Source organism: Meleagris gallopavo, chromosome 2 (genome assembly GCF_905368555.1).
Source record: "Meleagris gallopavo chromosome 2, MGAL_WU_HG_1.1, whole genome shotgun sequence".
NCBI lineage: Eukaryota > Metazoa > Chordata > Aves > Galliformes > Phasianidae > Meleagris > Meleagris gallopavo.
Genome location: NC_139405.1, coordinates 86,645,665 through 86,765,526, shown reverse-complemented (window position 1 = coordinate 86,765,526; position 119,862 = coordinate 86,645,665). Strand labels below are relative to the sequence as shown.

Here is a 119,862-nt window from a genome sequence, read left to right as displayed (position 1 = left end):
TATGAATGCAAAAATTTTACCTGGGATCATGGGAATTTTGGACATGTTTACGGGAGAGAAGGCCATGGCATGGTCCTCCAATTCAAGAAGTTCTTCAAGCAGCAAATGGTTATCATCTAAGTATTCCAGGAAGAACCACCCTACACTGGCTGTAGTCTTACACTTGTCCACGGTACCTAGTATACTAGGAGGACATGGCTAGGTGAGCCTTCCATCTGAACTCTTACAGCATTATCAATGTTGTAGTCTGTACTATGTACTCATACTTCTGTTTGATCTGGGTTTTTAGGTTCATGACTTCACTCACATGTTTTGTTGCTGAACTGTCAAGTTGCCTGAGAATTGTTCAGGAATTGAAGAAAATTACCCATTTATGTAAACATGTTTCTCTTAGCTTATCCCTTGCAGAAGTGTATTTAAACTGGAAAAGTGAAACCATGTTTTAGCTCTCATTTATCTACAGAGAGGCAAACTCATCCGACTTATCACTGATTATAAAATTCATGGTTGGTTTATCATTTATTAAGTAGCCAAGTCAGTTTCTGACACTTGTATTGCAAGGGGTTGTGGTTTTTTTAGATATGTATCTTAGCGAAATTTCTGGTCTGTATATACTTATTGATTGTTCCTCTGGTCTGCTGTCCAACGTGGTCCACAGTAATTCTTTCCCTTTAGTAGACCATGATTCAGTCCCACATCTGAGATGATAATAACCAAAATCACTTCTGAAGTGCACTGAAAAGCGCTTATAGAAGATGGTCAAATGTGGCAACAGTTAAACAAAACTGAATGTTTGAAAAGGCATTTCAGAAGAGATTACAGGAAACAGTGAAAGCCATGCTCTGTCTGTTCCTCCTGAAATCAAGCGCTAGCTGAACACAGGACGAGTGCCAAATAAACGCCTAAGAACTACCTCTCACCTAGAGGCAGTCCAGCTCAACTGCTACTACAAGAAGACAAATGAGAAGGTGTAACAAACGCAGCAAGGAAAGCTCTGGGCGTAGGGAGAGGCTTGGGCTGCTCCCGCCCGAAGGAGGTGGGAAGAAGAAGGCACGAAGTCTGCCCAGGCGGGCTGTCAACTCTGCCTCCCCCGCCGCTGCCGGCCCCGGCCCCGCTTCCCCTCGTCCCGCCCCGCGCCTTCCTCGGGGGCAGGGCAGGGCCGGACGGGCGCTGTCCCCGTGCCGGGTGCTGAAGGGGCGGCGCCGCACGGCACCTGCCGCTGTTCGGCGCGGAGCTGCACCGCCGGCGGCCGGCCATGTCCGCGCTGCTCTGCTTCGGTAAGTGCGCGGGCGGCGGGGGGATGCGGCGCCGCCAGGAGGCCCCTTCCACTGGCGAGACGCTAGGGTGAGCAGACACCTGGAGAGGGCTCGTACCGGTGTATGATATCCAGGCCCTGTGGCTTGGACTTCTTCAACGTGGTCTGCTAAAGAGTCAGAGGTAAGGCAGAGGAGCACCGCCAGCACTGATGAGAAGTTGAGGCTGGTGAGGACATCTGCAAACGGGATGTTTTTTGTAAATAAACAGGCGCTAATAGGATAGTGTTCAGTGCTGGCAGTGCTATGTGGGTAATTATTGACATTTCCTCTTGAGTGTGAATGGATAAAAATAGGACAATCAACAAAGCTGGTAGAAAAAGAATTGGTAGAAATGAGTATGAGACAAGTTTTCTTTTTATTTCTTCTGTCCTCTTTTTCCCACTCTGTACATTTTGTATACATGCTGCTCCTCTCATTATTGTCTCACTACTCTAAACTTCTAGTCCACTGTTAAAAACATTCTATAGGGAGTTCTGCCCAGGATTTTTTTAGAATAAAGCTGCCTTTTTCACATTTGTAATCCCTGATAACAACTTCTGTTTGTTTTTCTCCTTTGGAGCTTGCCATCTTTCTACTTTTGCTGCTAGATAAGAAGGCACAGCTCAAGAAACTTGAGTTGCTTGTTCATTATTATCTAGCAGAGAATCATTCTTTAGTTTTGAAAGAAAGACTGTAATACCCCTGTGCCTTAGCTCCTAATCTGGACAATGAAGGTTCCTTCCTCTTTAGACATCAAGTTCTTAATAAAAAGAAAAAGAAAAAAAAAAAAAAGAAAAAAGAAACAAAAACAACCCAAAGCAAAGCAAAACAAACAAACAAACAAAAAACCAAAAAACAAACAAACAAAAAACCCCACATCCTTACACTTGTACAAAAAGAGATAACTGTAGAAGTCTAAATTTAAGTGCCTTTGTGTCAAACTATATAACTCTAAAAGTTTTAGCTCAAAATATCATTTAGATGCCCTGAACTTTCCTAATAGCAAACCAGTTTTGAGTAGTCCAAACACTAAATAAATAAAGAGAGTGATTAAAATAATAGCTATCAGTTCATGCAATTGTGCTTAAACTGGAGTGTATTGAATTCTAAAATCATAGACCAGTCTGCTTTGTGTCAACTTGACACTGTATGCCCTCTGTGTGTTGCTGAAGACATAGAAGATTGCAGTGTATCATTAGATCTGGAGAAGCCCTTATTTTTAAGACTGAATTAGCCTCAGTCACAAATTAGGCTACAGATTATTTTGCAAAAGCATCTCTTCCATTTTGCAGACACAGTTTCCAGTTGGGTTCAAAATACATGCACTCTGAAATAAGCCTAACAAAGGAGCTGCTAATGAGCTGTTTAATGAATCCCCAGTTTAACCATTCATTTTTAGCTACAGGTATTGAAAAGCTTTCTTAACAGGAGTACTCTTAACAGTCTTTGGTACTGCAGATCCTAGCCGAAGATGTATATTTCCCATTGTATCAGTACCTAAAGCATATTTAAATGATCACCCAGCAAAGCATCCTTTCTTAAAATGTTCCTGCTACATAATTTTTCACTGCCTTAGGTATACAAGTCATTTTCGCCTGTACAGCATTACACCATATAGCTACATTTTCTGTCTGAAATCTAAGTAAACAGTGAGTAACTTCACATTTAGAAATAATTATTTGTAAACAATCCCAGGAATTGCATTTTTTGATAATGAGCCAAAACTTATTCCTTTGGGTGAGCCAGTTTGCCATTTTTCAGTGTTGACTGCAGAAGTTGCTTCTATCAGTCTTCTAGGCTGATTAAGAGAAGCAGCCTACATGAGTGTTCCAGGCTTAAAATGATTGATCTCACAACCAGCTCAGCATAGATCTGAGAAATGGGAGGATTATAGACAAGTGGAAAAGGATAAGCACCAACTTCACTCTCTTATAATGACCACATGTGGCCTCTTCTGTGTCTCTGCAGCACACTAAATGCTATTGCACCTGTTAGATATAAAGTATTAAATGTTACAGCATCCTTATCAGAGTGTCTCCACGAAGTGATCCCTATCATTATATCAAGCTAAACATCATTTACAGAAGGGATGGCATCACCTCTAAATAGTAGGAGCTCTTTGAGATTATTAAGAGCTATATTTGGTTTTTTGTTTCTCAAACGCATCATTTGAAACACTTAATTTATCTGAATAATGTCCTGACAAGCACAAAGAGAATAGATAATCTCTCCTACAGTTCATATTTAAGGATTAAAAGAGAGATGGAAACTCCTCAAATTCCACATGAATTTGACTGAATATCATAAAAAATGACATTGCCCAGAGAGTTGTAGCATTCTTCAATAACCAAAGAAAACTCTCAACAAATGTTCGACAGCTAGTCTGATAAAACCTTAAATAAGTGTATGAAACTTAATTTTACATCAAATATACATGGTTACAAATTAGAGATTGTGTTACCATGGAAATGTTGATGAAAGAACTAACCCCCAACTGGTTTGCCTTCTTGTAGCAAAGCAATCTTATTTTCTACAGATAAGTCAGAGATGGTGCTGACTTAAAATTCTTTACCTTGAAAATTTTCTATCAGTCTTTCCTAAGTTTTAGAACTTTCTAATGCAATGAACACTGCCTTTAGGTTCAGTGCACTCAGGGAAATAGATAAAGAGATAAATGTGGGGATAGCTTTCAAGATGATGATTTGCAAAATAAAATCAAAGAGATTGAATAAAAATCTATTATCTAACACTTGTAGAGCTGTCAGATCTCTTTTGTATCTTCTATTCATAGGAATTCCTGTGTACCCTGCAGTTTCATTAAATTGCAATCAAATAAAGTGATACATCCTCTGAATGTCATATTCAGTCTTCCTTTCTGCACTTTATTGTGGCTCTCAGAACTCCAGTTACTTCTATATATCTGTACACAGATGTCATATGTAGCTATGGCTAATGTCACAATACTGGGATAAAAGCAATATGAAATGAGACACACTGCAACTTCGAAAATTTTGGAGTTTTCAGCTGTAAAACTGAGGAAAACCTTTGTTCTAATAAAAAGTAAATTACTGGATCATTTTAATCTATAAATAAAATACAGTAAATTGTATTGTTATAATCTAAGTGCTAGTGAGAAAAGACAATACTTGTTGTGTTAAGTAGTTGTTATATTCTGTTTTACAGTGCTGCTCATGTACTTCACAAGTCTAACTACTGCCCAGACTACTGATTGCCCACGCTTCAGTAAACAATGTATGAATGGTGCAAATGGGTGTGAGAGTGTCTGGACTATTGTTGAAGATGTCTGCAATATTTCAGGTAATTCCTTATGGTATATACTTTGTCATTTTGAAGGGCTGAGTTGTTGCACTTCCGTAGTGTGCCGTAATATTGCTGTGGTAGAAGACTGAAATCAGTGAGATTCCAAAGAGCAAATGGTAGCAGCAGACAGTTGATATCTGAAATCCTTGACTGTAGCTGATACTATCTATTGCTACTAACAGTGATGATGTCCCTTAAATAAGGTAGTAAATGTAATTTCCAGAATATAAGCAGTGTCAGAGTCCAAGCCAACTCAGCAAATCTGAATTCAGGGGAAATTACTCTCCTGTGGGATTATGATAAACGTTTTCCAGCATGTAACTAGAATAAGATTTCAGCTTTTCTCTCTGTAATTCAGAGTTGATTTCATACCATAACCATAACCAAAGCAATGGAATAGTCTGTTAGAGTAATTTTTAATATTGTATTATAGTAAGAAGCAAATTAAATAAAGCATTCCTCAAAGAAAGTTGTTATATGGGAAGGTATATTGTCTATTTTCAGTGAATAGTACCTATATGTCTGAGTGATTCACTTCCAGGGAGTGATAGTACACTAAATTGCAGGTTATGAATGTGACTAATCCTCCTTGAACTGTTAAACAGATTCCTACATAAAAGAAAGCAGAAAATCAGTCTCTCTCTCTCTTTACTGCAATTCCAGTGTTAGGTGCATCATTTCCATCATTTCCTAGTGAAATATGATTGCATTCTAAGTGGGAGAAGACCAGGTATATGTCTGATCTAAAACTCATCTTAATCTCAGTTGTAGAAAATGTTGCTTTCTCCATAGACCTATTATCTTCTTGAACAAACCATGTAAAAGTCCTTAGGTATCAGTCACCACCTCTTCCTTTTTTGTAATCTAAATTTTTATGTAAAGGTTTAAAGAGCTCACCATTAACTATTCACTTACGAGATGATGTGAATACAGAAGGGAGAAAAAAGAGTGGCAAAACAGCACAGCAGTGTCATTAAGATGAGCTAGTAATGTTTCTTCTGTGTACTGGTAAACGTCAAGAGCCTTGATCCACCAAAAGCTACATCTGTACACAAAAATAAAATGGCCCAGGGACTGTTTTCTGGCCCTGGATTCAACTGTTATGGGACAGCATGGACCCATACAGCTAAATTTAGTGCTGACTGTAAAAAAATGCCTCTCATGAGTGATTCTAGATCATAGAATCATAGAACCACCAAGGTTGGAAAAGACCTCCAAGATTATCTAGCCCAATCATTCCCTTACCACCAATATTTCCTGACTAAACCACATCCCTTAGTTTCATGGATTCATAGAATGAATCAGAGAATCATAGAATGGCCTGGGTTGAAAAGGACCATAATGGTCATCTAGTTTCAACCCCCTACTGTGTGCAGGGTTGCCAATCACTGTATTAGGCTGCCCAGAGCCACATCCAGCCTGGCCTTGAATGCCTCCAGGGATGGGGTGTCCACAACCTCCTTGGGCAACCTGTTCCAGTGCATCACCACTCTCCATGTCAAAAACTTCCTCCTAAAGGAGCACCTCCAGGGATAGTAACTTAGCCACTCCCTGGGCAGCCCATTCCAGTGAGAAGAAAGTTTTCTTAACATCCAACCTGAATCTCCCCTGGCACAACATGAAGCCATTCCCTCTCGTCCTATCGCTGTTCATGTGGGAGAAGAGGCTGACCCCCACCTTGCCACAACCTCCTTTCAGATAGTTGTAAAGAGCTGTAAGGTCTCCCCTGTGCCAGTTCTTTCAGCTCCCTGTAAGACTTATGTTCAAGACCTCACAGCTTCGTTGCCCTTATGCTATGCTGTTCATGCTATCTTCACCATGTAGCTGACTCAATCCATAACAGGTACCATACTAAAATGCAGCAGTCTAGACACAGACACTTGCCATTAGCCTAGTCCGTGCCTTGGTCTTATTCATAAATTCAGCCAAAAGGATTTAGATATTTAACTGCCATTTCTAGTAACTTAATTCTATAAGGTAGGTTCTCGATTTCTGGGAATCACCGAAGTTCTTATATGGACACAGCTTGAACAAAATCAGCCACCTCCTGATGCCGTGATCTGTTCAGAGCTTCAACTGAAGCAGAGTTCATGAAGTGAATGTCCCTCTGTTTGTTGTGACTTCAGAGTCCAGCCTCATGTTTGGACTGTGTGGCACACCAGGCAGAAGAAGACACTGACTTCACACCTGTAGTGTGAGCCACTTGAATGCTCCTGCTGTCTGATTTGTTGCAGAGATTTGCACCCAGGTGTCCCATGTCACAGGCAGTATTTAATATAATTAGAACAGCAGATCATCTGTGAATTCCTTCTTAGTGTGTCCTGTTCCAGATACACATCTGCCTTGTACAGAATGACCAAGTACTTTTAAGAACAGACAGAGTAAATGAAAAATACATGATATCCTAATGGCTACAACAGTCCCCAGAGGAACTGGGTTTCAGCTCGTGCTCTGTTGAGTTTTTAAATATTTTATGAGCAGTTTCAAAAATTGGTATTTGAAGAAAAGTATTGGAATATGCTGTACTTTCAGGATCAAGAGCTAAAGATGAACTGTCTAGACCCAAACGTCTTCCACAAATTAAAGACAAATTTGCATCTTTCATGTCATTCACAAAGGCATTAGCGCCCAAGCTACTTGACATAAAGGTCAGGATTTGCACTGTAGCTTTCATCACAGCCAGGTGAGCTGAACCAGCATGATTAGTTCTCTGGAATCCCCTTTAGATTTGTAGCATGTTCCCATGTTATGCTATTTCCCTCACTTATTCTCCTGTGTATTTATTCACTGACATTAATGGCATATTACTGTGCCAGAGAACCCTTCTGAAAATAAACTTTTCCTGTGATGGCTTGTTTGGTTTTGCATTTGTAGATTTCCTTATGATAATAGCTTTTGGCAAGAACTCTTTGGTGTTACAGAACACTCAAATTATGTCTAGGACAAATTATTCTAAATGTGTTTAGTATGAGCCATGACCTCAGAGGGTGTGAACCCAAAGTCAGACACTGATGGTACCTCTAAGAGAACCCACTGGAACAGCAACAGAAAACTTAAACAACAGCATTATTAATGAGAACATTATACTACCTGTCAAGAGTACTCCATCTGTGCAAGAGAAAAAACAGGTGAGCTGTGTGAGTGGAAAGAGTCCCTTCAATGTTGAGCACAAACATGTTAGTTGGAGACAATAGGCAATGGGGTAAATATTGCTTTTACTAGGTTCTTTATGAAAACCTAACTAGAAATGATAATCATGGTCCTGTTCTGTGTTACAAGTTCAGTAATTCAGTCACTCAGGAGATAACCTCCAAGTTAAATGCATGCATTATTATGACCTTCATTTATTGCTCTCCAGAGCAGGACTGGGGACACTCAACCTAAGTCCTTTCTCAGTCACACTGTCCATCACTGCTTCTCTACTACAAAAGCTTTTTCAGAATCTCAGCTTATAGACTTTTGAGACAAACCCCTCTTCTAATTTCTTTTCTATGTCCTGACATTGTGAAAAAAGGGATCAAAACATCTATGAGATGGAAAAGACTAAAATATTCGTTTTTCATTCTGAAAATTTAGAATCCAAAATTTTTGTTTTGAAAATATCAAAAACATTTCAGCATTGCAGAATGAAGATTTTTCAGGTTGGTTTTTGTTGTGATTTTTTTTCTTCTTTTTATTTCACTGAAAATAATAATAAAAAAAAATTCTGAGCATACTTTTTTAATGAGTTTACTTTTCTTAGAATAACAGAATCACAGGCTGGAAAGGTTCTCTGCAGATCTAGAGGAAGACTTTTGGTCAAGTAGTGTTGGTTATAAGATGTCTTCCAGGAGTGTGTCCAGTTGGATTTTTAGTATCTCCAAATATGGACTTCCACAATCTTCCTGGGCAACCTCTTCTTCTGTTGACCATCCCCACAGTAAAAAAAAGTTTTGTCCTGATAGTTAAGTGGAATTTCTTGCATTTCTGTTTGTGCCTTTTGTTCTGTCACTGGATTGGGCCTGTCTGATTCATCTTCCTCTCATCAGGTATTTATATGCATGAATATGTGTGTAATCAGTACACCCCTGAGCTTTGCATCCTTCCAGCTAAACAATCCCATCTCTCTCAGACTCTCTTCGTGAGGCTCCATTCCCTTTGCAATTCGTGGCACTTTGCAGGACACACTTGAGTATGCCCATGTCCCTCCTATATTCAGGAGACCAGTATGGGGGACACGGTACTTCAGATGTGGTTCACCAGTGCTAGAGGGGAAAAACCCCATGCTTTCCTTCTGATGCAATTACCACTGAGATGACTGAAGAGCTGACTGTGTAAGAAGAGAGATTATCACCCTGGAACTGTAAGCTTCTTTTCTGTCACACTTCTATCTGTGCTCACATGTACGTAAATTATGTACATATAAATCAATCAGATAATGAAGAATGATTGCCAAGCATTAGGTCAGAGAATATATATTTTTTTGTAAATGCCTTGGTAGCATTTGTATAAGCTAAAATTTATTACCTAGAACTAATGAATGATAAAGCGAAATAATTGAAAACCAGCAATAAAATATTTTCTGCTGTTCATCACAGCTGAATCAACAGAGTGTACAAACAGACCAGTGCTGATAATAGGTTATTTCTACACAGCTTTCAAGAGGCCAGGCAAGGGGTAAATCTGATATGCTTCCTGATTCTGTTGCTGCTCTTTGTAAGTTCATAGCCCCATAACCTACATCCTAGCCCCTGCTGCTGTAATTCAGCAGTGTGTTTGTAGGGCACAATGATGGAAGTGTGGCTGGTGCCATCAACTTGTATGAGCCAAGTGAGGCTGGGAAGCCTGCATGAAATATACTGGGATTTGAGTTTCTTTTCTTCTTATCCCTTCCCAACTCCATCTTGGAAGTGTCTGTAAGCCCATCAGGAAAACAGTCAAAATTAACCACATCTTACACAAGCTAATCGTTGCTGTTCTTTATTTACAACTGAAATTTGTCGTCCATGAATTTACTGAGACAAGAGATGAAGCAGAAGTAGAGGATGGGAACTGTAATCTGTGACAGACTACAACATCCCCCTGGAGCAGTGCAGTTTGGGGATCTTCATGGATCCCCAAACCCTCCTTAGTCAGTGATGGTAAATGGAGAAAGTACAGTGCAGGCACCATTTGAAAAAGGATTCAGGAGTGGTAAGATGGGGATGTACACTATTGGTGAAGTTAATTCTCATTCCTTCGGGCACTCCTTCCTCTTGCAGGCCTTCATCTCAGCTGCTTTCTGCTGCCATTCATGTCAGCAACCCGTAAATGACATTAAAGCTGTAATCACATTACAGTTGTCAGCAGCCATGGTGACAGAAGGCACCGCTCACCTGAAAAGCAGCAAGGCAGCAAGGCAGGCACCAGTGCTAATAACAGGGCACAGACAGGAGCCGTAAGCAGTTTGTAGGTTAAAACGGATCTTCATGCTGCCCCATGACCAGTCTGAATCTTGTGAGCCCCATATATGTATGTCTTACCCTACATATGGCACAATAACTCATATTCATGAAGCAAAGAGAGGGGAATCTGCTGGTCTAGGGAGCTGCATGCCTGCTTTCACAAGGCAGAACATGGCTTTCACATTATAAAGCTTTTTAAAAATGGTGATAAATTTTTTCCTGTATAACTTTCTTAACCAACTTGAAACTTTCTTAACCAACTTGAAACTTTCTCAAGCAATAATGAACGCACTTGTAAAACAATTTAGACCATAAAGCAGAGGGCTAACTGATTTATTTTATCTCATGTTGCTGAGTGGCCTCAGCTTCCATCTATGTTCCTCCTCTACTCCCCTCCCCTGCAGGTATTTCCATCACCAACTTCCAGCACAGTGATGTGTGCTGGCTTACCTCACTGTGAACACGGTCCCTTAAATGAACTCCTCTTTAAGCCAAAAGTGCACTAATTCTGTTCAATTCCCGTCAAAAGTAATCATTTTAACATTTTATGTAACTTGAAAGAGCGAGCAGGAACAGACATTCTGGCAGCAGGTCAAGCCGAATACAAGAAGGAAATATTGTGCCTACATCTTTATTACATCGTTCTGAATATTATTTAAAATTTGTAAATTATGTCAGGTTTTCAAGGAAAATGAGGTTCGAGCCATCTTCCTGTGGCAAAACATATTATTTTTGTGCTTCAATTGAATTGTTTTATGTAACCATATCCCTTAAGCGTTCATAAGCATTAACAGCATTATAATTTTAACTGTGAGTTCCAGGTAATAGATGCGAGGCAGAAGATGCTATTGGCTGTAATAGAATCATCCAGGCTCTGGCTGACAAATATCCAGAATTTAAGAACTGTGTCTGCACTACAGATGGTCCCTGCAGCATCACAACTATACTCGGGAATCGATGCAGTGGTGACAAAGGTAGTAGTTAAATGGGAAGTTTTAATTGTGAAGGAGAAAATTAAAATATAACTCTGTGACGCCCATTTTAACTAGATTCAAGTTTATTTGTGCATTTCTCAAACCTTATAATTTACCCCCCTCAATTTAGTTACGTTTTGTCTTTTCTGTGATATTAACACTCCAGCATGCACATGAAAGCAATGCTCTAAAATAAATAAAATTAATAGAAGGCATGTGAGGAACTCAAATGGTCTTGCAAACCCATCCTCCATGCAATGGGAAGCAAGAGTGAAAACACTGGGTGTGCTGAGGTCTTCTCATTGCCTTGGATCTGTGTTACTCACGTCAAGCCCTTGTGAATGGGAGTGAGAGAGAGTGGCTTGCCCCAGTGTGCTGGTGAGTCACTTTGCATCTTCATTGCATTTACTTGGTATGACACTGTGACTGCCTTCACAATTAGCTGTACAATAAAGCTGTACTTAATACATAGAAAGCTTCCTCTTTAGAATTCCATTGTAAACAAGGGTCCCAGCTCCTTCTAATTTATTTTACACTGTTCTGAGAACTAGAAAATATGTTTCTACAACAGCGAAATACTTGGTGCATGTCAGACTGGCAGCTCCTCACCCAATTTAATGATAGTAAATCTGACACGAGAGCAGTAAAATCAGCTGGAGAACAAGAGTCTGGAAAGTAAGCCCTGAGGTTGATTCCCTGCTCTGATTCATCTGATCCATCACTCCCTGCTGACATCAATGAGTGTTTATCACACACACTAGTAGGATATATATCTTTATTCCAGAGGAAATAATAACATCCTGACCTGAAACATGAAGAGTGGGTAGCTAAAACCTGCTGTTCATGTCATTGGACCACTTGATTTTGCTTTTAGCAAAAGAATTATCTTTTTTTTTTTTCAGAGAGAGGGAGGGGGAGAGGGACTCTCCTCTCCTCTCCTCTCCTCTCCTCTCCTCTCCTCTCCTCTCCTCTCCTCTCCTCTCCTCTCCTCTCCTCTCCTCTCCTCTCCTCTCCTCTCCTCTCCTCTCCTCTCCTCTCCTCTCCTCTCCTCTCCTCTCCTCTCCTCTCCTCATTAAAATGATAATCCACCATATGCCCAATCTGTAGATGGCTAAAATTATTTGACATTAATCCCTTTATATTGTAATTGCAGTGAGTGGCATTTGGCAACTGAATTGCAGAACTAGACTATACATTATACAGATACCAGCAATGAAAAAGATATACTATTCTGCAAGAATCTGAAATTATTATGTATATATATACAGTTGAATCTAGTCATGTCACAACTAGGACCATTTCATCCACTTTTCTGAAATTTGTTGCGAGCTGATGTTGCAACTTCTATTCAATGTCTTTTTTTTTCCTGTTTGCACAGAGAGCATGGAAATTTCATCAAGATCAAATGCTGAGTTGAGTTTTAGGCAGCACAGAAAGCCCCAAAGCCAAAGACACCCTGATGAATCAGAGAAGGATTGCACCACTGCTAAAAGATTCTGTCAAGAGGATCTGTACTGCTCTTCAGTGTATAGGAGCTTCCAGCAAGCGTGCCGGGCAGAGGCAGCAAAATGTAGAATGGGCAGCCAGGAATGTTTGTCAGCATGGAAAGAACTGAGGAAAACAGTGATGGGAGAGTGCAAGTGCTCAGAGCCACTACAAAGGAGATGCCTTAGAATATGGAAGGGAATATTTAGCAACCCTTGTTTGCAATACTTTCAAGGGAACCAAGATTCAGTAGCTAGTGAAAATGGCGATGAACATGATGATGATGGTGATGATCATGATAAAAATCAGGACACTGACACAGGTTGGTGCTATTCCAGAAGTCAGAACCCTTTCATACATGCGTGCATCTGTGGAAAAAACAAATTCTTAAACCATTGCAGTTTACCATTGGAAACAGGATAGTTTTGAGAGGCTTATTTAGATGCAAATGAATAATCTAAAAGCAAAACAAAAGCTTGAGTGAAAACACTATTTTTCTTCAATTGGTTAATTTGGTCACTCCTGACCCTAATCAGTCTCTTTTAGCACTAGACTATAGCCAAAAAAAAAAAAAGAGAAGTTTCATTTTACATTTTTCAAAAGTTTCCTTTTGCGTTTTTCAAAAGTAAAAATAAGAATTTTCTGCCTCCATTGACTTCATACTACAACAAGCCTTCTGAGTTTTAAAAATTGTGTATACAAATGAATATGTTAAAGCCACAGGCCTTATTTGTTCACAATAACCCTGATTTTATTCTGAGCTGAGCATCTCTACAAACTCTTTCTTTTCACAGGATGTATAATTATGTATCAACAGCTATTGTGAAAATGTGCTTTCACCCCAAAGTCTATAAATACATGTAACAGGGCTGCTAGAGTTTGTTAAAAGCTGACAATTCCTGACTGATCACTGAGTCGATCTATTTTATTCTTGTTTATTTTTACCAGTACTATTTCAGCAAAACAGACAATGCTTTAAACTAAAAACTAAGCATGATTTATCACCTCTGCTCATATGTATATCCATGTCTTTCTGTTTTAGACAATATTAGTATGGAAACAAAGCTACAATGGAGTTTATCATCTCTCTCCAAGCAAGGTATGAATTTATTTCTGGATCCTAGTAACTCATTTTACCTCTGTTCTCAAATAATGTGCATTGTATCTCCAGATTAAAATGAATAGTTTTCATTCAGATTACTGAAGAGCAAGGAGTCAGTAGAACCCTGAATATTTTATTTAAACAACTGGATAGATGAGAATCCAAAAATGATAGGTAACAGTCCTATTTCTGTTATATTTATCGAGGCAAAACTTATCCCATAACCCTTTTGGAGTTAGAAATAGATATATAGTTTTGGAAGGCTTATAGCATAGCCTACAATTACCTGAACTAGATTTAAAAATGTCATACTGGAGATGTCAGCATTTTTAAGCATCCATTAGTCAGCAGTTCCTGGAAGTTATTGAATACTTCAAAGAAATTTCTGTCTTGCCATTTCTCATTTCTTCTTCCTCACTTATCTGGTAGGGCAAGAAGTTTCAAGGGGGTTGCATGTGAGAGGCAAGCAGTGCAAGAGTAGAATATGAGGACAACAAAATGAGCTTAGAAGAGACAGTGTTGGAAGAGCTGGCTCAGAGCTTTGGGAAGACTGACTTGTTTTTAATGGGAATAATGCAGGCAGGTTGACTACCAATCATCACTTGAGTAAGATTTTCTTGTAGTTTCATTTTAAAAATCGTTATTCTTTTTAGCATACACAGCAAACAGATCCTGTTTGGATGTGAACATGGACTGTGTTGAAGATGAAGTATGTAACAAACAGTTGTCCCTGTACCTTAAGGTCTGTTCAGTAAATAAGAAGTGCAACATGGAAGAATGCCAAGTGGCCATGAGGTTCTTCTATCACAACATGCCTTTTGAAGTTGCCCAAATGATGACATTTTGTGATTGCGTCCAGCCTGATGAATCCTGCCACAGTGCCAAAGAACTTCTTCATGGCAAGCCCTGTGCAATTACTTCAGCTCCACTCCCATCATGTCTAAGTGTAATTCACATGTGTGAGGAAGATGAATTCTGCAGGTAACTAGAAGAATGATTACTTTTCCTAATCTCGCCTAGTTGTGTGCCTGTGAATTATTTGATCAAATAATTTTTGTATTTCTCATCTATAGCAAAATGATTTTTGGCATTGTATCTATTCTATATCATCTCTTGTGTTTGGCATTTCAAAAAGTCATACTTTATGGATACAAGCAGCAAAGAATTACTGCCTTTAATCTTTGATCTTTACATCTTAGTTATCAGTTTTAGAACACATTTTTCACACACCACCTTCCCACCAGGTGCTTTTCACATCTTTCACTTACTCTTGCATGATAACTATAGGCATCTAGAGACCCTTTTCACACAAACTCAGATAGAAATAGAAGGGATCTTTAAATCATCATGTGTAAGAACTGCACTGAATATTTAAAATACTTAGAGGAATCAGATGTGAGCAGAGAACATTTTACTAGGCTACATATAGCACATTAATAGGTTTGATTAGGATAATTTACCCAATTACCTAGTCAAAAAAGTTAGGTTATCTATCCCTTGGCACAGACAGCAATTCTTTGAAGTCTAGTCTGAGAAGAGTCTACAAAGCAGCAGGTGCCATTTGGACATCTATCAGAGATGTCTGCATTGAAACTGATAATTCAATAAGTAATCCCACAAGCAAACCACAAACATTCATTTTCAGACAGGTTTTGGATCATCAGTGGCCTTTTCTTCTGCCTGTTTCATGACTCTTAACACCATTTTGGCTGGACAAACTATTCTGTATGTAATTTTCATTACCACTTCCTTCAGATAATACCTGCCAGTCTGCTCCTTTGCCCCCTAGCAGTTTACACAAATTATGCAGCAGACTGGGAGAAGTTTGTTTGGTTAAAGTAATTGCCTCTTCCACCTTAGCATCTACCCTTCAGATCCAACTGCTGTGTGACTAACTTGGCCCTTTGTAAAACTTTCATATTATTCTTTTATTCTCAGATAAACATGAAAAAAAGCTGCCCTGAAACAAAGCACAGACAACCAAAGTTATGAAGAGAAACAGTTTTCAGATTTTGTTTTATTTTAGAAAATATGCAACAGGATTAGCCCATACTCTTTCTTCTATGTAATTGACACCATTTGGGGATGGACAATTGGCTCACATTGGTTTTCAGTGTAGTCACTGGTTCTCTTGTGGATTACACCTCAATTTCACCTCAAAGCTCTGCATAATTTTACTCTCAGTAAACAATGCAGGAGACCAAGAGACACTTTCAGTTCAGTGCAGGCTACTCAGATTGACGTCAGTGGGAAATGCCCTTTTTTATGTCAGGAAGAACTGGGCTACAAATGTAAGTCTGTGCATGTGCATGTGTACACATGCAATACCATAATGGAGACTTGCTGAATTACCCATTATTTTGGGAGCATTAATGTTTCCTGGCACTGACAATAAGTGGACATAATTAGCAAAATTAGTCTGTGAATTATGGCTAGCCGTATCTATAAATCTGAAGATGAACAAAAATAATTCCATTAGCACAGAGGTGGCATCTGCTTTGAAACCTTTGCTGGTGTAATAAAAATATTTACAATAAGGTGCAAGCACATTTTTCTACGTGACTTGCTTGTAACAATTACACAATAGCAGTAGTAAATTAACAGCCTAATGTTATGATTAATGAAAGAATATTTTAAGATACTACAGTACACTACATAACAACATTTTACCTTTCTTGTCTGCTAAGATTCAATGTAAGTGATAAACTGGTTTCCAGCCAATATCTACAGATTACTTAATTAATCTTTAGTAAGTCTTCTCTTTGGTCATACCAAAAGCACTAAATATTAATTTTATTCTACTCTAAGAGCAAATAAGCTAAAATAATTTAAATCCATAGAGTTGGGAAACAATTCTTCACGTAACCTCTCTTCACTGTCAATTAATTTTTAAGGTCAAGTATCTGCAATGAAATTCTTTCTCCATATCCTTGGTCATTTTGTATTTTGTTAGCATTCTATCTGGGTTGGCTTTTAGCACTGTATGCAGATTATTTTATTTCAATTAAATTCAATATTCATTTTTCTTATCGTGCTGCCCAACAAGTTCATCCCCTAGAAAGGTGCCTCTTCTGTTTTCATGGTGGTGACTGGTCTTATTCCTCCACCTGAGGATTTGGGACTGCTGGCATTCATAGTGATTTCTGCTGGACCCTTGGAAAGACTACACAGATGCTGATTTGGGGTACAGCTGATTGTTTCAAAAAACTTTTTGATTAATGGTGTTATTTCAAGTTACAATTTTGCAGTTTCACTGAGATGAACAAGGTGCAAATCAGAGCAGAATTTATGCCAGCTATCACTGAATATTTTGATTTTTAAAGCTTACATGGCACTTCAAGAATACACTCTTTTTATGATCATCTTTTTTTGTGAAATCATAGTTTCAAAACCATCATTGTACACTTATATTTTTCTGTCAGGAAAAAATACAAAGCTTTTTGGGACAAATGTTGGAGACACGTGACCAAAGAATGCTATGACGATGAAGCTTGTCTTGAAACTTTAATTAAAGACGACATGCCCTGTTCTGCAAACGCTGATTGCAAAGCAGCCTACATCAACAACTGGGGCACAATGCTACGTGTGGAGTGCACCTGTCAGAATTCACCACCGGCAGAACAGTCGCTGTGCAAGCTCTTCCATCACATGCTTCACAGCACGTCCTGCTTCAGTCAGTTACGTGAGTAACAGATGATACTTTAAAGAATAATTAATTTAAAATCTTAAATTAAAATGCTAACCTGCAGCAAATCTTAACCATATCTCTTCTATAATACCATGGATTTCATCAAGGTTTATATCTGTAGGTTTTTAAGCCAAATTGAAACACAGATTATATGTCCAAGTTGTTTTCTCTGGTTGTGGGCAATATTTTATACTAGCAATACATTGGCTACAAGTCTCACTATATTAATTTTCTGGCTGAAATAATGATAAATGAGCGATTTTGGGGGTGCGAAATATTATGCAGATTAGAAAAGTTTCAGAGTCTTTCTGTCATTGACTTAATGTTGTACTTTGGCACAGCATTAGAACAATCAATATGGTACATACTGGTACATAGAACACAATATACATTATATTTTTATGTTTTTCTTTCTTTCCTTTTCTCCTTGGAGTCTAAATATTAGCCTAGCTAAAACTTTAAGTTGGCTAACACAATTTAGGAAATGATTTAGTAAATGTTGACCTTACAAATGATTGGTATCTAGACACAGTTTAACTGTGTTGTGAAGCTTCATAAAAAGAATTAATGATCTGCTACCTTCACGTTGTTACTTAACAGTAATGAGAAAGAATAGAAAACTAAACTGACAGTTCTCTAGCTTTAACTTCTGAGCACAGATCTTGTTTGTGTTAGAAACTGGGACACAAAAGGCAATGCAATAAATTCTGCCTTTTTCAGGAGAGGAATTCATTTGTTTTTCTTTCTATACAGTGGCACAGAATGATGCAAGCCAGTATGTGCTAAATATAAAACTCCTTGCTAAGACCTTCTTTAGGACTCAGTCATTAGTGCAACGAATGGCAACATGAAAGAGAATATCAGTGTATTCATATGGGTCAGGAAAGTGCTTTTGAAGCAAATCCTCTGTTTGTTTGTCTTCACTTACTGTGCTGTGGGTTAGGTCCCAGAATGGCTCAGGAGAAGATGAACTGGATTCCTACAGCCTAAAACTGAAGCTGAATGTTCACCTATTACATCAGCTCCTGGCCATGCCATCTGTGGACCAGACCTATGACCTGACTACCCTCTCCACAAATACACATAATGTGTCACTTATATCTATTACACAAACTTGCTAATGCATCTATATGTAATTACATATTCACGTGGTAGCCTAGGAGAAGGAATTACTTCCAAAGATTTCAGAGAAAAGGAATGCTTATGTCATAGTTCCACCAAGTGACTTTTAAAAACAAATTAGCTGCATACATGCATTCCATTGAATGATTTAGCTAATTTTTGACTTCTAGCCATCCCCCAAAACTGCTACTGATAACAGTATAATTTTTTCCTGTCCTTCAAAATACACCTGAAAACTAAAGTAACTGAGGAAACACTGTGCTTAAGCTTAGACAATCAGGACAATCAGACAATTCAGCCTGAGAAAAGTTTAAAATTGCAGCACCAGCTCCTCTGACAAAGTAATACTGTAACACTGTTGTATTTGAGACTGTGTTGGCAGTGAGTTTCCTCAAGAACATTATTTACTTGTTTGTTTGCTCCATGACTGCATCTAATGATCCAAACTAACTCTCTTAGTTTCTCTTTACATAGCAAGAAAAAAGATGATTAACATATTAGAATAATCAAATAATTGCTCATCAGGTTTTGCCATTCACTGAAGCAGTCTCAGGATAAAAGTATTTTTGTGATGGGAATTTCCCTAACCTAATTGGGATTAAAGAACAGAAACTTGCTTGTTCCTGGGGTGCAATGAAGTTCCTGCTAGTCAGTCGAAAACTGGGGATCCAAAGCCCTTGGCTAAGTAAAGGATTGGTACTACTGCTGCCTTTCTAAGTTCTGAGGCTCTTATCAAAACACAATAATATTTGTTTACATTATTATTTAAAAATAATAATTCAAGTTGATACATGTTTTCATTCTTTAGGTCAAATTTCAGTTAGGAAAGGGTTTCATTGGCTGAATACAGAAATACCAGGAGAAAAGCTTTCCAGAACACAACTGCATTCGTCTTCAATTAATGGTAAGTTTGAGCAAATCACTTCACGATTTTAATAGAAGCACTATTGAAATTTCCCTTATGTTACAGAGAAGACTAAAGATTAACTCCCTTGGGTGGTTTCAGGAAAGTGAACTTTACCTGTTCTACTCTCATTCAACATTATGTGGAAAAATCTTTCTACTTGCTTTCCTTATCTTATACAACCACAAAGTAAAGATAATAAGGCTGCACCAATTACTCTGATAAGTGGTTTTGAAATAGATAGATCATAATCACTATATTATAACTGTGCACAATTAAGCTATTAAGCCCACCATAGCCTGACTCTCTATACAGTCATTACAAATCAGGAGAATCATAGAATCACAGAATATCCTAAGTTGGAAAGGACTCATAAGGATCATCAAGTCCAACTCATAAAGAATCAATAGTAGTCATAATATGTAAAATAAATGATTAGCTTTGATGCCACACCTGCTTCCCTCCTAACTTTCTTGACTTTTTGTGCCATACTAGTTACAGTGAAATTAGGAAGAAGCAGTAGTTGATCTGAGAAGGGTGCTGCGTTACACTCCATCAGCTATTATTTTCTCATGCAACAGCAGGGCCTGCAATTGTGATCGTGATATGTCATGGGTTGAAAAGCAGTCCGATCTGCTTTTCTTTCTATGCATTTACAGTAAACAATTAAGTGACATAAAAGATACTGATTTAATAATTTTTTTCATAGCTGAAATAATATTAATTTTATATTTCCTTTTCAGGGATCCAATTACAGAGTAAGAATACTAAAAAGCTCAATGCACAAATACTGTCTCTAATGAGAAACATTTGCTCTACCTTGCATAGGGCAGATTGCAGTACTCTACGTATTACTCCAAATTAGTTCCTTTTTTACAAGAAATGTTCACACTGAACACCTTTAACAATGAAAAAATAATTCATGCTCCACGTAGAGTACAAAATAAAGGATATTCCATCATGTCCACCCTTCAGCTTTTGCTGAAGTGTCCAACCTGGGAATTATAAATATAAACTGTTAGTAACAGTATTCTTGAGTCCAATGTCATGAATAATTGAGCATTCCACTGTCGTTTTAGCATAAAAACTCCTTGCTGTATCCTGGAAGCGTTGGCTTCTTTTTGCCAACTACAGGGGGAGCCTGAATCTCTGGCTGGCTGGAACTAGACTTCAGTGGTTAAATAATGAATGTTGTAATGGAAGAAATCCTGCTATAAGTGAGAAAAAGTAAAATGTGAGCTATTTCACCCCAGTGACCAGTTCTAACTGCAGACCCCTTCATTGGGTAGAATGCAATATGTATTTCCCTCAAAGAATTAGATAAATGTTTGCAAAAAGCAGGCTGCGCCCAGTTAATTCTGGTCCCACTGAAATCTGAACACTTTCCAAAAACCCATCCTTGAACTCTAACAGGATTTTGGATGGCCTTAGAAAAATAAAAAGAATGCTGACCAGCCTGAAAGATAAAATAAAATATTTCTCCTATTGGAGCTGTCATGTGCACTAGCTGGGAACTCTCTAAGCTATATATGTCTCATAGGAAGCCAGGTCAAGGAGAAGAATCTGATTTCAGGATATCTACCTGATGATAAAAACCATATTGCAAATTATTCCATAAATCCCACTGCCAAAAATCTATCCCTGCACCCTGGATGTATACACTAGTAAATGTGTATTACTTTGGCTGCAAAGGGAGTTATCATCTTTACAAAGTATTTATCTTTATTGAAATCAAATCCCAAGAAGAATCCCATGGTGTAGATGCAAAATGGTTAAGTTGTCAAATATGTTCTTTTGAGTGTCTGAAGATATTTAAGAATATTTGCTGAACTCAAATGCTGGAGATAACACTTGCCTATGTGTTGTCCATACCTCAAAATCTCAGAAGAGTTCTTAACTTGCATAAAATACAAAGATCTTTCACAAATTCAAATTAATGTCTGTTTGCAGATGAGCAAGCCAAGAAAGAAACTCAGTCTTTCTTTAACTGTCCCTTAATTCTTTATCTCAAAAAAGTTACTGCTCAAAAAACAGTTCAAAAAAACCTTTCCTGTTTTACACAGTAGTACTGTCCATCCTTGGATAATTGGATAATTTTTAATAAGAGGAGTGCTTCATAATAAATAATAAATATAGGTATATATACCAACATATGTACAAATGAATATGTCCCTCTTCGTTGGGAATTATGCAGATTTGGGTACAAGCAAAGATGCTTTGCTGTGAATGCAGTAGTCAGATATCTTGGGTCCAAAGTAGTTCAAATACACAACTCCATAATCAAGAGCTAACTTCTTGCTGTGGACAAATTGACCCTTGGTGACCGTACAAATGCACTGCAATAAAATTCTACTTATTCCATCTCTTACTGAGAAAAGGAGAATAGTATGTATAAAACGCTGCTGCGGAGAAGCTGCTACATAATGTAATGGTAACATTTTACAGCCTGGCATGGCGTGTATCAATGACCTTAGCCTCCTAAATTAGGATGTGATGTTTGAAAATGGGATTAGATATCTAAAGTACTTTGGCAACCATTGGCCCAGGTGGCATAAGAGTGATGATAGAGGTCACCCTTGCTACTGTGAAAGGGCTCTGTTGAGCTCAGTGAGATCTGCCACACAAGAAATTGGCTTGTGTCAGGAATACTGAACCACAAGATATCTCGAAAAGAAGGTGTAAAAGATGAAGTCCTCTGACTTTTGCCCTTTGGTTTGCCATGAAAAAACAGGACTGTTTAAAATTCTTAACAGGATTTTCACTTAGTCATATATCCAGGAGGATATATGACAACCTGTGGGTTGATTGGTCCCAGTTAAAACAGTGTGATGTAGGCAGAGGCCTGATCATTTTCAAAGTTAATGAGACTTTTCCTGCAAGCTTAAATGGGACCAGAATCTTATGTCATAGTACAAAAAGCAAGTGACAAACTAAACAAAAGCTCTCCAAACATCAAAAAATGCTGTTACTAACCATGTAGTTACCCACTTTCAGTCTGGTTTTGACTTCATCCTATGCAAATCAACTCCATGATTTTGCAGATTCAAATAATTTAAAAGATTGCTTCCTACACCTTAATTTGAAAAATGAATCATGCATGAAGATAAGTATTCACTTTCATCAGTGCAGAGCTTTGGAGCTCGAGCATTTTTTTAATGGAAGAAAAAGTTATGAATACACAACTCTTCTCTGGTTCTTGTGAGATACCGTAAAATTGGGCATGACCCAAGACTCTTGGAACTAATCTTATTTTCCTCCTAAATTGTAGAGTTATCAGATATTTTCTACCAAGTAGTTTTGCTGTGCTGAGAATCTAGTTAAACATGTAATTGGCAGGATTTATCTATAATTATACTGGATGCTCTGAGAACTGAGATTAGTTCCTCTCCAGCAACTTTAATTTGTAAGGTATGAAACACTGTCAATCTCATTGTTTTATAAATGTAGAAGAAAGCCTGCAATGTCTGCAGTTAGACAAGAAACCTTAGAGCACCAGCCGGAGTTAATTTATCTAGTGAATATTCACAGTTCTCTCACTACATGTACATGTAGATTTACACAGGAGACTGATCCCACTAATTGTTTCAGCTGATGAGCTCATAGCTGTCCTATTGCAAACTTTGTCACTGCAGTGTCTGTATTTCTATATAGGAAGTTCCTACTAGCACTACAGCTGTAGCGTTCCTGAGGATGTAGCCCATGCAAGGAAGGGCAAGATATTTGTCCCAAAGCCGTGACAGACTTGTCATAGACTTGTCCTTAAGCTGCTCTACCAAATTCTCATGAGCATGAGACAGCTTCATAAGGTGGTACAGTTCAGTACCTCACACCACAGCAATGGGAACATCTCTCCTTTTGTGCCCTTTCAGTCTTCACAAGGCACACAGATACTTGCATCCCTTTCTCCATCCAGCCAGATAATTCAGACAAGATCTCTTCTTCTGCACCTTAGTCAGCTGAAGAGAAGCATTAAAGCAGACAGCTATCTATTAGAATCCAATCATGATCTGATCTATGTACACTGCATTTTTTATTTGCTATCCTGAGTAGGAAAATATTTGAACTTTTAATCATGTTTTTAATCATTGTGATGTCTGCTATCCAGTGAAATGTGATCAGGAGCACAGCATGAGAGCTAAGACCCATAACTATAAATGGGCTTAATTTCAGTCAGTGTTTTTGATGTTTGTTTAGGTACTGATTTTAAGCCTTAAATCATTGCTAAGATATTCAGACGAGAAAAATGGAATCACACAGAACATCATGTCATAAAGGAATTTACATGTGTATTCTGGTAGTTTTCATGGATGGGATTTGGGATGAACAGAGCCAAAATTTCCTATCTATATTTTCTAACTCCCCTAGCAGTATTTCACATTTTGAGAACTGGATGGAGACAGATTAATAGTGAAAATTAACATAAAACATTCCTTGCATTTTTAGACAAGCAGGATGCCTATCAAGAAACAGACACCCTACAACATTTTTAAGGGAAGATAAATAGGCACATTCAAGTATTTAGAAAACAATATATAAAATAAAAATATAAAATGAAGAATTATCACTTCAGCCACAAAACTATGCCCTCTCCCAGCTTTACAAATTCCCACGCTTCTCAGAAGGCAGAAGAAAATAAATGGCTTTTAGCATGATCTCATCATGAACATCTTGCAACAGGCAAGTAGAAGGGTCTCATTTTTATTCCTGTGGCTCTTGATTTGGGTCCTTTTGTTGTTGAACCTCTGCGCATCTTGATGGCACGTTCTGGCACGTTGTGTTTCCTTCTGAGCCATATATTTTCCCTTTGGAATATTTGATCAAAAGTGATACATTCACTCCACCAGGAAAAACAAGTTTCTCCTCTTTTGGAAAAGAACAGTTGAAACAATTCCCAGTTTTTCAACAGTCAGAATTTTTAGCACATAAGCTGCCTAAGTGACTTCTTGGTGAGAAGTCTAAGAGAAAGAGGAAACTCCATGGGCATGGTGCCCAGAAACACAATGTTAGATCCCATTTTACTTTAATTCGATTCTAGACTGAGTATTGCTTCACACTGCAATTATGGTAATATGTGAAAAAGAAAAAGAGGCCAGGCAGATATTTAAGAGCCAGATCTCCTCCAACACACCGAATAAAACTGACATCTTAAAATCAACAGGGAAAATACTCCAAAACACAAATCAGAGTAACAAGCTGTTGCAGTTTCCCCGGGGTAGAGTAAAAGGTAGTGCTACACACGTGAAGTGCTATTGGAGCTGGTGTTTACTACAAGTCTGAAAATGATTTTGCACCAGCTGGTGAAGCAGGAGTAACTCCCACCATTGGCATACCATCTCCTTTTAATTACTGGCATCAGAACTGATTGCTAATTTAGCGTGCAAATGTATATGTTCCAATTCAGATCACAAACCTGATTCTTGTCACTGAAGAATGTTTCTTGTCTGCTTTCTGGTTTTGGCTTATAGGTGAAACAGTCTACATTATTGCCTATTCCTCCTGCATAGTTCTCATCCTAGGAATAGTCCTGTTGACTCTCCTAAAGATCAGGTAATTTGATAGGAGTATTAATCTTTGGTTCTAGGAAATTGGAAAAGCAGAAAATAAAATGTTTTGATTTAGCTAAGAGTTGGCACTGTGACTGTCTTTAAAAACAGTCCAGCATATCCCAGCGATGGAAAGAACTGACATTGCGGGTGTCAGTGGGAAGATGTGAAATATGATGCATATCTACAATGCCCTCCATTCATACAGAGATCTCAGGCTTTAGGAGGTTTCATTTCCTGTCCCATGGCAGGGGAAGGTGAAATCTGAATTCAAAAATTCTGCAAGGCTACCTTCCTAGCCCCGCAGAAGGCAGAGGAAGTGCAGAAAGGAAATGAGAATATTCAGCATTATAACATATTTAGAAACAGAACTGTGAATGCTGCTATTGTAGTTAATATTCTTGCCAAATACCATTTTTGCTGATAGGATTCTGTAAACATTCCCACACACAGTATGAAATGCTGCCCATATGCCAGTGCTTGGTAAGAAAACAGAAATGTGCATTCACTTAATCAAATGAACATGGCCTTTTCTTAAATGATACATTTTCTTGGACCAAATTAAATGGCCAGATTTCAAGAATTACACTGTCAGATGATAGGTAACAGAACATGATGTAGCAGGAGCTATATATAGTGGGGGGGATACTGAGTCGAATTTCATTATTAAATTCAGAGGCAGATCAAAGAGGAATCGTGCAGAAAAATGCAAAAGGCAATTCAAGGATATATGGGCACAGAGGCCTTTAGGTTTGCAGTTACAGGAATATCAGCATATAAATAAAACTCAGATTTAAAGAATACAGGGGATGGAAGAAAGAACAGCACATTAATAATGGTGAAGGGAATTACTTTATACCACAAAGTTCATCATGAAAAGAGGGGAATTTTGCCACTGATTTCAATTAAGCCAAAGTTCAAACCAAAAGCCGTATAGTTTATAGTTAAATACATGCACATTCTTTGTTTTCAGAGCCTGCAGAACAAAACACCAGTCAAGAAGTCCATCGCCAGAGCATTCTTCTGAAACATTTATGGTCCATTATAAAAGTCACAGATGAATTACTTTGTTGCTTATGCTTTTTAAGGCTACTCTTGAAAGCCAGCCTGTTGTACATATGCGGTAATAAAATATATAATAGAAAACTTACTATAAATTACGGAATTTTGTAGTTGTGCATACAGAAGATTTTTCTATTTATTAACACATTAAAACTTTCACAAGCTTAAAAAAAAAACAAACATATTTTTGCGTAGATTCATAGATACGTCCTGAGCTATGCATTTGCTATATCCTCAGACTCATGTGACTGATATTAATGCTGTATCAGCACAAGTCTGGCTTTACAATGTGTCTTGTGGGGCAAACTATGAGAGCCACTCTACAGATGTGAATTTATCAGACAGAAAGGAAAAAAATCCACTCGGAAATATTTCAGAGCAGTTAGAAAGCATATATGTGGGGATTTAGTACTCCAGGTTCCCTCCATGTACCCAATGGGCTATCCATGAGGCAGCACACATGGGAAGGTGGCCTGCAGTTTGATTGTGAACCACTCAGTGGGGTAGAGGAAGATCAGGATTACAACCTCTGTCAGTGTGAAGAGGAATTAAGCTGGGTGCCTGGGTGGATGTTTTGACCAGTATGTTGTTGTTGAAACTGGTTATTCCTTTCCTTCCAAGACGCTTCAAAAAGACATGAAAGAACTTTGCCAGTCTGAAAACAACAATTTTAGAAAACATTCTATGGTCTGAATTCCCAGTGGCAAAAACCATTTGATGGGGGATGAAGTGAAATGCCTGTTTCTTGAGAGATCAGATACAACCTCTCCATCCCTGTTTCATATTCATTGTCTCTAGGCTACACTCAAAGTGCCTAATTCTCCCTGTGCACTGTACTGGGAGTCATGGTCCCTAACACACCATTCTGGATCCCACTTTGTGGTGATGAGTTCTGGATTTCTCCTTGTAGCTGAATTATTTACTGGATTAAGCTTCTGTTTATTAGAAATTGGTTGTCTTTGTTGTGTTTTTCTAACAATCAGGTTCTGATCAGCACAAAGTAACAGACTGGCATTTCTTGTTTTGCTATCTCCACAAGCAGCATATGTCTTGCCTTTTCATGATAACATCCAACAAATTTTCTAAATAGCTTATACTAAGATGTTAGGAACTCTTCATATGTGTGCTTAGACACACAAACTCTCACACACAGGAGTATGTAAAATGCATTTGAAACTGGAATAAGCATACCGGTTATTCTGAAAGACTGCAAGATCTTGAGTGGATACTGTATATGTACTGTATATGTGGAATTTTATGAGCTCTTTTCATTAGAACTAACTTTAATGCTTAAAAGAAAATAAATCTCCTCCATTACAATATGTAACATGCACCTGTATCACGATTCCTTTGATTTATATTTCATAGTGGCACTATATTCTGTCAGTTGTATGTAAGCATTAACTATTAAATAAAGGAATCTCTGCTGTGATAATCTGTATTCAGGTATCATGATTAGACTCTAACTATGCCTTGAACAAAGAAGTACCATGCAGCACAGCACCAACTACACAAATACAGTTCAATCAGCATTTTTTGAAGAGCAGTATCCCCAGTTTTACCACTTTTGTCCCAAATACGATTAGGAAACACCCAACAATATCACATGCCCTGTAGATTAGCTTCATGACAGAATCACAGGGGCTAGAAGGGGTCTCTGGAGAACACCTAGGCCAAACCCCTACTAAAGCAGGTTCCCTGCAAGAGGTTGCACAGGAAAGCATGGGGGTGGGTCTTGATGAAGTATTATTTTTTCTAACAGCCTAATCATTAAAAATTTTTTATCTGAACTGAGACATCTGTACTAAATGCCGAGGAAAATAAAGCCCACATTTCTGTCTCTTTGATGACTCGGTATTCCCAGGTCATTTTGGGTAAGGACATGATTTACCTCCCTTCCATTGGAGCTGGGACATTGCACAGTAAAGAAATGAAGAACCAGGTTAGAGAGAAACCGTACATTTTAGTCTTATTCTCATTTGAAACAGGGAATACTGGATCCCAGTTTTTGTTTTCAACACCATTTATGCAGTTTATCTGAAGATTGCTTCAAATTAAATGTAAAGAGTCTTTGAAACATACACAGGACTTGGTTCCTTGTGCAGTGCCGAAGATATAAAGCTTAAAATTCAAAGTCCACATTTCTCTTGCCTTGCCAGAGTGAGTCCTGAATTCTTCAAAAGATTTTCTTCAGCTATTCCAATTGCTTATGAGATGAGAGAATTTGCTTTTTAGAGGGATAGCCATCTCAAACTGATGTGGGAATCATAGCATACTAACACGGATGAAAGCAGATACAAGCAGAACCATCACCATCCCCAGCGCGGTGCCTTAAAAGAGTGAACACCTTTCTGTTCTTTAAAAAAATTACCATGGGAGTCTTTTACTGTTGGATTCAAACTGGTGAAGACAAATGTCTGCGGCTCAGGTTGAGGCAGCTCAGTGCCATGGGTTAGGATATTTACTGCAATTTTTTTCCAAGAATATTCCCCAGTCAACATGCTGTCATTTCAGACTAGATGCTGAAGCTGTTCCTCATCTCCCATTAGCTCTACAGAGGGTCTCTGATACCATTTACGGGGCAGAGATTTCTACTTTGTGGGGAACATCTAAAGCTGGATGAAGCCTCATTGAGTTTTTCAAGTTGTACCTCCATTACTGCCTGTAGCTTTTAATGTTTAGTTAATGGAGGGAAAAAATGTTTTCCTAGTTACTTAGAAGAGATTTGTCAGCTATAAAAGCACATGGGAAGAACTGATAAAAAGGTAATTCCAAGAAAATGTACTTCAAACAGATTATGAGGCAACAAAGTCAACACAGGAGGACATGTCAGAGGGACAGCTTATTTTGCTAATGCCATACATGTGAGCTGCTTAATCAGAGCTGCTGAATCTGGCGTAATAGATGAGTGTATCAGTTTCAGTAAACACTGAGAGAGCTTTTGTTTCATCTTTAACATCACTCATTGCAAAATCACAAATGGATACAACCAGGAGGGTACATGCCAATTCCTTAACAAACGCATCACTATTTTTACATCAGCTTCGAGGGACTAAGTTGACTTTGGCTTTATTCCTTCTGCCTGTGGTGATGCTGTAGCACTGAATACCAACACAGTGTTAGAGAAGAACCTTAGAGAAAAATAATGTTCAAAAACGTGTCTTAGTAGAAAAAGATTTATCAGCAAGAACTGAAAGGAAGTGTGTCTTTCGTTCAGTTCTCAAGACAGATTTTTACATTTATCCACTTCTGCATAATATCTTGGATCTAGAGAAAGTAACAGTTATCCTGATAATATTATATAAACAGGACAACCTTTTATTTTTAAAAAAGAACTTATGGCAGTCAGAGAAATCATATAAAATTCAGTGTCACGGAATTCTAATTTTCAGATATTTAGCATCGTATCTAAGCAATATTTCTACCACTTAAAAGTAACTCTGTGAAAAAATAGTCATGTAATCTCATTCCTTCACACTAAACCCTTGGATGAAGATTATTTCATTTCAACAGTGCTGATCCCAAAAAGCAAATTTTACCTCACAGACTTTCAGTCTTCATTCTGTGACTCCTTATTACAATAGTAAAAGTTTTATGAACTCAAATGATGCTATTAAGAAGGGAAAATTAGCCGAAGCTTCTCTGGACTTATTCACAAGACCAGAATATTCACTTCTTTGTCCCATAAACTCTGGCTACACATGAAAATAAAAGTTTAAAGTGCTGGTCCAGAGCCAAGTTGCCCAAATACATAAAAGCTGCAACTAAACTACAAAGCAAGCTGCTGCTGGAAGACATTAGCACTGCCCATGTAAGGGATCCATGACACTGCTGCCCAGTGAAGAACTATGCCCATTACTGGTGGAACTAATCAACTTCTCCAGAAACACGTACAAGCCATGCCTTTAGAAAAGAGTATCTTAACCTTTCAAGAGCCAGTATTTCACTTTCTAGCTACTGCCAACAACATGGAAAGAAGGAAAACTACTGTGGAAGTATTAAAGAAAGTTCAGCAATGCAACATCGGTTATCTGTCAAACCTTCACAGGCTCAGAGCAGGCCACTGACCAAAGATTGCCCTGGATATTCCAGTTACATACTCCATGGCCCTAACACAAGTAAAATGACCTCCATGTTGTTCCAGAAGATCTCTGCAGTGATTTCGATCCAGTGGCCCACAGAAGAAGACAGTTTTCAAAGAACAGAAATAAATATATTGGAACATCTAATTTGGCTCTGGTAAAACTCACAGAGAGCAGTCAGTGTTAAGGAGAAGTTTCTCTCCTCTGCAGGATGCCAAGAGTTTACACTCTCCCCTTTTCAGCATTTATATAGGAGCATCACCAAAACAGACGGAGAGGCAGCATGTCCCCACATTCTAACTGTGTGATCATGATATTCAGCACTTTGTTGCTTTTTCTTTATAGCTTTCAACAGATACACAATTTTTATAATGACATAATAATTGGGTCACAAATAAGGAACAGGGCTACACAACAAGGAAACAGAACACCTGCATTCAAGCCTTCCACAAGCAAAGAGTTACTTCAAGGTGAAGTGAACTCAATGGGAGACACTGATAGGGACTAGAAGAGCAGCCACCACTGGTGGTCAATCACTCTGATGGCTACAACAACAGCTGGAAAGCAGTAGCATCATCACAATGCATGCTGCTTTTGCTGTATTTTTGAAGGGATGCAGTCTTGACTGCTTTACTATGCTGTGCTGAAGTCAGTGTTATCTATGTGAGTAACAGCCAGATTAGCCCTTGATCTTAAGGTTGATATATGTCTATTTTCTGAAGCCAAAGAGTAGGCATTAAAATGCTCTCACAGTCAAAGGGATGCCAGCCCAGGAAAGCAAGCAGCAGAACATTATGTGCCCAACAAACTTTAGCAGCATGAACATGAGATGTCTAACAAATCTCAGGGATTTTGTTGGGATTGTTCACCTGGATCCAGGCTTAAATTCATCCCAGGTGGCACTTCTGGCAAATAAGCATTCATTATTTTTTAATCTGGCTCTGTGTTTCTTTCTCCTTTAAAACGATCCTGACAAACAATCTATATGTCTGTGACCTCCACCCTGGATTACTATAACTCACTATGTGGTTGAAGATGAACGTGTGGGTAAAGTACGGGCTCCAGATGTGACTGCTCATCTTTTCCAGAGCTCACATCATTAAAGAGCAAAAGATCTGCATTTAAGACTCTTCATAAGCTCCCAAGTTGTTTCTAAAGCAAAACCCATAAAGAACTAAGGCTTTTTATGTTATTCTATGATTCTATGACTTCAGATTTTTCATCCCCACAATGTAATAGGTACCCTGTTTCAGTGCACAGAGGGAGAGTTCAGAGTCCTAGAACTCTACACCAAGCAGGCTGGTTGCTGAAAAGCCTACAGTGCGCTACACAGTAAGACATACCTGCAAACCTCCAAGGTTTAAACATCTCTTAGAGCCCAAGTCAGGAATTCTTCCAGGGAGTTATGATATAGATATCTAGAACTTTCAGAGAACTGAGCTCTTCTAAGCTATACTCTATATTCTATATGCATATTTTATTTGACACAGAAGCTGTGATAGCAGTGCAACCAACCACTTTTATTTAAGAAATTCATAGTTGGTCAGTTACTAAACAAGCGGACAATCATCTTTCTGGTCTCAGGAACCCTGAATTCCTTCCTGGACAGTGACACAAATTCAGACTGGCTAGGAAGTATGTTTTCAGTTCCATATGTATCCCAGTGGTTAGATTCACTGGTTAGGGCATCCCCAAAGAAAGTGTATTTGAATCTCCTCAGGCTGATCTTCACCTCTCATCAGTGGTTTAGTCTGAATTTCAGGCCAATTTTTTAAAGGGGTTTGCTTTTTTTCCCAAGAGTGACTTCACTTTTACTCTTTGAGAAGCTCAGTCTTGCTCACGGGATCGTGGATGGAAGAACACTCACTTGTCTGCATCAGAACTGGGCACTTTAGCCTAAAATGAGCTTATACTGTGTACACATAGAAATAAAGGGGAAACTTTACTGATAAAAATATTGTTAAATATTAATTATCACATCATCTTCAGAGACAAATGGCAACTGAATTAGGGTACCTTCAAGATGTCTATGACAGCACCTCATTTCGGCTAACCTGCTAACTCTTGCCTAAGCTGTATCACAGATTCCTCACTTGGATCTAACCATTACAGAATTTTAAAATCTGTGGGTGGTTCAAGAAGTAGTTTTATTAAAGTTCATGTTTTGTGCAATGAGCCATAATGGTTGCTAGGTCATAAAGACCCCACTGAAACACAGGAAAATGAGGACAGAACATTTGTTGAGGTGATTCAGCTATGCATCCAGAGCAGATCAAGCAAATCACGGAATCCATGTCTTTAAAGGTACTTGCAAGTCTTTCTACGGGATGCCACAAGGAGGGGTGCAGTTCAGTATTCTGGATTGATACGTAAGATTATATTCTGCCCCACCTACAAAGATTTCTACTGGTTTATTTTTTGATTCTTACCACGGGAAGAGTGAAAAAACACAGCTTAGATTGGTTCTGACTATCACTACAGCATAAACCAGATAAAAGGATTATATTAAATTTATATCTTCGAGCTACATGGCATGCCAAGTTTGATTTTGTTAAGCTGTGACAATTTTAAAATCTAGCAGTGGCTAAAATATATCAAAAAAGGTTCACTTGAGAATTTCAAAGACAAATTAAGATTCAGCCTTAACCTAGCAGATTTGAGCTCCACACAAAAATGATTCAGCCTTTTCCTTCTTAACATGTTATCTTTCAGATTCTTTCATCTTACCTTTTTCCAAGCTTCCACATTTTGTGGGAAAACGGAGAATATGAAAAAAAAATCATAGTCCAGAGTTTCATCAGATTATTTTCCAGAAAAAAAAAAAATCAAAGCTAAGTGCACAGAGAATTCTGAAAAGAATCTACACAAAATCAGTAACAGTACTGATGTTTCAAGTTGAAAAATGACAATATTTTCATGGAGCATTTGAACAGTTTATAGGTATAAGGCTTTTCTTTGCATTTGTCAGTTATAGATCTAAAAATGACAAAGCAGTTCACTAGCATCTTGCTGAACTAAGACATGTAACAGTAAAGTATCACCATCACAAGAGCACAGAGAAATATTACAGATGCTTCTCATTGTGTAAGCAAGTCCAACTTGGTAGTACTATCCTCAAAAATTGAAGGAAAATGTCAATTCATAGAATACAGAAGAAAACGTCTAATTGTTCAGTGAGACCATGGACAAAATTTTTGCCTGTTCTATATTACTACTACCCTGAATGACAGTTGAAAACCTTGCCAGTTTTTAATTGCTTCATATAATTAGGTTTTAATACAGTTGACAAAAAAAAAAAAAAGCAACTACAACAAATTTAACATATGTAGTAAATAAGAAAATTTGCATTAGATTTGGAGGATCTGGAAGGCTGCCATTAACCATAATGTTTTGGAACAAGATAAAGTCATCCATATATTTAACAGATGTTAAACAAAACACAATAACAAAAGTGCTATTGCTAAAAATTTCTTACAGTGATTTCAGATCTGGATCTGTGTTCATAACAGAACTGAGTTGACAAACGAAAAATATAGATTCAGATAAAAAGAACACATAAGAGAATGGCCACACACAATGCAGGATCTCATAAACTACTGCAAATATTTGTATTGCTCTAGAAGTCATCTTGATTAAAAGTTAACTATGTATTCACTGTTTCCAACCAGTTCAACCAAAAAAAACTGAAAAAACAAAATTCAACTTAAAGCATGGTAAAATGGCCTGCTGTTTATACAGTTTTCTCACCTGTATAAGTACCAAGCATAGCGTTTTTTTATGACAGTCATTTATTTCATACTTATAAATAAGACAATTTTCAACAAGACACTACAGTACGGAAACTCTCTCCATAACAGAAAGTTATATCTGGGTTCTATTTTAGTTCTTTGCTGAAATGGTTTTCTTATATTTGGTTTCTTGATATATGCGTCCTTGGTCAAGGCAGATGACAAATGTAATTAATCTGCAAAGAAAATCCGTTTATTTGATAGTTCCAGTATTGAAGGAAGCTTGTGCAACCTTTGAGTTTGTTTTCTTGTTCAAAGCTGTACAGATGAAGTTTCCAGCTTCCATCACGGTATAAAGATTGACTCCCTGAAAAACAGAGGTAAAAATCATTTAAATGCACACACATTGAAAATGCTTAAATGTTATCTTAATTTGCTCCAAGGTCTAATTTTTGGAAAGGGTCTGACTCATATCATAAGTCATTAATGGAGCTCAGTAAAGTCATGGTGACCTCCATAACAGTAACAGCTTCCTGTTGGTGGGAAGTTCTACCACCATCAGGGTGATCTAACAATAGTGAACCAAATACTATATTAATAAATTTTGAACTCTAAAGAATCTGGAATAAAGAATCAGAATAATAACTGGAAGTTGGAAGAAAAATATATTGTCTAAATATGTGCTGCAATTACTTATCAAGCATTAAAAAACTTGATGCTTGTAAGTATTCCATCTGCATTTCAGGAAAATGGTGGAAATCCACTGGCAACTAACATCAGTGAGAAACAGGATTCTGCATTCTCTTGAACAAATAAAACCTTCTTGAAAAAGTTCCCCTCAGTGCAAAATTACAGTTTACACTGGTAACCCAACTGAGCAAAAATGCAGCTGCTAGATCAGTCCTAGCTAAAATGGTCTCTTGAGCGACTCATGTACACTTGAAGTTTTAGAGTTAGATCATGTAAGTAATTCAAGCTCTTGCACTGAAGATTGGGAATTAGAAACCAGTAAAGACAATAGAAGGGATGCAAAACAAGACATTCAACTGCCAATACACTGAGTAGCTACACAGAACTGGGAGTAGTGCGTCAGTCAGCACTAAAGAGTGCAAGACTTATTACACCAGAAAGACATTCTCATAGTACTGCACTGAAGTTCATAAAACATCATTTAGTTGCTTAGAATTTTTAAAAGATCGAGAGCTTATTTCCATGTTCTACACTAAACTTAGTCTTTTATGTTCTTGGAGTTGGCTATAAACGTTAGTGAGTACAGAAAATAATTCACAAAAATGAAATCAAAACATTTTTAATTTGGGAAAAAAAAAAAAAAAAAAAAGATTAGTTTCCAATAGTAATGAGCACCGTCTCAAGCTTATTGCTAATTTTTGAAGAGTTATAACAAGGGCAATTTCAGCTCATTCTGTTTTTATTTCATTGGTCATTACTCAGCTTTAGTTTGTAGGATACTATTGTATGTAACAGTCTCAAAATTCTTAATAGCATCTGTGCTTTTTATTAGGAAGAAGCAAGGTACATTCCACCATAGACATACTTGGTGGTTAGGTTATGTAAGATGCCAAAATAAGAAACCAAAACTATACAAAAATCACATTTTCAGCACTGTAACACTGTATAACATGATACATGTTGATAAGGAGTATATTTACATTTCATATTCATTAAGTGGAACACAAGCATATCTGCCTTTTAAACTGTCAGTCTTACACGGCATGAACCCAAGTGGATTACAATGAAGGCACAAATTCCAGCATCTAAAAGCATAGCTCACAGATGGGTACAGGAAAAGAGCAGTGACAGATATTTGTAAGGTTGTTGAGTCAAAATAATGTCTTCAGATAGATGCTCATACATGTACTCAGGTCTACTTGGTAACCATTTCCTATATTCAGAATTATTCCTTGCTACCATGAAACATAGAAACAAGTTTCTCCAAAAGCATCAATGAGCATGAATAAGTTACTTCCATCAGAAAAGCATTTGCCAAAAAGCACAATTCTTTAACTATTGCTGAGTTCAATTAACTGGTTCTCATTCAGCACTCACAAATATCAAATCTATTATCTGTACGAACTTCGGTTTCATTGTCAGGATGTGAGGGTAACAGTATTTTGTCACTTTTGAGAAAAGCTTATTGTTTGCTAACCAAACTTCAAAGACACTGTAAGTACAAGTACTGTTTACTATAATTACACAGGAACCACATAGAAATTGTCTGTATAAAATATACAGGATCCCTATAAAGTTTAGAATCATAGAATATCCCAAGTTGGAAGGGATCCATTAGGATCACTGGATCCAACTCCTGGCTCCACAAAAGGACCACCCAAAAATCAGGCCATACATCTGAGAGCGCTGTTCAAATGCTCCTTGAACTCCGTCAAGTTTGGTGCCAAGACCACTACCCTGAGGAGGTTTTTCCAGTGCTTGATCATCCCCCAGTGAAGAACCTTTTCCTGATATCCAGTCTGAACCTCCCCTGATGCAGTTCCAAGCCTTTCCCTTGGGTTCTATCGCTGGTCAACAGACAGTAGATCAGAACCTGCCCATCTGCTCCCCTTCATGAGGAAGTTTCATGAGCATGAATGATCTATGACATTATTTTCTGTCCATTTACTATGGTACAACCAATCAGTTGTAGATAGACTATGCTGTAAATTTCACACTTATCCTTCTAGACATTCATTTCATGCATCATTTCTTGGTTAGGCAATGTGAAGAACAGTATATAGCAAATATTAATTATTATTCTGATGTATCTAGTCAATCTGAACACAGTAACATGCAATTAAATAGTGCCCATCCTTTGGCTGACACTTTACATGACTTTAGTCAACAAAACTAGTGCTTTAGTGCATCACTGAAAGGAACAAGAGAAGGAGCTCTTTGCAAATGGACAGCATTAGTAATTATAGTTTCATTTTTATGCCATCATACAAAAATGGACATATTAATAGATTTTTTTCAATGATTATTTTACAGAAATATCCATGGTACAAAAACCAAGCAAGACTGCAAAGAACAAAGCTCATATACTAAAATAAGAATTTTGAAACTCTGTATACATACACAGATTTGTCTCTCATCCAGTAAACCACTCTCTTTTTAATGGGCCAGAAAAGAGTCAAGAAGCAAAGCCTTGTGCTTTGCTATTTCATAATTTATTTATTTTTTTTTTAAAAGAGCACTAAATGTTTGAGGATGAGATATTTATCTTCATGGGATTTGGCATTAGCTTTTAGAATAAGCTAGATTCCAAATCATTCATAGACTAGTAAATCTTATCAACCAGACTGGAACAAGGTACATTTCTTTCAAATAGGGTATTTTTACTCAATTGATTCCTTTAGCTGGGAATCAGTCAGAAAAGTCAGTGGATATTTTCCCCAAAGAACATTCTGAAAGACTGTTTAAACAGTACACAGCAATGTAAACTAAAATGCATGGTTTCCCCTCATTCTAAATAACTGTTATTTTTAAAGAATGTGCATTTTCTTCATGAAAAAATCATCACAAATCACCTATGAATCAAAACTGAGTCCACTTGTACAACAGACATTTGAGATTACAACTTTTCTGAACAGGTATTTGACATCTAACCAGAACTCCCTAAAAAGCACACAGAAGTAGATGATCATTACAGTGAACTCTGTAAGGCACAGAAAATGATTTTACAGTGCTAAGGGAATGTTCATTTCAGAAGGAAGTACTGTGATCCTATTATGTCAAGCAACTCTGTTAGAAAGAACGCCATACTGAACTTCAACAGACAAATAATTCCTCATAACTTAGATCTTTGTATGGCAGACATTAGACTTCAAGCTCTTCTTAAAGTGGTTTAAATGCAAGCCACAGACATTACAGTTTTGTCAGCTCCTCCTATGTCTAAGTTCAAGGTAAAATCACTGCATAACTTAAATTAGCAAAAATTCATTATCATATAACCATAGAATCACTCAGATTGGAAAAGACTTTAAAGATCATCGAGTCCAACCACGACCTAACCAAACTACCCTAATTGAGGCAATAGAATGACTCTAAGCATTTGCTACTGTGCTCCTCATATCTCCAAGGTAAGGAAATAGGGGTTATTCAAACCCCTGCCAAATACAGTTCTGATCTAGATTGCTCACGAACATCATTCATGTTTTGACAAGCCATGTTGAAACACTGACTTGGCAAAAACTACCATTTGCTTCCAATATTTTACTGCATAGCATCATTGTTCAGTATGCCTTAAAGTCTTAAATACAAAGTAAAGATAACTTACTGTATTGATCCCCAGACCATTAAGCATGTATATCACATCCTCTGTGGCCACATTTCCAGTAGCACCTTTTGCATAGGGACAGCCACCCAAACCTGCAACAGACGAATCCACTACAGCAACTCCCATCTAGAAAATAACAAACACAAAAATGCATCAATATCAACAAGTTATAATTGTTCATAAACAGCAGACTATACACATTATTTACCATAGATAAAATACACATCTCCACAAATGGAGGCATTCCTCAGAGGAAATTTCTTATAACAGCCTTAGTCCTGACATCTTTATAAGGTAAAACTCTCCAAACACAGGATGTGGAACAGAGAACTTATGTGTGATTTTGGCAGATAAACTGATTACTGTTTTAGAGCCAACCATAGTTCTCTGGTATCTTTCTCCTTGTATCTCCACATTATTTTTAAGCCTGTATCTGGTCTGTAAAGCTTTCTAATAACTAAACATAATCAATACATCATTCAAATATGTAATTTTAAGCACATGTACAAATCTTTGCAAGTTGGAAATTTTAATACTAGCATCTGATTTATGTGTCATTCAATGATTTTGGTACATAAATACTCTAAAATGTGTTTTGCCCTTCCACGAGGAATGTCAGTAATAGCATTTTTTTCCTTTAAATTTCTTCTGGTTTCTCTTATTGGAGGCAACGAAATCACCGTGTTAACAACTCTGAATATTTTCTTAGTTTTTGGTTTAAATGAAGACTACGAGATATTTGCAACCAAGTTGAATGCTTCAATGTCAGGAAGAATTACTTTGGGGACACCTTTTAAAAGAGTTTGAGTTCAAAACAACTGGGAAGAGAAAAAAGGCAGTAAAGAGCAGTATCCTGGTGACTCTGACTCTTTCTTTACAATCTTCAGAAGCCTAGAAGAAAACAGTCCCAAGCCCAATAAATTTCACACCCTAGCACAGCATTCCAAAATCTGATTGTTAAGTGTTAAGTTGCTTGGGTATCATGGAAGCTCTCCATAGGTACAGGTTCTGATCTTTACTTTGAGTACTTTTTAAGGAAACACATGTAGCACAATGTTAAACTTACAAATTCAAATTAAGACTTAAAAAATAGTCAACTGTCTTTAATTCATAATTCTCTGATTTGGGCAAGAGTTTGGATTAAGGTTATTTTAGGATGGTTTTTCCAACCTACTGATCTCTTTCTCTCTCCTGATCCTCACTCAGGATAGTCACAATAAAAAAACACTAAAAACAATTTTCCCTAACAGAAAATACTGCATTTCCTAAGGGATAAAGCCTTTCCTGGGAAATTGGTCAAGCAGGGCAAGGAACTCGAGGCTGTCAGTGCCAGCGCTTTGTTCAATTTCTTCTGTCAGTGACCAGATTTTAGAATAAAGCTGAAATGAGGAAGCATTTTTCTTCTATTACACTAGGCATGTGATCCTAGCCACTGGGCCTACCTTGCAAGAGAAAGCTCTTTATCTTTCCCCTTGGATCAGGTACCTTGGGAAGTATTCAAGCTCTAGAGATAATCAAGAGGTAGGCAATGGTATCAGACAGAAAGGTCATCAGGTCTTTAGAGACACTAGCATTTCTCTCTACCCTAAGCACACTACAGTGTTCCCTCCTGCTAGGGCTAACCACCTAAAATTTAGGCAGACATGCACCAAAAGTCTAGACAGACTGGGTGAGGGTGCACCCAGAAAGAAGACAGGAATTCTTGAGCACAGACAAGCTTTCACCCCAACCTTGATGTTGAGTCCTGAGAGATTCAGAGGTTAAATCATTTCTGTTGTTTACATGTACAAGTCATTAAGACCAGCTTAGGAGTCTGACTGCAGTACAAGCTGACTTTTGTTGCTCGCATTCATACTTAACCATCCCCATAGGCTAAACTGGGAGCCTGAGTTTCTCCTTCACAGCCACAGATACAACTAGCTGGCAGGGCAGGCTAAAGATGAGTTCTGGATGTTGCAATTGCAAGTCTCCTTTCCGAATATACCCATCAGCTTCACCTTACATGTGGGAGGTATTTTAGTTCTTAAATAAACTTCCCTAAGGTTTTGTTGTACTTGCTTCTAAGTTCTAACCGTGCTTTCCATAGTTCTGTCACTGGCCTTTGAATTTGGCTCTTTGAAGCTGTGGCAGTTCTGGAGAGTAAAAATAAAAGAAGAATCCAATGAAGTGTTGTGCTATGTCTCATTGTAAATGGGGAAACACTATCTCGAGCTAGATAGTTGCTAAAAGCCTGTAATAAAGACCTCAAACGAGACAAGGCACATAACCATGACAGGCAAGGCAGTAAATACTGTTTCATATTTCTCACACAATGAGACTTTCTGAGAAGGGATATTGTACTTAAAAGTATACTAATCTGTGAATTATGGAGTGAATCACCCAAGTACACGTTTCACATTTCAGTCACTTGTCACACACTTTGTTTGTGTAACCTACTGGTCAAAAAAACGTGTTATACAACACATCTGTGTCCAATACACAGAAGGTATGCATTTGTGATAGCTTTCAACTGGAAATTCTGTTTCTTTTGCACTAGTTGCTAAGATTCATACATTCATTCTGGATGTCATTGCTTCGAGCTCCAAAGTGGCAACTGATGGGCTTGCAAGCATCCCCGCAGAATCACAGAATGAGGTTGGAAAGGATCTAGAAGATCATCTAGTCCAACTGTAAAACACACCTAAGGTCTGTTACTGGAAAGCTTTAGGGCACAGTGAAGGTTTAGGGAAGAAAAAAGGGAGATTACAATATAGATATGCTGTTTCAATGCAAACATGCATCCTCCAACCATTCTTGCTCTCTCAGTCTGATTTTGAGATTCCCATCAGAAAGAAATATTTCCATCAGAAATGTCTGTTTGAGCAGTGAAAAGCCAGAAGAACATGTCCTTTATGGAGTTTCCCCAGCTGTCAGGTTAAGTCTTAACTGCTAGAGAATTCTTCTTGATGCACTTTTTTTTTTTGTTAAACTTTCACGAGGTGATAAAGTTATAGGTAAATTATGTGCTGAGGGACATCACAGCTGTTAAAAGAAGATCAGGAAACTCAGGACTAGCTTTAGTATCATATAAACAGTCATCATCTAATTCCAGTGAATTAACTCATGAAATACTTTCCATTGAGCAAACGTGGGAAAAATATCAACTAAATTGGTTTTGGTGACAAAGTAGCATCTGAATACAGATCTGCTTGTACAGATAGCTACAATGCCACTGTAATATTGCATTTGCAGTGCAAGGTCCATATCACTAGAGTATATGTTTACTATTCTTTGTTGGAAGGGTTTGTGAATATATGGAGGGGTACAGGATATCACAGCAACATAAACAAAACACACATCTTTGTTTAAGTAGATCTAGGATTCTCAGGCAGCCTCACTGGGTCAATTCAAACTACTTAAACCATAAACTGGAGTGAGCTCCATCTTGCCTACGTAGGCATGAGCTTTCTGTTGGCTAAGTAGTGGTAGCAACAACTTCCAGATGACAGATGATTACTGGGAGACAGTCTCACTTAAACGGCCAACTATTTTGCCTAAACAGAGAAAGAAGGAAGTATAGTCACAGTTTTAAATAGTTAACAGTCCCAAAACAACAGCTTTCATGCTAGTTTGGGACACTCTGAGAAGCAGGATATAAACTTGTCTCTGTCTATCTGCATTAGGATGGATGTGCCATTTAAACATTCAGCAAGTTGTAGAGAAGATCTTAACGATGTATATAATACAGCAGATCAGACTAAATTCAAATCTGATGACTTCAAGTCATTTCTCTTAATATGCAGTGAGTGGGTCTCGGCCTTTAGAATTCTGTTCTTTAAAGTCCTCTTTACAACAGTTCAGACTGTCTACTGCACCATACTGCTATTTAAGCATCAGGCTCAGCAGCATCCATCTGCTTTTGCATGTGGTACTTCTTTCAGTGATAAGCATCTACAATGTGTTTTCTGATCCATGTGTAGAATCGCTGCAGTTCATCTCCAGTATGGCCCCATTCAAAAAGTACTTAAATAACACATACTCCAAGATCCATTCTAACAGTGCTAAAAACAGATGTTGGAAAACATCCTTCAGCAGCACTACTAACTAATTTGGAAGTTAATATTACAGCATAGCCTGTCCAAGCTCAGAGTCTGAAATAGCACCTAATAAATAACTTCTCTGCAAGTTTGAGCAGCTATGAAGCTATTTTGCTTTTGCAGCCCTTAAAAGCAGAAGGGGCTCTAAAAGGAAAGCAAAAAAACTGATATGAAGTGTACATCCTTCATCACATGTACAATATTTGACAGGGTTTTAAAGGAGATAATGAGTTTCAAGCCTTTCAGCAATCTAAGCTTGCAAAACATTCACTGTCAATATGAGATCTTTAAAAATCCCACAGTCTCATTGTCACTTCCTGACAGGTACTGAGCTGTGCTGAGATTCATGAGACATTGCCCTGCAGCTATTTCATAGAATACATCCAAAAGGAGCACTCACTGAGCTGTTTACATAAGGATGTACGTGGGTGAACAATGGCTTGCCTTCCAGGACCACTCAAATGTTCCAATCTTTCTGAAGACTTGTAGAGTTTTGATCATCACTAAATTCCTGATAGCAGTTCCTGAAGACCTTCTAAACTTCAGCTTTGGCTAGTATCAGTTTACTCTCCAGACAAAAAGAAAGCTCTTTCCTTCTGTCCCGTGTTAACTTCCTAGTTCCCCAAAGAGAGAGCAGGGAATTCAATACATCACCTTTGTCAAATAGCCAATTTTAACAGGAAACCAATATTGCCAGTGGACAATAAATGCTTCGAGTTTCTCAGTTTGTTTTACTGACTCTCCATAAATTCTTGTTGTGACAGTCAGCCTTCTTCATTACTCATCTTTAAACCTGACTTCACTTGACAGAAATGTGTGTTTGTCCCTTTCTTAAAAATGGCAAGATCAGCATCAGTAACTTGAGGGGTGCATAAACTGCAATTCAGAAGCAATAATCCAGGTCTGTCATAAAAAAAAAAAAAATATTAAACTATGAGATTTTGAAACCATAATATATACTCATTTTTTCTGGCTTTTAATTTTCTTTCTTTTCTTTCTTTTTTTTTTTTTTAATCAATTGCATTTATCAAATATTCAAGTACTTAAAAGATATAGCTATTCTGAGAACGCCTTGTAGGAATGTCCACAGAAACTTTTCTATGAGTTATATTCTCAAAATAACTAAAAATCAAGATTTGTCATCCCCCTTTACTTTAGTAAGACAACATAAGTAAATATTTTTTAGTATATGAACAATCAGAAGCATGTATTTCTACACATAAAGCAATACGATGTAATGGCACCTCTCCCCGTGGAAAGCTAACTTCTTTTCCCTTCTGCTTCTCTTTTACTCCTCTCTCGCTAAAAATTAAGGCATCACAAAAGAAAACACTTTTGAGAATAAACTGCATCACTACTGCCCACAGGGTGTCACTGTTACATTAAAATCTACTATTTCACATTTCATTCTTTAGAAAAATTAGTATGCTCAGGCAAAAAAATATATCCTTTTCTCCTGAAACGTACCGAGATGCAAGCAATTTGTGGGCAGACGTGCTGCATAAAATAGGTTAAAACAGCATTCCTTTAACATATTGCACACATCTTTTCATATTGCTACTGACACATTTATTATAAGCAAAGCTGGCAATGACATCTAGAGTTAAAGTTCCCTAACACTTTCCATCATAAGGCCCTACTTTCAGTTGTTTATTACTTTGTCAGCCTTTAACTGCTGGATCTTATATTTTCCATGCCTTGTCTCTGCCTCAGGCTGTATTGTTTTGGAAAGTTTTAGTGAAAAATGGAGTTGGCTGCTTCCGAGAACCAGTTTTGGGGAAGAAAAATGCTTTGTTATGCTAATATTCAATAATTCTAACACGAGCTTCTTGGAGACATTCTTGTAGCTTTACACTCTCAAATGTGGAACAGGAGTAACACTGACTTTAAGCTCTCACACAGCCTGGGCTGAGGAAAGCTTCACCTCCCTGTCAGGAACCTGAGCAGCCTGGTATCTAAAATGCAGGACAGTCAAGGCATCAACAACCGACCATGTTCTCTCTCAACAAAGAATGAACTAGGGAGCAATTTCTCTCTGAAACTACAAAAAGCCGTGCCTCTGCCCTACGCTGCATCACCTCTATGGGAAATATCTCACCAACTGCCTTCAGCACGCTGTGCTGTGGATCCAGCTCTTCAGTGAAGCCTCCTGGATGTTTCGGAGGAATCAAAGCCACTAAATTAAGAGAGAATGGCTTTTGTCAGGAATTTTGAGATTCTGAAACGTTCAGAACATCCTACTCAAAATCCGAAAATTCAGAAACCACTATTATTGATTTCACTAGTATTGCTTTTGCAGGCACATTTTGCTCTCTTTACAGTATATGCACTCCCCTTTATTTACAGGACATTATAGCTTGCTTATTCAAGGCTGTACATTAGAGCTGCTCCCCTACTAAGGATCACTGACCCTGCAGGAGGGAAAAGGAGACACATTTCCAGACCCATGAAGATCTGATGATCATAAGGGCACTGAATGGCTTTCCATTCTTCCTTCCCAAGCAACCCAGGGCATTGCTAGATTTTCCAGCTTGCTTGCTGGAGATTTGAAGCAGAAATTCCTGCCCTCAGCTAAAGCTCTGGTGGTTTCACACTGTCTGTTACATCTTCTGAATTAATCTGACTTAAAAATTTGGGATAGATTCAAGTTTTTACAGTCAGGAGGCAACATAAAATAATAATTTCAGGATCAGAAAGAAAAGAGAATAAGAGAAGAAAAGCTATGGGCAACAGTGGAGTGGGTAGGATGAAACGTTATGGACACAGATAAAATAACACCTATGCCACACCTATTTAGCCACAAGGTCACATTGTAAATTAATAAAAATAAAGGTCTGAGAATCAAAAGGGAAGACAAAAAGATTACTTAAATTGATGGAAAAGTTTCTGAGGATTGTTCTGAGGGAGAAAGAATGAGCTGAGACTAAAGAGAGCTTGTTTGGAACAGATGACACTGAAGGTCTGATGAAGAAACAAAACGCACTCATTTTGCCAGGGATGTCTCACAGAGGATAAGATGAGCAGAGATGTGCCCACTGAAATAAAATGGCTGAATTATCATAATGCCTGAATTATAGAGCATCAGCTTAGAGTACACCGAAGATTGGAGCCACGGAAGAAAATGAATGGCTGAGATATTGGCTGCAGGGAATGCACTTTACTGTAAGTTACAATACTGAAAATGGTAAGTGCTACTACGGTGGACAGAAGAAAGGCACTGTTCTAGTATTTTAAGTGGATGTGGAAAAAATGGAATATATGAATTCAGTGAAAATAGCAAATCTGACCCAAGCATCATAGTGCCTGAAAAGGCTGCTTATTCCTAAATTCAGGGATCATATAATCTAGTTCATCTATTTTAGCTGCCCTTTTTTAAGATATTTGTACTTCAGATTGAAAAATTTATAATTTCTATCTCCTCATTCACTCCTGATTAGTGTCAGCGAGCTCCTACCCCTTTCAGCTCCTGGAATACCAGCTTCTGCTGATCTACTCTGTGGCTTGAGCTGGGTGGCCAAAAACTTCCGGGAGATCTAAATTTCCCTCACTTTGTATACACAACACTTCCTGCAGGATGCACTAAGTGGCAGAGGATGCTAGCTTGTACCTATGTGAGAAAAAAAAAATAGGTGGGCTGCTGAAAACATAGATATAAATGCAATAAAACTCATTTGTAGCAATGACGGTGTTTATATAAAAGCTGGAAAAGCAGAATAGAGCTACTTCTATACAGCAGTATGTAAGCAACAGGGTATCTTAAGGAATGGTAACAGCATTTACAATCTCATCTGACTTTAATTCAGCCAGAGCCCTCACACAGCAGCACCTGACTCCCCTAGAGCCAGGAACATCACCCACCCACAGAAACCACTTTGTTTTGACTTTCATTCCCTGTATTATCTCTGAAATCCCACCCACCTCCCACCCCGCCAGCAAAAAGGGGAACCTCCCCAAAATCCCTGGGGCTAGTATCTCCAGATGTGTTGTGGAGATCCTATCAGCTCCCTAAGGGCTGATCACCCATACAGTATGTGTGGTCTTCATGGTCTGAAACCCGCTGCTGCCTCACTGGCATGGAAACTGGGGAAGCTCAACAGACAAAACCCATCTAAACAGACTACTTGCCGAAGCTCAAGTTTTCAGCTATTTCAGAAACACCAGGATGGTGGTGGGTGTGTCCACGTGCCTTGAGAAGCCTAGGACATCTGTAACATCATCTTCCCCCAAAAAACTTTTCAATCAGATTTTACTGCACTCCCCTTGGGCAACAGCAACATTTAAAGTCCTGACAGTAAAGCCAGCTTCTTAGAAGAACCTAGTTTATAAGCATAGAACTCTTGTGAACACAGTCTTCCAAAAGTAGATTGGACTAATTCTTACTTTATTAAAATTATTCTTCACTGAGAGCTTGCTTGAGAAGGGACATGAACTTCCGGCCTATATCACTACTATTACGATTGTTAAAATAATTCTACCCTGCAGTTGGAACTCATAGATTTGATGCCTCTGGCAGATCTCAGTAACAGTCACTGAAATACCATCATTCCCAAATAAGCAGGCAAAAAGAAAAAGGCCTGTTTTTATCAGGGAATAAAAGTCAGTTTTCATATTTTTAATTGTTATTACTGTTCGTTAAAAAAAAAAAAAAAAAAAGAAGGGGGGGGAAGGGGATGAGAGGAGGAAGGCAACAGTTTTCTTACTTTACAAGGCTATTTATTTTGTAAAAGAAGATACCTAAGTGAAATCACAGACATTTGCAGCGCAGAACACGTGTTACAATAATATAATTTGCTACTTTGGACAAGAAAATCACTTGAATTTTCATCAAATGAATGTTTTATTTCTATTCATTGTTTTAGTTGTTCAGACTAATTCAAAATGTATAAAAAATGTGCAGAAATTCTAGTTTTGTCCTCCCATGTTTTCCTTTTTTCAATATATGTTTCATATTTATAACACCTAGTATAAGCTCACTGCAGTCACTTCTTTATGTGATAGATAATTGCTCATCTCATTTCTGATAATGTATTTCATGACAGTAATGAAGGATTGTGAATGCTACCTCAAGTAAAATGAATGTATATCTCCATCATTCAACCTTATTCCATATCAAAGGTCAGGCCAAAAAGGATTTGTAGAGTCAATGCTATTAAATAAAATGTGCAGCTTTTTATTCAGGCAAACTACTATTTTGAATCTCTCGTATTTCTATTTTCATAATCCCCTGAGTGAAAAAAATACTTTATTCTATTTTAGTATGTAGGATGTAAGGAAATTTGGAGATTCTACTCCTCATTATTCATTGACTAAATATATTCACCATGAAGAAGAGCAAATTGCCAAAGACGTATAGTAAACTACCCTTAGAAAAAAACTCCTGGCATTTATTACATCATCTGGATTACACAGGTGCATATCCATCTTCTCCCATATTTGGAAAAGAAGAAATACATTCTCCATTTTAATACTTTTAACTTATTTACAGCTAGACCTGGAGACTTAATATTTATCATCACAAAGTATAAAGCCAAATGTCCTTTTTCTTCAGGAGCACCAAAGATTAACAGATTAGAATGTTTTCCACATGTCCATTTTACTGTCAAGAGAATATTAAAGAAGTTTTCCAGCTTCCGCAGCTCAGCCAGATGTCAATGGATCCCACAGTGAAGCAAAATTGGCTGAGTAGCCTTCTCATGACCCCAGCATTGTTTTATCAAGGATCACTTTAAAAGTATAAAGGGCCATTTCTTGCTGAGTTCTGTAATGTTTTTCAGCCCTTTTCCCCTGCAATTACACAAAAGTGCTGACTTTGTTGAACTACTGATATGCAGTAGTATTTCTTATGACTTCTCTCACACTGTGCTGTAATTGCTGTTTGTGTTGGCACAAGAAAAGTACCATGTCTTGTTTCCACTGTACATTTCCGGACTTTGGTTTCAGTAACATCAGTGTGGGATATTGTACTGGGCATATGTTTTGTTGTGTAAACATTAACTGGTAATTTACCCTGTCAATCTCCACAGTATGGCCTCTAATTACCAGGGTTGAGAGGCTTCAGATGGACATTCTGTAGAATATTTACAATAGCTACACTGCTGCTTTTTTTTTTTTTCCTCACTGGTATCTGTGTTTTGAAAACCACTGCAAGGAAGAAAAAGGACCACCACCAAAAAAAAAAACCCCACCACCAAAAAAAAAAATCCAATAACAAAAACAAATGTATTTGTTTTTTCTATCGCTCCTAGGAAGACTAGGATCCCACTTAGGCAAGCACAACTTACAGCAAAATTTCAATGCAAGTTATGGTATAATAAATTAATAAATATTCCTGTTTTTTTTTATTATTATTATTGTTGGTTTTTTTTTGCAAAAGATATAGAAAGGAATAAACAGATTGTTTCCATCAGTAAATTTGAGTTTTCTATTCATTCTCACTAAATAACTCCTGAACTTGCAAATAGCTATCCACAGGCTTAATTTTATTCAAGACTCAGACAAATGTATTTAACAAATGGACCATTAAGGTCTTGTTGGAAAACATGGCTTCTACTGTAAAGATACAGAACCAAGGAGCAATCTCCTTTTAGGAACTGCAGAATATATGTTTTACTCATTCATCTATGTAATTTCAAGGAAGTAGAACTATCCATTTTGTTATAAAATGTAATGTCCTGAGCAGGAATCCAGGATGGGATTAAACAGTCAATAGCTACTGTAAAGAGACCAGAGAAAATGTAATCAAATAGGGCATCTTTTTAGACATTATATGAAAGAATTAATCTTTATTTTAAATAAAGTATTTTGCATGATTTTCATCACAATGCAGTAAACTTTAGAAGAGAGTGTGACAGTTCCCCAGTTTCTACTATTCTGCTATAAGTGCATCAGTTCTGTAATATTCATCACATTGCATTATAATGCCTTATCATACTACAATACTTCCAAGAAAATCTTGCTTTCTAATACAATGACTAGTTAAATGGTAGCACGAAGCTGCATTAAAGAAGATTACAAACTGTAATCTACTTTACACTATTTCTCCTTACGCTTAAAATTTAAAGAATTTTAAAATTCTTAAAAAAAAAAAATTTCCAAATTGCTCATCCAAAACAACTTTAACATTAAAGCCTGAACACTGGCTTTGTTTGGAAAAAAAAAAAATTCAACTTAGCATCTTCTCTTTTGTTATAAATGCACGTTATATTGCCTCGTTAAGACTACTTCTACTCTGCTCATACAGTGTATTCTTAAGTGGACAAGATCCATCAAAATAAAAATTCTTACATATTGGTACAACTCCTAATGTGAGCAACATTTAACTATAAAGAACACAGATCAGAGAAAAATACTTCTATAATTGTTTACTTTCTGCATTTGAAAGGACTTCATGTTAAGCAAATCATATAATTTGCCTCTGACAATTTGCACTGAGCAACAAAGGAGAAATGAATTAAATAAACAGGAAAATATGCAAGCTGGTAAAAATTATGGAACATATCACCCATTTGTCTTTACAATGATCAAAAAGGCTTTGTTTTCGAAACCCTGGCTGTTTCAATTTGTACTGTAATATTTCAAGTGAAAAAATAGATAAATGAGAAATGAGTTGCTTCAGAAGAGCGGTTCAGCATTGCTTCTGGACAGCACAGAAGGGAAAGATGATTGTCATACTTTAAGTACTGCATCAGCTTTGGTTTCTGTCTTGACCAAAGAGTTATCTTTGGCTCGTTGCAGTTACGCAAGATGACCATTTGTTCTCATACAGCTACAAAGATCTATTGAACACACTCTCTTACAGAGAATTTGAAACTTCACGATGTCTGATACCAGCATCCCTAGACTTTCTGCATTTTAATTTACTTAAACCTCCTTCACTATCTGTTCGATCATAACAAAATTGGTTCTGAGAAGCCATAAATATGCAAAAATGGCCAGAGGTTTAGTTACACCCCCTCAGCACAGCTGTCTGTAGAGCTGCCCAAAAAGGAAGTAAGCATCATACTGTAAACACTGCACTTCCCTGCTGGAGACACTGAGATTTGGGACCAGTTGCAGTTGTTTGCCATGGCAGGAACAGCCATGGGAAATGAGTCTTACTCTATCATCCTCACAAACAATGTAAGTTAATGAAAAGAAATACCATTTTCAAGTGAGAAGCACTGTAGCAATTCTGTCCTTATTTTACACTTACTTAAAAAAAACAAAACAAACAAACAAAAAAAAACAAAAAACACCACAACCATCTACTTCAGGAGAAAAAGGGAGGGAGAATAATTTTGACAGGTGGAAAAATACAAAAGCTTAAAAACCATTTATCTTCTGGCAGATTTATACAGAATCACAACCTGATTGAAGGTTGTGCAAGATGATTTTAGGGAGAATTTCTAAAAACAAGTGAAGCAGCTCTTATAATTTGTATTTTTTTTATTTTTTTTTTTTAAATATCATGGCAAAACATTTTTACAAGCACTTAAATGTATCCTAACCAAACTTCTGATTTTCTTTTCAGAATTGCTTTAAAATTGTGTTGAAATACTATACGGTGTTACTGCCATTGTACCACATCGCTTTTCAGTGTACAGCATGTAAGCTCAAAACAAATACCACAGTCCATCCAGAAGGAGACTATCTTAAAACATAAAGGTCAGTGCACAACTACTACCATACTCAGATGTTCTAGATCAGAAAGAAGCTAAAGTACATATCCTAGCATCATAAGTACGTCTTAGTCATGGGAGGAAGTAGGTTGTCTATTAACATAAATTGTTAATCAAGAATATGTTTCAGACTACTTTTTTAAGTACAGACATTAATTTGGCGGTGTACTTCAATTAGAAATTTAATTTAAATTGCCATATTAGAAATATCAGCTACAAAAATCGGCCAGCATCTTCCCTACTCAGATCCAGTGGTACTCTACTTCACTACTTACAACTTCGCCAATTTGTGCTAATCAAGCTGAAATCCTGTGGGAAGGATGTCTGCCCTGAACTACACTGCTTTGGAAAAACCCAGCCAAAATAGATAAGCTATTCAAAACAATGATGTTAGCCTCCTGAAGAGCAATTGCTCAGTGCCTTGAATAAAGGACATGTAACTTGGGGACTCCCACCTTCACCACAAACACACGTACAGTGTACAGGTTTGTGATAAAGATTCTTGTCTGTAGGTAGTGAAAACCCTCAGGGATTCCAGCAGCACAGAGAGCACAGGCAGGGCTGACCAGAACTTCAAAACCTCAGTAGTAGGGACAGCCCAGTGGCTTTTACCACTAGTAACAACGACAAAAACTCTCTTTCCTGCATTTAATGTAATGTTGCTTGTGCTCTCTGATTGCTACATACGTGAACAGTAAACCGTGTCAGGGAAGACTTCTAAGTAGCAGAAATAATTTGAACACTGTGCATAATTCTTGCTGTAAGCCTTGGTCATGTAGGATTCCAACAAACCATTTCTGGCACATTTTAGGAACTAGCACTATTTAGAGATCGCTCTTAGTTGGCAGTTTTGAGGTGACTGCATTGTTTTGGAATGTTTGGGCAACAATTTAATGGATGCAACTTTTCACATCAACCAGCCTTGATGCCAAAGAAGCCTAGGGACAGGTAATTTATGAGCACAAACATAGCCAGTTTTGACATTTGACTGGACCTAGGCAGCAAGAAAGGTGACTGATTCAAATGGAGTTATGACAAAAATGAATACAGTATGGGAAATAGTATGAAATACGGGAAAAAACTATACAACTAGAATTGTATGATGAGACTGGGAATGCACAAAGTAGCAATGTAGCAATTCTACAAGCGCTACACCTACTAAGACACAGACTGATGCCTAAAGTTTATGTGACAGCTGATGAAACATAAATTGATAAAGAAATGCATACTGTGGGAAGTTTGCTCAATGGGGAGGATGGAACTTGTCAGACAAGATGGAGCAGATCTAGGATGAGTCAGCTGGGTAAAATACTTGTGCGTGGAATCCCATTTTATGTGTTGTAGAAGGTGTGTAATAGGTAAGTAAGACATTATATAACCAAAAGAGAGATAATAGCTGTGCAGAATGAGAGTGCCTGAATGAGGCACACATAAAAAAAAACCTTCAAATCAACGAGCAAGCAGATGCTGGAACAGGTTGCCCAGAAATGTGGTTGATGCCCTATCCCAGGCGTTTAATGCCAGGGTGGATGAGGCCCTGGGAAATCTGATCTAGTACTTCATCTAGTGGTTAGCAACCCTGCTGTGGCAGTGGGTTTGGAACTTGATGATCCTTGAGGTCCCTTCCAATTCAAATCATTCTATGACTCTACAAAAAGTCTAGATTATCTGGACTGGAAAATGCAGATTTTCAGACATTGCATCAAAAGCTGTTTTAAAGTAGTTCAGTTTTGGATTGTTATGGGCATTCATCTCACAGCCAGCCATGTAAGTCTCATGCAAAACAAAAAAAAAAGGGGGTGAGGAAAAAAAAAAAAAAAGGAAGTGCTACCTTTCTATGCATGCAATCCAGTTAAGGCACAACAGAAAAAATGCATGGGGAAATTGACATTGTGTGCCCTCACTAAATTTTTTAATGCATGCTCCAGATTAGTGACTTCAGTTTTCTAGTGCTATATTTTCACAACTCCTAAAAGCACTAAATATTTACTTTAAATTGGGCTTAGCATTTTGAAAACTATTTTATACTGATTTGTTCTATAAACACCTGAAAACCTTTTCTGAAAAGCCTTCTTACATTTCCAGCATTTGGAAGTAATTTGTTTCTGTTCCAAAAAAATGAATGTCTGTCTCTAACAGAAAGAGTTGGATTACTGCCCAGTCCACTTCAGAATTGGATGATGCTGACTCCTAGCCATTTAAATAGTCAAGTTAAACAAGACACAGTTGGGATGATAGAAGGAGGTCTATAAGACGACTATTTCTCTGGTCACGTGGACTTACAGCCAGAAAACAATGACTAGGAAAATAGTGAAAGAGAGGAGAAAATTAATGTTAAGTGCCAGGGAAAATATTATGATTAGATGATGTAGGAACACGGTATCTGCTCATATCATTTTCCCTTCTTGTCAGTGAGTTGCCAGCAGTATATTTACCCAGCCAAGCTCTGAGGGAGACATAGAATGGTAAAGAAAAAAGAAAGAAAGAAAGAAAGAAAGAAAGAAAGAAAAGGAATTACAAAGGAGAACAAAGAGATAGACAATAACATCCTGTACAGAGCACTGTCCTCAGAAGGGCTTTTAATCTATGGGTTAAGTACCTACATCATGTACTGTACTACCTTGTGAGAGCCTTGTTTGCAAGCACAATTTTCCAAACCTGTTATCAATAGGTAAAATGTGAAATAAGACAGAATTGTCTATTTATACTCTACAGACTCTAATTACTTTCCATTTTACAAAGTTCCAGATATGACAAGTAAAGAATGATGCAATAGAACAGCATCTGATGAAGATCTAAGAATCATTTATAATAAGCTATCTGAATCTGTTTATTTTTACATTCAAAAGAAGTGCTTTGACAACAGGAGAAAGATGTCCAGTTATGGAAGCAATGCTAGATTTCAGGTATTGGTCAATCAAAACAGAATTGTCTTAACGGCTCTGAATTTAATGAATCAGAAAGTTATCAACAAAGCTGAAACTGGAACTTATCACTGTCACCGAAGAATGAAATGTGCATCACTTACAGCATGGAAAACTCAGAAGTGGAGATTAGGAAAACTACATTAAAACAGCATTCTAAGAATAAAGTCTATGTAGGCAAGCACAGAAAAAAAAGTGGAAAGACAACAAAACTTCTGGGCCAAACTCATTCCTTCTACAAATCCACAGCTTCAGTGCTATTTGTAAATAAATTTATCTTTGCCTTTAAGATAAAAAAAAAAATTGCTAAAACCACTTTAGATTTTATTCTTCTCATACTACAGTGATTTCTCAATTCATATTCCACATCTTAGAGCGACAAATCCATATGAACTTGCAGAGACATACAGAAACATACATGAATTTGCATGAGAAATTCAGTTTAAACACAGTTTCAAAATGTTTTAAAAGTTAGTTAAGACTTGATTTCAAGCCAAAGGGAAGTAATACATACTGTTCCAAGTCAGTACTATTGAGAGAATTTGGAAATGAGAATAATCTATTTTTGATGAAGGATCTCTTTGTCTGATTAGTATCCCAAAACAGAGAGAGTTGAGGTTTGCTGGTTCAGTAACTAGGGTTGAAAGCTTCTGAAATTCAATCATCATACTAAAAGCAGCTAGAATGAGGATTTCTATTATTGATAATCATTTACAATATACTAAGAAACCATAAATGCTACCTTTTTAAAGTAAATGTATATTTCTTCATCTTGCAACTTTGGCTGCTATTTTGGTAAATAACATCTTATTCCCATATTTTTCTGAAGCACAGGGAGAAAGGTCAGAAACATCCAGCCCTTCAAAAAAACCCATACTATGCACATCCTGCTAAAGGCAGCAGAAAGTAACAAAAACAGGACTGCTTCTTTGTTTGTACTGATCTGAGTAAAGAGCAGGAGTGGTACTGTCTGCTTATTCTCTTACTTTATTTCATTGAAATTACAGGCTATAATATCAGTATATTTATGAAGAAATAAGCATTCATACTGAAAATCGAAGAGATTTCCCAGTATTTTCTCTGTTCTTTCTCTTTTTTGGGGGCTTATGTTTTCATTTTCTTCCATATGTAGGTCTGATATACTCATTTCTGCAGTATGTTTTTTCTCTTGCAAAAGTAACTAGCTGACTACTCATAGTAGTGATATTATTTGCTATAACGCAAGTGTTTTGCTACTTTCCCCAAGCGTGTACTTTCTTAAGTTTTCTTAACAGAAACACTGCAATCTGGTATCTCTTCACAGTTCACCTGGCAATTTCCTTTCATTTATTTGTTTCCAAAGACAGTTTTCCTCACTTCTTTTTTGTTAGTTTTCATTCTTGAGCAATTTTGCTCACTCTTTCCCTTCTTAATCTCATATCTCTTCAGATTAAATGTAAACTTTTTAATTACTAGCTATACTTATGTATCATGCTGTTTCTGATAGGAAAAAATGAAAAAAGGAAAATAAAAACACAAATGACATTTTCTAAATAATTTTGTGTTATTGTTAATAGCTTTATTAGGATACTGGCAAATAGTTCAAAAGTATCATTTGCACTTCAAACCCAAAAGATATCTATTAAGCACCTAGGACTAAGTAGCTCCCAAAGAAATCCAAAAGTAGAAAGCTCCAGGAAGACTTTTTCTTTTTGAGAGGCTCACTGTAATTAAAAACATTTTATCTTACCAAATAATTATATTCATTCCTATTCTCCTCCTTTTGATCCTAAACTTCTTTCTTCTTAGAGTACTAGACAGATTTATACATAAAGTTTGTGCTAGCCACAACAGAAGTCTAAAACTTCTAAATTTAAGTCTGAAGATTTTAATTTCTGTATCTAAGACCAATTGCTTTTAAGAACTTTATGGTACAAAGAATTACTTATTTAATCAGTCCAGTACTGCCACATCTCTGCTAATGGGTACTTTCCAGCTTGAAGAAATTCTGTTTTGTAACTCCGTTTATTTCATGCAATTTAGCCAACTTCCCACTTATTACACCTCCACGCCTTATTATTAACTTCCAGTACAGAACACTGTGAATTGTTTTCTGACAAATCAAGGCATATGATGGCCACTGTATATCCTTTGTCTTCTTTGGCAGCACTTGCCTCAAAGAATTCCAGCAAAATACTGAAGCGTGACCAGCCCTTCCTGAATCCCATTCTCAGTCAAGCTGTGCTTTTTCTAATGTTTCCCTACCTGAACCTTGAAATTACTTTCTGGAGCTCTCTGTTAAGTCTTCAGCAGAATTCTAGCATATCTTTATTCTGCTGTTTACAAATGAATCAAGTAAACTTCTGAAGTCTGCTGAAACTTCAGCAATTCTATGCATTTCTCAAATTAAAAATGCAAACAATATCAATACTTCTCAAAATCTCAAAACATGCAAGTGTTTCACATGGTAAGCCTTTCTCGCTCCACATTGGACTGGATAAATTCTTCAGAGTACCAGTCTGTGCAGAAGAAAGGTAATGGCATGTTACAAAACACAGATGATCAAAATACATACAGGCGCATTCAAATCATTTGCACACTCGTACACCTCAGCTTTTCAAATCTCAAAATTATATTCTATTTGAAAGAAGTTTCTAAGCCACAATTTAAGTAATTACTTTGAAATCTGGATTTCATAAAAATAATTTTACTTTTCTGATGATCCTCCTTCTAGTATGTCACACACACACACACACACACACACACACACACACACACACACACACAAAGAGAAAGAAACCTTATTTTCATTTCACAAATGAAAAATCGAAGAGAACTGATGTACACAGTGACACATCAACCCAGGAAAAGACAAGCCAAGATTTTATGTTTCCTGCCTTCTGTACCTCATTCACTCCATATAATACCTCCCTATTGGCTTAAAGAATTGTCTTTAGTATAATGTTGAAACATTAACTACACTATTAAAAATGAGTTTAGATGTAAATCATTCCATTGCAAGGCAATGGGCATCCCAGTACACAGCAAAACAAAATCCCAGTGGTATTTAATGTATTGCTCAATCAAGAACTTCAGCAGTCCACTACATAAAAGTTTATCACCTCCATTACTATTTACTGCTCAAAAATGAATATATTTTGACTTGTTTATCAGTAGGCAAATAAGGCCAGACTATCCTCCAAGGCTAGTAAATTCATATTCACTGCTCCATGACAAATTCCGAGTTCAAGTCTAACACAATGATTACATGCAAGGATCAATATATTTTCAATGTTGGTTTACCTGTCTTTATCCTTCAACAGAAGTTTATTCTCCTACAATATAGATCTGAATGACTGTGCATTGCGAGGAATTTAAAAAATAGCATTTCATAAAAAAAAAAAAGAAAAAAGGCTTATTTTTTTCTTTCTATATACCATCTTGAATGTCCAATATAGGGTTACTTAATAAATAAGACAATATGTGAGACATGTAGGTATATCACGCATTTATAGTGCTACCACAACAGTGGCCTACGGTCATCAGGAAAAAGTACAATTATCAATGACAAACATGAGGCCTAGGAATCAAGGGTTAAAAAAAAAAAAAAAAAAAAAAAAAAGAAAGAAATTTTATACTTTTATTCAAGGCTTGTGCACACACAACACTTTGTTTTAGTGAAGGAATTTAGATACTGGTAAAACCCCAACTGAAGGAAGATAAAAAGCAAACCCAAACTTTAATAATCTAAAACGAAGACTGTATATAACAGCACATAAATAAATGTGCATGCCTGAAAGAATGATGCTTTGAGTTAATCCTGATTTCTTCGCTCTCTTTTACAGACTTTGTTTTGCTTTATTGCTATTTCATCCTTAGAAAAGTGGGGAATTAAGAGTCTTTTGGTTTTATTGTTGATGTTTTACTTGGTTCACATCCTTACCAGTCTCTGCTAACACAGCATTTTGCAATAGAGCCCATCTAGTTTTAAAATCACTGTTAATTTTGTGACTCTGCCCAAGCAGCCATCCAAAAGATCAGAACCCAGCGATGTCTCTTCGTTATAATGAAGAAAATTTTTTTTACATAAATCCAGACACACAGTTCCTTTTAACTTTGTGTCTTTTCGGAAATGAATTACAAAGAAGAAACCTGGACACAAAGCTCAGGAAAACTAAACCACAGGAAAATATGCTTGTAAGTTTTTACAAAATACGGTTCCATAAAATTGTACTTCAAACATCTATCCTGCTGCTTCTTGTAAAAATCAAGAACACTGAGACTACATATGTACATGCTTTTATGTATAAATCATGAAATCATTCATATACTATGAAAAAGTAAAAGTATAACAAACTTCCAACAGAAGCCCTAAACAACTGGACAGCTATATGTGACAAATATACAAATATATTTGCCTTCTTGTCACCCAGCCTTCCTCCACCACTACTGATACCTTCATGCTAATTTACCATTATTTCCTCTCTATTACTTCTCCATTTTATTCAGCTACTCTAATTTGTACAGCTTCCAGCTGCACATAACAGCCACTTACTAGGGCACATTAGCATGAGTGCTGCTGCATTCTTCACTATCCATCTGTTACAATCAGAAGGGTCAAAACAGTGGAAGGGCAATACAGGAGCATAATAGCAAAGGGACTGATGTGAGTAGAATAGCATTACAAAAGAAAAGTGCTCACCCATCTCCAAAGATATAGGCTTGCAGGGGAAACTCGACAAGGAAGGGATCTCCAAGCAGAGATCCTTCCTCAGTGCCAGTCAGCCCTTAAATGAGGCCTGAGAGGTGCAGCCAGGCTCCAATCCTTCTGGTAACACAAGTGAATTGCCTTCACCTGTGCTCCCAGGGCTGACCTGATCCTTTCCCATGTGCTCAATCAGTGGTTTAGGCCGTGACTCAAGAGTTACCATACACCATCTAATAAAATTATTCAGTAAATAAATTGGGAAAAAAAATGCAAGAATTGACTGCAGGATACAAATGCTAAGCAAATTTTCTAGTAAAGAAATATTCTTACAGATGCTGTACTTAATTGGAAATTCATCATTATGAATATATTCTTTACGTCAGTTAGTTCCAGAAATACTAGACTAAAAACTTAACATGAATTTTAAGTGTGGCTAAAGTTGGTCTGGCACTTAAAAGAGATATTTTAGTTCAAAATCTTGATATTCCTCTGCCATATACATCAATACCTCAAGCTGGGTTTTTTGCATCCTCTTAAATACAGTGAAATTCTCAGTGCAATACTGCTAGGGTTTTGCGTGCAACCAAACACAAGAAAATGTTTTCTTAATAGCAATATCTTGCCTCTTTGATAAACAAGGCCACCAGCCAAGCTCCAAGATGTCAGGAAGCACGCTAACTCGTGCTGTATCTCCCAGCTCATCACTAGTTGCCACTCAACTCTATCCTGAAAGCAGAAGATAGTGGTTACTGGTCTCCCCTCTAAATACTTAACAATCTCAAGTAGCAGCCAAGGACAGTCTGCTCCTTAAAGGATGGCAAACCAGGATCCAAGAGTCACAGCTAGGCAGCAGAATCAATCTCACCAAAAAGGAATCAGAAGTTGAGTCATCAGTTCACAGAATCACAGAATTGTAGGGGTTGGAAGGGACCTCTAGAGATCATCGAGACCAACCCCCCTGCCAAAGCAGGTTCCCTACACCAGGTCGCACAGGTAGGCGTCCAGGCGAGACTTGAATATCTCCAGAGAAGGAGACTCCACAACCTCCCTGGGCAGCCTGTTCCAGTGCTCCGTCATCCTCACCGTGAAGAAGTTCTTACGCACATTCGTGCAAAACTTCCTATGCTGCAGCTTATGTCCGTTTCCCCTCGTCCTGTCTCCACGTACCACTGAAAAGAGACTGGCCTCACTGCTATGGCCGCCACACCTCAGATATTTATAAACCTGGATCAGGTCCCCTCTCAGTCGTCTTTTCTCAAGGCTAAACAGACCCAGTTCACTTAGCCTTTCTTCATAGGGGAGATGTTCCAGGCCCCTCACCATCTTTGTGGCCCTCCGCTGGACTCTTTCCAAGAGATCCCTGTCTTTTTTGTACTGGGGAGCCCAGAACTGGACACAGTACTCCAGATGAGGCCTTACCAGGGCAGAGTAGAGGGGGAGGATCACCTCCCTCGACCTGCTGGACACGCTCTTCTTAATGCACCCCAGAATGCCATTGGCCTTTTTGGCCACGAGGGCACACTGCTGGCTCATGGCCAACCTGTCGTCCACCAGGACGCCCAGGTCCCTCTCTGCAGAGCTCCTCTCCAGCAGCTCATCCCCCAGCCTGTATTGGTGCATGCAATTATTCCTCCCTAGGTGTAAGACCCTACACTTGCTTCATGGCCAAGTAATCAGGTTCGGTAACAGTCCAGCGATCACACAGTAATTCACTGATGAGCCAGATCCAAAGTTAAGTCAGTGTGTGAGGATGAGTCTGAGAATCAAGATAAAAGAATGGTTGCAAGCACAGCTGCAACTCTGCTGCAGGGGATCTCAGGAGGGGGCCAAGCACAAGATTTCAGGTTTAAAGTCACCCTCAGGTGAAAGAGGGGGAGCCCCAGTAGAAGCATCTTAGGAGCAATTTCTTGGAAAGACATCTTAATGGTGTGCTGACTTTAACAAGCAGCTAAACGAACCGTCAGTCAGCTCTTGCTAAAGGCAAGCTAATCAGTCAGGAAAAGCAAATCTTGTGTCTGAAAACAACAACAACAACAAACGAGTCAGGCACTTATATCTAGGAGACGGTTTGGGGTGCAAAATTCATCTCACCTAAGGTTTCAGATGTAAGCTCATAAGAATTATGGAAAAGAGGAATTTTAAACATAATCCCTTTTTCAGTTGCCTAACTAAGGCTCTCCCATTTCAGGCTGCTGGCTGTTCTGAACTCTGCTCCTGTAACATAATGATCCTTGTGAATTAATACACCATGACCTTCACCATCTTTGTTCATATTCGTCTCCTGGTTCTGGCACTTAAAACTTAGCCATATCAACACTGCCTGCCTTTGTGTGAATGTAGCCCTTATTCCATATGTAAGCTTGAGCACAAAAATGGTTAATCTCTTCAGCATGTAAAAAGGAGTCTACAATCTACTTAAGTTATGAAGGGAAGAGTTCAGTAGCCAACCACACCACTTTGCTGGTTCTGTTGACATTCTTTAAGAAATTTGTTTTTAAAATTCAAGGACATTAAAGATATTATTGAGATACTACTTTTTTTTTTTTTTTCCCCCATCTCTATAAGGGGACATATAATTTCTGTAATGAGAAACACCCTATTCACAAATCTGAAATTTTCAATTTGAGTCTTAAAAGCCTAATTATAGACTTGCTAGATTGTGTTTCTGGTACTAAAGTGTGCATTTCATTTCAAAGTTCCTATTTGCTTGAAAAAGAAAGGACTAATGAAAAATAATAAACTTGACTAATTGTCAAACTCATTCATTTTGAATTCTAGTAAGGTAGAAATATTACACACAGTGATAAAAATCTTTGCTCCTTATAAGTCATTAGAATTTCACACTCGCTTTTCCAGAATTAGGACTTGATCCCAGTAGTGTAGGGATCAGTTCATATCAATGAATTAAGATAGCAATTTGAATTTGATAAAATTTTGTGAGATTACCAGGCAGTTTTTTAATTCACTGAGGTACCACTGCAGGGCAAAACTCCCATTTACCTGTTAGCATATTCTTTTCTCATGTTAAGGTATGTGCTATGAAAACAGTCAAAGCTATTTCTGGCAACTACACAAACTATTAAAAGAAAACAGTTTTGTACTATTTCCATTAAAAAATTTCTCCTTTCTTACTCATTCCATAAATGCTACAGGAGTCAAATATCAAGGTAACTCAAATCTCCTGAGATAAATGGTCTACCTTTTTGGGGCCTCTCCAGCACAGAAGTTTCCTGACCATTCTTTTTAGTCTTCCTTGGAGGTCTGTAACAATTTTCAGTAGATGTTTTACTACTTCTTTTAGCCCCATTTTGTATTTGTCGCATTAACTAACCCACATATGCAATTTTACTCAACATACCACAACTTCTAATTAAATCATCACATCATTTCTTGTCCTCCAAACTTGCCCCCTCATTTAATTCTGTATTCTTGTATTTTAATATTAAGCCAGCTAACTAAGAGCCAGTCATTTCTGTTTAATGTTTTGTTCTGAAACATCCCTTCATGTTTTTCACATTTTACATAGATTCTTTTCATAAAAGTGAATCTCCTTTCTTTTCTTTAATGCAATGCTTTCAACCTATATTATTCATTTCAACTTAAAAAATTACTTGTCCACTAAAAGTTGGCTAATCTCTCTTCCATCTTTCACTACCTATCCTTTTGCTAAAACAACACACATAAAACTGAATACTAGAATTACAAGGCTACTTCCCTGCTAATTTCTTATACAGATACGGTCTGTCAGTTCTAGATGACTTTGGACCAGCCCCAAACAAAAGAAAATATTCTGGGTAGTATAATCTTGCATGGAACAATGTGATCTGTATAAAAAAATCACTTACTGAATCACCAGCACCTCTTTCCACTCCTATGAGATCTCCCATTGAAGTAATGCCTGAATTAGTGTAGAGTGATTTGTGGCTTTCCAGCTGTCAGTCATTAATTCTTAGGGAACAATATACAATGCAATAGTACTCAGTTGGAGGTTGTAGTCTGCACTGGTTTAGGAATAGTGTAATTTACCTACTGAATATTCTTGAAAACTGTTTTCAAGCAATAATTGCAGCCCATTATTTCTATAACCCCTCAATCATGTTTCACTCCTGATGAAATATTGTGTCGGTCACAAAAACTCATAAAGCAGGCAGGGTAAGGAATTCCATCTATGGAGAATCTGGTCTATGAAACAAATTACTGAGTTGAAGACAACAGTTTTGCTCCAATACTTTAACTTGCCCATTCATGTTTCTTTGGCAGAGAGGAAAACAGAGACAAACCCAGCAGCAGGGACTACAAAGTGACTTGGAATTCTAATCCACCTTTGTCATTTACAATCCAACTGACCGGTAACAGTTGCTCTATTTTAGAAATAATATTGAATAGCTATAATTCACTGCTAGCTGCCCCATCTCTTCAAACAAAGCCATTACTTAGAGCCAGCACTAGAGGCAGGATGTATTGTGACATTCCAGACCCATTTGAGTATCCAAGAGTCTGGGGACTTACCTTTAGGCCAAGCCAAGGAGCTGCTTGAATAAATCCAGTCAGGGAGACTGTGTAATGCCTGCTTCATCAAGAAATTTTGGCAAAATCTATGACAAGCTCAGTTCAGCCAAAAACACAGTACCTTTAGGCATGCACTGTAGCAGAACTTGAGCACATAAGGAAGTTTGCTGCTGGAAGCTCAGGCACCCCTGGCTTCTCAGGAATCAGAGAAGGCTGTCTAGGGATTTTTTTTTCAGGTCTATTGCTTTCTTGAATTTACATGTTAAGTAGCCTGAACTGCACGTTAGCAACCTAAGATGTTTTTTCCCTTTTAACTCTTCCAGAGTTAAGATGTAAATAAAAAGATAGCAGCATGATGTAAACACAAAATGAGTATCACAGCAAATACCAGGGTTAACAAAGCGTAACCACAGCTCGGTGTTTAGTAGGCACCATGACAGCAATTATTTTAAGGAAGGACTTGAAAACAATCCTTTAAGCATTTTTATGGCAAACTCCTCCCATACTCAGGGGTTTTCATGCCTTTAGCTATTACATCTGCAACTTAAGCTAACGGTGAAATTGGCAATTTATTTATCCCATAGCACATACACACACATTTGCAACAGTAAAAGTGAGTAAGGGTCTATAATGAATACTATAATAATAATAATATACTATAAGTTAGAACCCTTTTTAATCAGATTTTGTCATCCAGCATTTACTCAAATACCTGCAGAGATTCTCATGCTGACTGAAACACTTCTGTGCTCTTTCTTGTTGCTTTTATCACTAACACTGTTAATAAGATGCTGTTATTTTCTAAACAAAATAATAAGAGTAGTGCCAAAACAAGAAGACAGGACAAAGAAAAGTTGATCTTAAAGGTAACATCAAGAATTGCAAGGAAGCAGAAAGTGACATTAAGTATAAAATAGAACAATAATGGCTCTCCTAAGGAATGCATGTACTTGTGAAAGGTATTTTTCATTAAGATGCTATCCTTACAAAAATTCCATTAGAATTTGTAGTCTATTTTTTGTACTGTGTTATATTATTAAAAACAAAACAAAACATTTTTATGGAAACTAGGTATTTCTGAAAACTTACCTATGAATTTGAAATGAGATTAAACAACATGCAAAGTTGCTTGAAAGATGAAATTCATAAACATGAAAGCATACTAAAAGTGTGTTAATAGTGGAAAAATTATCTATACCATTCTGTGTACGATTGTCAATAACTGAGGCTTATCAATCTGAAATCAAGATGTACTAAAGAATTATTCTGTTTTATATTTAGACGTATCTGTAAAACAGAGATTTTAGTTTGATGAACAATGAATGTATAGATGTTCCTAAGAAAAGTGGAATCTGAGACATCAGAATGAAAAGTATTTTATCTCTCTCATTCATGCAACATAAATGGAATTTATTTATCATCAATGTTTCTTAGTGTTTTTGTATGGAACTGAAGATAATTAGTAGATCAGAATTCAGAACTTTCTATTTCATGCAAGGTTGCAGAATATGTTTTTACATTTTCTTGCATCTACAATAGTACTAATTTTTTTACAATTGTGGTTTTTTGTTTGTTTGCTTTTCAAAAACAACAGCATTAATTTTCTTTTTATACAGCCCAGGACATGGCTGGCTTTCTGCGCTGTGAGGGCAGCCCAGACATGACATGCTGGACATGAGCTAGCAATGTGCCCTCACTGCCCAGGAAGCCAACCATATCCTAGGCTGCATCAAAAGAAGCATGGCCAGCAATACAAGGGAGGTGATCCTGCCCATCTACTCTGCACTGGTGAGGCCTCACCTGGAGTATTGCACACAGATGTGGAGTCCTCAGTATAGTAGAGGCATGGGCCTGTTGGAGTGCATCCAGAGGATGGCCACAGAAATAATTCAAGGAACAGAACGCCCCTCCTACAAGGACAGGCTGAGACAGCTGGGGCTGTTCAGCCTGGAGAAGAGATGGCTCCAGGGAGACCTGATAGCGCCCTTTCAAAATCTAAAGGGGAGCTAAAAAAAGGAGACATACTCTTTAGCAGGGTCTGTAGTGATAGGACATAAGCAAATGGTTTCAAACCAAGTAAGGGACAAATTTAGGTTGCATGTAAGGAAAAAGTCTTTAACAGCGAGGGTCACTGTTAAAGTCACTGGCATACATTGCACAGGGGCCCTGCCCCTGGAGACATTCAAGGCCAGGCAAGACCAGGCTATGATAAACGTGATCTAGCTGTGGATGTCCCTGTTTGTTACAGGGGAGCTGGATAACATGATCTTTAAAGATCCCTTCCAACTCCAAGGATTCTATGATTCTATAATACCTGTAGACAGTTTGAAAAGTGAGCAATAGTTGCTGAAAGTTTGAGTGGCTCTTTCCTCTCCTTTAAAGGTGAGATTTTTTAAACACAATTTTACTTGAATTAAGCTATTATTTCTAACATGACTTTAAAATAAGAACCCATATTACCTGTATGGCTGTGAGGATATTGGCTAGCGCCTGCCCATACGTATCATGGCAGTGAACAGCAAGGGCACTCAGAGGGATTTCCTTCATAACAGCTTCCAACATTCTTTTCATACTTCCAGGAGTCCCCACACCAATTGTGTCCCCCAAAGAGATTTCGTAACAGCCCATACTGTACAGACGTTTAGACACCTGATCAGAAACAGAAACAAGAAGAGATCAAGACAAAAGAGTGAAAATAAGGTCCAGAATATACATTAAAAAGAGTACATTTCTCTACAGGTTTCAGTTTTAGTCACAATAAGTGGGCATATATATCAGAAATCCTCTATTCATTCTTCAAAATTGCACCCCAAGAAGAACATCCCATAGACCCTCTCCTTTTGAAGTTTATAGGTCTGTTTCTATATATGCAAAAACCAACCAAGCAATCCCTCAACAACTGCTGACTCTCCCACATAATCCAAATAAGACAGACATTATATTGTGAACTAAGATTCTGTCAAGCCCTTTCCCAGCATTTTCCTCTCTCTGGGCACTTCCCAGCTGTTTTGTAATTCAGATTACAAATTGTGCAGGGTAAAGACCTGCCTTTTTGTTTGCTTACTACACAGAATCAAGCATGTGGCTTAGTTAAGACAATAAATTAGAAGCTTGATTTGGCTTTATTTTGGTACTGAAAACATCAATGAAAACTGAAGTTTTAAGATGCTTACTTTTCATGAAGCCATTCATTAAAATACAAATAAAAGCAAAACTGTAACTCAATTAACATTCAAATTTTTAAATCCTTTTTTTTTTTCCTCTTAATAACAAACAAAATCCCATACTTGTTGCTGTTCTTACAGAAATAGTGCCCCAAATGTTTCAGAATTACGTCTTTGCTGAGTTCACTGTGTGAGTTTGAGATCAGTATGCACGAGAAACATACACAAGGAAGCAACAATTATGTTTGCACTGAATATACTACTTTAGAAATTGAATGTAGGAACTTCCTATTTTAACTTAATCAAATCTATTTGGAAAAGGCTTCAAGTGATTTACAAGTGCTGAGTATGTTTGTCTCCTTTAGCATTTCCCACTGTGCATCAGTGATCCCAAAAGGCCGCTCCATAGTGAGGAATCCTAATCTGGACATCAACTGTTTAGAAATGAAAAAACATGACATTTCTCCAAGACGACTTTGGTTGCACTGCTCTTAGCTGTTAAAACAATTCCAAGACTTCATCAGCAGGATTGCTGTGAATATGTCTGAGGAAGCTGACAAAGTGCTGCACTAGCAGTCCCAGAAGAACTGGATCAATATCGTTGTTCACTTAATTCAAAGAACAGCTGAAAAAGAAGTTCAAATGGTTTGAGTTGTCTTGCTTAAAGCCTGTAAGTGCTATGAGCATTGCAAATGCAGTAAAACTCCTGCTTTGCAGTCAAAGAGTCCTTTGGTCTTATCAATATATATTCCATACATACTTAAGAAAGGGAGGGACATTCGCCAGATTGCAAAAATGAATTCTAACTGCAGCATTTTTATATCATCAACACATTGCATGTAAACTGGATCCATTTAAACTGGACTGCTGTTGTACACAAAGTGGAAGTTGGTGACCCAACACTGCAACCCCAGAGGCATGTGAATAATTCTACTGCTGCAAAGAAAATCTAGAACTATACTCTTAAATTTAATACAAAAGGTCATAGTCTAGTTACTAACGCTTTTAAGTGAGTAACAACATAAAAACACTCTGCAGTCCTTGTGATGCAAGAGAAACTTTGCAATAATATAAAATAATGTTAAAACAAAATTAAGTACATTTTCTGTAGTCTGATCAGTGAATGGAAATTACTCCATAGTTAATAACAATTTGAATAAATACTATTAAAAATAAATATTTATATGGAAAACAGTTAAACAGAGACTCTATTCCAAGAAGAAGCAGACTGATAAAAAACAGTTATCTAGTTTTGTTTTAATACATTAAAAATGCTTTGTTTTTTTTTTCACTTTCAAATAAAGAACTATATGCATGAACCAGATGTATTCTATATGCATCTGAAGCTTGGAGTCACTAGGTAATTGTAAAATAGTTATGACCTAATAAGCCTGAAATGCATGTAGGTTGATTATCCGCCTCTCTCTCCTAATTGCTTTTGCTTCAGTAAAAGCTTCTGTTTAAAAAAAATTCTGTTCTCTCTCATACAGTATCAAAATAGCATAAACCTTTCAATCATAGCTGTTGATTACAATGCACAATCAGATGCTCCCATCCCAAAAAAGATGATGACCCAAGAGGCAGATCTATGACAGGTTGAGCAACAGGGCCAGTAATTTTGATCATTTTGGTTCAGCAAAGGATGAGTGCAGATGTTCACATAAAATCCATTAACAGCTAATCAGATATTTCTATAAAAACATGAATGCTTGCTGAATCAAGGCCTGAATTAGTAACTTTAATGAGGAAGCTTTCATTCTTAAACTCATACACAATGGTGTAGAGGTACACAAAAAGACATGTACTAAGATTTGGATATAAAATAGCTGTGTATGTAAATATACACGTTTGGAACATAAGATAGCACTCCCACTGTAAATCTGAAAAGGGGCTTTTCTGCACAAGGAGAGTACCTCGTTTAAGAAAACAAGCAACACATGGAAAGAAGCCTGTTGGGGAACATGATATTGCAGTAAACAATTTACCAACAGCACAGCTGAATCTGTCATCACTGCTCTAAGTAAAGCTGTGTCACTTCTAATTTTCACTTCATATTAAAACCAATTAATTTAGAAATACTGAGTACCTTCCAATTTAGCTATTTTTTCAAAGAGTTCAAGTATTATGTGGCTGCTGTGGGAGCAGAATTATCACAAGTTCCATCTGGAATGTACACCAGAAGAAGATGCATGAGAATTAGACCTGAAAGCCACACAAGGAGAACACAATAAATCAGACAAATGTTGACTAGATACTAGTGCTACCAAAAAAAGTGGTTTGCAGATTTTGCTAAATCATCAAAAATAAGTGATTAAGTGTAACAGAGAAGACAAGTCTTTCTCCAGGAGGAAAGTTGTGTTCTGCCTTGTGCTGCTTAAATTCATCTCACCCTCGGTGCACTCTTCATCTTCCTGCAAAATATAACACTTGTGTGCTACTCCCCAGTTTTTTCAGTCTGCTAGCTCTGCTAGCAAAGAAAAGGAAGGACTTCATTGTCCTTTATCCAAAATAGAAAAAATCGGTGGAGAGAGGTGTACTTTATCACAGGAGCGTGAGTTAAGTTGTAGGAAATCATGTTGGGGATGAGTTCTTGTGTCAACCATGTGATTTGTATGGCACATGCCAAAACACAAAGTTTTACCTGTGACTCTGCTGGCTGACTGTAAGAGCATACTCACGCATAGAGTGGATCATCTCATACTACTTGGTCCACTGACACACATGCTTGGATCTATTTCTTTAAGCATTTCCTTCCTTTCTTGTTGAAGAAAATAGTACATTATACATTTTCTCATGACTGAAAACAATCAAAACACACAATTTTCCTTAGATTTGACCACAGATGGTAGAAAAAAATAGTGACGCTGTGCACCCACTTTTAGTATTAGCTATGTTTTGTGTTTGTTTCTCCTGTTATTCATTAAAGATCTTTTTTAGGATTAATTAGATAACATGACCTATAGACATTTTCAAATGTATATTAATTTCATTAAAAAGAAAACTCATAATTTCACTCTTACTTCTGCCACTTTAGCTGGTGTGATGTCTCCTTCATATGGGCATCCCAATGCACAAGAAACATACCTACAGTGAAAAGAACAACACACAAAGATGCTTCTATTCTATATATGCATTTTTGTAACCGTCCATGCTACATTAAAAAAAAAAAAAAGCTTAAATATAATTTCGAACAATTAAGCTAGTCAATGTAGAGTAAAGTTCTCAATGAAAAGTTAAAATTACATCAGATGAAAATAGCAGGTTTCCCAAATTTCTTTTTAAATTACAGAACAAGGTTTTATAGTTTTATTTATGCTCAATATGTTACAAGTTGTAAAGCACTGGCAATGCAGCCAAGTTAACTCTGCTGCAGGAAACTTCAATTTTTCTCAGTATTTCCTTTATAAGTTACAAGAGTCTACTCAAGTTTTGCCTTGCCTGGCCCACACAAGCTATTTAGAGGAAGCATCCCAACACTTCCTTCCTTGTGCCTGCCACCTGGATCACAGAGAGCAGTAGAAGGACATAAGCAACTTAAAACCACCTCATCACTTCATCAGTAGTTGGAACTGCAGTGAATAGGGTAGCTTTGGCCCTCTGTGCTAGCATCTCTGTCCTAGTGCCCCAGGAGAACTACAGCTTCATTGCTTGGGACAAGAAGAAATTGAGAAACCAGACTGTGTCTCTCAGCAGCTGTCTATTCCCGAAAGCACAAAAACTGAAAGCCGCAGCTGAATCTTCATTGTTTAGTCTTAATGCTGTGACAATATAGAATTGGGTTTAAATTTCCTTTTTTTAATAACAATTAAAAGCCATGAAATTTCAATTATATTTCTAATTGTTTATCTTAAATTGATTAGGAATAGGATTAAACCAACCAGAAACAGCCATTCAAAATCAAAGTATGTGTGGCTGTAGAGGGATTTACAACAGCTTCAAAGGCAGGCAAACCCCAGCCCCAGTGGGAGGTTACTCAACTGCTTAATAGGAGAACAAGAGCCTTCATCAATCCCCTGTTGTTCCCCTTCCCTCAGCAATGAAGAATATAACACAAAATTATATACTGTATAATGAAACTAGATTGAAAAGATGCCAGTTTGTAGTACTCAAGATCCGTAGGGTAAAATACATATTTTTTCTTTGCAGTTGACAGAGAAATTGACTGATAGAATGTGAAATCAGGATGAGTAACAGGCAAAAATAAATTGTGAAAAATGTCAGCATTTTAACGCATGGAACATATTCCATCCTTTATTTCAAGGGATGTTGTTGGCACATGAGAACTAGCCATGAGAATGAAGCAGATCCTGAACCTAATAAAACCTTGATTAGCCTTGACAAAGAAATGGAAAAGAAAGTTCATTTCCACAAAAATGGTTGGGTCCATTACATCCTACTTGTAATTTTAACCCAGATGCCCAGTAGGCATGATTTCAATTATCTTTACGTTATTATGAAAACCAGGTTTTTCAAACTCAGCCATACACTTTAATAAATATCCTTCAATTTAGCTGTTACCATTTAAATTTTAACATTCCAAATTTTCTTATCTATATGAAACAGTAGCTACTTTTAACAGTTAAGCACTGCTCTGCTTTTCAGAAACATGTAACTCAGAAACAACTGCAGAAAATTTCCTTAATTTTTTTGTCTGCATACAAAGAGTTTTTCAAAAGCCACCAAACATGACAAAAGTCAGAACCAAAGGACTGGTTATAGCACTATACCATTGTGCCTACAGCCAGAAAACACAGACTTTTAATGAAATGATTTTGCAGTATCAACCACGGCACTCATTGTGATGTGAAGCAAAACTAGTACAAAGTAAATACAAAACATTCAGTACTTATTTACACGTTCACTTTAATTATGTATAACTTACATGTTACTAGCAGTAACATGATCAGCAAGACCTGCATTTAGTAGTGATAATGTGGCACAAGTGACATCCGGAATGGCATATGGCAAACAGAAGTAAAAATAGGCCAAAAGGTACCTACAGAACAAGGAACTACTCTCTGTAGTTCCCATCAGCAAGCAGAAACTCGCCTGAGCTCACATAATGCAGCTGGGCCCGTGGGGGTATGAAATTATGTGGTGACCTAAGGAATCTGCCTACTACAATGCACAAATCTGTTTGAGATTATGAACTCTTTGCATGCTTCCACCATTGTAACTAGAATGAAATGTTAAACAAGGAAAATACAGCAAATATAATCTAACTGGGCACCCGATATTCAATATTACACTGGAGAAAATAGGGACTACGAAAAAATTAGCCAGGTAAAGGAATTCCTACCATAGAGAGCAAAGTTCTAAGGATAATGAAATAATTGTTTTTAGTAGAGCCTGTCAAGGGTAAACACTAAGAATTTGGAAGAATTTTGTCAAATGCACTCATTTAATGACTTGCAATTAAAAATGTGGTGATAACATGAAATTTCTTGTACTGTCCTTACCAAAAAAGCAGTGGGATTCTATGAAGAAAGGACAGAATCAACAGAAATGCGACTCAATAGGTGGCAATGACAAAGAAAGTGAAATGCCTGAGACTGTAAAATAGTGAAATGCACTCGAAACATATATCAGGATAAGCATTTCTAGAAGAGAATATAAAACATGAATTTCATTTGACAAGTTTTTATGTTCTCATTGGAAAACAGACATGATTTGAGTCATCCATAGAGAAAACTGGAACAGATACCTGCAAGGGCTGGTACAGCTAGCAGCAGTACAATCTCTCACATGAAAAGAGAACACATACACACCTATGTGAAAGAAGGAAGATAATCATTTATCTCCTCTGAGCATTTGCCAAGACATCCACACTTAAAGGAGCTCTGGGTGGGATGCTTTGTAATTGCATTTGTGTGATTCCAAATTAATAAGCCGGAGGAAGAGGAGATAACTTTATATTAAAACCTACCTGTTATGGACAGATACATTTGGAAGCTACATTTTCTTTGCGGTATTTGAAATGATCAATAAGGTATTAAAAAAAAAAATCCAGCCAAGGCCCTAAGACCTCCACCGATACCCTTTCAAATTGCAGACAACCTTGAAGAACATGCTACAGAACTGCTTAGAAAGAAGAAAATTAACAAGATAGAGCCACAGGAAGCAACAAAGGACACACTTTTAAAGAAGAGCCTGGTCCACTGCAGCAAACACTACTGACAAGGCAAGAAGAATGGAGATAGACTACTGTTTCTGAGATCCTGTCATCAGGGAGTTTGGTGAGAGCCGTTGCAGTTGGAAGCAAGGAACAGAAGCCAAAGTGTAGGAGTTATAGGAGAGAATCACAGAAGAGGGTCTCCAGACAGTAATTATAAACAGCGCCTTCAATGAGCTTAGAAATGAAGCAGAGATAGGTAATGAGATATGATATGAAGAACCAAGTAGGGTCAAAGGTGCAATTTTTAAGAGGCAAATGCTTGCTTATATTGCAATGGAAAAGAGCCAGAGGACAACGAGAGGTTAAGAAAGAGAATAAGGGAGGGATGAAATAAGAGGAAGAACAGAACATGGGGTCATTGGGGCAAGTGGAAGGGGTACAGATGGAAACTAGACAAGAAACTCCTGCTGCTCGACAGTGGAGGAGAAGGAGAAAAGATTATGGAAGGGGAATGACGGAAGAGCACAGTGTATCTATTTTTCCACATGAGAAAAAGCAAGACATTGTGTGAAGAAAAGAAGCAGAGCGAAAAAGAGGGAAAAGTTTGAGCAATAAGTTACAGAGACAATTGGGATTTAATTTGGGGATTCACTTAAGTTAGAGAATACAGCTGTTTTCTACAAAAGATGGCAAGACTGAAAGAAAAGAGGAATTTGTAATGAAAAAGACTGTCTTGGTCTCAAGATATGCACCAGAGACACTCCTCACTATATGAGCAGAAGCAAATATCTGGGAGTTCACAAAGCAGAGTTTGCAATGGAAGTGTTTAATTCTAAGTATGTGCTTAAATCTTTGCTGAACAAAGGCCAGGCATTTTAGTAGCTTAACTATGTCTTTAGCATGCTATCACTAAAAGAACTCAAGCAATTGGGAGCAGAAAGAAGAACTTGCAATATGTGAAGTTACCTATAAAGCCGCTTCAGGAACACACAGGTAGATGCTGTTTTTCTCACTCAGGTTTTATGAGACCAATTACTTCCTTTAGTAAAAAAGTGATAAAAAGATCTCTACTTGCATCCCCAGGCAGAGTTTACCCAGTCTCTTGCCTGTTTTTTCAGACTTCACTGCAGGTGAGTATTCATTTGAGTTTCTCCTAAATTGCCTTCTATGCATACAACAACAATTTAAAACACAAAACCCAACAAATTTACTGTGTAATATTTTGGACAAAAATGCTGAACAGTCTCTGGGGATGGGGAGGGATAAGGAAGAGGAAGAGAGTTTTCAATTTCTTCCAATAAGCCAAAACTAAATTGCTGTGCTCCACAAGTGGTATAGACAGTATAAAGTCTCCGAGATCAAGGTGGTTAGGAGCAGTGATAATCACCACACCAGCCCGATGACTGTGAAATGTAGGATACGAAACCACAAACAGGGTAAATGAACAAACTTTTCATAACCAAAGTGTTAAAATGAAAATGAATCCAAGCAGAAACTCAACTCCATGTTGTAATCAGCCCTTTGTCAGCTTGTTTCAGCAAGAGTTCGAGAGCCAGATCCACAGCTGCTACCACAGCTGGAAGCACAGAGCCTCCTGAGAAGCCAGTTGCAGACTCAGATGCTGCTGTTTCCTGTTTATTATTATAATGTAAGTTCGCGTATAATTTACCATGTTCACTGCAGATGTATTTATTTTTATTGGATGTTCGTGCTAAAATGTATATGCCTATCATTTGGTGAATTCATAATACTAAGGTTGATATATTCTGTCTCTTTGCAAAGGAAGCCATTTGTTAGAAATACGCAATCTTTACTGTAAGGATAGGGGAATACAAAGAAGAGAGGGGGGAAAGGAGATTGTTCTAGAAACAAAAGTACTTAAAAAAAAAAAAAAAAAAGCCCAGAAAACAACACTAAATTCTATGAGTGATTTCTCAACCTCTCTAAAGACAGAATACCCTTACTATACTGAAGGGCCATTTCAGGGATAGTATCTATGACTAATTATTCAAGCAATAATCAATAACATACTACCAACCACTGTGTGGTTATAATTTCATATAAACATTTTATATCTACTTTTACACTAACACTTATAACGAAAGGGGATTGCTTAAATTCAGAGAAGAGAAATAAGAGAAACAAGTAAATACACTTCTGGCCCTATAGTAATATTTCCTATCTTACTGGCACCAAACAGATGAGTACAAATTGGTATAACATGGTTCTTAAGGAAAATCTCTCTTCTAATATTGTGTAATCATCCACCATGACAGAATTATCGTAACAGTTCCTTCATTATTTCCTTAACTTTTGCCCAGTAGAAAGAAATGCACAGAGTCCCAACTCCTAGCAGTTTCTGGATTCTCAAACTTCTCCAGGGGACTGTGACCAGATGGCTTAATACCGTACAACCCCGTAGACTAGTTTACCATTTACACATTAAAATGCGCTGCTTCCAAGTCTATTAAATGCTTGTCTACATTTTGTTGTTCCCACAGTCTCAAACATAGACTCACTTATAGCGACATGAATGTGCTAAGCTAGTATTACTAACTTTCTAAAGCAGTGATAATAATACAAATCACCCTGCTATTAATATAATTGTGACTATGCCAAAGAACTACACAATCTAGCCTAACAATGAGGGTTTGACGCAATTCAGAAAAAGCATACGTAGTCTAGCCCTAAAAGCCAAAAAATGTGACTTCTAAGTTTCTGTCTTTATTGGTAAAAATATACACAGCTTTAAACCACACTGATCTGTGCAAAACTGCATTGTCGGAGTTTCATCTCGCAGTACTTCTCATTGGGTACAGTATTGTAAGGCCAGCCAAATGTCCTGCATTAAGGTATCTAAGGTAAACTGTCAAAAATGGAAAAAGGGCATTATTGAACTGAATTACTAAGATCAAATTGTCTTGAAAATCAGAAGTTTCAGATACTCAAAATGTTTCATTATAAAAATAAACATCTCTGGAATTACATGCTATAAAATATATCAAAGGAATACTAATGTGTTCTTGCCCCCCCCATCCCTTTTTTTTTTCCCAGAATAAATCCAAATATCTCTAGCAGAATGAAGAAAATTAAACTTGATTCTTTCTGTTAGGTTTTGTACTATTTTGTATCTTCTTACTTTCTATATTAACATAGATGTACAATAATAACTATTTACTATGATCAACAAGGAAGTATACACGTTTAAATCTTAATGTTAAGATAATTTTATTATAACATAATAAAGAATGTATTGTCTGAACAATTTGAATAATTTTGCTTTGTAACTGTTTGCATGATATTTATCCTGCCATAGAAAAAAAAAATTCCTAAATTTCAAGTGTATCAACTGGCATTGAATTCCATACAAACATGGATGTTTGCCAAATATTGATACAATTCAATAATCGTTTCCATATTGTGAACTTCGGGACACTGCTGCTCATTCTTAAAAATTATAGACTATAAACAAAGGAATTATATACATCAGTTTAGAATTAATGTGTGATTACACGTGCTTTAATTTATGAAGCAGCAGCTTTGTAAGGAAACGCTTCCAGAGTTAGAAGTTATTTTATAGCAAACATTTCCATCTGTTTTTCCAACACTGAAACTCTAAACATTCGCGTACACACTCAGATTTACACATGCACATGCAAATAGTCCAAAAGGGCTATTCACAAGGAGTTTTTTCAGGACTGCAACATACATACAGCTTTTAATTACAGGCCGTGGAAAGGTGCTTCTTGATAGATTAAAAAAAAAAAAAAAAAAACAAAGGAACATTTCAGCTCTATATTCACCATTAATTAAATTTTCTTCAGGATAAACACAATCCTATACAGAACCAAATGTTTCAGAGGAGTAATATAGCTTCACTGTCACAGAACTAAAGTAGGAACTGAAGAGCCATTTGTGAAAAGAGGTGGAGAGTGTGGACAAGAAACTCCTTAATTACTTAAAGTCTCTCTACTGCAATAACTGCAATTTCTCTATTCAAATTATGTACTATATTAACTTTAAAGAATGTGGCTTAACCAGAATTTACTTAACTTATTCACCATACCTACACTTACACTAAAATTTCAATTTAAGTAAAACACAATCCAATGGACTACTTGGAACTAGCATGTGCCACAATCTTTCACTAATCCTGGATTATTTGAGTTCATTTTTAATCACTGAAAAAGACGTGATACTTGTAATAGTACCTGAATGATGCATTAAAAGATACAATCCTAAAACCAGCTATATTTTGTGCCATATCCCATGCAAAATACGCATAGTAATCATTAGCTGACCACACAGTTTATAACACTGATTTGGCACAGTGTCTTCACAGAATGTGTCCCAGATGTTACTGTAAAGTTTTTATGCATGTACAAAAACTAAAAATTAAAACCTCTTTATGATGCTAATAAATTGTCAAACTTCTATGACCATATGCAAGATTTCAATTCTTCATAAACATTTGAACTAATTTAGTAAACATTTAGAAAACTCTGTACTACATTACAGATTTTAAACGTGACAGCTGACAACATAAATTTTCTGGATGATGATCGAGTCAGTGTTAGTGCAGCTGTAGCAACAGTAAGACACGCAAAAGCTTAACATTTAGTTTCAACTATTTGAGTGCATTTTTCATAAGATTCAAGGATTGCCAATGATTTACACTCAGTACATAAATTCTAAATTGCCAGTAAAAATGGGAAATAAAATTTGAACCCCTTAAAATTATTTTGGAAGTATTTTTCAACTGCACAAATAAGGACTTAGGGCAAGACACTAAATTATCCATTTCCTGAAAATAAATAACACTTTAAACAACAATAGTTCTTTAGAAAGGAAACAATCACTGTATTGAAATTAATAGAAACACAATTCGTGCATATTTTTACTACCTAAGTAATTCAAACAAAATATTTTGCCTACAACATTTATATTAGAAACCAAAATGTGTAGTCCTGGACATTTGCACGTGTAAAGGCTGCGGAATTTGGCCACAGCTCTTCAGAAGTAGCTGTTCTCTAACAGATTGACTAAAAACAAAAACTTAATTCTCAATGCACAGAATGCAAATCTTTGCCCTTACATTATACAGCTTTATTTTATGTTACTTTGCATCACAAAGACTGTCGATACACTAATTCTATCTGTTGTAATTTTTATAAACCACAAAGCTCTGCTTCTTCTAGCATTCAGATAATCTTGCAAAGGTTATTAAAATGTTTTAGGGAAAATAACATTTATTTCATTTGTCACTAATTCTTTTAATAGCAGCTAAATGTGGGATTAGTATATCAAGGTCATAAATCACAAGCTCTGACAACTAGCTCTTGATTGTTTTATCTCCAGGAAAAAGTCACCTTGATTGCAATGAATATTTCTACTAAAGATATTTTTAAATTTCACTTCCTGATTGTCTTTTCCACTTTCTGTTCTGTGTCATTAAATGCATTGTAAAGCTCCACAAGTCCAAAGCTACTGAAGTACATACATAATCTGATTACATTTTCTCTGAGTTAAATTATCTCATTTTGGAATACTATGTGGGGTTTTTTGGGCGAGTTTTTTTTTTCCCTCATTCTTTTCTGCCTTGTGGCCACACATAATTGATCAGGTAGTTAACAATAAATGTGTGGGAATGTTGTAGAATCCTATCATGGGAACGGCTATTTCCATCACATGTCAGTATAAGAGCCAGAATAATTGGTGCTGGCATATTACAAATGCCTTAAATGCATATTCTGTGCAAAAAAAAAGCAGCAGGGTTCCAGCTTCCTAAGCATTTGCAAACTAGTGCAGAGAATATAAGTTACCACTCTAAGCTTCAACATCAGTCTAGAGTCCACCACAGGGGGCTTCTTCATCACCTGCAGTTTACATCTTCAGAAAGTTCAATTGCTGACATCCATAGCTATCCAAAAATATATGCAATCCACAAGCTTTGAGGACTCCCCTGATTGCTGGCTGGCTCTATTGGGCCATATGTTTGATGTTTGCTAGTGAAATACAGGAACACGAAAGAGAAAACATTGCTTGACATGCGCTAATCCCTGAGCTTAGTCTTCCTGGAAAACTTAAGTCGCTCCTTATGCTCTCAGCTCAGAGTTCAGTTTCAGAAAAACACAGCAAACAGCGGCTGTAGAGACTGGTTAAACAACAGACTTCTTATAAGAGATGTTGCTCAGGAAGACAAAGCTTGACTCAAGAGATTAGCCACTAGCTGGAGTATTTAAACTCCGTTACAATTTTATTGTTTCTTAATGAGGTTCTTACTTCTCTATCCAAGTGATTGTCCATCCAAAATGGGCCAGACCAGGCCAGGTAAAAAGGACATAAGCATGTATGAGATATATCATAAAAATTTTTCTCAAGGCAAACACTGTGTTGTGCAAAAAGTGTGCAGTAGCATTCTCTCTTCACTGTTCTGAAGGAAAGACAGATTTATTTATCCCCAGACAGGTTTCCAAGAACTGACTCTCTGAGGTATCTAACTCTACTTCTTTTCAGCTCCAGGTATTTCCTGAGCCTGATGTAGTTTGCATGACTAGCACTCCTCAATGAATTCCAGTGTTGAGTTTCATCTTGAAACATGTATACAAATGTTTTTTGCATTCACATACAATCTTAGATATGAAGCTCAGTGTAATGCAACAGAAAATGGAAATGAAGAAGATTGTCAAAGGGCCAGTACCTTTCAGGAATTCTGAAATTTTAAAAGAAAATAGTCTAGAAAAAGAGAAATACTGGAAGATTTCAGAGTTTCATGCAGTAGATACTGTATATGCTTCAGATCCCCGAGTTTTCACCACAACTTTCATCAAAAATATTTTTTTCTTTAGGAATAAATTTGTTTCATTATTTTTATACCTTGATTCTACAGTATATGAATACTACTATAAAATAAAAGCATTAAGGATATTTTTTAAGGTTCAGGAAACGGTGTCAGCAACACAAAATACGTTTTTTTCTATCATTTGTGATGATAAAAAAACTGCATAATAAAATGGATATGTATATACACATTTTAATTTCCAGATAAATCTAGTTGCCACTAGTTCTTGCAAGATACAGAACAAAATTACTAATTATATTCACTTTGGAAAATAATTCACAGTAGAGGCTATTATTTCATTAATTTATTACATAAAAGTATGGCAATATGCTTTTCTACTTGTAAAAAAAAATAAACTTCTAACAGTATTCTGAAAATTCTATAATATTTAAGAATCTTTATATTTACCCACGCACTGGAATATTCATATTTCTTGCTGATTTAGCAACTTCTTCAAATTTTTCTATGCTTTCTTCAATAGAACAATTAATATTCATTTTGCTAAAAGATTCAGATGCTGCACCAAATACTGAAACCTCTGTAGCCCCTGCTGCAATCTGAAAAATACATTTCAACAGAACAGAAGCATAACACTACATTAGAAGATGAGATTAAGTACTTAATTCCATAAGACCTTCTGGAACTTTAAAGTACATTATAAGTTTTCTCTATTTCTGAAGTATAAGTTTAATTACTTATTTTTTTATCTATTTCATACAAATCAGTCAATCAAACTTTGAGTTCATTGCCCTATGACAAATTTCCTTCTTCTTCTTAGCAATCATACACACATAAAAATATAAATACATAAATATATATATATAAATACATATATTTTTAAAGTGATAAAATTTAAGTATTAAAATGTAGGAAAATACATAAACATTCAATGAAAATAACAATTCATTTCATTTTTTGCAAAAATAAAGATCGCATAACATCTCTGAAATATTCAGCTTCTGTACAAAGTCAGCTCCTTGCCAATGCCAAGAAGTCATTCTCACAACTTAGGACAAGATCTGTAACACACAAGTACATAGAGCAGCAACAGTAGCCAGTAAGATTTCCTTGATACAGTTGACTGCAATGATCAAGAGCTCCACTGGTATAGGTGTCACAGCTGAGTAGAGAATACAGAAAGAGGGTGCTTGGATTCTGCTGAGAAAAAGCCTCAGAGCAAATACTAGCCTAGAAAATGCCTCATGTCAATGTATGTGCTTCACTGAAGGGGCGATTAGCCCGAGCTTGTACTCAATAAATCAACTAACTAACTAAGGAGGCAAATCAGAACACTGAGAAAACATTTAAACTGAAGAGAATGGCTAATTAATTAATTCTCACTCTCTGGTACAAATACTAGTAGCTTTCTCTCTCTAGCTCACTTTTCCCTTTATTTTCTGTTACTGTAGGATATCTTAACTTCAGCAACTATTACAGAAACAAAAACCCTTTCAAATAAAAGGATAAAAAATATCAAGAAAGGACAGAGGAATCACCTGCAACTATTTTTGTACTGTTTTCCCTTCACTATATCACTAAGCAAGGTATGCAGAGATCTAATTTAATTTACACAAGTTACCACTGCTGACAAAGTTGGCTGACTGGTGGTAGCTGACTCACTTATGTATAGAGTTCTACTTAACAGAGATTATGTATGCAGTATAGAAACTGAATGATAGACTACACCACAACTGTCCATCTGCAAAGCAGTGCGCCTTCCAAATATGGCCTGTCCTTTCAGCGTGGAAGCATGAAACATTTCCAGAAAACAAACAAACAAACAATGTAAAGACAACTATCAATATGCATTGCTTTATGAAGACTGAACTACACCATTTTGAGTCTTAACATAATGAATATTTACTTTGTATGAACTGGAACAGCTAAGAACTTTTGAAATGAAATGAAAAATTTAAGGAATCTAACACATTCCTCTAAACCATTTTCATTTAATTCACTCACTACTTTCTAATAAGAAAAAATTCTGCAGAAACTTTTCTAGTGCCAACAAGCCTAAAAAAGAAAAGGAGTTCTCCTTTTTATGCAAGTATCATTTATACAAATACGCAAGGACTGATCAATATTTCCACTGGTGGGAGAAAATATGGAAGGAAAAAAAACATGGAGGAGATAATTGTGAATGTCTTCTACAAGTGCACTTACAGCTGAATGAAAACCTTTAAGATTAGGCGTGAGAACAGGATATTGGACGCCAGGATGCCGCTCAATGCCTCTCATTACTTCTTTGTGATCTGCCATCTAAAATACAGAAATAATTTGCATTGATTGGCAGCTAATTTTTATATTCTATATCCAAGCAAAAAAACACTGTCTAGTTCAGGTGTACCGGTCACAGAAAAGGATAACAGCACATGGATTAAACTGAGCTTGCAAATGTCTTTTCTTGTATTTCTTAACTTTTGAGTACTTGAGTTGCAATTCAGTTCCACATGAATACAGAACTGGGATTAAAAATTCTACAGTGTTTTGTTTTACGTGTATCTGTAAAAAACAAAATTGCATTATACACTGACAAATTTTTTACGATGCTAATCTCCGATTGTTACTGCAACTTTAAACCTACCTTGATGGACTCCATAGGTGAAATCAATAGAATAAAAGCATCCAAAACTTGAAAATGGAGCACTTTGATAAATGAGACATCAGATAAGAGATAAATGAGACTTCACAATATTAGGAATAATTGAACCTACTCAATGCTGTAACCAACGTATTTGAAAAGACTAAGAACAAGTGCTTAGTCTTTTCTTAAAAAATACAGCATAATCCAAATTTCTGCATAGTGCAACATTTTAATATACTTGGGATTTTTTTCAAAAAAAAAAAAAGATTTTATTACAACAAAAGTCAAAGAACAATACTTTACTGAATGCCTACTGAAGCATTTGTTTTCCTTAGCCTCTCCTCACAAGAGAAATCATACCTTTGCAAGATATCCTTACTCTTTTCTCACTCAAGATTAAATATAGCTCCATGTATTAATCAAGAAGAAAAATCAAAGACTTATTTAAACTGTAAATTACTTAGATAATTTATTTCTTGAAAAAGTGGGAGAATTTTTTTTTATGTTGCCCATGTTTGAAAACAATAGAGTTAACAACACAAGTAATTCCTACTTTGCATCTTTCAGATTTTGAGTTTTAGAATAATCAATCTACATAGTACGTTTTAAATGCTGTTTACAGCAGTTTTCACATAAATTTCCAAACAAACAATACGTGTTCTAATATTTAACTGGATTTCTGATTACTTTCACACTTGTGCAGAGTCATCTTAGGAGTGCTGTATGAAAAAATACACAAACTATGAAGCTTTCACTACTTGTTATATGGAACAGTAAGATGTGAAATACTGAGAGTTTGCAGTACCAGAATTCTAAGTATATTCTAGATTACTAAATGCCAATACTACCAGCAACCTAGAATCCCACGTGACCGGTTTCCTATTATGAAAAGGGATGAATTAAATATATCAGAAAAATGCATGCCTCCTCCAGTATAAGCTCAGCAGGTGCCTACAAAGAAATAGATACATGGTATGTATACAGAATGTGTTATAGACTGATACAACTTATTTCTCATCAGGAATCAAGAAATAGTACAAAGTAAATTTCTGTAATTGTTTCTATGTAAACTGTATCAGTCTTTATAGCTAACATATTTGATGAAGTTACAGAAAACATTCTGTCTTGCCTTATTTAAGAGCAATTTTGCATTCCACAATTTAATAAAATTTCTGAAGGCAAAGGAGAATGTTTAAAACTAAATGATTTATTTAAAATGGCAAATGTTGGAAGTAATTCTACACTTTAAAGTTATAGCCCAACTTAAAATATATTAGAAAACCAAAATGACACAGTTTCAAACTGTATAAAACTGCCAGGTCCAAATAATACTTTATGTAGTACATTTGTCCCATTACTATTTTTCCTGTACGTGAAATCCCATCTTAACACATGTTGCATGTTAGAAAATTTTAAATTGTAATAAAACATTTCTTTTCCTAATGTATTTAAAAATTAGCTTTCTAATGGTAGGCATTTATAATTTTGGGCTATTTAAGTTATAGGTGTGGGATCCTGTTTATATGGCATCTTGCTACCGTGGAACTTTTTCTTTTAGTGTTTTTTCAGCAATGGAATCTCAGTGCCAAAAAAAAAAAAAAAAAAAAAAAGGATGGGAAACTATAAAGAGCTTGAAAAATACCGAAAAAAGAAATAAGTGAACGAGTAATCTAAACATAATCAAGAATTTCATTCCCATGACTCACGAAAATAAAACGGAGCAAAGAAAAGACAAAGTCAAGACTGCACTTCCTATCAAAGCAACACAATCTTATCTTTTAAATAAAGAAACATTTTAAGCACAACTTAAGTCATTAAAATAAAGCATTTAGACGTGGATTTAAGATAAAAAGGGATTGTTCATTTTTTCTGAAACTGTCACATCGGTACTAAATTTGATACTCTTAATGGCTGATAGGAAAAGAAAATAATTAGACAGGAAATGAAGAAGTCCATCTCTTTTTTTTTTTTTTTAGACTTTTCCTTCACATGTTTAAAAACTTTGTGTTATTCTCTGTTGCTGTAGCAGCAAAGTTTGATGACACTTAGCATAGGCACTTTAACGAACACAAACTGAAAGTACATTGCCACCAAAGAAATTCTGCATTATCACTGTTATCTTTCTCTTATCCTTTCTTTGGGTTCCTCTCTGGTGATCCCAGAAACACTGAAATAAATAAGGGTGTGCTCTACAGACAGTTTGCTCTGCTATCTCAAGAACAAGAAGTATGACCATACCATGTTTTTCTCAGATGAAAGCCTGGAATGCAGTTCACTGGCAGGACACATTCTCAACAGTTTCAACTGGACAAACTTTTTATACATTATAACAGAAGATGTGCAAATAAAAACGTTAAAAATCAGCATATTTTCTCACATCAATTATATACATGTATTACTTTGTAAATAACTCATGTGGTCCTTACTAAACATACAAATACTCAAATGCTTCTGTGTATACAGGGGAACTTTAGAGTCAGTTGCCTTGTTTTGGTGCTAGGGAACATTTCTGAAGTATTCTCCAGTTTGCACAAGTTCTGTAATTACGTTTTCTTCCTCTAGAAAATTTTTTTTTTTATGTTTGAGAGTGATGATGATGTCTAAGATTTCAGCTATGGAAGAAAGAAGAAAGCTGGAAGAAGAAAGCTAGAAACAAGAAAAAGCTGGAAGACGGTTCAGCAGAGGATCCTCCAAACAGCTCTGTTAAGCCTGTTTCCCTTTTCTGTCAAAAGTTGAGGTTCTACTCTTCCTCTCTGCTGGAGAACCAAGAAGCAACCAAGCCCATGCTTGGCCATGTATCTGTTGACTGGATCCTGACTATGTCTCACAGATAGATACGACTTCCTATCTTGAACTGCCAAATCACCATAGAAGTGCCTCAGTATGTGCCACCCTTGGTTACATTCACCCACCTTGCTCTGTTCTTGGGCACTGCTGGAATGCCCCTTTGTCAACAAGGCTACAGCCTCTGCTCCTCTGGTTATTGTGTTTAGATCAGGGTTTCCTTTCCCTTCTGGAGTAATCTATTTTTGCAGTTCCTTCACTCTGCTAAGTTATGGATTTAACCAGTTTTCTGCAGAACTTCTGTTACACTGTTGATACTGATTGTGTCTGCATTCACTGCAGGTGACTCCCTCCTCAGTGCACGCAACATGCGGCTCTGGCTAACATTAGATTATAATTTGAAGCTATAAAACCTTCATGTTCCAACAAGCCCTTCAATGGATGCAGCTGAATACAATAAAAATACTTTCAGCTTGTTATTTTTCATTGGAATATGCTGTGGGACAAAGACATAAAGATAGATAAAGGTGTGTATAGTGTTTATATATGCGTGTATGTATTGAGACTGCATTTTGACAATTAGTTCAACTTCAGTGAATCTAGATAAAACCATAAAATGTGAAAACTGCATAAATAGCATCTGACAACAGTATCTGATTTTACAGAAACAATGTATTACCCCTGTTCCACTTTCTTGGATAAGTATACAGGCTGTACTCTTGGAAAACTCCACTGCATGGAATGACATGTAAATTTAAAATAGAAATCGTGATGATTTTACGTACCTGAGGCACCCATTTGGATGAAACGAAACTGGTCACTTCTATTGCTGGAAGGCCTGTTTTAGAAAGCCGGTTGATTAACTCTATTTTGGTGTCAGTTGGGACAATCACCTGGGAACATGAAGACATATTATCATAAAGTACTTCATTCAGCAAGACATTTTTGTAAGTGACATGTTCCTAGCAATAATCAATACATGAGTTATAAAATAATGAACTATACTTGTACTATGCAATTTACTAAGATAGGAAGCTACCATTCGGGGAAAGCACCAGATAGTACACAAGATTCTACTCCATTTTTTCCACCACAAAAATAAAATGAGGAAACACTTCCATATAACTGATTATAGATCTGTCCTCACATCAGCCTGGCAAAGAAGCAACACAGGAAACTGTAATACAGAATAGTCCAATCAGAGAATTATTGGGGTAAAAAATAAAAGCTCCACAGCTGAGGCAGTTATTCTCCTACTCTGGAGTACTATTAACTCTACCAAAACCTTTTATATAAGTAACAATAAAAATAAGATTAACCACCCATTTATGGAAAGGAATTATTGTTTGGGTTTTGACAAACGTACTGCGTTTTAAATAGTCCCTTTCAATCTACTTCTATACTTCTCTATATTCCTTTAGGCAATAATTTCATTTCATCAGGAATTATGACAAAATCTATCATACTGTTCCTACTGTATATGTATACCTACATGTTCCATATTACAAGGACAGCTAGTGTTTTGTGGCATTTGCTAATTATGTCATAACAGAACGTGATTAGCTGACAAAAATTCCAGAGGAAGAAAAGGTGGTGGAATAAAATAAAGGCTACGTAATCAAGTACAGCAAGAGGTGATGCAATTTAACATTTGGCTAAACAGTAATATGCTTTAATTCTAACATGCAAGACAGTTATTAATATACATAACTAACTCTATTTTATAAAATGGAAGAAATATGATTAGCATGACACATGTATTTTACACAATGAAAAGAAACTGATATCCGTGTCAAGGTACACAAAAAAAAAGAAATTACCTTTTCATTTTGTAAACCATCTCTGGGCCCAACTTCTACAATCTTTATGTACTCAGGCAGTCCAGATGCTTGGGATTCCTGAAACACAAAACAATGAAGATCTCTAAGATAAAAGGCACAGCTTGCACTTCTCCTATTACTCCAGGTATAAAGTCATACTGTCAACAGTGAATTTTTAAAAAATCTGTGAGAATATGTTCCACACCTTCAATTAGGGAATGAAAAGCAGAAGTTATTGACATATATGTTCCACAGCTACTCTGAGGCCACAAATGGTTATTTTAAGAATGTGCAGAAGGCCATAAATGAACATTTTGTTTTACAAAGTGAGAAATATTCCCATTTCTAAAAGCTTTCCAACAAACAAGTGTTACCATCCTCTAAACTTTTACCTGAATGTTCTCAATTTAACCAAACAGTTACTTCTGTGTAAAGGTTTGCAAGACTAGGCTATAAATCTGAAAAGAATAGGGCAAAGAAGTCAAGAAATGTTGAAGAGATTATTAGTGAAAGATGAAAGTAATTCCTCTGCTGGAAGATGAAGGCTTTAAAGAAGGATTTAAAGGGGAACAAGGAAGGCCCCTGGTAGACAAGAGGAATTTTCCAGGTGTAAGAGAAGATCCAAAAAAGCAGGAGGCTCAAAGGAAGGAAAGAAGGCAGCAGTAAGGTTATAGGGCTAAGGAGAGCATGGGGAGTTGAAGGGGGAGGAACAAGAAACAAGAGCAGAAAAGCAGGTGAGGGGAAATGAAACTTCCTTTTTTATTATATAGCTGCTCTGTTATTGAATCAAGTTGACAGGTGCGGCAGTTAATGTAACCTGCGCCTTGAAGTCCTGAAACACTTCAGAGTAGTTGCTTAGATTGACCTCCAAATGCTGTGTGTCTTTAAAAATCAACTCAAATGGCCAACCTCGGGCAGGCAGCCAGCCCCTGGATGAGCAGACAGGATGAAGAATACAGGCAGCCCCACCAGGAGCTCTGGAGGTGCCCTGTTTTCTGTATTGCACTGAATCCAGAATCCCATTCGGTGTCTTCAATTCGTGCGAAAGCCCTTGATGGGATTAGTGCAAGCTACCTGCGGGACTGTAGCTCTCTCACAACCATGACCTCCTCTGGTAGCTAAACTCCGCTGCATCCATGAAGCTGTCAGCTCCGGGGGACCAACCCTGCATGCAGGAGTCAGAGCTTGCACAGAGACCAAGCACAGCCCACAACAGTCGTTTGTGCCACACATGAATGAGACCACTGATCTCACAACATTCAAAACGTGCATTTCATCCCTTCCTTATTAGTAGCATCAGTGTAGTTTGAATCAAAGTGCTGCTAATTTCTCCTCACAGCAATGGAAAATGAGCCATCTGCACCACATTTCTACAGCACCTTTGGTTTTCCCCCATGTTCTCAGCGCCTGTGGATTAAAGGAAGCTCTCTACAGTAAGAGGCAACATACTGGCCAAAATACAATAAACATATTTCAGAGCATTTACTGTATATTTATCTGAGCACAGTAAAAAGAATGGGAAACAGCTGTATAGTATCTATTTGATCACGTGGAACATCTGGTAAGTTAAAACTTTGTCAGGCTGTGCTAAGCCCACACTCGCTGACAGTATAAACCTACTTAAATGGGAAGGTAAAACCTTCACATCTGCTGCATATTGTTCCTCCTTTTTTTTTTTCCCCCCTCGAGTTATTTTCACAAATATGGCACAGCTTCAAACATAAATCTGGGTTATTTCATGATTATAGATCCTTCTTGTTACAAGACAAATGCCACAGTGTTGCTGTGAATAGAAGCTGTGACTGGGAGAAAAAAAAAAAAAAAAAGAAAAAGAAAAAGGGGGGAGAAAGAAAGAAAAAAAAAAAGAAACTAAAATAGATAATGTAAAACTTAATTTAGAGCATGAAAAATATCCATAAAACTTTGGTGGCAAACATGTTCAACTCCTAGGCCAAATCCTGTAAATCCTGCTCAGTTTCTACTGTGGTAAAACTTCCGTTTGAATGGAAGAGTTGTACCTGTCCTTACAGAACAGCTCATGAATGCTCACTGTACTGTGTGTTGTAGTCACTTACACAGCCGGTCAAGCGGAGCTCTGCAGCCCTTGGACTTCACAGAAGACGAAATGAATGATGCTGCAGAAAGCCATTCCAGCACTGATTTATACTCTCCACTTGTGATGTTACAGGCATACCATATCTGATTTTCTCTGTAGCCTTCTTGTTCATTAGTCAGTCTCAATTTAAACTCTCTGTTCTTGACCACAACACTGACCAAAGGGTACAGGCTGATTTTCATGAGGGCAAGTCATGAAATGGAAACTCAAGGCAGCGCTATAGACAAATCCTGACTCTCTTCATGCTGATGAACTAATGGCTTAGAGTAAACATCTTGGCTCTCAGACCAGGAAAGACTTGCTTTGCATTACATTTTGTCTGATTTCACCTATTACATTCAATTGCTTCGTCTTCAAGGTCACCCAGTTCCTCCTGTGTGCTATCCAGTGTGGTATACTAACATGGTCTCCTGTTTTTCTGTCATCAGTAGACAATACCACCCTTAACATTTCATAATTAAAACACTTGGATTACCATGAGTACCTCATTTTAGCAAAAATACATTCAATTCAATACATTTGAGTTAGCATTATTGAAGAAACAAGTTAAACAAAATGACCTGAGGATCTCCACCAGCAATGTCTCTTCTAACATCTACTTTCAACATTATCTCTTAGTTCCTCCTCAGCCAGCTTCTTACTCATCTCACAATTCCTCTTCTCATCATCCTTCTCCCTAACTTAACACACAAATTCTCTTGTGCTGTATTGCCAAAGCTCAGGTAAAAGCAAAAGGGACACAAACACAAATTCAGTCCCGTGTACTATTCACACATTTTACAGTACATAATCACTGAATAAAGATCAGAAATAAAAGACGGATTACGTGACTACATGTTACATCTTCTCGGGTGATATTTTTTACAGTCCGTATTCCAAGTTGAATTTGAGGGGAAAGAAACATCTCTTCACCTTCACTTCACTTGTCCTATGTTCACAGGACTCGGTAACCAAGCAGCTGGAGATACATACTTGACAATGCAATCAGAAAATGAGACTCCCTGCTTTCTTGCTCGGTCTTCTGATCACAGCGTCACACTTGCAGAACATGGGGATGCCACTTAAAACACAGCTGAAGAAGTGAGCACAGCCACTGGTCATTCTGTGCCAGGCTCAGTGCCATTTGCATTCACTAGGCAAACATCAAATCCACACAACAGACCGAAGTCTTAAAGAGTTTACGTGGAGTTTAAACACTTCTGTTTACTATCTGGATGGCATCAGACCTTAACCAGGACTTCTTGAATTGAGGAATGGAGTCTCCTTAACTGTAAAACAGGGATTTTAAATGTGCACCATCCCCTTGGGTAAAAGGGAAGGGTTTTCAGAACCAGTGAAGAGAAAGAGAAGAGACCTTTGATACCTTTAAGTATGGCATTAAATGGTCTATTTCTGCAATAAACAGAAAAATGAGAAATATTTTTTTATATTTGAAGAGAATCCAAAAAAGATGAACCCTACAGAAATATACAAGTATTTATCTTAGACACTAAACACACAAGGCAGATCAGTTTTGTTTCAGAAAAATAATACTTAATTTTATTATATGAACTACTTTCATGTAGTGAAGTATAAAAAGTAGTTATGGCAGATACTTAGAGATGACTGTTTATTGAATTATATACTGGCTCTGTTAAAAAGTAATGGCTACCAAAGCACATTGTTTGAAATATCGAAAAGGAAATAGATGACATAAAAGACTAAGAGCCTGGAAAATTTGTTTTTTCCATGTATTTAAGCCTTGCCAAGGGAGAACAGAAGGCATATAAAACCACAAAAAAAACTGCCTCCCTCAAAACAGAATCCAAAGAGTCTTAAAAAAAAAAAAAAAAATTAGAAGGAAAGCTATACTGTTCAGCTTGAGACACTGGATGCCAAATTTCTGTAAGGAAATATTTTCCCTGAGTTATAAATAGCTGAAAATTCAAGTTTATTATAGAAAATCCTAGTAATCCTTAATTAGAGCAGTATAATTTAACATAACCATAAATGTAATCAAATTAAAGAAACATGCTTTTTTAAGCTCTGTCACTGCTTCAAAACTTCTAATAAAGGCACTGAGGTTTATTCAGACTTCTGACTTTCATTCCGTGCAGTTCATCTACATGGGGATTAACAGCACTGGCAAATATTATGCAGAGATGATCAAAACTAACTAAAGAGACCCAAAAATAAGGGAGAATAAGCTGAAGGTTTGGTCTTTTCAATCTAACTGAAATGAAGCTCTGCTTTCCTCTTCCACAAGGTGGTGTTCTGTCACAGAGGACAAGTGAGCAAAAAGCAGGTCCATCTCATAGAAAATTTGCTCAAGAGAATGGTTTTAAAGACAAATCAGCAGGGATGTGGCATCATGACCTCGTATGCACACGTGCAGCAACATGGATAAATGCCCAATAACTGAGTAAAGACTCTGAGATAAAAAATACAATTGCTGGAAGGAGAACAAAGGAAACAGTGGTCAACTTTCTGAACACACAGACATCTCTAAACTTTACAAGACATAGAGGAAATAAACAGGAAAAAATTAAAATATTACTACAAATCAAGCAATGATTGAAGTGATATTGCAGAGACTTGTTTATACAGTTCACACTATGGGAAGATGGATATAAAAAAGATTCATTCCCAATTTAACTAGGGAAAAGGTGGAGAGATTCACCTGGAAATATGAAGAATATATACAGATATTCAGAAAACAGAGGGATACACCTGGTAAATATTCCTCTCGTGAGGCCCCATCTGGATGATTGTGTCCAGGTCTGGGGGCCCCCAGTACAAGAAAGACAGGGAGCTGTTGGAGAGGGTCCAGAGGAGGACCACGAAGATGATCAGGGGACTGGAGCACCTCCCTTACAAAGACAGGCTGAAGGAGCTGGGCTTGTTCAGCCTGGAGAAAAGAAGGCTGCGGGGTGACCTCATTGCAGCCTTCCAGTACCTAAAGGGAGCCTACAAACAGGAGGGGAATCAACTCTCTGAAAGAGTTGACAACTGCAGGACAAGGGAAAATGGTTTTAGGTTGAAGGAGGGAAGATTTAGGTTGGATGTCAGGGGGGAACTTCTTTACAGAGAGAGTAGTGAGGTGCTGGAACAGGCTGCCCAGAGAGGTTGTGGATGCCCCACAACATTCAAGGTGTTCAAGGCCAGGCTGGATGGGGCCCTGGGCAGCCTGGTCTAGTATTAAGTATGGAGGTTGGTGGCCCTGCCTGTGGCAGGGGGGTTGGAGATTCATGATCCTTGAGGTTTCTCCCAACCGAAGCCATTCTATGATTCTATGAAAAAGATAAACTGAGCATCCATCCTAGAATGTCTATTACATGCTGCTGACACGACCACTGGATGACCACTATCCAGGAGCACATATCAGTAGTAAAATAATTCATCAGCCCTTGAGAAATTTTCCACAAGTAAATTGTTCATTTGATACTATTGCACACTCACAACTTGAATAAAAATACCACAGTCAAATGCTTTACAAATGCTTTAGAAATTCAATTTCCACACTGGAGAAACAAAAACAAAATCACAAAACGTTTGAGGTGGAAGGAAACTCTGGAAGTCATCTGGTCCAGCATCCCCTGCTGAAACACAATGCATTTCAATACAGCAATGTATAGGATTATCACTACTATGTAATCCTGATTAATTAAACACTGGCTGATTAATTATCATACTTATACTAATTAAAATAATTGTTGCTTGTTTGTCTTTAAAAAAAAATCTATTTTGTTCATTTCTCTAGTTTGACAATTTTGACAAAAAAAAAAAAAAAAAGATGCTTGGAGAATTCAGAAGATGGATGGTACCTGACTAAACAATACTATAGAAAAGTACTGGGGTATTAAACTGGTAGCAAACTGAATATGAGTCCATAACACTTACATGCTTACATCATACTTACAAGAAAAAACAAAAGTGAAACAGTAAGCCTAATCTTAGGATATAGACAGATGTCAGAAATTAAAAAGGCAGCATGGCACTTGATGAGTAGAAATACTAGCCCTAGTTTTGGACTATGATTCAAAAAAAGAATTTGTTCAATCAAAGAGCTGCAAAATAGAAAATCAAAGTAATTTGTTAACGAGCTTCATTCTATAAAGCAGAGTTGTATGCAGAGTTAACATCCACATGCAAAGAACCCACAACCTCCACAGGCAACATGTGCCAGTGTTTGATCGCTTTCACAGTACAAAACATTTTTTCTGATCCTTAAATGGAATTTATCCTTCAGTATGTGCCCACTGCCTCTTGACAAGTCACTGAGGAGAGCTTGACTTCTCCCCATCAGTATTACTGATATATGTACTGATGTATTAATATATACATCAGTAAGATGTCTCAAATCTGTTCTTCAGGCTAGAAAATCTCAGCTCTTTCAACCTCTCCTCATCTGGGGCATGCTCCTATCCATTATCACTGTTGTGGTCCTTTGCTGGACTCAATCCAGTACATCCATGTGACTTCTACTGGGAAGTAAACATACAGCTATTACTTTAGTCCACCTCTTCAAATTTAATTCATATATGCTTATAACTTCTATTAGAAGGCTTGTGAGAGCTCGTGAAAGAGATTTAGATATATCAGGAAGTTATCTGAATTGAGAATTCATTATGGCAAAGTAATACATCTAACATTTCCACTTCATTTCTTTTAATTGTGAAATCCAAATATAATCTGCTATCACACCTATTAAATTGTTGCAAGGCTGTTTACAACTAAATACAAGTCATACAAAAACAAAATAAATGTGATTTTAAACACAAGGGAAATTCATGCAAATGAATATTCAAATAAATGCTTATGCTGCCAGAGTGGGCAGTTCTTTGGTACAATTAGGTTAATAATGAGGACTGTAAGAGAAAAAAAGACTGTCAAGAGAAAAGAACCACTAAGGTTGGAAATGACCTCCAAGATCCTCTACTTCAACCATCTACCAACCACCAATATTGTCCAGAAAAGTCATCAAATGAAAAGAATATTAACTAAGAATCAGTAAGAAAAATCTGCTACGTTTGTTGAGACAATCTTTCATAAAAATAATTCTATCAAGTGAGCAGAATTTTCACGAACTGACAGTTTCAAAATTAACAAATGACATTAACCAATTTTTAAAAAATGTTGCACTGTTAAGAAAAATACACAAAACTAGAAAGTTAGGTTGTATTAACTACACTGACAAACATATGCTCATGAATTAAAAAAGCAAACTATGATCCTTTCATTACTATTCCTTTTGGAAATCCTTTAGAATAGGACAGAATAGAATAGAAAGCTACACTAGTCAAGGTTTAAAAGCAGTATTCATCTCAAGGTTAAGAAAACTCTGTACAGTTGGTTGAACCTGGCTACTGTCCCAGCCCCAAGGCCACCCTAATCTCGCCACCCTCAGCCAAATGCAGGCAAACATTTCTTTACCCTGAGTGACCGTATGTGCTAGGAGCAGAATACAGCTTGCTTCTACCTCTCTTTGCGCCTTTCCATCAGTTGCACCTAAACAGAAGAGTTAGCAGTTCTTAATGGACACTACTGCAAGCAGAGGCCAGCAATGTATTATGTTCCACAGTAGCAGCTGTAAGCTATTTCTGAAAATTAGTGTTTGGACATTAACTCTCTCTGAGCCCACTGCATTGCTTCCTTACCCAGTTATTAGATGCTATGAAAGTCATCCCAAAAGAGAAGTCCTGAAAGGACATGGGCTCCAAATACAAGCAGAGGCCTCTGACATGAATAACACAGAATCACAGAATCATACAATCACATAGAATCAGAGAATGGCCAGGGTTGGAAGGGACCTCAAGGATCACGAAGCTCCAACCCCCCTGCCACATGCAGGGCCACCAACCTCCCCATTTAATACTAGACCAGGTGCCCAGGGCCCCATCCAGCCTGGCCTTGAACACCTCCAGGGTCGGGGCATCCACAACCTTTCTGGGCAGCCTGTTCCAGCACCTCACCACTCTCTTAGTGAAGAACTTCCCCCTGACATCCAACCTAAATATTCCCTCCCTCAACTTAACACCATTTCCCCTTGTCCTGCTGTTATCTACCCTTTCAAAGAGCTCTGTCTGATACACAAATACAAATCCACTCAAAAGAAAAAAAAGTATATGTAGTCATGTTAGGCCACATTCTGCTAGGAGAATCACCAGAGTACTAATAAGCATGTATGCCTGTTTCCCAGCATGGTATCTCCTAGAACTTAGCAAAATGCAGCAGGAGATTTCACGTAACAACAGATTAAATAAAGCAACTCCTTTCTGGATAGAAGGAAATTCATTTCAGGCCAAACACAGAAAAGCATGTTTTCCAAACAATCTTATAGACTTCATAAAACGATATAATCTCTGTTTGCAGGAGTCGAACACGGGAAAGAAGAGAAGTCCGCACCCCTCAGACTATTTTTCTTTACAGTAGACAAGACGAGGTGAACTCTTGCATCTTTTGTGTGCAACACCTGCTGGATATTGTTTTCTATGATGCAGAGTTTACCCTTGACTTGCAGCGGATGTCCGTAGCTGATCAGAGATGCAAATAAAACCTGCAGCTGCCTCCATCAGATAATTCGCCTGTATAACCAATTCTAGTGAACTCCACTTGAACTACAAACACACACAGAAACCCTGACTCCTTCCTTCTTGTTTAACTGAAAGAGCAGTCATACATTTGAATACTGTTTAGGAGTGTCTACTTCTACATTTCTTTTAAAAGCCTAAGTACTAATATTTTATTAATACAATTTTAGTAAAGAGAAGAAGTTCTTTCCTGTCATATTCTTAAAACTACATGAAGGATTAAACAGACATTCTTTCTTAGATTATTTCTCATTTTCCTCTTTCATGAGTTCATGAAAGTAATACAAACAGGCTTAAAGTTTCCTCATCACTTTTTTATCATATCGTGCATTTGGAATGCATTCTGAAACTACTGTCACTTAAACAAACTGCATAGGCTACCATACTGATCTCACAGTATCCTGTACTTATTAATGACATCTCAATTTCCTCATAAACTGGATTTTCTTCTCAATCTCTTCATTATTTGATGCAAGCACAGAATGCAGCAGTATTATTTCTTCCAGGTTTGAAGAACTATACAGAAATACATCAGGCATGTGCATATTTTTCCCCCAATGGCAGTACATAAAACAGTGAGTTGCTAGACTATATTCTTTGGCATCAGTTCTAATGCAGTCCCTGCTTTGTAACTCTTCATATATTGCTTCCAACCCCAAAACAGTGCAAAGCACAGGTACAGTGAAATGACAGAACACAACTTAACAGGTCGTTATGTCTCAGGTACACAGTAACAGTTATGATGGTGAGAAAATTAAGAAAAGTAATTAAGAGAGCAAAACCTATTAAGACTACCTCATCACAGAATCAGAATGGATGGGTTGAAAGGGACAAGACCATCTAGTTCCAATCCCCCTGCTTTACGCAGGGACACCTCTCACCAGAACACGTTGCTCAAAGCCCCACACAGCCCCATGGAGGGGGCAATCGCAACCTTACTGGGCAACCTGTTCCAGTTGGAACGCTAGGCACATGCAGGCTATCCAAACTGCTGCTCTGACAGCCTTGAGAATATGAAATGTCAGGAACTCAGACTCAACATCCAGCATAGTAGCAGCAAGTTCTAACAGCAACTGCAAATCACACCCTATTCCCTCTGAAATGAGCAGGACTATCACAAGAAAGATACTCAGAAGGATAAAACCAAGCCCATAGGCTATTCCAAGCCTGCGAAAACAAAGATATTCCTCCTCATTCATGTATGTATATGACATAAAGTAACATGACAGAACAAAAAAGTTAAACTGAGTATGTCAACTAACAGACTCCCGGATGAGTCTGAACTCTAAGTCATCACGGACAATTGAACTGCCATTTTCTAAAAGAAAAAAATGTTGCTATTTTCTACAAATGGGGAGCATGCATTATCCCAGAGTTTGCATACAAGTGTCGATCACAGCTAACAATAGTTCATGCAATCTAAAAGCAGATAGATGTTCTGTAGTCATAGATGACTTTGTAAAACTTACAAAATAATGACAAAGGGAATGTATTACTGAAATCAGGCAGTACCAGAAGCACAGATGACCACAGTCAGACTCGTGTTACAATGGAATCATTAATAAATACGGGCCTATTGTTAGTTAGATCTCAACACTGTTGGTCACTTTAGCAAAAACTAGAAATGTATTTTCAGGACACAGTGTATACATTACCATTTTCTGTTTTTCTAAATGCTTCCCTTGGCTAACAAGCAGCATTTCTCCATTAACCAAGTTGATTTGCAGCCAACTCACTTTCATCCATTTCCCTATCTTGGTCAAAGTCTGGAAAAGCAATTATACTCTGCCATCTGGGTTGGATGAAAAGAATACAGAGAACTGTGATCAACAGCATACTGATGACACTGGAGCCAAAACCTCCCACACTTTCCTTACTATTATTTATGGTAATAGTATTATGGTGTGTACGGTGTTTTACAGGCAAGACTGAAGACAGAATTCTAGAATGCAGAAAGAGTAGTGTTTTTCCACACACATTGAAAAAGCAGAGGCATAATCATTATTACAAGACCAACATGTGAAAGCAATTTGCCCTTTATAATACTTCGGGATATCAATGGCAAAAAAAAACCACGAATACACTGACAAGGCAGTCCATCCACCCTATCAGATATGCTCTTTTGAATACCTCATTGTCAATAAAAGTGAGTTATGCATACATCCTTGAGAATTCAAGTAAAAAGCTGGAAGCAAATAAACTATCCTCAATTATTAGTGTCATCAAAATCACTTTCTGTGTCCAAAACCAATACCTAATCAAGGAAATTTTCAGCTCAAGAACAGCTGGCCCACCGCTGCTTTTTCCACAGCTCTCCCCAAAAGACACTGATAAAAATGACAGTAATTTAATGATTATTTATTTAGTCACAGTTGGCAACTTGTACTCCAGGAGAATCTGAAATCTATGAAGCTCCTTAGAAGGGTAACATCTGTAAAGTGTTACCATAATAATTTCCCAATAGCAGGAAGGAAATTATGGTATCTTGAACACTACATTCTCAGTGTTGTAAGAGTGTTCCACTTTTCACAACAGAATCAGTAAAACGTGATCACATTTAAAGAATATCAATTTCTGATCGTTTAAGTGATAACAATTAAAGCTACTGAAACTTTTCCATATTTAAAATTCAGAAAAAGACAGGTGTGCTGCCTTACTTTTAAATAAATATATTAAATTTTTATCAGTTTTTATTAGTTTACTTCAAAGCAAACAATGATATGCCACTGTAAAGATACGTTATGTATACTTGAGGCTTCTGACAAACTGGTTAAGTTTCCAGTGTATAGTATGTTGTATGAGCAGACAGCAATGTATAAGATTTTTACATATTCTAATCATGCAAACATGAAAACAGTGAAATGGAAAAGGCAGAAGAATATGAGTGGTACTGGAGAAACTATGACAAAGAGAAAAATAGAATGAAATCATACCACTTCAGACTACTTTGGAAAAGTAAAAGTTGTCAAGGCAAAATTAATCATGAGATCTCCTGATGTTTTATTGCTTCCACTTCTTGACTTTGCAAAGACTTTTTTCAGCCTTAATATTCTAGAAATTAAGATGTACAACATATGAAAAAAAGTATGTGCTGCTGTAGAATTCATAATAAGACCAGTGGGTCAATGTTAACTAAGTGTGAAATATGTAAATAATATCTAAAATTATCATTATTAGCTGTCCTTTCTTTTTACTACCAAAGGATTGTTCTAAACTCTGAAGATAGGGAATAATCATTAGGGTCTAAATGGCAATCCAGCATTACCATTAAGCCCAAAATGTCCTCACATGACCTTAGTGATATAAATGACTTGGAATTTAAGATACATGAACAAGAATGTATCAACACTCTCCACTGTTATCTACAAGTTTGCTCAGTAAAGTCAATTCACACCTTCACATGTACGGTCTTAAGGTTCCTGAAAGACAAAATGTAGAACACAGGAACCTGTGGCCTTTTTGGGGACATGGAGTACAAGATATGATAGAGTATCTTAGAATGACATTTCTCAGCACTGTCAGCAATGGCCAAAAGTATATGACATAAGTCAACTGAATAATATGGGCACAATTCAGATGATTAATTGCAAGCACCTTCTGAGATGCATCCCACTTGACTGCCAGCTACCACTACACAGGTCTCCCATAAATCCTGTTTGGTATTGGCCAACACTCTGAGATGTCTCAGTTACCTCGGACCATCTCAAACAGTACCAGTCAACTATGCTTAAGCAACTGCATCAAGTTCTAAAGATGAAAAGATGTCAGAGAGATGAGATAAGACAGTTCTCAATCACCAGCACATTCCTCTCCATACAGCCAACAGCCAGTTGGCTTAGCAGCTAAACTAAGCCATCTCCATACCATCCAGGCAAAGTGAGAAACACCAGGTCCAAGCAGCTTCCCTATCCTTTCTCTTCTCTTTCCCAATATATTCTTCATATAAGCTGTTTTGCTGTTTATGAAGCCAACACATAGTTCAACTCAAATTATGTTTCCAAGCTTTTAAAAATTCATCTGTGATCAGCTACGGATTCAGTTATATCTTCTTCCTAAACCCAGCGTTCCACATGATATACCTTCATCACTTAGCTTGGTCCCCCATTTCTCACATACTAACACCTATATTTAATCTCATCTTAACTACTTGCATTAAAAGTAAACCCTAAAGCCACATACAATTCCTTTCCAGATGCTGCTGTTCAATTATTTCCCAGTGGGTTTCACCTAACATTCCACCAATGTCCTCTGGCGCTTCAGTCCACATCTCATGCATTCAAAGCCTTTAAACTTTTTTTTTTTTTTTCCAAGAAACTCATAAACTAACACCTTTATTCTCACACAAAACAGCTAACAGCTGTGGACAAAAGAAAAAAAAAACAACAGCCAAACAAAGAAGAAATATCTATCCAGTACAGCTTTTTACCAACATACTGTTAGCAGTTTCTGCATGTAATAAATCTATTTTTTTTAAAGCTGCTGAGAAGCACTCTTAAGTACATTTAATCCAAATAATACATTCAAACGGAATATAACAATTGGAGTAAGTTTCATTCATTTATATCAAACCAAAAAATAAATCTCTGTTTAACAAAGGAATTACCTAAGAACAGTATGAGGTATAGCAACATTATGATGGAAAGTATAATGTACTCCCTATCTCCTGCAGCTTCTGTTTCACAATCAGATTTTGTCCCAAACAATGGTCAAAATCTTCACTGCCAATCGTTACATCTAACTAAGTGAAAGCCTGGAAAGTTGATTACTTTCAACTCAATACCTTATGATAAAAAGAAATCTTAAAACTAACCCTGTAAGGTTTTTCCTGGAATGCATATCATGCATTTATCAGTTTTCTGACTCCTTTGGAGCGAGAGATTGATTAAAATGCCAGAAAGTCAGAAAAATAAAGTCCGTATCTGATTCATAATCTCCTGAATAAACTCTTTATTCATTAAATCCTACGTCCCGACCAACATATTAAAAAACTGAAAGGAAACCTTTTATCTCCACTCCACTACTCAGCTTTAAAGTTTGCACACAATTTTGACATTTCCGTCCCATGAGGTCTATGCATGTGTAAACCACTAGTACAGCAGCAATAAAATATTTCCCTTTTGCTGAAAAGCTAAAATGCTGAATTAGCTTTACTGGTATTTAGCACAGTTGGAAAGCCTGATTTTGATCACGGAGTTACAGGCCTCGTATTACATGCTCTTATCTCAGAAATTCCAAATCAGCCAATAAAGAAAGTTTTCTGAGAGCTTCAATATCCTGCTGAGTTCTTCCACATGATAGAAAATGGATGGGTTAGACAGCCAAAGGGAACCTTCCCCTATAAATTTGTGTCTGGCAGTTTGTCTTTCACATTCTTAAAATTAACATCTTTCTGTTCCAGTATTTTCTGAAGAAATTTAATTGATGAGCCTTACTTCTCACAAGCAGCTGGGTACACGGTCCCTGATGGCACTATGAGCACATCAAGGTCCACATGTGCATTATGATGTGCACTGGCACACACTGTAGCACACATTCCCCAGCAAGTTCGCAATAGTAAGCACCATCTTTAACACACATTTTCTTCTTCATACTTCATGTATCTTTTAAAATATACATTTCGGGGGAAAAGAAGAATGTTAAAGAAAATAAGCCATCTTTGTTAAATGAATGAGGGAACAATACAAAAGAGTTCAACACAGCCTGAAGTATTAAATAACTACTTTGCTGGAGTCCCCCACAGTTTCTTTTAACATAACTCCTTCCACATTTGACACATCAAAGGATTTCGGTAACCTTCAATTCCTAAAATTTCAGGGAATCATCGCCTTGGTTAAATACCTCGAATATTTACGCTGCGAAAGAGCAGAGGGTGACAAGAGCTCATTTCAGCTTTATCTCTGGACTGTACCTACACTGCACCAGTTTCTCCCCACATGATATTCACATGGAATATTCACTGAAATTCAAACACACCTTTTCATACACAAGTGAATCTTTCATCACAGATTCTGCAAGAACAAGAGCTACCTTCTTCCTCCAAAACAATTACAACATTTAAAATAATAATTAAAAAAAAAAAAGGATTAAAACTGAGAGTAAATAAACATAACTTCATTCTAAGTACCCAGTATTCTACCTTTAAGTCCAAGAAAGAATAAACAAACTGTTGATCCAAGCCACCACAGAAACTACTGTCATTACAATTTATCAGTATCCTCATCAAACGTTTTCAGGATTCAAAATTTGATTCATTAGGAGCAGTAAATATTTTGCTTTACAAAAACTTCTATGCCTGACTTACTGCTAGTCTGATGAGGCAGGCTGTGAGATTTCCTTACTCAAAGTACAGCAACTCCAAAGCTAGAAGATCCACAAACTGAAAATTAAACCACTATTAAGATTAAAACCTGAGCTAATGATAAAAGCTCCATTTATTTCAGTAGGAATTAAATGTAAATCTAGTTCATCTTAGACAAGTCACTTATCTTCACCACAGCAGAAACAACTAGAAAATGAATTAAGAAGAATGATCTCAAGACGTATGAATTTTCAGAATGATGATTTGACACATGGGGTGTCTGAAATTAATCTCCCTCCTTGAGCTGGCAAGAGAGGAAATGAACATCCCTGCCCATATGCAGTCTTTGAAAGAGGTGGAGGTGGGACAAGTCAAAAACAGGATCTCACCAAAAAACAGATGTTGGGTCTGAGCAGAAATTTCCTGTGTATTTTTTTAATTCCCAAATTTGCAGAGCAAGATCTGTAAAATCCTTTACAACATCTCCAGCTGCATTATGAAGTTCTAAACCCACATAATAATCCCAATATAGGATAAATCTGTATCAGCTAAAAAGTTTCTGTTATCTTTCCATTATTCACAATCCAATAGCATTAAAAAAAAAGTCAGTGACTTCACCTGTGTCAAACCTACATTTTATTATCCGACCTTGACCTTCTAACATTCTGTTTGGCACCTTTAAAAAACTGACTGCTTGGCCTTTTCAGACTTTCCACTCTTCAACGCTTTATCCAGCGATGTTCTCGAGCCGTTAAATCACAGCATGAAGAATATCTGGCTGAAAAAAATAGGGATGAGTCTACTGAACTGATCTTCTAAAGGGAAAATTCCTCTTGACTTAAAGGAAAATTTTGGAAAGAGTTTGACACTGAACTCTCTCCACTGCTGTTAAATTCAGTGGGAGTGTTTTGTGTTTTATTTTGTACCTTCAGTGTTAACACGTGTCAAACACCATTTACCATCCCCAAAGCCATCAAGAAATGATACAGCATGCTGATATCAACTTAACAGTTAACAATTTAAACTGTACTTTATTTTGAGTAATCCTTCCTGCTTTATTCTTCTGATTGTACTTATTGGTTGAATAAGACTGTATGCCTTCTGTCTTATCAAATAAATAATCAATGCTTGGAAATGTGTGGGAATCTGTAACAAACCAGGAAAGTCTCATTCTTGGGATGCATTCTGTACTGACACGGCTCCTGCATGTAGAGGAACAAGCAGGGTTAGAAATCAGGAATTTCTAAGCTGCTTAGCAATGAGTTACTTAAAGTATTTGAAAGACAATGTTAAGTCTGAATACCTTGGAAGTTCTGAATAAAAACACAGAATGAAGTAAAGACAGTGGCTAAAGCACAGAGAGAAAGAGAGGGGAAAGAAAAAAAAAAAAAAAAAGATGCCAGATCCTCGCCCCTTAAAATTAATGTTCTTTCTCTGTACTGAGTTCATTAAGCATCTTTCAGTAACATCATCCTTCTAAAAATTAGGAAACCAGAGTTCCACAATATAATGCTTACAATCTCTAGCTTCTCTTTTCTCCCATCAAAAACATACTTGGTATGCAATTTTCAGCATAACAAAACAAACTGAATATGAATGATGATGTACTTATTGTACACTGTAATTGCCGTAATATATTTGCAATACCAGAAATTTTTTATAATTCTTAAACTAAATATGTTAAATAAAAAATTAAAATAACCTAGTAATTCAAGAAGAGTCTGCAATGCACATTCGTTGCTGGAGTATAAAATTACACAGAGATAAAACCAACATGAAATGCAGTATGCCTCAAATCAATCACTCTGAGGAGTAACTGAAAGATTCAAATGTAACAGGCATGCCTTGACTTTCCAGGAAGCATAATATCAGACACCTCCAGTTTTATGCTGTAATTTCAACCAAGAATCAGTTGTTGAACACAAGTGGCAAAGACAAAAACAGATAAATTTGTCAGTCTTCATCATATTATTCCTGAATTACTTTAAAAATAAATTTGAGAGGTTTCTAGCATACCATAAAAAATGACAGCATACTGCAAAATCTAAACTACTAACTTAAAACTGCAAAAGCAAGACAAGTACAGAATTATAGATCGTAGGGGTTGGAAGAGACCTATGGAGATCATGAAGCCTAACTCCCCTGCCAAGGCAGGTTTCCTACAGCAGTTTACACAGCAAAGCATCCAGGTGGGTCCTGCACATCTGCAGAGAAGGAGACTCCACAGCCTCTCTGGGCAGCCTGTCCCAGCACTCTGTTGCTCTCACAAAAAAGAAAGCCCTTTCTCATGCTCAGATGGAACTTCCTGGGTTGTGGTTTGTGCCCTCTGCCCTTTGTACTGCCACCGGGCACCACCAAAAAGAGCCTGGCATCATTCACTTGGCTCTCGCCCATGAGACATTCATAAACAATGACAAGATCCCTGCTTGGATTCCATGCTGATAACATCCAGGGCTCTCAGCCTTCCTCATAAGGGAGGTACAACAGGCCCCTAATCATCCTCATAACCCTCTTCTGGAGTTTCTCTAGAAGATCCCTGTCTTTCTTCTATATATCTCCTGCTTTGAGAGTGTCAATTAGTGAGTAGAAAGGGAATCTTAAGGCTATGCGTTTTAGGTCTAGGTCATTAAACATAATTAGGCATATAGCATACAAATCACTGTGACCTAGGCACTGAAACAGATGTTAGCTGTCTAAATTAGAGGACCTGAGCTTTGGTTTGTTATTATACAAATTTATACATGTTTTGAATTCATCTGTAGTTACATAATTAACATTAATGCATACCGTGATTTGCAGTGATAACATAACAATCAGTTAATAACAGCATACTGCACCTAACAAAGGACCCAGAAATTAGACAAGATTACATTGTACACATCAGCACTATTTAGATCTAGGTCTCCTAGAGTCACAGCCTCATCCAGCAGAGCAAGAGACTAGAGCGTTATTTTTTAATCATTTTAGCTCTGCATGTAATAGATATAAGCAGCTCTCAACAGAGCAAATGAATAATAATATGACACACCTTTCAGTACATCTAGCCAGTGGCTCATAAAAATACAATTGTCCAAGAGAAAGATGCTTATTACCCAGTTATGTTGAGCTACTACTTTCCCACAGCAGAGGAGGATGCACTGATCGAAAGTAGAAGATGAAATATTCACACTGAAGTAGACATTCCAACTCTCCAAACTCATTTTTGTTCAACGTACTGTAAATCAACAAAAAATTGAATTTGGAACTGCCTATATTTCAACAATCACTTAAATGTTTATTGCAACAGTCCTTATTAAACAAGCTTCAAACTCCCTTAGGAATCCATTCACTATGGACACTGCATAGTCTAACTTGATTTCTAAACTGGACTGTCATTTTGTAACTAGGTCTGTCGTTTTGATTCAAAAGCTACAGATCACCAACACTTGATTCTTAGCTCTTGAACTTCTACTCCATATTTAACCTCGGTATATATGTTTGTATGTGTGTGGCAACACACTCCTATTTTAAGCTCTCCCCTCTTCTCTCTCCGCCTGCCCATCCCCCAGGTCTTAACAGCAGTTACCTAAAAGACTACAAACATTTCACTTTTTACAGCCATCAACTGAGCTGCTATGGTTTCTATCATATAAAGAACATATTTTATCTTGAACATAGTAGTTGCAGAATGCACTCAAGCATAAGGAAAACTTTTACGTGTTGTCTGAGCATCCATGTGAGAAAAATGAAAATCTAAGCATTCATGAAAGGTGAAGAAAATTACTAAAATCATCCAACAAAAGCACTGGGAGGTAATACAGAAAAAAATGTTTGAATATTCCTATCGACCAGTGTGTTGGTGGGCTCCATGACAAGCCCATGGCTGGTAACAGCACAGCATGCTACACAAGGGTATGACAGTTCCAAAGGTGCCAGCAGCAATACCAGCAGCAGGCTCAGTACCAACATGATTTGGAACTGTGGGCAGCACCACGGGCAGCTCTATAAGAGGCTCAGAACTTGAGTTTGAGAAATGTGAACTCAGGTAAGCAAAGATGATACTGTGGCTTGTCAAGATTTCTGACACCCTACACTTTTTAAACTATCTCACTTTTCACACTGTGAACTATAATAGAGGGGTGGAAGTGTGAGATGTACAAGTGGAACTCTTTTTTAACAATGCATCATCCCTGATCCTGGATCGACTCAGAAGATGCCCACCTGCATGGTCTAAAACCTGCCACGTTCACAGAATCACTAAGGTTGCAAGTGACCTATAAAATCATTTAGTCTGTCAACCCATCCCCACCATGCCTATTAACTGTGTCCCTCAGAGCCACATCTATATGTTTCTTGAACATCTCCAGGGAGCGTGACTCTGCCACCTCCCCTGGACAGCCTGTTCCAGCACCTGACCATTCCTTCTGAGAAAAAAACAAAATCACAGCAACCAGTTTGAATCTCTCCTGGTACAGCTTGAGGCGATTACCTCACATCCTATCACTGTTACCTAGGAGAAGAGGCTGACCCCCACTTTGCTACAACCTCCTTTCATGTAGCAGTGAAGAGCAATAAGGTTTCCCCTGAGCCTCCCCCAGATAAACAACCCCAGTCCCCTCAGCCACTCCCGAAAAGGCTTGTGCTCCAGAACCCTCACAGCTTCACTATCCTTCTCTAGAAACATTCCAGTATCTTGTCTTTCATGTAGAGAGGGGCCAAAACTGAACACAGCACTTGAGGTACGGCCTCACCAGTGCTGAGTACAGGCAAATGACCACCTCTCTGCTCCAGCTGATAGCACTGTTTTGATACAAACCAGGCTGCCATTGGCCTTCTCGGCCACCTGGGCACACTGCTGGCTCGTGCTCAGTCGGCTGTCAACCAACATCCCAGATCTTTTTCCTCTGTGCACCTTTCCAGCCACTGTCCCAAGCCTGTAGCATTGCCTGGGGTTGCTGTAACCACCGTGCAGGACCCGGCACTTGGTCCTGTTGGAACTCATACAGTTGGCTTCATCTCATCGATCCAGCCCATCCAGAACCCTCTGTAGGGCCTTCATACCCTCGGGCAAATGAAAAATACTGCAGTACTGACCAAGGTATGCGGACACTCGGAGACCAGACGCAGGCAGGGTACAACGGTGCCCCAGGCGAGGGCTAGGCGAGGCAGATCCCCGCCCGGCGGCACATGGCGGCGGCCGCGCCCCGTTCTCCCCCTGGCGGCGGCGGCGGCGGCGCCTGGCAGGGCCGGCCCCACACCACCCCTCCACCCCCCGCGGCGCGGGGCGGTACCTGCCCGGGATGCGGAGGCGCGGTCGGCTCCCCGATCCACAGCTGCTCCTTGAGGAGGTGCTGATAGCTGAGGCAGTGTTTCAGCGCCGACGGCACCGTACCCATGGCGGGGCGGCGGCCGGCCGGCCGCAAGGTCAGCGCGGTTTCCCAGCCCGCTCCCGCCGCAGCCACTGGCTGCAGCCCGGTCCCGGCAGCGCCTGCGATTGGCGGAAGGCGGGAGCCCGCCGTGCCGGCACCCCCGCCGCCTACAGTTTGCTGCGGCAACCGCGTCTCGGCGCAACCGGCGGCAACCGCCGCTGCCCCGCTCCTCACCTGCCCCTCCGCGCCGTCCCGAGCGCTGCGCAGCCCGGGCGCTGTCTGCCCGCGTCGGGCGGCGGCTTGGCCGGCTCCACAGCTGCCTGCCATTGCGAGAAGCCGTGCAGGGAACTCTAAGGGGACGCGGGGACAACGTTTCTGCCGGGCGGGAGGCACGAACGTGGGACTGCCAACCGCTCTGCCGCAGGGCGACGGCAAGCACACACATCCTTGGGGGAACGGAGCCCAGGATATGCTCTGCGTGGTTCTAAGGAAAGCTGGAGGGGAAGGAAAGATGGCCAAGGAAGGACTGACAGCGAGCCGCCTGGTTGGGGACCCTGGGGCTGTGCCAGTGATTCCAGATAAAACCTTTCCCGGTTGGCAGTTCAGATGGTGGCACATCTTTGACAAAAGTCTTCTGTGCTTGTCAGCGTATCTGCTTTACAGTTGGGCTGTGGAAACTTAGAGCAAGTGGCACATTGCTCGCCTTTAAAAAGCAGCAGGTTATATTTTGTCATATCCCTTTAGCGGTCCTTTCAGTATCAGTCAATTTTCCAGGCTCCTGTCAAATGAAATACCTTATGCTTTCTGGATAATTCCTTTTCTGGGGTATCAGCGAGTTCATAATTTCACTCACCTTTCCCTTGTTTTCTACAGAAGATTAGCAAGTTTACAGCCAAGTTCCTGCTTCAGCCCTCTGCTGATAGGCTTGAGACTCTCAAGGCAGTCGCTTGTATTTCAGGCTTGCTTCTCTGTCTTTTGAAACCCTGTAAAACAATGCTGGAACGTGCTGGAAGGGCTGGGAAGTGTTTATTTTCTGATGGTTGTGACAGCTCTTCAGAAATCAAACATTTAAAATACAGTTTTACAGTATGTTATAAAATGTCAGTCTTGGGCGTCTCTGCAATTTCAAACCTGCCCACAGGAAAGTGCAGAGGTGATTCTCTGATGGCTGAAATCCTACACAATTCATATCCTTTCTCTCTTCTACCAGACAAGTATTTGTCTTTAAAATTCTTACATGTTCACAGCTCAGGATTGCACAAATTACCTGCTACATGCTGACTCTGAGTCCTGCTACCTGTAAAACTAGGAATAAAATACACAAAGGCTGATCATAAAACAAGCCTTATTCTTCTGTGTTCTTGTGACAGGCAGTTGATTTCTGATGTGGTGTGTGTGAAGAGAAAAATACTGCATTGACGTGAATATTTTTTGTTTTGCATTGTTTATGTTTTCTTAGCAAATTGGAAATAGGCTGCAAAACACAATTATGTGAGAAAGGTAGAGTATGCCTGTGTATACAGTGTACCTCTCCTGCCTACTTGACCTGGACTCTTCTCCAGTTATTTCAGCGCTGCAGTCAAACCTTTAATCATTTTTCTTACAAATATGTCTGAAATTAGTTTCATGATCAGACTCGGTAAAAGCCTTTTTCTGTGTCCCTGTTGTTACAATCAGAAAAACATCGTGCCAGATTTGAACGCTGTATTTCTGGGGCTCAAAGCTTCCCAGTCCTCTTCCATGCTAGGCCCTCTGTCAACATTTCGTACACAGATATGCTTTAAGACTCGGAGTGACAGTAAATAAGGTGAAAAGGAGCATTTTTAACTGAAAAATTAGTGTTGTGTTGAGCAGAGAAGAAGTAGTGTTGAGCAGAGAAGAAAAACATAATGATGATACTTGAAAATATAATCCCAAATAAACAGGTTTTTGTGTGTGTGTTGTATTTTTCTTTTCTTTTGCCCCTCTCATTCTCCTGAAAACAGATATATTTTTTTTTTCATTCTTGGCAATTTAGCACTCAATTTTTCAACTGGTGTTTCTAATTATATGTAAAGAGCTGCTTTAAAATCAAAAGACATATTTGCATGTGCACAACATTCATCTGAAACTGGCTGGTTCTTAGGATAATGATGATTTATCTACTGAAAAAGCATTGTGCTAAAAGCTTTAGAGCTACACCAAATTGCTATTCTTAGACAAGAGTCATGTGGAACAACAGAAAGTAGAAGGAGCTCTGAGTGCACCTTAGGCAGACCTAACCATGCTGATGCTGTCATTTAGTTGCAGGGGTTAAAAAACTTACTTAACTTCACCCTACTGTACGAATTAACTTGAAGGTTGTTGTGGTACCACTTGCTGCTTAACCTTATCTAGCCTCAGTGGTAGTACCAGCATATTTACTGATGGAAGGTTTTGCAAAATCATGTGAAGAAGAATCGAGACTTCTGGCAGATCTGCAGCACACAGACCTCTTGTGGTCTGAACCTTTACATGCCCTGTGCTGTTTTTTATCTTGATTCTGCATATTTATTGTTGTTCAAAAATGGTATTTTGGAGGAATGTCAGTTTACAAGAACACATGGAAGGACTCAGATGTGTGTAGTGGTATATCAGAACAGTGAACAGAAATTGCACGACTGGCTTTTGGCTCTCCATCTATCTTCTAAAACTATTTATCATTTTGATACTCCTCCGAATCTATCATTGTCATTAGCTCACTGTATTCTGGTCAAAGGTTTTAAAACGTTTATTAAAAGGAATGCTTTTAACTGAAATAAATAATCTCATAGAAATCCTACCACCGAATGTACCAGATGGTAAGAACCGGCACATTTGGGTAAACTGCAGAGAACTTCAGCTATTACCATGAGAGGTATTTCTGTACTGCTTACTGTTTCCATGCAATTACACAGGTAGTTGGCAGTCGGATCATTAGAAGTGAAAACACCGAACTGTTGGATTTCTGCAGTGCGACACAAACCCTTGGCCAAGAGAGGCACAGTAAGAATAAGTCAGTCATTTACAAGCATCTAAAATAAAATAAGAAGGTTGTTTAAAGAGTGATTTGATGACAGCGAGAAGGACAGAATCAGAAGCAAGGGAGCTATTCATACCGCTGATAATCATTAAGTGCCAAACTGGCAAGCAGCCAAGGTGCCTACTAGGCAGGGATCAAAGACACATATGGTGAGTCTCAAACAACAAATAAGCCATAGAATTCTGGCAAGCATTGCAGGAATAATATGCTCCAGCCTTGTCAGAGAGGATGGGGGCTAAAGAAAAAACAACTGCGCTACCAATAGTGGATGATACCTTAGGGAAAGCAAAGCTTTCATCATTTCAGTTTTATTGGAGAAAAATGCAGATAACTTCTCACATATGGTAGGTCTGGTTGATCTAAATTGATGGGAAGTGTAACACAATGTTAAAAAAGATTCTTTACAGTTGTGGCAGTAAATCAGTGTTCCATTAGCAACAGCATCATTCAGAGACAGCATTCTTCAGAGAGGTAGTAATAGATTTACTTTGCCAAAGAAAGACTGCACCCCAGGTGATAGACACCTGGCATTTGAAACAAACATAATTAGGAAGAAAGTCCAAGTTCTGTCTTGCCAGATGTTGGATCCTGTTCTTGTCTATTCTTTCCCTAATTCAATCAGATAGCAGTGTTTTAGCCAACTAGATCACAGCGTAAAGAAAAAACACGTAAAGAAAAAAAAAATAAATTAATTATAGTGCTACTAAGCAGTATTAAGTAAAAGATAAGGAAATTCTGTGAGCTTAGAGCTTGCTTCTTGTTTCTTGTTGTAATCATGAAAGTTATTCACTGATGCACAGACTTTTAAAAGAAAGCTATGCTGTATATATAAAGGACACTGCCTCTTATACTGTGGAGAATGGTACTCTGAACCTCTCAAGTGCCAGCACTAAATGTAATCATTGTGATGCTTATCACAGGCAAAAAAGAATTGCAGCAGAAAGGGTTTATTTATGGATTACATTTTCCATTTTCCATAAATGGTGAACAAATATGTCCCTTGTCTGACTCCATCTTTTAGATGGTAAGTTCTTCATCTTAGGTATCTGAGCTACGACTCAACTTTATCAGGAGAAACAAAGAGCTGACGCCTGAATGGATTTTAAAAGTGCTACTATGATATTTAAGAAAACATTTCAGAGCACGTATTTTGCCTACCATTACATAGACTATGTTTCCATCTCTGTTTTGCACATAAATGCAGCTGATATCTCCCTCTTCATCCAGTCTTTTCTGCCAGTAATTACAGATGTTATTTCTTACATGGAGTATAAGGTGGAATAGGCAGAAACCTCTGATTTCCTTCCTCCGTTAATGTTATTGAGAGTCAGTAGAACAGCATTGATTGTCAGTGAGGCCAGTTTTCTTGCTCTTCCAGTAAACACCTCCTTTACATCACTTGGTACACAGAAACCCTAAATCATCCTTAAGAAATGTTTGCTGAATAAGGAAATGCTGGGATGACTTTCATGCTAGATTCATTTCTTCTCAAGTGCTTAGCATTTATTGGAATTAAAGCAAAACACCACAAAATAATCACCTGGCAAGTGAACTTGCAGTGCTTTCTGAGGATAGAGTTTCCCGAAGAGGAAAGAAAAAATAAAGACCTGGACCTTTTCTGTGTTCTCGTAGGGAGCAATTCTTCTAACTTATTTTAAACATTTATTTTAAGACCAAAGGAACCACATTCTACTATGTGCATATGTATTTACTGACAAGAGCCAAAAGTAACTACTCAGATACAGATAGCTGCATTACCTACATACGCTTAAATAAGATCCAATCCCAGCTAACATAATTAAGTCCATTATACTGTCATTCCATTCGACTCCATACTTGATTTCTACTTGCTTTGTGCAGACAGAGAAAGTTTCAAACCAGTATTATTTGCTGCTGGCTTTAGTGAAAGGGTCACCAAAGAAGCTGAAAGTAAAATTACAGCAGGATGATGCATAAATGTGTCAAGTTTTGTGATCTTGGTAAAAAGCGAATAGAGTCAATTTTTGTGTATAGTGAATTTCATTTAAATGATAATACCTGGAAATGACATGTACAAGTTAATCATTTTATTTTTTGTCATCTTGCTGGTAGGGAAGGTGAAAATGAAATGCAATTTGAAAATAGGTATATATAATCTCATTGTATGTTGCATGAGATATGGTGCCAAACTTGATCTGCTAAAGGTTTTACGGTAATAGCTTTGAGGCAGATAGATAAAAGAGACAAACAACCAGTGTGTCCCTGCTGCAGACTGCCAGAGCTGAATGCAGTTTCTGCAGTAAGGGCAGGGAGAAGAGATGGAGTAGGACTGGAGCATTTCTGGGAAGCCCAGATAGTCCAAGGAACTGGGTATATAGGCAGTGAAATCACAAGAGAAATAGAGATTGATGAGTTGCTAACTTGGTTGTTGGTGATTTTATTACAAATCCTAGGATTCAATATATTAAAATCTAATATGTGAGTACTTTATTTCAAACTTTTCTAGGAAGTGTCAGTGAATGAGAGATACAGCTCTGACAATTGTATAATAAGGCACAAATACATGTAGACAACAAAAATCAGGAGTTAGATTTCGTTATTCTTTTTAGCTTTATTCTTGTAATTACTAAGCTGATGTTACAAAAGAAAATAACTTCTGACCATACCAGGAATGACTGTGTTTGAAATTTTTTTTAAGGTGTTGGCTATACAACTATCCTTCAAAAGTGACTGTATTTGCTCATCTAGTATTTCCCTGTCATTAAATTGTCCCAGAAAAACAGCAGTGTTTAAAGTCCAGACAGACTAGTAACCTGTCTGTCACTAGAACTTTTCTATTTCTTCTTTGTCACCAGCAGTATTCAACATGGGACAAAAAATAAATGCAGAAAAAGAAGTATTCTGGTGCAGTATAAACATGCCTCCTAATTTGCCAACCCCAAACTGAAAAAGGCAAAGGTATTACTTAACAAACATTACCCTCCTAAGGCAGATAAAACAATCGGAGTCCAATTTGGTAGCTATATAAAACCAAAATCATTGATTCCAAGAAGATTCATGTGGTATCCCCTCAAATATCTGAGATATCTGAGTTCTAAATGGCAATTGCTTAAAAACCCAATGGAGGATGGCAGCTAAGTGGATCAATAAAATGGCTTTTCTGAAATCTAACGTCTACAGCATAGTTATATTTGCACGCTTCATTAAAAATATATTGCAAAATCAGAGTAAGAAGAGTTATTTTATGAACTTCCACTTTTTTCCAATTTTAGGCAGAACTGTAAGAAAGTGTAAGAACTCAAACTCAAGGTATTATGTGTTGGAGATAAGCTATGTTATAACAGAGAGAAAAGGTTTCTACTTAGTCTGGAAGACTTTTTTTCTTTAGAGTGCTTAAAATACATGACCTTGCATTAAAAAATATAGCAACTACCATCTACTGAATACATTCATACATGTGCATACAAGGATTTGTTTCAATATAAATTTAATATTTTGATTTTTTTTTTAACTTTCTGTTAGTTCTGAATGTACTAGGGTTCCAGAACCTTTGTAACCTCTGTAAAATTTCCAAGCATTCCTTGAAGATTTCTGTTGCATTCTTAAGTTATCGATATGTACTCTATCCTATTTAGTCCTCTTTAAATTGCTTTCTCTCCAACTAAAATAACAATGTTGGAAAAGACAGAAATAATGCATCTTGTGTAATTTTCTCTTCCTTACAGCAAAATTTTGTAAAGGGCATGCTTGCCAAGGTAGTCTCCTCATTTTTAATATGACATATTTCAATTTACTTTATATCATTTTGACCAAACAATGTGTAATTAAAATGGATATTCAACTGAATGCAGTTGTTCAACTATCAATATAGTAAAAAACTTTTGGACAAAATACTACTAAATAATGAAAAATAAATTGAAATAGTGTGTAATGGAGAAGAAAAACAAGTATCACATGCACCATAAAACAAAGTAATCTGAGATCCTCAAGTAAATGTGTGTGTCATTTATTTATTCCCTTTCTGTTTGTATTTAACTTCAGAGTCAGACTGCAGTTTTCAGCTGTGTTCTGTGATCTAAAATCCTCTTTGGTAGCATGCGTAAGTTAGGACAAAAGGTTTTATTTTTTGGCTTCAGTAACGAAGACTGAATCAAGCAAATGAATGCTGTAACTCTAGAGGAAGGAATCACATAGGAAATACTGGAATGGTATTTATGCTCAGAGATTCTCTCTAAAAATAAAGATTCCCTGTGAAAATAAAACACTTGTAAAAACTGTACGTTTTTTATATCTACTTTTTCACTTCACCATAAGACATGATCACCTAAAAATTCATGTTCTCTACTTCATATTACTGTTGAGTCCAAAGCGTCTAAAACAAAGACGTAACTAAGCTTCATCTGGAGGAAAAAAAAAAATAAAAAACAACCAACTTAAAATGAAAATATCGATGCCATGTTGTAAAAGAGGACAACATTCTTTTTCATTAGAATGTCATCACAGTATGAGCTATATCACTCTACCCTTTATTGATTTCTCTACCTCATTTAAAGGACAGTTTGCCTCCAAAGCAGAAGGCGTTTGTATACCAGTAGCAAGAAGGGTTTTGTTTCACATAGAAGGTCTAGGGTTTTGTGGCAACACAAGAATTAACCTCCTTGGAAAATTAGCACTTTTCTAATCTTTCTAGTGGAACATCTGCCTGCTGATGGGAAGTAGCAAATTAATTCCTTGTTTTGCTCTGCTTCTAGGTGTGGCTTTTGCTTTACCTATTAAAATGACTTTATCTCAACCCCTATTTTTTCTCCGTTTTCCCATTACCATTCTCTCCCCATCCCACAGAGAGGGAGCAAGCAAGTGGCTGTGTGGTGCTCAGCTGCCTGCTGGGGTTAACAGATAGAGATCTGCATGTGACTGCGGAGACTTAAAATAGGTATGAACAGTATTAGTCAAACCTCCTACTTTAGGCTTTTAAATAAGGCACTGCAGCATTTATGAGCCTTAAGAGAGATGTAGACTGCCTATTAGCTGCATATTTCTGCAGAGCCAGTGCAGAGAGGTAGGTGTCCGCATCACTTGCAGGGAGTTGTTTGAAGCAGCCAAGATTTAGGCTTGCTTCTGCTGTGCAATGAAGGAAGTTTAGGTGTCTCTTGTAGGCAGTGCCATATGCTCATACAGTGAACAAGTAGCCACTAAGGTTTGGCCAGTAGGAAACCTCAAGCACGGAAGAATAGCCATGGAGTTTTTGGCTCAGGATTTGAGAAGCTTTGAGAGTACTGAACCCACACTTCCCATTTCCTAGGAGAGAATCCTAGGTGCCAAACCAAATGTTGACACTGGATCACTGCACAGCCAGGAATTTGAGTAATAAGGAATTAAAAACAATGCACAGAGTATTTCTGTAGTGATACATTAGTGTTAGAGTTCTGACTTTTCTTTGACCTTTAAGTATTGCTGGTTCTAAGGCTGAGAGATTCTTAAAGATCTATAGCTTCCCTTGAGGAGAACAGGTAAATAGACTTCTAGACTTTTGGACTTGAAGCTATTATTTATCGGTTTTGTAAAAAGCTGTTTTGTGTCCTGCCCATACAGGACTTACATTGAAATTTTTGAGGTGTTTCATACCATGTTAAGGAACAATTTGACCCACCGCCTTCATTATTATAAATCAGCTTTATAACTCAGAGCTCAAGGAGAGAGCTATCAAAAATGTTCATACACCAACGTTAATGGAGGTGTTTGAGTTCTTATGCTTCTCTTTCAATGGGCTGTTTGAGGGACAAGAATGAAGGTAGGCATGGAGCTCCAGAAGGCCTAACAGCAGAGACAGCCCTATAACCGCAAAGGCAGGAGCTCTGCTCCAGTGCATCACAGCCAGGGGGGGAAGGTTTAATTTCTTCTGCAGTTGGTCCTGGAGAGACTTCTGGAAGTGCCAGAATGGCTCTTCCAGCCTCATTAGCATCCATTTCCTGCTCATGGCCATACTGTTGTCACCACATAGTTTCTCGAGACAATGAACTTGTGTTCCCATTGTAAACACAGTGGTGTTTACTCATGGTAAATCGGTGCCTGAAATAGCAACCACTGAGTTTAAGTTGCCAAAGCTTTTCCATTATAGAAGTATGTCAAGCTATTTCTGAAAGACAGATATCTCCATGTTTTGTAGAAAAACTCTGGAGTTTACCAGCAGTACAGCCTGGAGTCAGGAACATGTATTCTGTTGTCCAGGTGAATATCGATCTAATTTCCAAACTGTTAATGTAATTTTCTGGCTATGTTTTTCCTCTTTATGTTTGCTAGAGACTAATAGCTAAGTAGTTTAATATACTAGTTGAGCAGATTGTGCTTTTGCAAGTTGCTTCGGCATGGGAAACAATGCTGAACCTACATCTGGAGCCCACACAACACAATTCCTGCCATTGTTCCACAACAAACAAACTTAGTAAGACACTAAAGAAGATTTCTGGAATGAACTTGAAACTTCATTCTTCAGAGTTTCAGACAATCTCTAAGTATTAGGGTTTAGGATGAGATTTCCTTAATAGAAAAATAGTCCAACATCTGCCTACTGTAAGGGTTTTTTTCACCTTTGTCTACAACATCTGGTGCTGGCTGCCATCACCAACAGGATGCTGTGCTTCATAGATTAAATGTCTGATACTTTTTTTACAGTAAGGACAGAAAGGTCACCGAATGCTAAGTTGCAGAATGCTAGCTCTAGAGGTGTTCTGTTGTACCTATGGACTATTTTCTTTTTAGTGATACAATGATTTCCAGCAAGACATCATTCTGCTAACACATAAGATATTAATTATGAACATATGAAAATAAAACAATACTTCCATGCTTCTCTTAAGCTTGGCTGTATCCAGGCATAAAAAAAAAAATAAAAAAGAAACATGGTCCCTATCCCAGATTATCAAAATGCCGAAAGAGAGAGAAGAATCATAGAATCATAGAATCATAGAAACATAGAAACATGGGAAGGGAAAAGTAATCAGAAAACAATCAGACTTAAAAGCCTTTCACTGACAAAGGTACAAAATACAAACTACTTTAGAAACAAAAACTTAGGAATAAACCATAGAGTATAGAATCTCTTGCTGTTTTCTGTATGTCTGTGTCATGACTAAGTTTTATGAATGAGTGCGTTAGCTAAGGAATTGCTGAAGACCTCATAAGAAATGCAAGAAATTATCTGGTTTTCATTGTTTGATCTCTGAGCAAATCATTGCTATGGCATTTAAACAGTGATATACTAGGAAGATATTAAGATGGGCTCTTCTAAAATGGAAGGAGATGAAAGTCAAGCCCTAAGAGAAGAGAACGTAGGCGGAGCTCCTGAAGTGCAGGGCAGAAATGAACAAGTTTTAACACTTATGAAGACTCCACTCAGAAGAGAGTTATAAGGAAAAGACAAAAGAGTTGAAGTGTTGTTTCTGAAGGAAGATATGAAGCAATTCTTATTTTAATCTTCTAGTCTACCCAGACAGATTTGGGATCTTCGTATATATTCTTAAATGGTCTGTTAATCATGGTAATTATCGTATGATATTGTATTACTGTATTATTGTATTCAAAATGTGGGTTATGTGAAATTCCCTGACTTGAATTATTATGCAGCTAGTTCTATATACAGTCAGAGAATACAGGAATTAATTAAAATGTTAAAAGATTGTCCTTATCAGTCTTTAACACTAACAGTGTGTGCTTTTTATGAGACAGAGCAATATTGAACGCAGTCCACAATTAGTGAGATGGACATCAAAATAAGTGGCCTACTGTTTTAGATAGTGCATAAGCAATTCTAAGAAAAATGATTTAGAAAAGAAGGTATCTGAGAAATAAGTTTATGAAAAACATTAATATATTTTGCTTTAAAATATTGTGTAGCTAAGAGAAAAATGGGAGGGCGTATAATTGAAAACATATTTTGTGAGGAATTATATCTGAAAACAGTGATTCAGCTTTTAAAAACAAACTGCAAGTTATATTCCCATTCCATTAAGAAAGCAGATGATTCCTTTGATTCTTAACACATGTCATCACGACAAATCAGAAGTAGGAGGACTTTTTAATCAAGGTTAAAATTGAATATGTCACGTTTTTCCCTCATAGCATAAAAGCAAGAATGAATTTCATGGCAAGCAAAACATTTCAAACTCATAGAAATATTTTTTATTTCAATACATATTTAGGCAATTCTTAACTAGTAGGGATTATTTGCACAAGGCATCGTGAAATCTAAGAGCTTAGCAGAATTCTGAGAAGGACTAGTGACCGCATGCATGAAAAGATAGCTGAAAAGAAAAGGCTAAAAAATACACAAAGTGTTTACCCGGTTGACACTCAGAAGAATTAGAGAGTTTTCTTTAGAAGCAGATTTAATTTTTGGTCACCATCTGATTTTTTATAATAGCTAATGGACTGCAGCTCCTGAGACAGATGACTTCCTAGCTAGACCTTAGACATGATGTGGTTGTATTTTTATTTGTACATAAAGAGCTATCTTGATACATGCCTCTGATGCGAACAAAACACATGTACCAGTATGCAGTGCTATGTTTTTGATAAGAATATTAATCAGGTTGTAATTTTAAAGTAAGTTTGATTGCTCCTTTTTATATTGCCATAGCTGAATCCTTCCATCTCTACTACCACAAAATATAAGGCTGGATACAATAGCTGGACAGTAAGCATGACAACTTGAACAACACTTACTCAGCTGTGATTTCACAATAGGTGATGTCACCTAGCAACAGACATACGAGGGCATGAGAGATGATGTCAGAAAACAATAAAGTTGATGGATATGAGGGTATGATGAAATCAGCTTTCTCCTAAAGGGCTGCCCAGCAGTAACTACATAAAGAATATGTAGGCAGCCGGGGAACACTGACTTCATACAAGTTATGACCCAAGACTGTGATAGCAGTTCATCTTTTATTGAGTGCTGTGGATAAATAAGCAGAACATCCTACTGCTAGAGTGTAGCTCTGCTGAAGGAAGAGAGCTGGCTAACAGTTGATCATTGGCCTGTCTCTCCTTCTTAGCCATTACTGGTACACCGGTCTGTACAGAGATACACCATCAAAGTCTGTAGTCATGACTTTTGCTGCCAAAACACAATTTCAGCATAGAAGGAGTCTTCTTGGCCTCAAAAGCAGAATTGAGATTTTCCTCATGGGAGGAGAAAAAGCACTTTATTTTCCTCACACAATGAGAAATCCTAAAGTCCCATGTAATTACATAGTATTTGGCCTTTCTGCAGGTGTTGCATGTAGGATCTGGAGGAAGACAAGTGGCCAGATGTTCATTTCTGCTTGTAACCTGGCCTACTCCAATATGTCCCCACTGATATATCTACAACAGATTCAAAGCTCACCTTTCTATGATGCCTCTACACTATCATCCTTACTTTCTCACTCATCTTAAAGCCAGTCATAGCAGTAAGCAAAAAAACTTCCTATATGAACCTTCTGCCACAAAAGACTCAAATATGTCTTACAGTGCTATCAGTGAACACTCCCTGTACTACTGCCTATTGCTGCAGAGTGCATAGAATTGGTAACAAAAGCAATGCAAAAACAAACAAACAAACAAACAAAAAAAAACTTATTTTGGACTGGAATTTATTTTTGAGATGCAGGATTTTAGAATTTTTTTTTTTATATGGATATATTCTCGAATACTGATGCTATTAGCAATGCACTGCTGTGGCTGTGATCTCAGGAGATGCACAAGTCTGTAGGCAGAGGCTGTATTTTTAGGGAGATTAATCACTATATTTGGGAAGGAGGAAAAGCAGATTCTTTGGGCACATTAATCCTGCATAAGTGCTTCAACTTTTTTTTTTTTTTTTTTTTTTTTTTTTTTCCGAACAGGGACAAAGGAAAGTAACTAGCTGAGAGATGTGGTGTTTTTTATGAGTTAAGGACAAATCAGGGTTATGAATATTGTTCTACAACAGTGACATTTCTTCGGAGAAGGATTTCCATAGTGGAATGAAAAGTTTCATGCTAGGAAAAGAAAAAGAAATCTGTTTTGTCTAGTCTTACCACATTATCTGGTAAGACGAACACAAAATTTGGTTCCTCTGGAATACGATCCTGTAGATTTCCATGTGTTCCTGTTAATTTAATGCCTTGTATGTACTTTTACAGCTGGATTCATGAGCTGAAGCTGTTAAATTTAATTTCTAGCAAGTTAAATAGCTTATGGTCTAGTTTTATTATTCATATTTCTGAACCTTAAGCAATAAGACATTGCCTGTAGGGATGTGTTAAACCAACATATGACTAATCCTCCTCATGAGAGCATGAGTAAAGGAG

At 37.4% G+C, this 119,862-nt stretch overlaps 2 protein-coding genes across 4 annotated transcripts; one reads left to right on the top strand and one right to left on the bottom strand.

The window, feature by feature from the left end:
* The first annotated feature begins 1,255 nt into the window (after positions 1 to 1,255).
* GFRAL (GDNF family receptor alpha like) lies at positions 1,256 to 26,030 on the top strand. 2 transcript variants are annotated; one of them, XM_085218516.1, is made up of 10 exons: positions 1,256 to 1,277; positions 4,479 to 4,613; positions 10,855 to 11,013; positions 12,392 to 12,820; positions 13,541 to 13,597; positions 14,254 to 14,581; positions 17,023 to 17,282; positions 19,219 to 19,314; positions 24,780 to 24,861; positions 25,831 to 25,918. In XM_085218516.1, exons 1-10 carry the CDS (start codon positions 1,256 to 1,258, stop codon positions 25,916 to 25,918), a joined length of 1,656 nt encoding a protein of 551 aa, XP_085074642.1. The 2 variants fall into 2 exon arrangements, with proteins under 2 accessions (XP_085074642.1, XP_085074641.1); XM_085218515.1 differs by lacking the exon at positions 24,780 to 24,861 and having other exon boundaries at positions 25,831 to 26,030.
* A 5,470-nt stretch (positions 26,031 to 31,500) lies between these two features.
* HMGCLL1 (3-hydroxy-3-methylglutaryl-CoA lyase like 1) lies at positions 31,501 to 106,966 on the bottom strand. Of its 2 annotated transcripts, none has more exons than XM_085217888.1 (9): positions 106,747 to 106,966; positions 86,182 to 86,259; positions 85,147 to 85,254; positions 81,157 to 81,252; positions 79,402 to 79,550; positions 69,058 to 69,121; positions 65,334 to 65,522; positions 38,021 to 38,146; positions 31,501 to 34,096 (listed from the first exon to the last, which is right to left on the bottom strand). In XM_085217888.1, the coding sequence occupies exons 1-9, from the start codon at positions 106,837 to 106,839 to the stop codon at positions 33,983 to 33,985; spliced, it is 1,017 nt and encodes a 338-aa protein (XP_085074014.1). In that variant the 5' UTR covers positions 106,840 to 106,966; the 3' UTR covers positions 31,501 to 33,982. The 2 variants fall into 2 exon arrangements, with proteins under 2 accessions (XP_085074014.1, XP_085074013.1); XM_085217887.1 differs by lacking the exon at positions 106,747 to 106,966 and adding an exon at positions 106,435 to 106,690.
* Positions 106,967 to 119,862: the final 12,896 nt, after the last annotated feature.

Excerpts from the sequence above, each read along its gene's own strand:
- GFRAL (XM_085218515.1), top strand. The coding sequence starts at position 1,256 with ATGTCCGCGCTGCTCTGCTTCG. Across the intron at positions 11,014-12,391 it reads TCGATGCAGTGGTGACAAAG|AGAGCATGGAAATTTCATCA; the intron begins GTAGTAGTTAAA and ends CTGTTTGCACAG. Across the intron at positions 19,315-25,830 it reads GCATTCGTCTTCAATTAATG|AGCCTGCAGAACAAAACACC; the intron begins GTAAGTTTGAGC and ends CTTTGTTTTCAG.
- HMGCLL1 (XM_085217887.1), bottom strand. The coding sequence starts at position 106,539 with ATGGGTACGGTGCCGTCGGCGCTGAAACACTGCCTCAGCTATCAGCAC. Across the intron at positions 86,260-106,434 it reads CGCCTCCGCATCCCGGGCAG|GAATCCCAAGCATCTGGACT; the intron begins GTACCGCCCCGC and ends TTTGTGTTTCAG. Across the intron at positions 38,147-65,333 it reads ATATCCTCACAGCCATACAG|ATGGGAGTTGCTGTAGTGGA; the intron begins GTAATATGGGTT and ends GTTATTTTCTAG.